Source organism: Orbicella franksi, chromosome 2 (genome assembly GCF_964199315.1).
Source record: "Orbicella franksi chromosome 2, jaOrbFran1.1, whole genome shotgun sequence".
NCBI classification, from domain to species: domain Eukaryota; kingdom Metazoa; phylum Cnidaria; class Anthozoa; order Scleractinia; family Merulinidae; genus Orbicella; species Orbicella franksi.
The window spans coordinates 1-110000 of record NC_138146.1 but is presented as its reverse complement, the minus strand read 5'-3'; the positions used below and the strand labels follow the sequence as shown (position 1 = coordinate 110000).

General features: G+C 41.2%; 6 protein-coding genes and 1 pseudogene across 7 annotated transcripts; 3 read left to right on the top strand and 4 right to left on the bottom strand.

Moving 5' to 3' along the window:
• Window positions 1-45777: 45777 nt before the first annotated feature.
• Window positions 45778-59555, top strand: LOC145474218 (uncharacterized). Of its 2 annotated transcripts, none has more exons than XM_081455117.1 (6): window positions 45778-48412; window positions 48535-50035; window positions 52663-52929; window positions 53300-53464; window positions 54417-54521; window positions 55584-59555. In XM_081455117.1, the coding sequence occupies exons 2-6, from the start codon at window positions 48893-48895 to the stop codon at window positions 57411-57413; spliced, it is 3510 nt and encodes a 1169-aa protein (XP_081311243.1). In that variant the 5' UTR covers window positions 45778-48412; window positions 48535-48892; the 3' UTR covers window positions 57414-59555. The 2 variants fall into 2 exon arrangements, with proteins under 2 accessions (XP_081311243.1, XP_081311242.1); XM_081455116.1 differs by having other exon boundaries at window positions 52660-52929; window positions 55584-59554.
• Window positions 59556-59640: 85 nt separating this feature from the next.
• On the bottom strand, window positions 59641-64170 carry LOC145474288 (sperm microtubule associated protein 1-like). The gene is made up of 4 exons (XM_081455126.1): window positions 63763-64170; window positions 62930-63029; window positions 62560-62691; window positions 59641-60357 (listed from the first exon to the last, which is right to left on the bottom strand). Exons 1-4 carry the CDS (start codon window positions 64015-64017, stop codon window positions 60326-60328), a joined length of 519 nt encoding a protein of 172 aa, XP_081311252.1. The 5' UTR covers window positions 64018-64170; the 3' UTR covers window positions 59641-60325.
• On the bottom strand, window positions 64120-70926 carry LOC145474244 (N-acyl-aromatic-L-amino acid amidohydrolase (carboxylate-forming)-like). Its single transcript, XM_081455121.1, has one exon. It carries the CDS (start codon window positions 68782-68784, stop codon window positions 67771-67773), a length of 1014 nt encoding a protein of 337 aa, XP_081311247.1. The 5' UTR covers window positions 68785-70926; the 3' UTR covers window positions 64120-67770.
• Window positions 70922-73208, bottom strand: LOC145474255 (N-acyl-aromatic-L-amino acid amidohydrolase (carboxylate-forming) pseudogene; annotated as a pseudogene).
• On the top strand, window positions 73141-85538 carry LOC145474272 (uncharacterized). Its single transcript, XM_081455125.1, has 9 exons — window positions 73141-73321; window positions 73492-73554; window positions 74508-74582; window positions 75958-76059; window positions 76409-76498; window positions 79635-79710; window positions 80634-80679; window positions 82144-82474; window positions 84141-85538. The coding sequence occupies exons 1-9, from the start codon at window positions 73220-73222 to the stop codon at window positions 84249-84251; spliced, it is 996 nt and encodes a 331-aa protein (XP_081311251.1). The 5' UTR covers window positions 73141-73219; the 3' UTR covers window positions 84252-85538.
• A 557-nt stretch (window positions 85539-86095) lies between these two features.
• LOC145480147 (uncharacterized) lies at window positions 86096-102251 on the bottom strand. The gene is made up of 14 exons (XM_081458601.1): window positions 102073-102251; window positions 100330-100521; window positions 99510-99632; window positions 98191-98557; window positions 97489-97719; window positions 96554-96969; window positions 95925-96055; window positions 94812-94866; window positions 93156-93308; window positions 90959-91165; window positions 89934-90059; window positions 88558-89182; window positions 86808-87460; window positions 86096-86256 (listed from the first exon to the last, which is right to left on the bottom strand). Exons 1-14 carry the CDS (start codon window positions 102164-102166, stop codon window positions 86105-86107), a joined length of 3525 nt encoding a protein of 1174 aa, XP_081314727.1. The 5' UTR covers window positions 102167-102251; the 3' UTR covers window positions 86096-86104.
• A 2905-nt stretch (window positions 102252-105156) lies between these two features.
• LOC145480146 (uncharacterized) lies at window positions 105157-108826 on the top strand (the record flags this gene model as incomplete). The annotated part of the gene is made up of 2 exons (XM_081458600.1): window positions 105157-105240; window positions 107464-108826. Coding segments are annotated over exons 1-2 (1447 nt in total), but the record flags the coding sequence as incomplete, so codon positions are not given.
• Window positions 108827-110000: the final 1174 nt, after the last annotated feature.

Here is a 110000-nt window from a genome sequence, read left to right as displayed (position 1 = left end):
CGAGCGTGCGCTCCTCTCACCTGTGTCCATTTCACTGAAAACTAAGGCCATCAGGAGTTAGTTTAGAGTCCCCAGGACTGGAAAATATCCCCAAGTTTCGGCAAATCGAGCCAAAGTTGCTCAAAATAACCATGCGCGTAAGGCAGTCTCGGCTACTCTTTGAGTCTTAAAATGAAGTGAGGCTATATTTCGGCCTAGAAGGTTGACACCGAGCGTGGACTTCTTTAAGCTCGGTCCATTTCACTGAAAACTAAGGCCATAGAGAGTTAGTTTAGAGCCTCTGAGACTGGAAAATATCCCCTAAGTTTCGGCAAATCGAGCCAAAGTTGCTCAAAATCACGATGAGCATAAGGCGGTGTCGGCTACTCTTTCAGCCTTAAAATGAAGTGGGCCTATATTTCGGCCTAGAATCTCGACACCGAGCGTGCGCTCTTTCTACCTGTGTCCTTTTCACTGAAATCTAAGGCTATCAGGAGATAGTTTAGAGGCCCCGGGACTGCAAAATATCCTCCAAGTTTCGGCAAATCGAGCCATAGTCGCTTAAAATTACGATACGCCTTAGGCAGTTTCGTCTACTCTTTTTGTCTTAAAATAAATTGGGCTATATTTCGACCTAAAAGCTCGACACAGAGTGTGCGCTCCTTTTACCTGTGTCCATTTCACTGAAAACTAAGGCCATCAGGAGTTAGTTTAGAGTCCCCAGGACTAGATAATATCCCCAAGTTTCGGAAAATCGACCCAAAGTGGCTCAAAATCACGATGCGGGTAAGGCCGTCTTGGCTACTCTATTAACTTAAAGTAAAGGGGAGCTATATTTCGCTCTACAAGCTCGACACCGAGCTTGCGCTAGTTTTACCTGTGTCCATTTCACTGAAAACTATGGCCATCAAAAGTTAGTTTAAAGTCCCCGGGACTGCAAAATGTCCCCCAAGTGCAGGAAAATCAAGCCAAAATTGCTCAAAATCACAATGCCCGTAAGGCGGTCTCGGCTACTCTTTTAGTCTAAAGTGAAGTGGGGCTATATTTTGCCGTAGAAGTTCGACACCGAGCGTTCGCTAATTTTGCCTGTGTCCAATTCACTGAAAACTAAGGCCATCAGGAGTTAAATTAGAAACCCCAGGACTGGAAATTTTCCCATAATATTAGGCAAATAGAGGCAAAGTCGCTCAAAATAACGATGCGCGTAAGGCGGTCTCGCCTACTCTTTCAGTCTTAAAATGAAGTGGGGCTATATTTCGACCTAGAAGCTCGACATCGAGCGTGCGCTTCTTTTACTTGTGTCCATTTCACTGAAAACTAAGGCCATAAGGAGTTAGTTCATAGTCCACTAGGGTGGAAAATATCTTCCATGTTCCGGCAAATCAAGCCAAAGTCGCTCAAAATCACGATGCGCGTAAGGCGGCCTTGGCTACTCTTTCAGTCTTAAGGTGAAGTGGGGCTATAGTTCGGCCCAGAAGCTCGAAAGTGAGCGTTCAAAAAGTGTTGCTGTGTCCATTTCACTGCAAACCAAGGCCATCAGGAGTTAGTTTAGAATTTCCTGGGCTGGAAAATATCCCACAAGTTCCGGGAAATCGAGTCGAAGTTGATCAAAATAACGATGCGCCTGAGACGATCTCGGCTACTGTTTCAATCTTAAAGTGAAATTGGGCTACATTTTAGCCCAGAAGCTCAAACGTGAGCGTTCAAAACGCTTTCCTGTGTCCATTTGACTGTAAACCAAGGCAATCGGTAGTTAGTTTAGTGTCCCCGGGACTGGAAAATATCCCCCACCTTTCGGCAAATCGAGCCATAATCTTTCAAAATCACGATGGGCGTAAGGAGGTCTTGTGTACTCTTTTAACTTAAAATAACACGGGGCTATATTTCGGCCTAGAAGCTCGACACCGAGCGTGCGCTCCTTTTACCTGTGTCCATTTCACTAAAAACTAAGGCCATCAGCAGTTAGTTTAGAGTCCCCAGGACTGGAAAATATCCCCTAAGTTCCGGCAAATCGGGTCAAAGTTGGTCAAAATCACGATGCGCGTAAGGCGGTCTCGGCTACTCTTTCAGTCGTAAAATGAATTGGGCTATATTTCGACCTAGAAGCTCGACACAGAGCGTGCGCTCCTTTTACTTGTGTTTATTTCACTGAAAATTAAGGCCATCAGAAATTACTTTAGAGTCCCCAGAACTGGAAAATTTCTGCAAGTTTTGCAAATCGAGCCATAGTTGCCTAAAATTACGATACGCGTAAGGCGGTTTCGTCTACTCTTTCAGTCTTAAAATGAAGTGGGGCTATATTTCGGACTAGAAACTCGACACCGAGCGTGCGCTCCTTTTACTTGTGTTTATTTTAGTGAAAACTAAAGTCATCAGGAGTTAGTTTAGAGTCCCCGGGCCTGGAAAATATCTCCCAAGTTCCGGCAAATCGAGCCAACGATCCTCAAAATCACGATGCGCGTAAGACGGTCTCGGCTACTCTATCAGTCTTAAAATAAAGTGCAGCTATATTTTGACCTAGGAGCTCTACACCGAGCGTGCGCTGCTTTTAGCTGTGTCCATTTCACTGAAAACTAAGGCCATCAGGAGTTAGCTTAGAGTCCCCGGGACTGGCTAATATGCCCCAAGTTCCGGTAAATGAAGCCAAAGTTGCTGAAAATCGCGCTGCACGTAACGCAGTCTAGGCTACCCCTTAGGTTTTAAAATAAAGTAGGGCTATATTTCGGCCTAGAAGCTGGACACTGAGCGTGGGCTCCTTTTACCTGTGTCCATTTCATTGAAAATTAAGGTGATCAGGAGTTAGTTTAACATCCCCAGGACTGGAAAATATCCCCCAAGATTGGGCAAATCGAGACAAAGTTGCTCAAAATCACGATGCGCGTAACGCGTTCTTGCCTATTCATTAAGTCTTAAAATGAATTGGGGCTATATTTCGGTCTCGAAGCTCGACACCGATAGTCCGCTCCTTTTACCTGTGTCAGTTTTATTAAAAACAAAGGGCATCAGGAGTTAGTTTACAGTCCCTGGGACTGGAAAATATCCCCCAAGTTCCCGGGAATCCAGCCAAAGTTGCTCAAAATCACGATGCGCGTAAGGCGGTCTCGGCCAATCTTCCAGTCTTAAAATGAAGTGGGGCTATATGTCGGCCTAGAAGCTCGACACCAAGCGTGCGCTGCTTTTACCTGTGTCCATTTTACCGAAAACTAAGGCAATCAGGAGGTAGTATAGAGTCCCCGGGACTGGAAAACATTTCCTAAGTTCCGGGAAATCTTGCCGAAGTGGGTGAAAATCACGATACGCGTCAGGCGGTCTCGGCTACTCTTTTAGTGTTAAAGTGAAGTGGGATTCTCTTTCGGTAGAGAAGCTCCAAAGAGAGCGTTTGAAATGTTTTCCTGTGTCCATTTCACTGCAAACCAAGGCCATTAGGAGTTAGTTTAGAGTCCCCGGGACTGGAAAATATCCCCCAAGTTTCGGGCATTCGAGCCGAAGTTGGTCAAAATCACGATACGCGTAAGGCGGTCTAGGCTACTCTTTCAGTCTTAAAGTGAAGTGGGCTATATTTCGGCCCCGAAGCTCGAAACTGAGCGTTCTAAAAGTTTTGCTGTGTCCACTTAACTACAAACCAAGGCAATTAGGAGTTAGTTTAGAGTTACCAGGACTGGAAAATATCCCCCAATTTCCGGGAAATCGAGCCAAAAAGCGTGAAAATGACGATGTGCGTAAGACGCTCTCGGTTACTCTTGCAGTCTTAAAGTAAAGTGGGGCTCTATTTTGGCAGAGAAGCTCGAGAATGAGAGTTCAAAAAGTTTTGCTGTGTCCATTTCACTGTCCATTTCAAGGCCATCAGGAGTGATTTTAGAGTCCCCGGGCAGGAAAATATCCCCCAAGCTCCGGGAAATCGAGCCGAAGTTGGTTAAAATCACCATGCCCGTAAGGCGGTCTCGGCTACTCTTTCAGTCTTAAAGTGAAGTGGGGCAATATTTCGCCCAGAAGCTCTAAAGTGAGTGTTTAAAAAGTTTTGCGGTGTCCATTTCACTGCAAACCAAGGCCATCAGTAGTTCCGGACAGTCACCGGGACTGGAAAATATCCCGAAAGTTCCGGCAAAAAGAGCCGAATTTGGTCAAAATCACGATGAGCGTAAGGCGGTGTCGGCTACTCTTTCAGTCTTAAAGTGAAGTGGGGCTATATCTAGTCCCAGAAGCTCGAAAGTGAGCGTTCAAAAAGCATTGCTGTGTCCATTTCACTGCAAACGAAGGCTACCAGAAGTTAACTTAGAATCCCCGGAACTAGAAAATATCCCCCAACTTCCGGTAAATTGATCCGAAGTTAGTCAAAATCACGATTCGCATCAGGCAGTTTCGGCTACTCTTTATCTCTTAAAGTGAAGTGGGGCTATATTTATGCCCAGAAGCTCAAAAGTAACCGTTCAAAAAGTTTTGCTGTGTCCATTTCACTGCAAACCAAGGCCATCAGGAGTTAGTTTAGAGTCCGCGGCAATGGGAAATATCTACCAAGTTCCGGGAAATCGCGCCAAAGTTTGTCAAAATCACGATGCGCCTAAGGCGGTCTCGGCTACTCTTTCAGTCTTAAAGTGAAGTAGGGCTACATTTTGGCCCAGAAGCTCGAAAGTGAGGGTTAAAAAAGTTTTGTGGCGTCTATTTCACTGCAAACCAAGGCCATCAGGATTTAGTTTAGAGTCCCTGGGACTGGAAAACATCCCCCAAGTTCCAGCAAGTCGACCCGAAGTTGGTCAAAATTACGATGCCCGTAACGCGATCTCGGCTACTCTTTTAGTCTTAAAGTGAATTGGGGCTCTATTTCGGCCCAGAAGCTCCAAAGTGAGCGCTGAAAAAAATTTGCTGTGTCCATTTCACTGCAAACCAAGGCTATCAGGAGTTAGTTTAGAGTTCCCGGGACTGGAATATATTTCCCAAGTTCCGGAAAATAAAGAAGACGTTGGTCAAAATCACAATGCGCGTAAGACGGTCTCGGCTACTCTTTCAGTCTTAAAGTGAAGTGGGGCTATATTTTGGCCCAGAAGCCCGAAAGTGAGCGTTCAAAAAGTTTTGCTGTGTTCATTTCATTGCAAACCAAGGCCATCAGGAGTTAGTTTAACGTCCCCGGGACAGGAAAATATGCCCCAAGTTCAGGGAAATTGAACCGAAGTTGGTCAAAATCACGATGCCCCCAAAGCGGTCTCGGCTACTCTTTCAGTCGTAAAGTAAAGTGGGGCTATATTTCGGCCCAGAAGCTCAAAAGTAAGCGTTCAAAAAGTTTTGCTGTATCCATTTCAATGCAAACCAAGGCCATCAAGCGTTACTTCAGAGTCCTCGGGACTGGAAAATATCCCCCAAGTTCCGGGAAATCGAGCCGAAGTTGATCAAAATCAGCATCCGCGTGAGGCGGTCTCGGCTGCCCTTTAGTCTTAACGTGAAACGGGGCTATATTTCGGCCCAGAAGCTCGAAAGTGAACGTTCAAAAAGTTTTGCTGTGTCCATTTTACTTTAAAGCAAGGCCATCAGGAGTTAGTTTAGAGTCCCTGGGACCGGAAAATATCCCCCAACTTCCGGGAAATCGGGCCGAAGTTGGGCAAAATCACGATGTGCGTAAGGTGGTCTCGGCTACTCTTTCAGTTTTAAAGTGAAGTGGGCCAATATTTCGGCTCAGAAGCTCGAAAGTGAGTGTTTAAAAAGTTTTGCTGTGTGACTTTCACTGCAAACCAAGGCGATCAGGAGTTAGTTTAGAGACCCAGGGACTGGAAAATATCTCCCAAATTCCGGGAAATTTAGCCGAAGTTTGTCAAAATCACCATGCGCGTAAGGCGGTCTCGGCTAATCTTTCAGTCTTAAGGTGTAGTGGAGCTATATTTCGCCCCAGGAGCTCGAAAGTGAGCGTTCAAAAAGTTTTCCTGTGTCAATTTCACTTCGAACCAAGGCCATCAGGAGTTAGTTTAGAGTCCCAGGGACTGGAAAATATCCCGTAAGTGCCGAAAAATCGAGACAAAGCTGGGCAAAATAAAGATGCGCGTAAGGCCGTCTCGGCTACTCTTTTAGTCTTAAAATGAAGTGGGGCTCTATTTCGGCCCAGAAGCTCCAAAGTAAGCGTTCAAAAAAATTTGCTGTGTCCATTTCACTGGAAACCAAGGCCATCAGGAGTTAGTCTAGTGTTCCCGGGACAGGAATATATCCCCCAAGTTCCGGGAAATCGAGCCGAAGTTAGTCAAAATCACGATTCGCGTAAGATGGACTCGGCTACTCTTACTCTTAAAAAGAAGTGGGGCTATATTTCGGCCCAGAAGCTCGAAGGTGAGCCTTCACAATGTTTTGTTCTGTCAGTTTCAATGTAAAGCAAGGCGATCAGGAGTTAGTTTAGAGTCCCCGGGACTGGAAAATATCCCCCAAGCTCCGGGATATCGATCGAAGTTGGTCAAAATCACGATGCGCGAAACGCGGTCTCGGCTATTGTTTCAGTCAAGTGGGGCTATATTTCGGCCCAGAAGCTCGAAAGTGACCGTTTAGAAAGTTACGCTTTGTGCATTTAACTGCAAACCAAGGCCATCAGGAGTTAGTTTAAAGTCCCCCGGACTGGAAAATATCCCCCAAGTTCCGGGAAATCGAGCTGAACTTGGTCAAAAATCACGATGCCTGTAAGGCGGTCTCCGCTACTCTTTCAGTCTTAAAGTGAAGTGGGGCTATATTTCGGCCCAGAAGCTGCAAAGTGATCGTTCACAAAGTTATGGTCTGTGCATTTCACTGCAAACCAATGCCATCAGGAGTTAGTTTAGAGTCCCCCGGAATGGAAAATATCCCCCAAGTTCCGGGAAATCGAGCTGAATTCCGTTAAAATCACGATGCGCGTAAGGCGGTCTCGGCTACTATTTCAGTCTTAAAGTGAAGTGGGGTTCTATTTCGGCCCACAAGCTAGAAGGTGAGTGTTTATAAAGTATTCCTCTGTCCATTTCACCGAAAACCAAGACCATAGGGAGTTATCTTAGAGCCCGCGGGACTCGAATATATCCCCCAATGTCCGGGAAATCGACCCGAAGTTGGTCAAAATCACGATTCGCGCAAGACGGTCTCGGCTACTCTTGGAGTCTTAAAGTAAAGTAGGCTATATTTCGGCCCAGAAGCTCAAAAGTAAGCGTAAGCGTAGTTTAGAGTCTCCGGGACTGGAAAATATCCCCCAAGTTCCGGGAAATCGAGCCGAAGTTGGTCAAAATCACGATGCGCGCAAGGCGGTCTCGGCTATTCTGTCAGTCTTAAAGTGAAGTGGGGCCATATTTAGGCGCAGAATCTCGAAGATGAGGGTTCAAAAAGTTTTGTTGTGTCCATTTCATTGCAAACCAAGGGCATCAGGAATTAGTTTAGAGTCCACAGAACTGAAAAATATTCCCTAAGTTGCGGCAAATCGAGCCGAAGTTGGTCAAAATCACGATGCGCGTAAGGCGGACTCGGTTCATCTTTCACTCTTCAAGTGAAGTGGGGCTATATTTCGGCCCAGAAGCTTGAAACTGTGCTTTCAAAAACTTTTGCTGTTTCCATTTCACTGCAAAACAAGGCCATCAGGACTTGGTTTAGAGTCCCTGCGACTAGAAAATATCTCCCAAGTTCCGGGAAATCAAGCCGAAGATGGTCAAAATCACGATGCGCCTAAGGCGGTCTCGGCTACTCTTTAAGTCTTAAAGTGAAGTGGGGCTATATTTCGGCCCAGAAGGTCCAAAGCGAGCGTTCAAAAAGTTTTGCTGTGTCCATTTCACTGCAAAGCAAGGCCATCAGGAGTTAGTTTAGAGTCCCTGTGCCTGGAAAATATCCCCCAAGTTCCGGGAAATCGAGCCGAAGTTGATCAAAATCACGATGCGCATAACGCGGTCTCGGCTGCTGTTTCACTCTTAAAGAGAGGTGGGGCGATAGTTTAACCCACAACCTCGAAAGTGAGCGTTCAAAAAGTTTTGCTGTGTCCATTTCACTGCAAAACAAGGCCATCAGGACTTAGTTTAGCGTCCAAGGGACTTGAAAATATCCCCCAAGTTCCAGGAAATCCACCCGAAGTTGGTCAAAATCGCGTTGCGCGTAAGGCCGTCTCGGCTACTCTTTCAGTCTTAAACTAGTGGGGCTATATTTCGGCCCACAAGCTCGAAAGTGAGCGTTCAAAAAGTTTTGCTGTAACCATTTGAATGCAAACCAAGGCCATCAGGCGTTACTTTAGAGCACCCGGAAGTAGAAAATATTCCCCAAGTTCCGGGAAATCGAGCCGAAGCTGGTCAAAATCACGATGCGCGTAAGGCGGTCTCGGCTACTCTTTCAGTCTTGAAGTGAAGTGGGGCTATATTTTGGCCCAGAAGCTTGAAAGTGAGCGTTCAAAAAGTTTTGGTGTGTCCATTTCACTGCCAACCAAGGCCTTCAGGAGTTAGTTTAGAGTCCCCGGGACTAGAAAATATTCCTCAAATTCCGGGAAAACGAGCCGAAGTTGGTCAAAATCACGATCTGCGTAAGGCGGTCCCGCCTACTCTGTCAGTCTTAAAGTGAAGTGTCGCTATATTTCGGCCCTGAAGCTCGAAAGTGTGCGTTCGAAAAGTTTTGCTGTCTCCATTTCACTGAAAAGCAAGGCCATCAGGAGTTAGTTTAGAGTCCCCGGGACTGGAAAATATTGCCCAAGTTCCGGCAAATCGAGCCGAAGTTGGTCAAAATTACGATGCGCGAAAGGCGTCTCGGGTATTGTTTCAGTCTTAAAGTGAAGTAGGACTTTATTTCGGCCCACAAACTCGAAACTGAGCGTTCAAAAAGTTTTGCTGTGTCCATTTCACTTCAAACCTAGGCGATCAGGAATTAGTTTAGAGTCCCCGGAACTGGAGAATATCCCCCGAAGTTCCGGGAAATCAAGCCGAAGTTGGTCAAAATAACGATGCGCCTAAGCCGGTCTCGGCTACTCTTTCAGTTTTAAAGTGAAGTGGCGCTATATTTTGGCCTAAAAGCTTGACACGGAGCGTGCGCTCCTTTTACCTGTGTCCATTTCACTGAAATAAAAGGCCATCATTAGTTAGTTTTGAGACCCAGGCACTGGAAAATATACCCCAAATTCTGGGAAATTTAGCCTAAGTTTGTCAAAATGACCATGGGCTAAGACGGTCTTGGCTAATCTTTCAGTCTTAAAATAAAGTGGGGTTATATTTCGGTCCAGAAGCTCGAAAGTGAGCGTTAAAAAAGTCTACCTGTGTCAATTTCACTGCGAACCAAGGCTATCAGGAGTTAGTTTAGAGTCCCTGGGACTGTAAAATATCCCGTAAGTGCCGAAAAATCGACACAAAGTTTGCCAAAATAAAGATGCGCGTAAGGCCGTCTCGGCTACTCTTTCAGTCTTAAAGTGAAGTGGGGCTATATTTCGGCCCAGAAGCTCGAAAGTCAGCGGTCAAAAAGTTATTGTGTGGGCATTTCACTGCAAACCAAGGCCATCAGGAGGTAGTTCAGAGTCCCCCGGACTGGAAAATGTCCCCCAACTTCCGCGAAATCGAGCTGAACTTGGTCAAAATCACGATGCGCGTAAGGCGGTCTCGGCTACTATTTTACTCTTAAAGTGAAGTACGGTTCTATTTCGGCCCAGAAGCTCGAAACTGAGCGTTCAAAAAGTTTCCCTGCGTCCATTTCACTGCAAACCAAGGCCCTCAGCAGTTACTTTAGAGTCCTCGGGACTGGAAAATATCGCCGAAATTCTAGGAAATCGAGCGGAAGTTTCTCAAAATCACGATGCGCGTAAGGCGGTCTCGGCTACTCTTTCAGTCAAAAAGTGAAGTGGGGCTATATTTCGGCCGAGAAGCTAGAAGTGAAAGTTCAAAAAGTTTTGCTGTGTCCATTTCACCGCAAACCAAGCCACATCAAGAGATAGTTTACAGTCTCCGGGACAGCAAAATATCCCCCAAGTTCCGGGAAATCGAGCAGAAGTTTGTCAAAATCACGATGCGCGTAAAGCAGTCTCGGCTACTCTTTTAGTCTTAAAGTGACGTGGCTGTATATTTCGGCCCAGAAGCTCGAAAGTGAGCGTTCAAAAAGTTATGCTGTGTCCATTTCACTGCAAAGCAAGGCCATCAGGAAGTAGTTTAGAGTCCCCGGAACTGGAAAATATCCCCCAAGTTCCGCGAAATCGAGTCGAAGTTGGTCAAAATCACGATGCGCGTAAGGCGGTCTCGGCTACTCTTTCAGTCTTAAAGTGAAGTAGGGCTATATTTCGGTCCAGAAGCTCGAAAGTGAGCGTTCAAAAGGTTTTGCTCTCTCAATTTAACTGAAAACCAAGGCCATCATGAGTTAGTTTAGAGTCCCCAGGACTGGAGAATATCCCTTAAGTTCTGGCAACTCGAGCCGAAGTTGGTGAAAATCACGATGCGCCTAAGGCGGTCTCGGATACTCTTTCAGTCTTAAAGTGAAGTGGGGCTATATTTCCTCCCAGAAGCTCGAAAATAAGCGTTCAAAAAGTGTTACTGTGTTCTTTCACTGCAAACCAAGGCCATCAGGAGTTAGTTTAGACTCCTCGAGACTGGAAGATATCGCCCAAGTTCGGGGAAATCGAGCCGAAGTTGGTCTAGCAAAACTTTTTGAACCCTTACTTTCGAGCTTCTGTGGAGAAATATAGCCACACTTTACTTTAACACTTATAGAGTAGCCGAGACCGCCTTGCGCGCCTCGTGATATTGGCCAACTTCGGCTCGAATTTCCGGATCTTGGGGGATATTTTTCTGCCACGGGACTCTAAAATCACTCCTGATGGCCTTGGTTTGCAGTGAAATGGAAACGGCAAACCTTTTTGAACGCTCACTCTCGAGCTTCTCTACCAAAATAGAGCCCCACTTCACTTTAAGACTGAAAGAGTAGCCGAGAGCGCCTTACGCACATCGTGATTTTCACCATTTTGGGCTCGATTTCCCGGAAATTGGGGGGTATTTTCCAGTCTTGGTGACTCTAAACTAACTCCTGATGGCTTTGGTTTGCAGTTAAATGGACACAGCCAAACTTTTTGAACGCTCACTTTCGAGCTTCTGGGCCGAAATATAGCCCACTTCACTTTAAGACTGAAAGAGTAGCCGAGACCGCGTTGCGCGCATCGTGATTTAGACAAGCTTTGGCTTGATTTCCCGGAACTTAGGGAATATTTTCCAGTCCCGGGGACTCTATACTAACTCCTGATTTCCTTAGTTTTCAGTAAAATGGACACAGGTAAAAGGAGCGCACCCTCGGTGTCGAGCTTCTAGGCCTATATATAGCCCCACTTCATTTTAAGACTGGAAGACTGGCCGAGATCGCCTTACGTGCATCGTGATTTTCAGCAACTTTGGCTAAATTTCCGGGAACTTTGGGGATATTTTCCAGTCCCAGGGACTGTAAACTAACTCCTGATGGCCTCCTTTTTTTATTAAAACTGACACAGGTAAAAGGAGCGCACTATCGGTTTCGAGCTTTTAGACCGAATTATAGCCCCAATTCATTTAAAGACTTAATGAATAGGCAAGAACGCGTTACGCGCATCGTGATTTTGAGCAACTTTGGCATGATTTACCGAAACTTGGGGGATAGTTTCCAGTTCTGGCATTTTTAAACTAACTCCTGATCACCTTAATTTTAAGTGAAATGGAAACAGGTAAAAGGAGTCCACGCTCAGTGTCCAGCCTAAAGTGAAGTGGGGCTATATTTCGGCCCAGAAGCTCGAAAATAAGCGTTCAAAAAGTTTTGCTCTGTCCATTTCACTGCAAACCAAAGCCATCAGGAGTTAGTTTAGAGTCCCAGGGCCTGAAAAATATCTCCCAAGTTTCGGGAAATCGAGCCGAAGTTGGTCAAAATCACGAAGCGCGCAATGCGGTCTCGGCTACTCCTTTAGTCTTGAAATGAGGTATGGCTATATTTCGGCCTAGAAGCTGGAAACCGAGCCTTCCATTGTTTTACCTGTGTCCATTTCTCTTCAAACCGAGGCCATCAGCAGTTAGTTTAGAGACCCCGGGAATAGACAATATCCCTCAAGTTCCGGGAAATCGAACCGAAGTTGGTCAAAATCACGACGCGCGTAAGGCGGTCTCGGCTACTCTTTCAATCTTAAAGTGGAGTGGGGCTATATTACGGCCCAGAAGCTGGAAAATAAGCGTTCAAAAAGTTTTCCTGTGTCCACTTCACTGCATACCAAAGCCATCAGGAGTTAGTTTAGAGTGGCCGGGACTGGAAAATATGCCCAAAGTTCCGGGAAATCGAGCCGACGTTGGTCAAAATCACGATTCGCGGAATGCGGTTTTGGCTACTCTTTCAGTCTGAAAATCAAGTGGGGCTATATTTCGGCCTAAAAGCTTGACACCGAGCGTGCGTTCCTTTTAACTGTGTCCATTTCTGTGAAATCCAACGGCATCAGGGGTTAGTTTAGAGTCCCCGGGACCGGAAAATATTTCTCAAGTTCCGGCAAGTCGAGCCAAAGTTACTTATGAGACCGCCTTACGCGCATCGTGATTTTGAGCAACTTTGGCTCGATTTCCCGGAGCTTGGGGGATATTTTCCAGTCCCGGGGACTATAAACTAACTCCTGACGGCCTTAGTTTTTTGTGTAATGGACACAGGTAAAAGGAGCACCCGCTCGGTTTCGAGCTTCTAGGCCGAAATATAGCCCTATTTCATTTTAAGACTGAAACAGTATCTAAGACCGCCTTAGGCGCATCGTGATTTTCAGCCACTATGGCTTGGTTTGCTTAAACTTGAGGGATATTTTCCAGTGGCGGGGACTCTAAACCAACTCCTGATGGACTTAGTTTTTAGTGAAATGGACACAGGTAAAAGGAGCGCACGCTTCGTGTGGAGATTCTAGGCCGAAATATAGCCCCACTTCATTTTAAGACTGAAAGAGTAGCCGAGACCTCCTTACGCGTATCGGGATTTTGAGCGACTTTGGCTCAAACTGCCGCAACTTAGAGGGATAGTTTCCAGTCCCAGGGACTCTACACTAACACCTGATTGCCTTAATTTTCAGTGGAAGGGACACAGGTAAAAGGAGCGCACGCTCGGTGTCGAGCTTCTAGGCCGAAATATAGCCCCACTTCATTTTAAGACTGAAAGAGTAGCTAAGACTGCCCTAAGCGCATCATGATTTTGAGCGACTTTGGCTCGACTTGCCTGAACTTGGGGATATTTTCCAGTCCCGGGGACTCTAAACTAACTCCTGATGGCCTTAGTTTACAGTGAAGTGGACACAGGGAAAAGACACGCGTGCTCGGTATCGATCCTCTAGGCCGAAATATAGCCCCACTTTAGTTTAAGACTGAAAGAGTAGCCGAGACCGCCTGACGCGCATCGTGATTTTGAACCACTTTGGCTGGATTTGAAGGAACTTGGGGCACATTTTCCAATCCCGGAGACTCTAAACTAACTCCTGATGGCCTTAGTTTTCAGTGAAAAGGACACGGGTAAAAAAAACGGACGCTCGGTGTCAAGCTTTTAGGCCGAAATATAGCGCCACTTCATTTTAAGACTGAATGAGTAGCCGAGACCGCCTAACGCGCATTGTCATTTTGAGCAACCTTGGCTCGATTTGCCGGAACTTGGGGATATTTTCCAGTTCCGGGGACTTTTTAACTAACTCCTGATGCCCTTAGTTTTCTGTGAAATGAACACAGGTAAAAGGAGCGGACGCTCGGTTTCAAGCTTCTAGACCGAAATATAGCCCCACTTCATTTTAAGACTGAAATTGTAGCCAAGACGGCCTTACGCGCATTGTGATTTTGAGCAACTATCGCTCGATTTGCCCAAACTTGGATGATATTTTCCTGTCCCGGGGACTCCAAACTAACTCCTGATGGTTTTAGTTTTCAATGAAATGGACACAGGGAAAAGGATCGCACGCTCGTTGTCGAGCTTCTAGGGCGAAATATAGTCTCACTTAATTTTGAAACTGAAAGAGTAGGCGAAACCGCCGTACGCGTATCGCGATTTTAAGCAACTATGGCTCGATTTTCCAAAATATGGGTGATCGTTTCCAGTCCCGGGGACTCTAAACTATCTCCTGATGGCCTTAGTTACCAGAGAAATGGACACAGGGAAAAAGGGAGCACGCTCGGTGTCGACGTTCTAGGCCGAAATAGATGCTCGCTTCATTTTAAGACTGAAAGAGTACCCGACACCGCCTTACGCGCATCGTGATTTTGAGCAACTTTGGCTCGATTTGGTAGAACGTGGAAGATATATTCCAGTCCCGGAAATTCTAAACTAACTCCTGATGGCCTTGGTTTGCAGTGAAAATGACACAGCAAATTTTTTTGAACGCTGACTTTTGAGCTTCTAGGCCGAAATATAGCCCCACTTTACTTTAACACTAAAAGAGTGGCCGAGACCTGCTTGCGCGCATCGTGATTTTGACCAACTTCGGCTCGATTTCCCGGAACTTAGGGAATATTTTCCAGTCTCGTGAACTCGAAACTAACTCTTGATGGCCTTGGTTGGCAGTGAAATGGACACAGCAAAAGTTTTTCAACCGTTACTTTCGAGCTTCTGATAGAGTAGCCCAGATCGTCTTCCGCGCATCGTGATTTTGACCAACTTCGGCTCAATTTCGCGGAACTTGGGTGACCTTTTCCAGTCCCGCGGACTCTAAAATAACTCCTGATGGCATTGGTTTGCAGTGAAATGGACAAAGCAAAACTTTTTGAACGCTCACTTTCGAGCTTCTGGGCCGAAATATAGCCCCACCTTACTTTAAGACTGAAAGAGTAGCCGAGACCGCCATACGCCCATCGTGATTTTGACCAACTATGGCTCGATCTTCCAAAACATGGGTGACGGTTTCCAGTCCCGGGGACTCTAAAATAACTCCTGATGGCCTTGGTTTTGGCCTAGACGCTCGAAAGTAAGCGTTCAAAAAGTTTTGCTGTGTACATTTCACTGCAAACCAAGGCCATCAGGAGCTAGTTTAGACTCCCCGGGACTGCAAAATATCCCCCAAGTTCCGAGAAATCGAGCCGAACTTGTCAAAATTACGATGCGCGTAATGCCGTCTCGGCTACTCTTTGAGTCTTAAAATGAAGTCTGGCTATATTTCGGCCTAGAAGCTCGACACCGAGCCTGCGCTCCTTTTAGCTGTGTCCATTTCACTGAAAACTAAGGCCATCAGGAGTCAATTTACAGTCCTCGGGACTGGAAGATATCTCCCAAGTTGCGGGAAATCAAGGCAAAGCGGCTTAACATCACGATGCGCGTAAAGCGGTCTCGGCTACTCTTTCAGTTTTAAAATGATTGGGACTGTATTTCGGCCTACAAGCTCGAGACCGAGCGTGCGCTCCTTTTACCTGTCTATATTTCCTTGAAAACAAAGGCCATCAGAATTTAGTTTAGTGTCCAAGGGACTGAAAAATATACCACAAAATCCGGCAAGTGGAGGCAAATTTGCTCAAAATCACGATGGGCGTAGGGCGATCTCGGCTACACTTTCAGTCTCAAAATGAAGTGGGGCTATATTTCCGCCTAGAAGCTCGACACCGAGCGTGCGCTCCTCTTACCTGTGTCCATTTCACTGAAAACTAACGCCATCAGGTGTTAGTTTAGAGTCCGTGGGACTGGAAGTTTCGGCAAATCGAGCCAAAGTTGCTCAAAATAACCATGCGCGTACGGCAGTCTCGGCTACTCTTTGAGTCTTAAAATGAAGTGAGGCTATATTTCGGCCTAGAAGGTCGACACCGAGCGTGCACTTCTTTAAGCTCGGTCCATTTCAATGAAAACTAAGGCCATCAGCAGTTAGTTTAGAGTAACCGGGACTGTAAAACACCCCCAAGTTCCGGAAAATCGAGCCTAAGTTGCTCAAAATCACAATGGGCGTAAGGCGGTCTGGGCTACTCTTTCTCTTAAAATAAACCAGGGCTATATTTAGACCTACAAGCTCGACACCGAGCGAGCGCTCCTTTTACCTGTGTCCATTTCACTGAAAGCTAAGGTCAAGATGAGTTAGCGTAGAGTCCGTGGGACTGGAAAGTATCCTCAAAGTTCCGGCAAATCGAGCCAAAGTCTCTCAAAATCACTATGCGTGTAAGGCGGTCTCGGCTACTCTTTCATGCCTAAAATGAAGTGGGGCTATATTTCGGCCTAGAAGCTAGACACCGAGCGTAAGTTCCTTTTACCTGTGTCCATTTCACTAAAAACTAAGGCCACCAGGAGTTAGTTTATAATCCCCGAGACTGGAAAATATTCCCCAAGTTCCGGAAATCAATCCAAACTTACTCAAAATTACGATGCTTGTAAGGCGGTCTTGGCTACTCTTTTAACTTAAAATACAGCTCGACACCGAGCGTGCGCTCTTTTTGCCTGTGCCCTTTTCACTGAAAACTAAGACCATCAGGAGTTAGTTTAGAGTCTCCGGAACTGGTAAGGCGGTCTCGGCTACTCTTTTAGTCTTACAATGAAGTGGGGCTATATTTCGGCTTAGAAATTCGATACCGGGCGTGGGCTCCTTTTACCTCTGTCCATTTCACTGAAAACTAAGGCCATCAGGAGTTACTTTAGAGTCCACGGGACTGGAACATATTCCCCGAGTTTCGGCAAATCGACCCATAGTTGGTTAAAATCACGATACGGGAAAGGTGGTTTCGTCTACTCTTTCAATCTTAAAATGAACCGGGACTATATTTCGGCCTAGAAGCTCGAGATCGAGCGAGCGCTCCTTTTACCTCTGCCCATTTGGGTAAAAATTAAGGCCATTAGGAGTTAGTTTAGAGTCCACGGTACTGGAAAACATCTCCTAAGTTCCGGCAAATCGAGCCAAAGTTACTTAAAATGACAATGCGCGTCAGGCGTTCTCGGCTACTCTTTAAGTCTTAAAATTAATTCGGGCTATATTTCGACTAAGAAGCTCGACACCGAGGGTGCGCTCCTTTTACTTTTGTCCATTTAACTGAAACTTAAGGCCATCAGGAGTTAGTTTAGAGTCCCCGCGACTTGAAAATATCTCCGAAGCTCCGGCAAATTGAGCCAAAGTGGCATAAAATCACGATGTGCGTAAGGCGGTCTCAGCTATTCTTTGAGTCTTAAAATGAAGAGGGCTATATTTAGGCCTAGTAGCTCGACACCTAGGGTGCACTCCTTTTACCTGTGTCCATTTCACTAAAAACTAAGGTCATCAGGAGTTAGTTTAGAGTCCCCGGGCCTGGAAAATCTCCCCGAAATTCGGGTACTCTTTCAGCTTTAAAATGAAGTGGGGCCTATATTTCGGCCTAGAAGCTCGACACTGAGCGTGCGCGTCTTTTACCTGTGTCCATTCTACAGAAAACTAAGGCCATCAGGAATTAGGCTCGAATCCTCGGGAGTGGAACACATCCCCCAAGTTCCGGCAAATCCAGCCAAAATTGCTCAAAATCACGATGCGCGTAAGGCGGTCTAGTCTACTCATTCAGTCCTTAAATGAAGTGGGGCTATATTTCGGCCTAGAAGCTCGACACCGAGCGTGCGCTCCTTTTACCTGTGTCCATTTCACTGCAAACCAAAGCCATCAGGAGTTAGTTCAGAGTCCCTGGGACTTGAAAATATCCCCCAAGTTCCGTGAAATCGAGCCGGAGTTGGTCAAAATCACGATGCGCGTAAGGCGGTCTCGGCTACTCTTCCAGTCTTAAAGTGAAGTGGGGCTATATTTCGGCCTAGAAGCTCGAAAGTGAGCGTTCAAAAAAATTTGTGTGTCCGTTTCTCTGCAAACCAAGGCCATCAGGAGTTAGTTTAGTGTCCCCAAGACTGAAAAATATTCGCCAACTTCCGGAAATCGAGCCGAACTTGGTCAAAATTACGATGCGGGTAAGGCCGTCCTGGCTACCCTATTAACGTAAAGTAAAGCGGAGCTATATTTCGCTCTAGAAGCCCAAAAACGAGCGTGCGCTCCTTTTAACTGTGTCCATTTCACTGAAAACTAAGGCCATCAGGAGTTAGTTTAGAGTCCCCAGGACTGGAAAATATCCCCAAGTTTCGGAAAATCGACCCAAAGTGGCTCAAAATCACGATGCGGGTAAGGCCGTCCTGGCTACCCTATTAACTTAAAGTAAAGCGGAGCTATATTTCGCTCTAGAAGCCCAAAAACGAGCGTGCGCTCCTTTTAACTGTGTCCATTTCACTGAAAACTAAGGCCATACAGAGTTAGTTTAGAGTCTCTGGGACTAGAAAATATCCCCCAAGTTTCAGCAAATCGAGCCAAAGTTTCGTAAAATCAAAATGCGGGTTAGGCGGTCTCGGCTACTTTTTTAGCTTTAAAATGAAGTGGCGCTATATTTCGGCCTAGAAGCTCGAGACCGAGCTTGCGCTAGTTTTACCTGTGTCCATTTCACTGAAAACTATGGCCATCAAAAGTTAGTTTAAAGTCCCCGGGACTGCAAAATGTCCCCCAAGTGCAGGAAAATCAAGCCAAAGTCGCTCAAAATCACAATGCGCGTAAGGCGGTCTCGGTTACTCTTTTAGTCTAAAATGAAGTGGGGCTATATTTTGCCCCAGAAGCTCGACACCGAGCGTTTGCTAGTTTTGCCTGTGTCCATTTCACTGAAAACTAAGGCCATCAGGAGTTAAATTAGAAACCCCAGGACTGGAAATTTTCCCATAAGATCAGGCAGATAGAGCCAAAGTCACTCAAAATAACGATGCGCGTAAGGCGGTCTCGCCTACTCTTTCAGTCTTAAAATGAAGTGGGGCTATATTTCGACCTAGTAGCTAGACATCGAGCGTGCGCTTCTTTTACTTGTGTCCATTTCACTGAAAACTAAGGCCATAAGGAGTTAGCTTATAGTCCACAAGAGTGGAAAATATCTTTCAAGTTCCGGCAAATCAAGCCAAAGTTGCTCAAAATCACGATGCGCGTAAGGCGGCCTTGGCTACTCTTTCAGTCTTAAGGTGAAGTGGGGCTATAGTTCGGCCCAGAAGCTCGAAAGTGAGCGTTCAAAAAGTGTTGCTGTGTCCATTTCACTGCAAAACAAGGCCATCAGGAGTTAGTTTAGACTTTCCGGGGCTGGAAAATATCCCACAAGTTCCGGGAAATCGAGTCGAAGTTGATCAAAATAACGATGCGCCTGAGACGGTCTCGGCTACTGTTTCAGTCTTAAAGTGAAATTGGGCTACATTTTAGCACAGAAGCTCAAACGTGAGCGTTCAAAACGCTTTCCTGTGTCTATTTGACTGCAAACCAAAGCTATCGGTAGTTAGTTTAGTGTCCCCGGGACTGGAAAATATCCCCCACCTTTCGGCAAATCGAGCCATAATCTCTTAAAATCACGATGGGCGTAAGGGGGTCTTGGGTACTCTTTTAACTTAAAATAAAGCGGGGCTATATTTCGGCCTAGAAGCTCGACACCGAGCGTGCGCTCCTTTTACCTGTGTCCATTTCACTAAAAACTAAGGCCATCAGCAGTTAGTTTAGAGTCCCCAGGACTGGAAAATATCCCCTAAGTTCCGGCAAATCAAGCCAAAATTGCTCAAAATCACGATGCGCGTAAGGCGGTGTCAGCTACTCTTTCAGTCTTAAAATGAATTGGGCTATATTTCGACCTAGAAGCTCGACACAGAGCGTGCGCGCCTTTTACTTGTGTTTATTTCACTGAAAATTAAGGCCATCAGAAGTTAGTTTAGAGTCCCCAGAACTGGAAAATTTCTGCAAGTTTTGCAAATCGAGCCATAGTTGCCTAAAATTACGATACGCGTAAGGCGGTTTCGTCTACTCTTTCAGTCTTAAAATGAAGTGGGGCTATATTTCGGACTAGAAGCTCGACACCGAGGGTGCGCTCCTTTTACTTGTGTCTATTTTAGTGAAAACTAAGGCCATCAGGAGTTAGTTTAGAGTCCGCGGGCCTGGAAAATATCTCCCAAGTTCCGGCAAATCGCGCCAACGATCCTCAAAATCACGATGCGCGTAAGAAGGTCTCGGCTACTCTATCAGTCTTAAAATAAAGTGGAGTTATATTTTGACCTAGAAGCTCCACACCGAGCGTGCGCTGCTTTTAGGTGTGCCCATTTCACTGAAAACTAAGGCCATCAGGAGTTAGCTTAGAGTCCCCGGGACTGGCTAATATCCCCCAAGTTCCGGTAAATGAAGCGAAAGTTGCTGAAAATCGCGCTGCACGTAACGCACTCTAGGCTACCCCTTAAGTTTTAAAATAAAATAGGGCTATATTTCGGCCTAGAAGCTGGACACTGAGCGTGGGCTCCTTTTACCTGTGTCCATTTCACTTAAAACTAAGGTGACCAGGAGTTAGTTTAAAATTGCCAGGACTGGAAAATATCCCCCAAGTTTCGGCAAATCGAGCCAAAGTTGCTCAAAATCACGATGCGCGTAACGCGTTCTTGCCTATTCATTAAGTCTTAAAATGAATTGGGGCTATATTTCGGTCTCGAAGCTCGACTCCTTTTACCTGTGTCAGTTTTATTGAACACAAATGCCATCACAAGTTAGTTTACAGTCCCTGGGACTGGAAAATATCCCCCAAGTTCCCGGAAATCGAGCCAAAGTTGCTCAAAATCACGATGCGCGTAAGGCGGTCTCGGCCACTCTTTCAGTCTTAAAATGAAGTGGGGCTATATGTCGGCCTAGAAGCTCGACACCGAGCGTGCGCTGCTTTTACCTGTGCCCATTTTACTGAAAACTAAGGCAATCAGGAGTTAGTATAGAGTCCCCGGGACTGGAAAATATTCCCTAAGTTTCGGGAAATCTTGCCGAAGTGGGTGAAAATCACGATACGCGTCAGGCGGTCTCGGCTACTCTTTTAGTCTTAAAGTGAAGTGGGTTTCTGTTTCAGCAGAGAAGCTCCAAAGAGAGCGTTTAAAATGTTTTCCTGTGTCCATTACACTGCAAACCAAGGCCATTAGGAGTTAGTTTAGAGTCCCCGGGACTGGAAAATATCCCCCAAGTTTCGGGCATTCGAGCCGAAGTTGGTCAAAATCACGATACGCGTAAGGCGGTCTCGGCGAGTCCTTCAGTCTTAAAGTGAAGTGGGCTATATTTCGGCCCAGAAGCTCGAAACTGAGCGTTCATAAAGTTTTGCTGGGTCCATTTTACCGCAAACCAAGGCCATCAGGAATTAGTTTAGAGTCTTCAAAATTGGAATATATCCCCGAAGTTCAGGCAAATCGAGCCGAAGTTGCTCAAAATCAAGGTTCCCCTAAGGCGGTCTCGGCTACTCTTTCAGTCTTCAAGTGAAGTGGGACTCTATTTCGGTCCAGAAGCTCGAAAGTGTGCCTTCAAAACTTTTTCTGTTTCCATTTCACTGCAAACCAAGACCCGCACGAGTAAGTTTAGAGTCCCTGGGACTGGAAAATATTTCCCAAGTTCCGGGAAATCGAGCCGAAGTTGATCAATATCACGATGCGCGAAACGTGATCTCGGCTACTCTTTCAGTCTTGAAGTGAAGTGGGGCTATATTTCGCCCCACAAGCTCGAAAGTGAGCGTTCAAAAAGCTTTGCTGTGTCCATTTCACTGCAAAACAAGGTCATCGGCACCTAGTTTAGCGTCCAAGGGACTGGAAAGTATCCCCCAAGTTCAGGGAAATCCACCCGAAGTTTGTCAAAATCACGATGCGCGTAAGGCGGTCTCGGCTACTTTTTCAGTATTAAAGTGAAGTGGGGCTATATTTCGGCCCAGAAGCTCGAAGGTAAGCGTTCAAAAAGTTTTGCTGTGTCCATTTCACTCCAAAGCAAGGCCATCAGGAGTTACTTTAGAGTCCGCGGGACTGGAAAATATGCCCCAAGTTCCGGGAAATCGAGCCGAAGTTGCTCAAAATTACGATGCGCGTAACGCGGTCTCGGCTACTCTTTCACCCTTAAAGTGAAGTGGAGCTATGTTTCGGCCCAGAAGCTCGAAAGCGAGCGTTCAAACAATTTTGCTGTGTCCATTTTACTGCAGACCAAGGACGTCGGGGGTCAGTTTAGAGTCCCCGGGACTGGAAAATATCCCCCAAGTTCCGGGAAATTTAGCCGAAGTTGGTCAAAATCACGACGCGCGTACGGCGGTCTCGGCTACTATTTCAGTCTTAAAGTGAAGTGGGGCAATATTTCGGTCCAGAAGCTCGAAACTGAGTGTTTAAAAAGTTTTGCTGTGTCAATTTCACTGCAAACCAAGGCCATCAGGAATTACTTTAGAGACCCAGGGAGTGGAAAATATCCCCCAAATTCCGGGAAATTTAGCCGAAGTTTGTCAAAATCACCAGGGCGTAAGGCGGTCTTGGCTAATCTTTCAGTCTTAAAAAGAAGTGGGGCTATATTTCGGCCCAGAAGCTCGAAGGTGAGCCTTCACAATGTTTTGCTCTGTCAGTTTCAATCCAAAGCAAGGCGATCAGGAGTTAGTTTAGAGTCCCCGGGACTGGAAAATATCCCCCAAGTTCCGGGATATCGATCCGAAGTTGGTCAAAATCACGATGCGCGAAACGCGGTCTCGACTATCGTTTCAGTCTTAAAGTAAAGTGGGGCTATATTTCGGCCCACAAGCTCGAAAGTGACCGTTGAAAAAGTTACGCTTTGTGCATTTAACTGCAAACAAAGGCCATCAGGAGTTATTTTAAAGTCCCCCGGACTGGAAAATATCCCCCAAGTTCCGGGAAATCGAGCTGAACTTGGTCAAAATCACGATGCCTGTAAGGCGGTCTCCGCTACTCTTTCAGTCTTAAAGTGAAGTGGGGCTATATTACGGCCCAGAAGCTGCAAGGTGATCGTTCAAAAAGTTATGCTCTGTGCATTTCACTGCAAACCAAGGCCATCAGGAGTTAGTTTAGAATCCCCCGGACTGGAAAATATCCCCCAAGTTTCGGGAAATCGAGCTGAACTTGGTCAAAATCACGATGCGCGTAAGGCGGTCTCGGCTACTATTTCAGGCTTAAAGTGAAGTGGGGTTCTATTTCGGCCGACAAGCTAGAAGGTGAGTGTTAAAAAAGTTCTGCTCTGTCCATTTCTCCGAAAGCCAAGGCCATAAGGAGTTAGTTTAGAGCCCGCAGGACTCGAATATATCCCCAAAGCTCCGGGAAATCGACCCGAAGTTGGTCAAAATCACGATTCGCGCAAGACGGTCTCGGCTACTCTTTCAGTCTTAAAGTAAAGTGGGCTATATTTCGGCCCAGAAGCTCGAAAGTGAGCGTTCAAAAAGTTTCGCTGTGTCCATTTCACCGCAAACCAAGACGATCAGGAGTTAGCTTAGAGTCTCCGGCACTGGAAAATATCTCCCAAATTCCGGGAAATCGAGCCGAAGTGTGTCAAAATCACGATGCGCGCAAGGCGGTCTCGGCTATTCTTTCAGTCTTAAAGTGAAGTGGGGCTATATTTTGGCCCAGAAGCTCGAAGATGAGCGTTCAAAAAGTTTTGCTGTGTCCATTTCATTGCAAACCAAGGCATCAGGAATTAGTTTAGAGTCCACAGAACTGGAAAATATTCCCTAATTTCCGGCAAATCGAGCCGAAGTTGGTCAAAATCACGATGCGCGTAACGCGGACTCGGCTCATCTTTCACTCTTCAAGTGAAGTGGGGCTATATTTCGGCCCAGAAGCTTGAAACTGTGCTTTCAAAAACTTTTGCTGTTTCCATTTCACTGCAAAACAAGGCCTTCAGGACTTAGTTTAGAGTCCCCGGGACTAGAAAATATCATTCAAGTCCCGGGAAATCCAGCCGAAGATGGTCAAAATCACGATGCGCCTAAGGCGGTCTCAGCTACTCTTTAAGTCTTAAAGTGAAGTGGGGCTATATTTCGGCCCAGAAGGTCCAAAGTGAGCGTTCAAAAAGTTTTGCTGTGTCCATTTCACTGCAAATCAAGGCCACCAGGAGTTAGTTTAGAGTCCCTGAGACTGGAAAATATTCTCCAATTTCCAGGAAATCGAGCCGAAGTTGATCAAAATCACGATGCGCATAACGCGGTCTCGGCGGTGGGGTGGTGGTGGGGCTATATTTTGACCCACAAGCTCGAAAGTGAGCGTTCAAAAAGTTTTGCTGTGTCCATTTCACTGCAAAACAAGGCCATCAGGACTTAGTTTAGCGTCCAAGGGACTTGAAAATATCCCGCAAGTTGCAGGAAATCCACCCGAAGTTGGTCAAGATCACGATGCGCGTAAGGCCGTCTCGGCTACTCTTTCAGTCTTAAACTAAAGTAGAGCTATATTTCGGCCCAGACGCTCGAAAGTGAGCGTTCAAAAAGTTTTGCTGTGTCCATTTCAATGCAAACCAAGGCCATCAGGCGATACTTTAGAGTACCCGGAAGTAGAAAATATTCCCCAAATTCCAGGAAATCGAGCCGAAGCTGGTCAAAATCACGATGCGCGTTAGGCGATCTCGGCTACTCTTTCAGTCTTCAAGTGAAATGGGGCTATATTTTGGCCCAGAAGCTTGAAAGTGAGCGTTCAAAAAGTTTTGGTGTGTCCATTTCACTGCAAACCAAGGCCTTCAGGAGTTAGTTTAGAGTCCCTGGGACTAGAATATATTCCTCAAATTCCGGGAAATCGAGCCGAAGTGTGTCAAAATCACGATGTGCGCAAGGCGGTCCCGCCTACTCTGTCAGTCTTAAACTGAAGTTGCGCTATATTTCGGCCCAGAAGCTCGAAAGTGCGCGTTCGAAAAGTTTTGCTGTGTCCATTTCACTAAAAAGCAAGGCCATCAGGAGTTAGTTTAGAGTACATGGGACTGGAAAATATTGCCTAAGATCCGGGAAATCGAGCCGAAGTTGATCAACATCACGATGCGCGAAACGCGGTCTCGGGTATTGTTTCGGTCTTAAAGTGAAGTGGGGCTATATTTCGGCCCACAAGCTCGAAAGTTACCGTTCAAAAAGTTTTGCTGTGTCCATTTCACTGCAAAATAAAGCCATGAGGACTTAGTTTAGCGTCCAAGGGACTGGAAATATCCCCTAAGTTACGCGAAATCCACCCGAAGTTAGTCAAAATCACGATGCACTTAAGGCGGTCTCGGCTACTCTTTCAGTCTTAACGTAAAGTGGGCTTATATTTAACTCCAGAAGCTCCAAAGTAAGGGTTCAAAAGGTTTTGTGCTCGTAAGGCGCTCCGGCCTACTCTTTCAGTCTTAAAGTGAAGTTGGGCTATATTTCGGCCAAGAAGCTCGAAAGTGCGCGTTAAAAAGGTTTTCCGGTGGCCATTTCACTAGAAACCAAGGCTATCAGGAGTTAGTTTAGAGTCCCCGGGACTGGAAAATATCCCCCTAGTTCCGGGAAATCGAGCCAAAGTAGCCCAAAATCACGATGCGCGTAAGGCGGTCTCGGCTACTCTTTCAGTCTTAAAGTGAAGTGGGGCTATATTTCGGCCGAGAAGCTCGAAAGTGAGCGTTCAAAAAGTTTTGCTGTGTCCATTTCACTGCAAAGCAAGGCCATCAGCAGTTATTTTAGAGTCCGCGGGACAGGAAAATATCCCCCAAGTTCCGGGAAATTGAGCCGAAGTTGGTCAAAATAACGATGCGCCTAAGCCGGTCTCGGCTACTCTTTCAGTCTTAAAGTGAAGTGGGGCTATATTTCGCCCTAGAAGCTTGACACGGCGCGTGCGCTCCTTTTACCTGTGTCCATTTCACTGAAATAAAAGGCCATCATTAGTTAGTTTAGAGACCCAGGCCCTGGAAAATATACCCCAAATTCCGGGAAATTTATCCTAAGTTAGTCAAAATCACCATGGGCGTAAGACGGTCTTGGCTAATCTTTCAGTCTTAAAATGAAGTGGGGTTATATTTCGGCCCAGAAGCTCGAAAGTGAGCGTTAAAAAAGTTTTCCTGTGTCAATTTCACTGCGAACCAAGGCTATCAGGAGTTAGTTTAGACTCCCAGGGACTGGAAAATATCCCGTAAGTGCCGAAAAATCGACACAAAGTTTGCCAAAATAAAGATGCGCGTAAGGCCGTCTCGGCTACTCCTTCAGTCTTAAAGTGAAGTGGGGCTATATTTCGGCCCAGAAGCTCGAAAGTCAGCGGTCAAAAAGTTATTGTGTGTGCATTTCACTGCAAACCAAGGCCATTAGGAGTTAGTTTAGAGTCCTCCGGACTGGAAAATATCCCCCAACATCCGGGAAATCGAGCTGAACATGGTCAAATTCACGATGCGCGTGAGGCGGTCTCGGCTACTATTTCAGTCTTAAAGTGAAGTAGGGTTCTATTTCGGCCCAGAACCTCAAAACTGAGCGTTCAACAAGTTTTCCTGTGTCCATTTAACTGCAAACCAAGGCCATCAGGAGTCTGTTTAGAGTCCCCGCGACTGCAAAATATCCCCCAAGTTCCCAAAAATCGAGTCGAAGTTGCTGAAAATCACGATGTGCGTAAGGCGATGTCGGCTACTCTTCGTCTTACAGTGAAGTGGGGCTATATTTCAGCCCAGAAGCTCAAAAGTGAGCGTTCAAAAAGTATTGCTGTGTCCATTTCACTGCAAACCAGGGGCATCTGGAGTTAGTTTACAGTCCCCAGGACTAAAAATTATCTTCCAGGTTCCGGGAATTCGAGCCGAAGTTGGTCAAAATCACGATGCGTAAGGCGGTCTCCGCTACTCTTTCAGTCTTAAAGTAAAGTGGGGCTATATTTCGGCCCAGAAGCTTGAAAGTGAGCGTTCAAAAAGTTTTGCTGTTTCAATTTCACTGCAAACCAACGCAATCACGAGTTAGTTTAGAGTCCCCACGACTAAAAAATATCCCTTAAGTTCCGGCAAATCGAAGCAAAGTTCCTTAATATCACGATGGACGTAACGCAGTTTAGTCTAGTCTTTTAGCTTGAAAGATAGCGTTCAAAAAGTTTTGTTGTGTCCATTTCACTGCAAACCAAGGCCATCAAGAGTTAGTATATATACATATCCCCCAAGTTCCGGCAAATCAAGCCAAAGTTATTCAAAATCTCGATACACGTAAAGCAGTTTCGTCTAGTCTTTTAGTCTTAAAATGAAGTGGGGGTATAATTTGGCCTAGAAGCTCGACACCGAGCGTGCGCTCCTTTTACTTGTGTCCATTTCACTGAAAACTAAGGCCATCGGGAGTTAGTTTAGAGTCCCCGAGACTAGAAAATATCCCCCAAGTTCTTGCAAATCGAGCAATAGTAGCTCAAAATCACGATGCGGGTAAGGCGGCCTCCGCTACCCTTTCAGTCTTAAAATGAAGCGGGGCTATAGTTCGGTCTAGAAGCTCGACACCGAGAGTACCCTCCTTTTACCTGTGTCCATTTCACTGAAAACTAAACCCGTCAGGAGTTAGTCTAGAGTCCCCAAGACTGGAAAATATCCCTCAAGTTTCAGCAAATCGAGCAAGAGTTGCTAAAAATCACCATGCGCGTAAGGCAGTCTCGTCTACTCTTTCAGTCTGAAAATGAAGTGGGGCTATATTTCGGCCTAGAAGCTGCACACCGAGCATGCGCTCCTTTTACCTGTGTCCATTTCACTAAAAACTAAGTCCATCAGGAGTTAGTTTAGAGTCCCCTGGACCGGAAAATATTTCTCATTTTTTGGCAAATCGAGCCACAGTTGCTCGAAATCACGATGCGCGTAAGGTAGTCTCAGCCACTCTTTCAGTCTAAAAATAAAGTGGGCCTATATTTCAGCCTAGAAGCCCGAAACCGAGCGTGCGTTCCTTTTACCTCTGTTAATGTCAGTGAAAACTAAGGCCATCAGGAGTTAGATTAGAGTTCCGGGACTGGAAAAATATCCCCCAAATTCCGGCAAGTCAAGCCGAACAGGCTCAAAATCACCATGCGCCGTAAGGCGGTTTCGTTTACTCCCTCAGTCTTAAAATGAAGTGGGGCTATATTTCGGTCTAGAAGCTCGACAACGAGCGTGCGCTCCCTGTACCTGTGTTAATTTCACTGAAAATTTAGGCCATCAGTAGTTAGTTTAGAGTCCCCGGGACTGGGAAGTATCCCCCAAGTTTGCGCAAATCGAGCCAAAGTTGCTCAAAATCACGATGCGCGTAAGGCGGTTTCGTCTACTCTTTTAGTCTTAAAATGAGGTGGGGCTGTATTTTTTTTTCTAGAATCTCGACACCGAGCGTGCGCTCCTTTTAGCTGTGTCCATTTCACTGAAACGTAAGGCCATCAGGAGTTAGCTTACAGTCCCCGGGACTGGAAAATGTATCCCAAGTTTCGGCAAATCGAGCCACAGTGGCTCCAAATCACGATGCGCGTAAAACGGTGTCGTCTCCTCTTTCAGTCTTAAAATAAAGTGGGGCTATGTTTCGGCCTAGAAGTTCGACACCGAGCGTGCGCTCCCTGTACCTGCGTTAATTTCACTGAAAACTGGCTACTCTTTTGGTCTTAAAATGAAGTCGCGATATATTTTGGCCTTGAATCTCGACACCACGCGTTCGCTTCCTCTACCTGGGTCCATTTTACTGAAAACTAAGGCCATCAGGAGTTAGTTTAGAGTCCCCGAGACTGGAAATATCTCGCAAGTTCCGGGAAATCGAGCCAAAGTTGGTCAAAATCACGATGAGCGTAAGGCGGTCTTGGCTACTCTTTCAGTCTTAAAGTGAAGTGGGGCTATATTTCGGCCTAGAGGCTCGAAAGTGAGCGTTCAAAAAGTTTTGCTGTGTCCATTTCACTGCAAACCAAGGCCTTGAGGAGTTAGTTTAGAGTGCCCGGCACTGGAAAATTTCTCCCGAGTTCCGAGATATCGAGCCGAAGTTGGTCAAAATCACGATGAGCGTAAGGCGCTCTCGCCTACTCTTTCCGTTTTTAAGTTAAGTGGGGCTATATTTCGGCCCAAAAGCTCAAAGTTCAGCGTTCAAACAGTTTTACTGTGTCCATTTCACTGCAAACCAAGGCCATCAAGAGTTAGTTTAGAGTCCCTGGGACTGGAAAATATCCCCCAAGTTCCGGGAAATCGAGCCGAAGTTGGTGAAAATCACGACGCGCGTGAGACGGTCTCGGCTACTCTATCAGTCTTAAAGTAAAGTGGGGCTATCTGTCGGCCCAGGAGGTCGAAACTGAGCGTTCAAAAAGTTTTGTTGGTTCCATTTCACTGGTAACCAAGGTCATCAGGAGTTAGTTTAGAGTCACCGGGACTGGAAAATATCCCCCAAGTTCTGGGAAATTGAGCCGACGGTTATCAAAATCACGATGCGCGCAAGGCGGTCTCGGCTACTCAATGAGTCTTAAAGTGACGTGTGGCTATATTTCGGCCTGGAAGCTTGAAACCCACTTCACTTTAGGAATCATAGAGTACCCGAGACCGTCTTACGCGCATCGTGATTTTGACAAACTTCGGCTCAATTTCCCGGAACTTGAAGGATATTTTCCAGTCCCGGGGACTCTAAACTAACTCCTGATGGCCTTGGTTTGCAGTGAAATGGACACAGCAATACTTTTTGAACGCTCATTTTCGAGCGTCTGGGCCAAAATATAGCCCCACTTCACTTTTAGACTGATAGAGTAGCCGAGACCGCCTTACATTCATCGTGATTTTCACCAACTTCGGCTCGATATCGCGGAACTTGGGGGATATTTGCCAGTCCCGAGGACTCTGAACTAAATCCTGAAGGACTTGGTTTGCAGTAAAATGGACACCGCAAAACTTTTTAAAGGCTCGCTTTTGAGTTTCTGGGCCGAAATATAGCCACACTTCACTTAAAGAGTCTTCGAGTAGCCGAGACCGCCTTGCGCGCATCGTGGTTTTGACCAACTTCGGCTCGATTTCCTGGAATTTGGGGGATATTTTCCAGTCCCCAGGAGTCTAAACTACCTCTTGATGGCCTTGGTTTGCAGTGAAATGGACACAGCAAAACTTTTTGAACCCTCACTTTCGAGCTTCTGGGCCGAATATAGCCCCACTTAACTTTAAGACTGATAGAGTAGCGAAGATCGCCTTGCGCGCATTGTGATTTTGACTAAGTTTGGCTCGATTTCATTGAACTTGGGGGATATTTTCCAGTCCCGGGTACTCTAAACTAACTCCCGACTGCCTTGGTTTGCAGTGAAATGGACACAGCAAAGCTTTTTCAACGCTCACTTTCGAGCTTCTGGCCGAAATATAGCCCCACTTCACTTTAAGACTCATAGAGTAGCAGAGACCACCTTGAGCGCATCGTGATTTTGACCAACTTCTGCTCGATTTCCCGGAACTTAGGTCATATTTTCCAGTCTCGGGGACTCTAAACTAACTCCTGATGGCCTTGGTTTGCAGTGAAATGCACAGAGCAAAACTTTTTGAATGCTTGGTTTGGAGCTTCTAGGTCGAAATACAGGCCCACTTCACTTTAAGACTGATAGAGTAACCGAGACCGCCTTGCGCGCATTGTAATTTTGACCAACTTCGACTCGATTTCCCGGAACTTAGGGGATATTTTCCAGTCCCGTGGACTCTAAACTAACTCTTCAGGGCCTTGATTTACCGTGAAATGGACACCGCAAAACTTTTTTGAACGCTCGGTCTCGACCTTCCTCACCGAAATATACCCCCATTTTATTTTAAGGCTCATAGACTAGGCGAGACCACCTTCCGTGCATCGTGATTTTTGACCAAGTTTGGCTCGATTTCCCGGAACTGAAGGGCTATTTTCCAGTCCCCGGGAATCTAAACTAATTCCTGATGGCGTTGGTTTGCAGTGAAATGGATACAGAAAAACATTTTGAACGCTTACTTTCGAGCTTCTGGGCCGAAATACAGCCCCACTTTACTTTAACACTCATAAAGTAGCCGAGACCGCCTTGCGCGCATCGTGATTTTGACCAACTTCGGCTCGATTTCCCGGAACTTGGGGGATATTTTCCAGTTTCGAGGAATCTAAACTAACTCCTGATGGTCTTGGTTTGGAGTAAAAAGGACACAGCAAAACTTGCTAAACGCTCACTTTCGAGCTTTAAGGCTGAAATATAGCCCCACTTTACTTAAAGATTCATAGAGTACCTGAGACCGCCTTACGCGCATCGTGATTTTGATCAACTTCGGCTCGATTTCCCGGAACTTGGTGGATATATTTCAGTCCAAGGGACTCTAAAGTAACTCCTGATGGCCTTGGTTTGCAGTGGAATGGACACAGCAAATCCTTTTTGAACGCTCGGATTCGAGCTTCTGGGCCGAAATATAGCCCAACCTCACTTTAAGACTTAAAGAGTAGCCGAGACTGCCTTACGCGCACCGTGATTTTCTCCAACTTTGGATCGATTTCCCGGAACTTGGGGAATATTCTCCAGTCCCGGGGACTCTAAACTAACTCCTGATGGCCTTGGTTTGCAGTGAAATGGACACAACAAAACTTTTTGAACGGTTGGTTTCGAGCTTCTCGGTCGAAATATAGACCCACTTAACTTTAAGACTCATAGAGTAGCCGAGACCGCCTTTTGCGCATCCTGATTTTGACCAACTTCGGTTGGATTTTACCGGAATTTGGGGGATATTTTCCAGTCCCGGGGACTCTAAACTAAATCCTGATGGCCTTGGTTTACAGTGAAATGGACACAGCAAAACTTTTTTAACATTCACTTTCGACCTTCTGGCCCGAAATATAGCCCCGCTTCACTTTAAGACTGAAAGACTAGCCCAGACCGCGTTACGCACATCGTGATTTTGACCAACTTCGGCTCGATTTCCCAGAACTTGGGGGGATAATTTCCAGTCCTGAGGACACTAAACTAACTCCTGTTGGCCTTGGTTTGCAGTGAAACGGACACAGCAAAACTTTTTGAACGCTCACTTTCGAGCCTCTGGGCCGATACATAGCCCCACTTCAATGTAAAACTGATAGAGTTGCGGAGACCGCGTTGCGCGCATCGTGATTTTAACTATCTTCATCTCGATTTCCAGGAACTTGGGGGATATTTTCCAGTCCCGGGGACTCCAAAGTAACTTTGATGCCCTCGGTTTGCAGTAAAATGGACACAGCAAAACTTTTTGAACGCTCGGTTTCGAGCTTCTAGGTCGAAATACAGCCCCACTTCACTTTAAGACTGATAGAGTATCCGAGAACACCTTGCGCGCATGGTGATTTTGACCAACTTCTGCTCGACTTCCCGAAACTTGGGGGATATTTTCCAGTCCCGAGGACTCTAAACTAACTACTGATGGCGTTTGTTTAATGTGAAATGGACACAGCAAAACTTTTTGAACGCTCACTTTCGCGCTTCTGGGCCGAAATATAGCCCAATTTCACTTTAAGACTGATGGAGTAGCCAAGACCGCTTTACGCGCCTCGTGATTTTCACCAACTTCGGCTCGATTTCCCGGAACTTGGGGGATATTTTCCAGTCTTGGGGCCTCTAAACTAACTCCTGATGGCCTTGGTTACCAGTGAAATGGACCCAGCAAAACTTTTTAAAGCTCACTTTCGAGCTTCTGGGCCGAAATATAGCCCCACTTCACTTTAAGACTGATAGAGTAGGCGAGACCGCCTTACGCGCGTGGTAATTTTGACCAACTTCGGCTAGATTTCCCGGTACTTGGGGGATATTTTGCAGTCCCGGAGTCTCTAAACTAACTCCTAATGGCCTTGGCTTGCAGTGTCTTGACTTGCAGTCTTTCGAGCTTCTGGGCCGAAAGATAGCCCCACATCACTTTAAGACTGATAGAGTAGCCGAGACCGCTTTACGCGCATCGTGATTTTACCCAACTTTGACTCGATTCCCCGAAACATGGGGGATACTCTCCATTCCCGGGGACTCTAAACTAACTCCTGATGGCCTTGGTTTGCAGTGAAATGGACGCAGGAAAACATTTGGAATGCTCACTTTCGCGCTTCTGAGCCGAAATATAGCCCCACTTCACTTTAAGACTCATAGAGTAACCGAGACCGCCTTACGCGCCTCGTGATTTTGACCAACTTCGGCTCGATTTCCCGAACCTTGGGGGATATTTTCCAGTCCCGGGGACTCTAAACTAACTCCTGATAGCCTTGGTTTGGAGTGAAATGGACACAGCAAAACTATTTAAACGCTCACTTTCGAGTTTTTGGGCCGAAATATAGCTCCACTTCATTCTAAGACTCAGAGTAGCCGAGACCGCTACTCTTTGACCAAAGTTGGTCAAAATCACGATGCACGCAAGGCGGTCTCGGCTACTCTGAGTCTTAGAATGAAGTGGAGCTATATTTCGGCCCAAAAACTCGAAAGTGAGCGTTTAAATAGTTTTGCTGTGTCCATTTCACTGCAAACCAAGGCTATCAGAAGTTAGTTTAGAGTCCCCGCGACTAAAAAACATCCCCCAAGTTCGAGGAAATCGAGGCGAAGTTAGTCAAAATCACGATGCGTGGAAGGCGGTCTCGGCTACTCTATGAGTCTTAAAGTCAAGTGGGGCTATATTTCGGCCCAGAAGCTCGAAAGTGAGCGTTCAAAAAGTTTTACTGTGTCCATTTCACTGGTAACCAAGGCCATCAAAAGTTAGTTTAGAGTCCCCGGGACTGGGAAATATCCCCCAAGTTCCGGAAAATCGAGCCCAAGTTGGTGAAAATCACGATGCGCGCAAGGCGCTCTCGGCTACTCTATCACTCTTAAGGTGAAGTAGGGCTATATTTCGGCCCAGAAGCTCGAAAGTGAGCGTTCAAAAAAGTTTTGCTGTGTCAATTTCACTGGTAACCAAGGGCATCAGGAGTTAGTTTAGAGTCCCCGGGACTGGAGAATATCCCCCAAGTTTCAGGAAATCGAGCCAAAGTTGGTGAAAATCGCGATGCGCGTAAGACGGTCTCGGCTACTCTATCAGTCTTAAAGTGAAGTGGGGCTATATTTCGGCCAGAAGCTCGAAAGTAAGCGTTCAAAAAGTTTTGCTGTGTCAATTTCACTGGAAACAAAGGCCATCAGCAGTTAGTTTAGAGTCCTCGCGACTGGAAAATATTCCCCAAGTTCCGGGAAATCGAACCGAAGTTCGTGAAAATCACGAAGGGCGTAAGGCGGTCTCGGCTACTGTATCAGACTTAAAATGAAGTGGGGCTATATTTCGGGGCAGAAGTTAGAAAGTGAGCGTTCAAAAAGTTTTGCTGTGTTCATTTCACTGCAAACCCAGTCCATCAGGAGTTAGTTTAGAGTCCCCGGGACTGGAGAATATTCCCCAAGTTCCGGGAAATCGATCCAAAGTTGGAGAAAATCACGATGCGCGTAAGGCAGTCTCGGCTACTCTTTAAGTCTTAAAGTGAGGTTGGGCTATATTTCGGCCCAGAAGCTCGAAAGTGACCGTTCAAAAAGTTTTGCTGTGTTTATTTCACTGCAAACCAAGGCCATCAGGAGTTAGTTCAGAGACCCCGGGACTGGAAAAATCCCCCAAGTTCCGGCAAATGGAGCCGAAGTTGGTCAAAATCACGATGCGCGTAAGGCGGTGTCGGCTACTCTTTCAGTTTTAAAATAAAGTGGGGCTACATTTCGGCCTAGCAGCTCGAAACCGAGCGTGCGATCGTTTTACCTGTGTCCATTTCCCTGAAAACTAAGGCCATCAGCAGTTAGTTTGGAGTCCGCGGGACTGGGAAATATCGCCCAAGTTCCGGGAAATGAAACCGAAGTTCGTCAAAATCACTATGCCCGTAAGGCGGTCTCGGTTACTCTATCAATCTTAATGTTAAGTGGGGCTATATTTCCGCCCAGAAGCTCGAAAGTGAAGGTTCAAAAATTTTTGCTCTGTTCATTTCACTGCAAACAAAGGCCATCAGGACTTAGTTTAGAGACCCAGGCACTGGAAAATATTGCCCAAGTTCCGGGAAATCGAGCCGAAGTTGGTCAAAATCACGATGCGCGTAAAGCAGTCTCGGCTACTCTATCAGTCTTAAAGTGAATTGGGGCTATATTTCGCCCTAGAAGCTCGAAAGTGAGCGTTCAAATATTTTTCCTCTGTGCATTTCACTGAAAACCAAGGCCATCACGAGCTAGTTTCGAGTTTCCAGGACTGGAATATATTTCGCAAGTTCCTGGAAATCGACCCAAAAATGGTTATAATCGCGCTGCGCGTAAGGCGGTCGCGGCTACCGTTTCTCACTTTTAAAGTGAAGTGGGGTCATATTTCGGCCTAGAAGCTCGAAACCGAGCGTACAAATATTTTTCCTCTCTTCATTTCACTGAAAACCAAGTCCTTCACGAAATAGTTTAGAGTCCCGAAAACTGGAAAATATCCCACACGTTCCTGTAAACCGACCCAAAGTTGGTGAAAATCGCCCTGCGGGTAAGCCGGTCTCGGCTACCTTTTCTCACTGTTTAAGTAAAATTGGGGTATATTTCGGCCTAGGAGCTCGAAACCGAGAGTTCAAATATTTTTCCTCTGTCCATTTCACTGAAAATTAAGGCGTTCAAGAGTTAGTTTAGAGACCCCAGGACTGGAAAATGTCCCGCAAGTTCCTGCAAAAGGTTCCAAAGTTGGTAAAAATTGCGCTCCGCGTAAGGCGGTCTCGGCTACCTTTTCTCACTCTTAAAATGAAGTGGGGCTATATTTCGGCCTAGAAGCTCGAAACGGAGACTTCAAATCTTTCTCCTCTCTCCATTTTACTGAAAACCAAAGCCATCACGAGTTAGTTTAGAGTCCCCGGGACTGAAAAATATCGCGAGAATTCTTGGAAATCGACCCAAAGTTGGTGAAAATCGCCCTACGCGTAGGGCGGTCTAGGCTACCTTTTCTCACGTTTAAAGTGAAGTGGGGCTATATTTCGGACTAGAAGTTCGAGATTGAGCGTTCAAATATTTTTCCTCTCTCCATTTGACTGAAAACCAAGCCATCACAAGTTAGTTTAGAGTCCCCAGGACTGGAAAATATCCCGCAAGTTCCTGGAAATCGACCCAAACTTGGTGAAAATCACCGTGCGCGCAAGGCGGTCTCGGCTACCTTTTCTCACTCTTAACGTGAAGTGGGGCTATATTTCGCCCTAGACGCTCGAAACCAAGCGTTCAAATATTTTTCCTCTGTCCATTTCATTGAAAACCAAGGGCATCACGAGTTAGTTTAGAGTCCCTGGGATTGGAGAATATCCCCCAAGTTCTTGGAAATCAACCCAAAGTTGTTTAAAATCACGCTGCGCGTATGGCGGTCTCGGCTACCTTTACAGTCCTAAAATTAAGTTGCGCTATATTTTGGCCTAGAAGCTCGAAACCGGGCGTTGAATTATTTTCCTCTCTCCAGTTCACTGAAAACCAAGGCAATTACGAGTTGGCTTAGAGTCCCCGGGACTGGAAACTATCCCCCAAGTTCCTGGATATCGACCCAAAGTTGATCAAAATCAAGCTGCGTGTAACGTCGTCTCGGATACCTTTTCAGTCTTAAAAGGAAGTGGGGCTATATTTTGGCCTAGAAGCTTGAAACCGAACGTGTAAATCTTTTTTCTCTGTCAATTTTCCTGAAAACCAAGGCCATCACGGGTTAGTTTAGAGTCCCGGGGACTAGAAAATATCCTCCAAGTTACTGGAAATCGACCCAAAGTTGGTCAAAATCACGCTACGCGTAAGGCGGACTGGGCTAACTTTTGAGTTTTAAAATGAGGTGGAGCTATATTTCGGCCTAGAAGCTCTAAACCGAGCGTTCAAATACTTTTCCTCTGTCTATTTCACCGAAAACCAAGGCTATCACGAGTTAGTTTAGAGTCCTTGAGACTGGAAAATATCCCCCAAGTTCCCGGAATTCGACACAAAGTTGGTCAAAATCACGCTACGCGTAAGGCGGACTCGGCTACCTTTTCAGTCTTAAAATGAAGTGGGGCTATATTTCGGCCTAAAAGCTCGAAACCGAGCGTTCAAATATTTTTCCTCTGTCCATTTCACAAAAAACCAGGGCCATCACGAGCTATTTTAGAGTGCCCGGGACTGCAAAAGATCCCCCTAGTGCCTGCAAATCGACCCAAAGTTATTGAAAATCACCCTGCGCGTAAGGCGGTTTTGCCTACCTTTTGAGTCTTAAGATGAAGTGGAGCTATATTTTGGCCTAGAAGCTCGAAACCAAGCGTTCAAATATTTTCCCTCTCTCCATTTCACTGAAATCCAAGGCCATCACGTGTTAGTTCAGAGTCCCCGGTACTAGAAAATATCCCCCAAGTTCCTGGAAATCGACCCGAAGTTGGTCAAAATCACGCTGCGCATAGAGCGGTCTCGCCTAGCTTTAATGTCATAAAATGGATTAGGGATATATTTAGGTCTAGACGCTCGAAATCGAGCCATCAGATATTTTTCCTCTGTCCATTCAACTTAAAACCAAGGCCTTCACGAGTTACTTTAGAGTGCTCGGAACTGGAAAATATACCCCAAGTTCCTGGAAATCGACAAAAAGTTGGTCAAAATCACGCTGCGCGTAAGTCGCTCTTGAGTATCTTTTCAGTCAAAATAAAGTGGGGCTATATTTCGGCCTAGAAGCTCGAAACGGCGCGTTCAAATATTTTTCCTCTGTCTATCTCACCGAAAGCAAGGCTATCACGAGTTATTTTAGAGTCCCTGGGACTGGAAAAGATCCCCCAAGTTCCTAGAGTTTGACACAACGTTGGTCAAAATCACGCTGCGCGTAACGCTGACTCGGCTACCTTTTCAGTCTTAAAATGAAGTTGGGCTATATTTTGGCCTAGAAGCTCGAAACCGAGCGTTCAAATATTTTTTCTGTCCATATCACAGAAAACCAAGGCCGTCACGAGTTTTTTTAGAGTCCCCTGGACTGGAAAATATCCCCCAAGTTCTTGGAAATCGACTCAAAGTTCTTAAAAATCACGCTGCGCGTAAGGCGCTTTTGGCTACCTTTTCAGTCTTAAGATCAAGTGGGGCTATATTTCGGCATAGAATCTCGAACCCGAGCGTTCAAATATTTTTCCTCTCTCCATTTCACTGAAATTAAAGGCCATCACAAAGTAGTTTAGAGTCCTCGGGACTAGAAAATATCTCCCAAGTTCCGGGAAATCGACCCAAAAGTGGTCAAAATCACGCTGCGGGTTAGTCGATCTTGGGTATCTTTTCAGTCTTAAATAAAGTGGGGCTATATTTCGGCCTAGAAGCTCGAAACCGAGCGTTCAAATATATTTCCACTGTCCATTTCACTGAAAACCAAGGCCATCAAGAGTTCGTTCAGAGTCCCCCGGCCTGGAAAATATCCCCTAAGTTCCTGGAAATCGACCCAAAGTTGCTCAAAATCACACTGCCCGACGCGCGGGCAGTATGATTTTAAGCTCGCAACCGTAAGGCGCTTTTGGCTACCTTTGGCGCCTTTGGCTACCCTTTCAGTCTTAAGATCAAGTGGGGCTATATTTCGGCATAGAATCTCGAACCCGAGCGTTCAAATATTTTTCCTTTCTCCATTTCACCGAAAACCAAGGCCATCACGAGTTAGTTTAGAGTACCCGGGACTGGAAAATATCCCCCAAGTTCCTGGAAATCGATTCAAAGTTGGTCAAAATCACGCTACGCGTAAGGCGTTCTTGGCTATCTTTTTAGTCTCACAATAAAGTGGGGCTATATTTCGGCCTAGAAGCTCGAAACCGAGCGTTCAAATCTTTTTCCTCGGTCAGTTTTACTGAAAACCAAAACCATCACGAGTTAGTTTAGAATCCCCGGAACTGGAAAATATCCCCAAAGTTCCTAAAAAAAAGACCCAAAGTCGGTCAAAACCAGGCTGCGCGTAAGGCAGTCTCGGCTGCCTTTACAGTCTTAAAATGAAGTGGGGCTATATTTCGGCCTCGAAGCTCGAAACCGAGCGTTTAAATGTATTTTTTTTTTCTGTCCATTTCCCGGAAGGCCATCACGAGTTAGTTTAGAGCTCCCTGGACTGTAAAATATCCCCCAGGTTCCTGGAAATAGACCCAAAGTTGGTCAAAATCACCCTGCGCGTAGAGCTGTTCGGGCTACCTTTAAAATCTTAAAATGAAGTGGGACTATATTTCGTCCTAGACACTCGAAACCGAGCGTTCAAATATTTCTCCTCTGTCAATTTCACTGAAAACCAAGGCCATCACGAGTTAGTTTAGAGTCCCCGGGACTGGAAAATATTCCCCAAGGTTTTGGAAATCGACCCAAACTTCCTCAAAATCATGATCCGCGTAATGCGGTCTGGACTACTTTTTCAGTCTTAAAATAAAGTGGGGCTATATTTCGGCCTAGAATCTCAAAACCGAGCGTGCGAGCGTTTTACCTCTGCACATATCACTCAAAACCAGGGCCATGAGGAGTTAGTTCAGACTTCCCGGGAGTGGAAAATATTCCCCAAGCTCCTGGAAATCGACCCAAAGTTGGTCAAAATTACGTTTCGCGTAGGCCAGTCTCGGCAAATTTCTAGTCATAGTCACTAAGAGAGTTAAGATTTCGGGCAGATTGCTCCTAAGTAAGCGTTCAAAAATTTTTCCTCTGTCCATTTCACTGAAAACCAAAGTCTTCTGGAACTAGTTTAGAGTCTCTACGGCTGGAAATATCGCCCAAGTTCCTGAAAATCGGCCCAAAGTTGGTGAAAATCATGTTGCGCGTAGGCCGGTGTCGGCCAATTTCTAGTCATAATCACTAAGGGAGTTAATATTTTGGGTAGATTGCTCCTAAGTAAGCGTTCAAACATTTTTCCTCTGTCCATTTCACTGAAAACCAAAGTCTTCTGGAATTATTTTAGAGTCTCTGGGTCGGGAAATATCGCAAAAGTTCCTGGAAATCCACCCAAAGTTGGTCAAAATCACGCTGCGCGTAGCCCGGTCTTAGCGATTTCTAGTCACTAAGTGAGTTAAAGGGGGGCTATATTTCGGCTAGACTGCTCATAACCAAGCGTTCTAAAATTTTTCCTCTCTTCATTTCACTTAAAACCATAATCTATTTGATTTACTTTAGAATCGCTGGGACTTGGAAATATCGCTTAAGTTTTTCGAAATCGACCCAAACTTAGTCAAAATCACGCTGCGCGTAGCCCGGTCTTGGCGACTTTCTAGTCACTAGCTCAGTGGGTTAAAGACGGGCTATATTTCGGCCATTCTGCTGATAACCAAGCTTTCAAAAATTTTTCCTCTGTCCATTTCACTGAAAACCAAAGTCTTGTCAAATTAGTTTAGAGTCCCTGAGACTCAGAAATATCGCCCAAATTCCTGAAAATCGACCATGACGGGACGCACAGGGCTTCTACTGTATGTACCGCAGAGAAATGGTAGTAAATTTTTGTAACATTCCCTACATACTTTTATTACGGTTTTTCGTCTTGCGGTCAGGGAAGGCGTCATAATTTGTTTCAGTGGCATGTCGATGATATTAAATACTATGGCAAGCCGTTACTGCAAAAAGCCAATCGAGTTTTAAGTCTTGCTCCAACCGGCTTTTAACCTTGGCGAGTTGCAAATCTTAAATGGTGAGCTTAGAACATGTATGGGTGAATTATTTAAGTGATGGTTGAGTTTTTTTTTTGGGGGGGGGGGGGGGAGCTCCAGTTCTGGCTAGCGAGTTTTTAATTTCTCGCAAGCGAGTTTTCAAATTCTCGCCAGCGAGTTTTTAATTTCTCGCTAGCGAGTTTCCAATTTCTCGCTAGCGAGTTTTCAATTTCTCGCTAGCGAGTTTCCAATTTCTTCAAGGCTAGCGAGTTTCCCATTTCTCGCTAGCGAGTTTTCAATTTCTCGCCAGCGAGTTTTTTAATTTCTCGCTAGCAAGAAATTGGAAACTCGCCAGCAAGAAATTGGAAACTCACTAGCGAGAAATTGAAAACTCGCTAGCGAGAAATTGGAAACTCGCTAGCGAGAAATTGGAAACTCGCTAGCGAGATGTAGAAAACTCGTTAGCCTTGAAGAAATTGGAAACTCGCCAGCGAGTTTTCAATTTCTCGCTAGCGAGTTTCCAATTTCTTGCTAGCGAGTCAGGCCTGTTTCCCAGGCCTTCACTTAGAAGGCGATTATTATTAGTCCTGGGGATTAAAAGGTTGTGATCATTCAATATGGCTAATGTTCAAATCTCAACCAATGAAGGTCAAGAACTTGTGAGTTTTTTACTGGTTTTAATGACCTTTTAGAACAATTTTGCTGACAATTTTGTGACTGAATACCTGGAAAGGAAACTGGAATTCGGTGCTTTATCACTTTTTGCTTTGCCTTTCCTGCGAGTGTTTTGACCAGTCCTTGAATTATTGAAATTATATGAGAGCCTGAAGCGCGGAGTCAACGTAGAATTTGTGCCGTTACTTGGTCCTTGCTGAGCAGCTGTGGAAATACCAGTAGTGATGACATTGCTAACAGTGCTAGTAAAGTTAGCATTACTGGTACAAATGCTGGGAGAGGGCTGTGCTGTGCTTCGCCTGAAAACTCGCGACACTTCACCTTCGACAGAAACTGTTCGTTTGTTGTTCATGGTTCCACCGTTCGTCTGAGGTGGAGTTTGGCTGGCTGTTACCTAGCTCTCTGCCCAATCTACCGATGTTATCAAGGATCTATCTTACGATAGGATTCACAATGTTTAGCTTACAATAAGCTTCTGTTGCTTCACTTGGGCTTCACTTTCCCTTCAATCGAAAACCTGACACCTCGAGGGTTCGGGGGAGAAGGTGGGAAAATGTCCCACAGTTCCCTACGCTCCCACCTGTGAACTGTTGAAAACTCACTAGCGACAAAATTGAAAACTCGCTAGCGAGAAACTTGATGGTCTTTAAAAACTCACTAGTGGTAAATTGTTAACTCGCTAGCGAGAAATTTAAAACTCGCTAGCCGAGAAATTAAGAGTGATTTTCTGAGAGTGTCGAGAATCGGAAGACAGTCACGAAAAATCGATTTTCCTTTTATTTCGCCAAAACATACCTTTGGGTTAACTTATTCATGGAAAAATAGTTATAAGTTCCAACGATTTATTTTACGGCCAAAATTTAAGCAAGTTCGAAATTTGCATATAATGGCGGTTTTCGCGGCTTAAAAAGTTCAGAATTTCACGCTCCTTTACGAAAACAGCGAGAGCGTAAAAACAATCCTATGAAAACAAAACTTGGCGCAAATATTATTTCATTCTTATACTTTAAAGTCGTGTAACAAGTTTCTTGAAGTTTTGTTTGTAGCTTTGTAACGAAGGGTATTTGTACAGCCGCCATTTGTGTCTCTTGGCAAGGAACAAATAAAGGCCAACTTTGACTAGTATAAATAGCCCCTGGTATATATCATTTGGTCAAAATATCTACATTTTAGGAAACCTTGGTTATTGTTTTTTTCACCCGTAAAGTTATAGCTCTGGGAATTAAAATGTTCTCCGTCAGTAAAATAAAATGTTACGGCATGTAAGCGAGTTCAATTTTATGCAAATCACAAGGTTATTCTTTGGAAGTCAACGGTTTAAAACAGAAACAACGACTCACCGTTACTTACGTTCCTTCTGCTGCTATACAAAAGCTTTTAACTTCCCAGTGTCCTTGTGAGCTGTTCTGTAGAATATTTCCAGTAAAACAGCGAGCATAAACGGCCATAAAATTCGACGAGGTCGACAATGTTTATATTTAAGATAAGACACTGAGTGGCACACACAGTCCTGGCTGTTTTCATTGTCTTGCTCGGTCGAGAGTCCTTTAAAAATAATAATAATAATAATAATAATAATAATAATAATAATAATAATAATAATAATAATAATAATGATGATAATAATAATAATAATAATAATTTATTGATTTATAGTGCGCTTTTTAACATACCAGGTGATCAAAAGCGCATTACAACAATAAATAACCTAAAACTATACAAGTATTAAAAATCTACAATAAAATGTAAAAATAATGATAAAAAAAAACACTAAATTAAAAAAAACTACATCATCATAGAATATTCGCTTCAAGCCGTAGAAAATTAGTTTCTCATATCCATATGCCTCATGTCGACTCATGAGTAAATAAATCAGTCCCCGTACATTGAATTAACGACTCGACTGACCTCTGAGGTCAGGAGGTCACCTGATATGTCATTATGTTACTTTTCCCCGGTTTCACATTACACGCGTAACGCCGTATTGAACATCACGGTATTTAGTTGAATTACGGTATTCAAAATCTCCTTAAAGACATTTCGATTTAAAAAGAAAATTGAAAAAGCAGCATTTTGACATAACTGTTAGCTTCTCAGATATCGTTCATAGATGCATGATACCCTGACATAATTTCAACACTAGATTGATCTCTTCGATGTCGACGTGGTTCATAGTTTTGCGCTTAATAACATTTGGCACACATCTAAATGTGCGCAAAGATAAATACTCAAAAATAAGAGACCGTTTATCTGCAGGAAAAGCTGGACCGTCGAAGATAATAATGTTTGAAATTCTGCATATTATTTATTCGAGCCGCAAGCTACCTGCTTTCAGTAACGCTTCGTGTCGCTTACCAAAAGTGACAAACTTACTCTATGAAAATAAAGGCTTATTTACATTTGTTTCATTCTTTTATTTTTCTAATCTGAAATTTCTATTATATAGGCTTAAGATTATCTTTCCAAATTTACCGTTCAATTTCCTATCCCTTATATTTCTAATCTGAAATTTCTATTATATAGGCTTGAGATTATCTTTCCAAATTTACCGTTCAATTTCCTATCCCGGCCATATTTGAAAACATTCCTTCTCATTTGATTACTGTAAAACTTGTAAAACATATCTTGAGGAGGTTCAATATTTGCCTGTGTCGTTGAAGGCGTCAAAAAAAAGTGTCAGACATTTATTATTTACTTGTTGAAGTTGTACTCTTAATGGTTTTAAGTTGCGCTTGTTAATGCAAATCAAACATGTTCACTTCCTTATAAAGTTATTGCGAAGTCTGTAAAGATCAGCATGACATTTTGTGTGAAAAATTAAATGATCCTCAGTTACAGCAGCACAGAGTTAACCGTTTTAATGGTAATATGGTTTTTTTAAATAAGTCCAGGTAGATTCTTATTTCTTTTAAGGCAAACAGGCTTGGGTGGCAGTTCTAATTCCCTTTTTCCGTTCCTACTTTCTCTTCTGCAAAATTGAGCGTCATAAGTGACTGAAATGACTAAAACACAGAAACACAGGCTGTGCCGTTTCAGTTAGCAAAGGCTGGTGATATACGAGCAGCGAGAGCAAAGCTTATTTTTTTTCGCGTGAGATTCGCGTACTCAGCTCGTTCCTTTCGTGCCTCTAAATAACGCATTCACTGCCAAGGGCATTATTTATCTCCACTTATTAGTCCGTGTAACTGACGATGTCTGGAGATCTGACCCGGATAGTCGCTGCTTTAAAAACCACAGGCGGTGGTGCTATCCAGTAAGATCGTTTGCCTCCTTTGACTCACATTCGATATTTTTAACTATAAACCCCTGTAGACCATGCTGAATTTTCAAAATCAGGTAGTTTTCTACACGCTATATCTCTGAGACGAAGTCGGTGACCCCCATTTTTTTGTTGCATTTCTGATACAAGTAACTCATTATCTGACTGCCCTAAAAATTAAGAAAAAAATCTATCGACTGGAAAATTTTCGCGCGAGCGTCCTTAAATACGGCGTTATGAGTGTAATGTGAAATCGTTTGTTCATTGCCAAGAGACACAAATGGCGGCTATACAAATACCCTTCGTTACAAAGCTACAAACAAAACTTCAAGAAACTTATTACACGATTTTAAAGTATAAGAATGAAATAATATTTGTGCCAAATTTTGTTTTCATAGGACTGTTTTTAAGCCCCCGCTGTTCTCGTAAAGAAGCGTGAAATTCTGAACTTTTTAAGCCGCGAAAACCGCCATTATATGCAAATTTCGAACTTTCTTAAATTTTGGCCGTAAAATAAATCGTTGGAACTTTAAACTATTTTTCCATGAATAAGTTCACCCAAAGGTATGTTTTGGCGAAATAAAAGGAAAATCGATTTTTCTTGACTGTCTTCCGATTCTCGACACTCTCAGAAAATCACTCTTAAAAACTCGCTTACAAGAAATTGAAAACTCGCTAGCGAGAAATCTAAAAACTCGCTAGCGAGAACTGAAGCTTCCCCAAAAAACTCAGCCATCGCTTTATACATGTTCCAAGTTCACCATTTAAGATTTGCAACTCGCCAACGCTAAAGCCGGTTGGACCAAGATTTAAAATTTAGAACTGAGATAGTTTGGAGCCCACCCGTGCAGAGACCTGTAAACCATGGTAGCTCTTTGAATTTGCTGCTGGCAAGCTAGATTTTTCCACCCTAGAAGTTTGAACAGGTGACCAGCGTCTACGTCATAGATTGAGTAGGTCAAAACACGGGCTTCTCTATTTTGTAGCTTTTGTACCTTATTCCGTAAAGTTATCCCACAGTTTCCCCAAACAATATTGCAATAGTCAAAGTGCCGGCTGTATCAAAGCTCGGTATATTAGATGTAAGGTCGCCTGAGGGACAAGGTGCCTCGTTTTATGGCCGCAATATCAGAAGCGACTTTCTTAGTTACTTTCTCGATATGGCCACTCCAATTGAGTCTGTCATCGATGGTCACTCCAAGTGATTTTGCGGTAGTGACCTGGCTAACTTGAAAATCATTAATTGCAAATCTCGGGGACTCTGTGCGAGTACTTAGCCTCTGCCTAGATCCGATAAGCATGAATTCGGTTTTAGTCATATTTAGAGTGAGTATGTTTGCTCTCAGCCAATTTGAACATTTTCCAAATCTTGATTTAGGCGCAACTGAATATTGTCCGCATTATCACCCGCGTATGTATGGTGAGTGTCATCAGCGTACATCCTCGGCTCACAATTTGAAAATTTGGAAATTTGGAAGCTCGTTGATGTATAACAGAAATAGTAGTGGCCCTAAAATGGTCCCCTGGGGAACACCACAACTGAATGAACAGCTTTTAGAGAGCGACCCGTTAATGGAGCACATTTGAGTACGATTCTCTAAATATGACTTTAGACAATTAAACGTGGGGCATAATAAGTGATACGTTTTTTCTTAGCTTTTAAATTGTATTTACAAATGCACCTAAAAGAGAAAAAGAAAAGGAAACGTTATGGATATAATAGGCTCGATTTCCAACGGTCACTCGAGTCCTCCTCCTCCCCCTCCCACCCCACCCTTCCCCCGACAGCGGCTGGTAATCGAGACAACGGAAGTTGATTTGCCCATTTAATCCATTTACACGAGAACCGGGCCTAATCCCGAGCGGAATGCGGGAACATTGAAATACGTGTAAAAATTAGATAATTGTGTAAACTACAGGAACATTACAGGGGAAGAGCGGACCATCAGTTCAGTAGAAAACCACGAGACCAAAAACACAATAAAGCTGCCACTAAACAGCAACCTTTTGTAGCCGGGCCATGAGGTCATCCCACAAATTCTTGATTTTATTTAGAGCTGGTTTGAAGATTTGAACATGCAGCAATACTTTCGAATTGCTAAATGCAATTACTGGAGAGAATTGACCAGAATTAGATTTTGATCACTCTTTCTCAGAAAAGTTAGCAAAGTTATACTTTCCTTTGGTTTATAATGAATATATGGAAAGTTGCATACAGTGAAATTGTTTTGTCCCATCTCCATCCATCGTTACCTGCTAGCCCGCTTCCGCCTGAAAGCCGGTCGACTCTCAAAGTCAGGCTAATGACTTACAGCATTTTGATTTTGTTTTTTAAAGCGGAAAACCAGTCTGTGATCTACATGTATTTAAGATGAAGTGGTGCTTTACAAGGTTTCACATTTGACTTTGAATAAAACCTTCCGGCCTAAATAAAGACTTCACAGTTATCTCGCATATTCTATCCGCGCGTTCAACGATCGAATAAAAATACGAGAAAATAGAGGGCTGTGAACAGCCTAGAGATCACTGATTAGATCAAAGTCACGAAATTTTGGAGGAGATTGTGACTCTTCGGGGATCAGAAAAGCTCACGTTTTATAACTATCAAGCTACCTTTATTTAACGGAATAGCTTGTTTGCAAAAAACAAAACAAAAACAAAACACGTTTTCTCACTGTTGGAATCTAATTTCCGGGGGTACTCCCTTATATGAGCTATATAGGTATGTGCGGTCCCAATAGACAAAAATAGGGTATCGACTTTAGTCATTTTGATCATAAATAGGGCATGGTTTTTGCACTCTAGTCTTGAATTGGATATGTTTTTTAGAAGAAGCTACTTTTTCATCATTATCGATAAGACCATCAGCCAAAGCCCTTCGCGATGCCGTTAACATCGGTTTGAACTAGGGAACTAAGTATAAGGGTTTTGGGCCACACACCCTCACCCAATTTTTCTCGGAGTACCCCACGGGTCTAATTTGCACGATATCGCGCCTGCCAACACCCATCCCGTCACCACTGAGGACTGATGCTGATTGAAGCTAACAAAAGAATCAAAGCAAACAATTACATGGCGAAAATCGCAATCACTTCCCGTTTTAGGCTTTGTTATCTTTGTATTTTGGGTTTTATTTTAGTTATAGTTTGGTGACTTTGGTCCTTTCTAGACACGTATCGAATTCACTCTACCTGAGATTTTCTAATTTCTAAAGATTCTTTGTTACCGCCTTCATTTGATTTCAAATTGTTCACGACTTTCAGTTGAAGAACTTGGCGACTTTTTTCTCTGTTTAACATCAGAAACGAGGGACGTCATCAAATTAATCCCACTACAACAGGAAGAGCTCAATTTCTTCCTCTCTCGCGGCCGGGTGATATAGATTCGCGGGGTACTATTTGATATTTGATCCGGGCAAAAGAACTAAAACCACAATGAAAGTACAATGTGCTGCTGTTAAGAGCGATAAAATGATCTCACGGGAAAACCTTGAACTCAACTAGAACTAAATAAGTTTCCTAAGTTCGCCAAAATAGTTTTTCTAACTCAGGCGTAAATTTAAATCTGCCACGTACAAGAACGGAAATACGTACAGTCTTGTTGCTTTGGAATGTCAGAGTCAACAAACTTTAATCTTGAGAGTATTTGGGTTTCACTCACTCAAAAAACCCATCTGAGCAGAGCTATTTTAAACCAACAACACGCCAGATTGTTACTTTCGTAACTTAACTCTACAGCTAATATTTTCGATACCTTTTCAAGTGATACTAAACATTTCATCCCGAATTCCCACGCAGTATCAAACCAAGAGCGACGCGATCATCAAACAAAAACACCATTACGACACGAAATTCCGCCTCTTCCGAGCGTAAACGACACAAATGTCCACTCTATGGCAGCCCGTGGGGCAGTCGCGTTTACCGTAATAAACATCTTGTTGATTTCGTTCTTATCTGTAAACTTGAGGGCGTTATTGACGCCAATCAAACAGCTCTCCGACATCATTGTTGACCCGAAGGAGTTTCGTGTTGCGGAATTCCGCCGAAACGATTGGCCAAGTACTGTTTGAATGCTCTTTGTATTAGCCAAACCAGTAAGATGATACAAACATCTGTCAAATACTGCGAAGAAAACCCGATTTCTCTATGACGACGGTCTCCTGTGGTTGAGGAAAAGTGATACTCGTGTTTCCAAATCAAAGGGAATGCATTTAGGGAATTTATATTCCGTCTTGATTTTTCGTGACCCTTAAAATTTTGCCGCGCGCAAAGAGCGGTCACTGTTCCGATTTCACTGTCTCTGCTAAAAGAATCACAAAATTATTTTTTCAGTGCGATCTCCGCTCCACACTGTGTTGTTATTCATTTGCCCGCCAAGTATTCATAACAGCAGTCTGTATTTCGAGGTGAGTGCTGGCGTTGTTTCGTTGCTGTGGCCGTTTAGTTAGATTTCGCTCCCACTCTTATTAAACATGTAAGTAGGAACTTTATGAACACCAACACCATCCTCTGTGTATGTATGTTTCAGGATGTTTGAACTCTACAATCGACAATTACTATGTAGGACTTGATTGGATGTGGTTGTACAACTGCCAAGGTTGTGGAGAGCTGTGGAACAGTGTATTCACGGAAGAAACCCATTGAAACACTTGGGGATAATACGAACTGGATTTCATGCGTTTTGCTACGTGATAAAAAGTTCATCTTTGGGCAGATTGCCGTGATCCGCATCGTGACCCATTCTACAGCAGGACATACAGCGGAAACGCAACTACCACAGTCGCGTCCTAAACAAAACCCGATTAAATCGACCAAGGTCAAAGAACTTTTTGTGTTGTAAAAGCAGCGTATCTTCAGGAAGCTGTTTGGACTGTTAGTGAAGAGGCATGGATGAGTCCAAACCGGAGATAAATTCCGTGAATCGCGCTCATGATCGGGAAACCCAAACAAACTTTGATGTGAGCCACAGGGAGCCATCGAATAATAGGACGGCTTCTTTAGAGAGCAGACGGCCACATGGTTATGCATACAGCCATAGACATGGACCATCATGGGGTACAAACCACTCCTATCGTTCATCACCATATCCTGAATACTACCCTTATGAACTTCACTACCCACCTCCTCACATTCCACCACCTTCCATGCCAGCCCAGCATCACACCAACCACTATTATCCTGGTCGGACACCACATTGGCATAATCCTCAAAGCCCTGTTCTACCACCACATTTATCCCCAGTATCTCATTCCCATTCTCCATACCCTCACTATCAATATCACCACCCGGACGGATTTTATTCACGTCCACCACCAATACCTGGAGTGGTCCCTCCAATGCCCATTTCTCGCGAGAGAAGGCACACAGACTCAGAAATTGCCCGTCCCAAAGCAGAATGGCCACCTGGATATCAGCCCTTTGTTAAACCTCTCATACCATCAAACTACTTGGCATCTCTGCACAGAAATGCAGGATCTGATTATGGAGAACCACCATCAACCGCAACATCACTGAGGTCAACAGTTATAGATCTTCCACATTCCAACTTTCCAAGCCCAAGACTGTCAGCAAGAATGAGTCGAAAGCGTGCGCTTTCTAATACCCCATCATCTGTTGAGTCGATTGACTTGAACGCACTGATAAGGGGTTCACCAGATTCCTTGTCAGGGTACCTTGGACCAACCAGAGTGTCTTCAGCAGGGTCCTTTGGACATTTGAGCCCCATTGGATTTTGCACCTCTCCTGGTTCACGCCAGGCATCTCGCTATCCCACTGTCAGAAATGTGTTCATTACCCCTCCGCCCATTGCCCCTCCCCGATTACCAACACCAGCTTCCATGAGAGATGCAGTTCCAAGTTCGACGACTGGTGCTGATGGGACAAAGGAAGAAGCACCAGAGAGCATGAGTTGTGCTGAATCGCCTAAAGTGTCAAGCATTAAAGAGTCAGAAACTGCCAACTGCAAAGAGGAAAGAATGGACATTTGCCCCCTTGACTCCACAACCTCACCTGGAACTTCAGAAATAAAGGTAGCATGTTTTGTTTTGCATTTAGATCACTGTCAAATTAATAGTATACCTGGAATAATAATGCATCAACATACTGTGCAATGATATTAATTTGAACTCTATACAGTCAGAACCTGTTCCCTCTCCCTACAGAAAACCCAACTACTATCATGCATAATTATAATCACACAATGAGGATGGTGATCTGCAAGCCTATATCTTTGAAAAGTATGGATAGGCATCTATACTGCAAATACTATAGGCAAGGGAATTCTGTGTGGGAACAATATTGTATTATTTCCAGGCAGAAGAGAGTGGGTCAAGCTGAAAATTCACTGTTACACCAACCTTCTCGTGTTATAAAGAATAATTCTAGAGTTATTTACCATGTCTTATTCACTATTTACTTTTTTCCTATTTGCTCTACTTGATTAGCCAATATTATTTTTTCTTTCCATTTTACTGGTAACTTATGTCAACCTAGCAGGTGAAAAAGATGACATAACTTTGCCAGTGTTAATTGCCATTTAATTTGGTTTTGAATACTTCCCTATATTGAAGCTGTATTGATTTAATATGAATAACATGTGTTGGTTGTTTTGCACTGAAAAAAACCCTTGAAAATTTATACTATAGATACTCCTTTTAGAATTTTAAACAATAGAATTACAATGGTCTGTTTATTTAAGTGGATTGTACTGGGATTTTTAGGCAGGTTAGTAATAATTGTTATAGAATTTGAAAAATGTTCTGCCCTATGGGTGTGGGAAAGAGATTGAAAAGGAATCAGCATGGTTCTTAAGTACTTGAAGTGTTTTAAACCCTGGTTTGAAAGATATGTACTTACAAGTACAGAACAGAAACCTTTCATTTATTACTAAAAGATTTTTGAAATTTTTATCCTTCTCCAAGCCAGACATAAGTAAACATTTTGTATAGTCATTCACAGTCATTTATATAGAATTAAAAGATTGATGACATTGTTAGAATACTTGTGGTTATATGTGAACCACTTCTTGAAGTATTTTTGGCTGGACTTCAATCACCTTGGCATATCCTACTGTGCTAACCAGACTGTAAATCACATGCAATGGGAATAAGCTTATTATAAATAATATTCATATCTAGTGTTTAATGATCCTTTTGAGGTCTCTAGTTCTGAGCTCCAAAAAGCCGTAGCGCAGTATATGGCTGTTTACATATCACTTTTGAAATAAGGTTTACATATCTGTTCCAATCTAATGCATTAATAGAGCCATGGCTCTTCATGATCAGTGTAAAAACATAATTCTTTAGATGGGGTGGTCTGTTTGATGATGTTTTACAAAATGATACACAATAATGCTGTCAGTCACTCTTTTTAGCCTCATAAAGCAAACAAACAGCTTTTGCAATCCCTAAGAAAAAAAAAAGAAGAGAAAAATTGCCATGTCTTTTCACAATGGATTAATTACTGATAATCTATCACAATACGAAGCAAAACAAAATGGAAAGTTCACGTCATCAATTGCTTTTTCCGACACAGGCCACTGGACTGAATAGAGTGCAGTGTTACATCACACCCTCTACTAGCTGTCAATTCTGGCTTTCCGAGGGGTAGTGATTACTTCTCAATCTGTATGATAGCTTTTCAATACATACAAGTAGGGGAAAAGAAATATGTGCAAGAAGTCAGGTGTTGCTTTAAGTTTCTGTAGTTGATCTGCAAGGGGAAACGTAATGTTATGTCTACACTGTTATCCCTCTCTCAGCTGGCAAATAACAGTGATAACCTTTAACTGATCGGATTAACTAGCCTGTCTATTGTTGGTAGGTGATTAATATGTGCTGTTAGGCAATGAAAAGAAGATTAGATGGAAGATTTACTTTTTTAATGTGGGTTTGCCAATTTTGAAAGTTTTGAAAGATAATAAAATATTAACATTACTGTTACACATAATCTTGAGTCAAATGTAAAACTTCACTCCACAATGATGATGTCCACCCACCGGCAGAAAATTGAAAACAGAAAGATAAAAAAGTCTTTCTGCAGGGATTAGGACAAATTAATAAACATAAAACATACCTGAAGTCTGCAGTTCCATTCATCAATTATTGTTTGTAATAACTGAAATTTATGACTCATGCAGAAAATTTAGTTTCTGTGTTTATTGATATTTTACCTTAATTTTGTTTACAGGCCTGACCTGTGGCAGTATTTTCTTTAGATAACTGACAATATTAGCCTCTTATTTATTAAATCCTTTGGGTGGGAGAATTATCATGTATATAACAAGGTATAAGTTTACAAGAGATAGCATCTTTAACAAAGCCACATTGTGAAATGTTAATAGCTGGTGCATTCAAATACACTTGCACTCTGCAAAGAAAGAGTACAAATATCAAAAATATTGTGAGTCACTGTAAACTGAGATGTTGACTGGATTAACCATGGCTCACCTGACAGGCATGTGTAAATTAGCCTTTCACAGTCTGTGAAGTAAATATCAATGGTCAGCCTTTGCATTGTCTCATTGTCACCAGCTGAACCTTTGACTAAACCAAGACAATCATTGTCCTGAAAGGAGGCTGATGAAGGGTCTAGAGTTTACCCAAACCAGGAAACTAATCACGTTTATCAAAAAAAATGTTCCCTCCATCTACAGCAGGAAGGTTCAGATAATGAAGGTGAGGAGAATCAAGCTGAGCAAGATCAAGAGCATGATATGACATGTCACTGGAAAGAATGTCAAATGCAGTGTGAATCACAAGATGATCTTGTCAAGCATGTCAACAGTGATCACATCAAAAAAGATCGCAAGGACTTCACTTGTTACTGGGATGGCTGCACTAGAGAGAAGAAGCCCTTTAAGGCTCAATATATGTTGGTTGTACACATGCGCCGTCATACTGGAGAGAAGCCCCATAAATGTACTGTAAGTCAAAATGTCCAGCACGTCATTTTTTTTTTTTTTTTTTTTGTGAGTCATACTTCCAGTTAGTTCAAAACTAACTTATCATTAGTGAGATAACCTAATTCCCCAGGTCAAAAATCAATTTCTAGTAATGATTGCCATAATTGCCTTTTTAATGCTACTATTGAGAATAAGTTGTCACAAGTCAATCTAGTCCCCCCAGTTAACCTTATTTACTTTCCTCTTGTTACCTGTCTGCCTCACAATGTTTTGGAAATATTGAAGGTTGCATGATCTGCTGTAACAAGGCTTACCCTTTAAAAAGTACTGCAGCAGACAAGGAGCAGAATCTCTGCAGTCATTGTCTTCATCTTGTGTTTCTTTTGTCTAGTATGATGGATGTACCAAGGCTTACTCCAGACTTGAGAACCTCAAGACCCATCTCAGGTCACATACTGGAGAGCGACCATATGTATGCGAGGTGGAAGGGTGTAATAAAGCCTTCTCTAATGCATCAGACAGAGCAAAACACCAAAACAGGACACACTCCTCAGTGGTAAGTAGAGTTTAAGGGAAAGGTATGGTTATGTCAGTGTTAGAGTTTTAGTGGGCCAGACCGAGAGAACTGCTGATTTCCTCCAGCTTCTTTAGCATGAAGGTGTGCGTTCTGCTGAATGGGATGCTAGTCTATTGCAGGGTCAATCACAGGAGTTAAATTCTCCAGTACCCATTTATAATTATATACCTGGGTGGTATGGAGAGAGCCACTATGAGAGTAAAGTGTCTTGCTGTTAAGAACACAGTACAATAACCCTAGTGAGTACTTGAACCTGTCCTAGTGCACTGACTATTGGGCCACAATTCCCCTCCCCCCCCCCCCCCCCCAGTTTTGGGAATATCTCAAGTGGTTACTTGAATGGGGTTGTAGGAGCATTGGATTGCAGATTGAACAGCACTGGGACTACTGGGTACTGGCTAACATTTTGAATAACCTGACAGTCATTGCAGGAAATGGGTGGTAACCTTGCAATGACTAGTATTCAGAGGCAGATCAAGACCTTGAGCTAAGGCATGGGGGGGGGGGGGGGTTGGTTTTGTTGTGCTTGCCCTGCCGGCTTTTCTTCCTTCTGTCATTTTTTTCTTTTTTTACCCAAAATAAGGAGGGGGTCCCTGGCCCCCTCTGAGCCCATCCCCTAGATCCACTACTGGTATCCCATCCATACTGTAGAAACTTGGATATAGGCTCTAAAGGTGTCGACTGCTTTGTACTGAGTGCAGACTATATGATGTACAATGTTGATACCGTATATGTAAGTGTTTATAGATTTGCAGTACTGTAGATATCCTAATTATATAATTATATACATGGCCTCAAAACTTGTTAATTCCACTTCGCTTGTACAAGCTTAGTACAAATTCTAAAATTCTAACTTATAGCGATCACCTAGGCACGGCACTTTAAGGAAATAAAGGTACATTTGGCTCAACCAGTCGTCCTTTCCTTTCAGAAACCTTATGTCTGTAAAGTGCCTGGCTGCCCAAAAAGGTATACAGATCCTAGCTCACTGAGAAAGCACACCAAAACAGTTCATGGGGAACAAGGAATCAAGAGGGTAAGTTAGGAATACATTCAGAATTCAGTACCTTTTACAAGGGCTTTTAGGAATGATACAATTTTCCCCAGTCAGTCAAACTGTAGACATCCTGTTTTGCATTTCCAAATGCCTAATTATCTTCAGAGAGTTTTGGTGTCCTGCGAGAACTTATCAGCCTTGTTAACTGTACTATTAGTAAAGTCACCATTATAAAACTTAGCAATTATAAAAAAACCTACAACAGAATGTCTTCACAACTTCCTTTCCAGTAAGAATAAGCCTTACATAAAAAGCCTGTTAAAACTCACTCACCCAGGCCTTATGTACTTACAAGAGTTTATTGTATCACTAAAAAAGAAAGCTTTTAAGCACCTATAGTACAGGCCAAAGGGATTGCAGCATTCCAGTGTGTGTACTACATGCATATTATGCACAGTGACCATGCACTTAACATGCAGCAAACATGCAAATTAATACACAGCAATGCGTGTAACTGATTAAATGAACTAGTGGACTTGATAGTGCATGTAAAATGTGCAGTCGCTTAACTGGAAATTATTAAGTGTGTATAATGAAAACAATTCATTTACCATACTGGACTTCATTGCGACACCTTCATTGCCTTCTTGCTTTCTGTCATTAAACATATTCCAATAGGATCGACTAAGTTTTCTTGAACCGGCTTACAGGTTTAAGGTAACAAGTTAGTATTGGCTTTTTGTTTTGCAAAAATACATGCAAATGTGTGTATGAATAAAAAAGGATTTCCTCTTCCAATTTAAGTACACCCAAGTATTAGACGCATGAAATTACACAAATGCATGTAATTACAAGCATAGTAACTATTTCACACATGTAATTACACGCACCTTACACACATTTTATGCATATGCTTCACGCATTTTACACACATTTTAATTGCCTGAAGGTGCTGCAATCCCTTTGGCCTGTATTTTACTCCTACATTTCTCTTTTTGAAAACTCACTTCAGAGCAGTTTACCAAATTGATTTAAATTATTAAATTAATTCACTCTTATTACCTCAATATAAAGAGTAATGTACCATTTTGTTTATAACAGCTGAAAGCAGAAGGAGGCAGAGAGAAACCACCATCAAACCCAGATAAAAACGAAAGTGCAGCTCCTGAGAAAGGCCAAGGAAACCAAATGTCTTCCAGTACCTCACAAGCTGCAGAGCCAGCAGGCAACCATGTTGAAGAACCTTTATCACCAGGAATGGAGGGATCAAGCAGTGCTAGCAGTGTGGTCCAAGGTGGAAGTTGTTCTCAAACATTTGTAGGTAGCAGTTTTGAGGGCGATGCAGTTTCTTCAAGCTGTGACAGGACCCCAGGTGTGCTTAATATTCCATCCAGCCAAGACAGTCCAAGAAGTGTGGGACAGTCCACATTGGGCATATCTCCAAGGAGTCCCCAATTTGTAAGCCATCTTCCAGATATTTTGGAAGGAGACTGGGAGCCTGCAGAAAATGGTGCTGTGACGGTAGCACAATCTGTTGAAGCCAGACCTCAATCCCAGAGCTTCAACCTTCCAAAGATTGATGTCCACAAGAGAGATGTAGAAGATTGGGTGAATGATGTTTCCAGGCGAATGAGCCAAACATCACGCAGATCAAGTGAAGGCAGCCATTTATCTGTGGACCTTGCTGGTAACGCAAGTAGAAGATCTAGCCAAGAAAGTGGTTGGTCTTCTTATGGAAGTCGTCGATCCAGTCAGGCTAGCCCCTTTCCAACCACAAATATTCAACCTCAAGAGGTTATACCCCATTTCCCCAATGGCTACAGTGTTCCTCCAATACCAAAAGGGATGACCCCTCCACATCGTAGACCACACTTACACCCACTTGATGGAAATGATGATACTCTCCGTCGTACCAGTGAGACAAGCACTTGCAGCAACCAGAGTGCACCTCACAACAGATTGAGCCGTAATAGCAGCGGTTATGGAAGTCAGTCAAACTTGGCAGTCATACGAAGCCCCATGTTCCACAAGATCCCACCTTCATCACACTTGCTACCTCAGAGAATTACCAGTACATGTGCCGATGCCACTAACAGAAGGAAAAGTGACACAGTAATTTGTGAGGCAGATAGTTCTGGAAACTACCTTCCAAAAAATGGCAAGGGTGAGCCGCGTCGTAGCAGTGAACCCATCAGACAAGCAAGAGTACCTGTTGCTAGGCTTGAGCCCCAAAGTGTGCCAGTTAATAGACAAGCAACATCTATGGCAAATGTGAATGAAACAGAACTGATTTGTGGTGAGTTAGATCCAAAAGAGTTTGATGCATACTTAAATCCACAAGAGGAAAAGAATCTTGAGTCAACTCCCCGTATGCACCCTCCACCTGGGAGTCAAGACATGAGGCAAACACGAAGATTGTGTCACTATCCATATCCTGAGGAAGAGCAGACAGCTCAGCAGTCGCAGCATGAACAGCAACCTAGTTTACAGACTGTGCATCACCGACCTCAATCACTCTTCCCATCACCACCCAACCCTACAATCCAACAAGATCCACAGTCTTGTGACTTGAGAAAGCCTCAAGAAGGGAACTGGCCTCCACCAAGGTACAGAACTGGTCAGCAATTTAGTACAACTGAAGTCTATAATGGTTTCTACCCACCATCAGAAAATGTAACTTACAATACTGCAATGCAGACCTCTAGCCAGAGGAGCCAGTTTGACATGGGAAATTATGAGGATCTGATGGTGTCAGGTATTGGTTCACTATCCACTGAAAATGGTGGTGTATCAGACTTTGTTGGGAATGGCAACATGGTTGTTAACGACATGAACACTCTGTTGAATTCTCTTCGTGAAGAAGAAAGATACCTTGAGATGTGTCAAAATTCAAGAGGTCAAGCAGCTGGAAGTGCTATGTCCATCTTTTAAATCCAGTCTTCTGGTTTTTCAGTCGATGACCTATACTCAGCTAGAAACAAATTTATGTAGAGGTGGGTAGGTAGAGAAGAATGATTTGCCAATCCACCAAAACAATTACCAGAATCATCTGGTGCATATTCTCATGAATTGGAGTGTAACTTAACTAGGGGCACACATTATCAAAGACCTTGGGCAAGCAGTACATGTTGGTATGCTACTATTGAATAATAATTACAGGAGCAATGTCACAATTAATTTTATACAATTGTTTCCCTGACATATCTATGTCAATGAAGATGATTGTGACAGTTTATGAATGACAAACAATCTGTGCTCATTGTTTCAGAATAACTCTTTTTGCTGAATTCTAGTGCAGAGTCCTTCAAATCATCCAGCCAGCATGACACTATCATCATGGTCCAATTAATATTGATTAATTTTTTTAGCAATATCACATAATTATTAATTACAGGATTGTAATATTATAGTGAAATTAGTACACCGCATGAGGGTGCCATCCACTTGGGAGCCTCTAAGAAGGAGAGAGAATAATAATAATGATAATGATAATAATGAGGACATGAGAATAACAATAATGACAATGATAAGAATGAGAATCAAGAATGCTTTATTAATGTAGATGACTTTGGGTATACAGTTGAACTTCACTATCTCAGACTTGGATATCTCGAATTATCCCCTAAAATTCAAATCATTCTCTCTTAACTTGCATTTACCTTTTCAGTAATTTATTATTGGCTGTCCCAAACCACCCACCATCTTAAACTGTTTTTTCCTTAGGGAGTTTGAGATTTGGGGGTTCAACTGCACAACTTAATCAGGCATGGTAATCATAACTGGGAAAAAAATCACTTTTTTATCAAAAATAACAATTTACCATGAAAAAATTACTCCTGACCATTTTTGTTTTGGTTACTGCTAAATAAATCTTGCAGTTAATATAGAATAATATTTTGTTTTTCAAAGAACACATTTGAAATCACCCAGAGTCAATCACAGGCTAGCACTAGCTACCAAAACAGGTAACAAAACTTGTTTTTGACGAAAGGTAATTCAACTGCCTTGAAAGACTTGTTATTAACAGCAAATAAACCTTCAGGTAGAGCAAGTATGCCTGTGCTGCCGGTGTTAAATATTTACAATTTTATCAGCATGCAAATGTAAAGAAGTCCCGAAGATGCCACTGAACAATTCGTATTAGATATTTTATAGTGTATAACAGACATGCAACAAGAACATGTTAATATGGCTTTTAGTAATACGCTAACGCTGCTCTAGCTATCAACCTTACCTTACCTAACCGTTTTGTGTTTTACTGCTGCCAGTCATGTTAACAGAACACTCAGGAAGCAAAAATTTACTTCAACCAGTTCAAATGGTCACATCTGCAGGTTGTGATTGGTAAATTTCAATACATGTTGTTTCCTTTTTTTCAAAGTTCACTGGTTGCCATCAAAATCATGATTGGCAGCAGCCAAAAACACAGTCATTAATTAGGTTTTGAACTTTAGTGTTTGTGTGAAAGGCGCAATAGTATGGATTGCGGTATGTATTATTTTATTTTTATACATGTAAAACACAATGTTTTGTTTCCCACTTTTTTCAGTGTGTTAATTTGTGCAATACCGTATCCTCTTTCCCCCAGCCCTAGCTCTCAATAAAATTCCAATATGCCTTTCTTACCCTTGGGTGGGGTTCAGTGGCCTTTTTTTTTTCTTTCTCCCAAACTGTCTGGAGTTGGATCCTTTGGGTGTTGCATGATCTTTTGCATGCAACAATCTGTGGCACAATGTGTCATGAAAAAATATGCTACATGTAGTCTTCAGCTGAATGAAGGCTCAAACTTGACTTGCTACTCAGTCATGGATGAATTTACTGGCTAGATCATCAATAAATACAGATAACATTTTTTATGTAAATGAAAGAAAATATGAGAACAAAAAAAAGAACATTGCAATCAAATAAGTTGTTAAAGGCAGCTGTGGGGCTAACAAATGCTGATGTTTCATGAAAAATACCATAACCGTATGGTCAACAAAGTATACATTCGATAAAACTTCAGGAGACATATGTAAATTTCAGTACTTTATTTGCACACTTTTTTAAGAAACCTCTGAAACCCTTCATTGTAGCCTGAATACGTTTATTAACAATAAGTTATGACTCCCTTGAGCATGCATACTTCATTAAAAACAGAGTTCACTTCATGGCTTCAAAAGATATGAATGTAAGGTTGATGCTAGTGTTACAGATACATTATATTACATACTCTCACTTGAGAGATAGCAACCCAGGACATTCGGGTTTTAAAGCAGTTTAGCATAGCTTGGTGGAGTCCAGAGTACTTTACTTGTCCACAGTTGTGGAAGTTTTCCATTGTCAGACAAAGTTCACTATTGCACTACTAACACCTTTACACTGTGAAAGCACAGTACGAATTACTGTCAATATGTTGTATTCTGTTCTCTCTGTGCCTGTGTGTGATCCAGAGATGGACAGAGAAGATCAAGTAGTAACTGGCCCACATGATAAATGACAGTCGCCTCTGATTGAGTTCTTCATGATACTTTTAGAATGACAAGTGTAACAGACCTCTTTGAACACAGTTCAGTTTTGATGGCTTAATATAGCTGTAACTTTATTAACACTGTCTATATGACCCTTAGAGCCATTTGCTACTTGTATCATTTACTCTTGACTAACTTAGTAAAGCATAACACCATGCACAAATGCTTTCTTCAAAATTAATGACAGTTTTCCAGTAAAGAATATATTAAAATATATTACTATTCAATATGATTTTATTCACACACTTGCATTAAATCTGTACCAGTTCTGCCGGGAATACACCAGAGGTTTGGTAATTCTTGATGCTTGGAGGTTTGTAATAGACTTGTCACTTATGGAACCAAAGAACGACTGTCAATTTTTCCTGCAGAAATAAAACATTTTTCAGTGAATATCACTGCTAAAAAATGATGTTTCAATGTCATCTTGACATCAGAATTAAAAATGACAGCAAAGTTTTGTTTTTTGTCTATAAACACAGGTGAGGTGTGAATAGTTTCTTGGGTGAGTTAAATTATAAATGTTTGGAATAAAATTTGGCATTAATACCAAAGTCTTTGTTTGGTATTTTGCTACATTTTGTAGTTAGCAACTGTATGCTGATAACAATTTTAAGCTACAGCGCTGTAATATACATGTACACACAATACACTAGACTACGAGTAGTCCCTCTTTTACTTAGTCCATCGTGTGACGCGAAAGGAAACTATTTTCAGAGAGCGAGATAAACATTCCTGCAAGACGTCACACAAAATTATCTCAAATGTTGACAACATGTTGTGGACGCCCTAACATAAGCCAATCATATTTTTGCATTGTGAGAGCAACACAATTCAAACTCTCTGGTTTAGGTGGTAGTCCCTCCTTTCTGTGCATCTCACCCCCAGGATTTCACGCGGTCATTTTTTTTTCCTCGTGGTTTATTTACAGTCTCAATTAATGGCCTAGGTGAAAGAGGGACTACTCATAGTCTAGCAATACACTGACGTGTCCAAACATAGGCACGCAAGGCATGCAAGAGTTATTTTTTTGTGAATTAGAAGCCCCTGGAGGTAGCAGCACTCAGTGGACTCCTAACAGTTATGATAAGGTTAGTCTAACAAGTTTGTTTGGTTACCATATACAGTGGAAAAAAGAATTTGTTTCACCTTAGGAACTGTGATATCAAACTAACATTACATTTATCAAGGTTAAGTTTTAACAGTCGATCAGTGGCTTTGTTTATAAGAACTACATGGAACTGTTCCCAACCAGACAGCTAAACATCATGGAGTCTGTAATAGTAGCTAATGGTAAACGGCAGATTGGTGTTGATTTTGGATAACTTTACTGACTCATTTTATAACAAGAACCAATTTAATTATAACATCGTCACACAATAGCATGGTCTTATTCTGTGTCCAGGCATGATTGTACTTTTTCGGTTCTCTATTCCACAAAACCAGGTCAAATTAATTATATCGATTTCAAAACCCATGTAAAAGAGAAGACATAATTGAAAGTAAACAGCCTGACCTAACTGAAACCAGACACATGAAAAACAGTGTAAGTTTTTTTAAGACACCATGAAATCGGAAGATGTAAGGACGTTTCCTTGTCACATTACCCTTCCAAATGCCTGAGAGCCTTTTAGGTGACAAAAAGTCAGTTACAGAAAAAGTTTTGTCACTTCATGAGAGACGTAAGTTTACCTCTTTGAATCGCACAAGGAATCTGTTTCAAAACAAACGAACCACTAATTTGTCACCTCAAACTGAAAGTCTACTCTAATTAATTTGCAGTTTAACTTGCCGCCATGAAGTCCTCAGGAAATTTTGAAGAGTTTACCTGCCACAAATCTCTCTTAAAAATTCCTGTTTTAAAGAATTGCCATTACCGCAAGATATTAAAATACTAACAAAGAGAGACGTCCAAAAATTTATAGCAAGTAAAAGTTTCTGGACATGCCGCTAAATTGGCTTCTTGTTTGTTTATTCTGACCATGTGAACAAGAGTCACTGATTCATCAATTTTAATTGCAACCACTCATACGTGAAAAACAGAAGTGTCAAGTTACCGTTTGAGACTAACAAATAAAAATATCTTGTTACATTCACCTGCAACAAAAACTACTTCCACCTCAAGGTAACGTTTTCACTTGTTTCAGTGATTTCTATTCGTATTTCCACAGTAGAAATCCATATTCGAAAACACCTTTTCTCAACAAAAATATATGTTGCATCATAGTTTCAATTCCCCTGATCATAATCCTGCGTGAAACAACACGAATTGATACTAGTTTCTCCAACATCTTGCCCAGGCGTGTTTAGCTAACGTCAACAAGTATCGGCTCATCCAAACTAACAAGTTGCAATTAGATTGGTTGTTCACAGAAGCTTCAATCTGTTTGGTCTGAGACATATACATCAGTCCACCCGAAAACCAAAAACTATTCAATACACACACCTGACATGCCAACTATAAGGTATTTTTACAAAAAAAACAAAAACAAAACAACTCAGTAATTAGCACAGTTGGTATGACAGTTTGACCTTACATCAAACATTTACATGAGCATGTAACTTACCTGTGAAGACTGATGGCTGGTTTCGAAGCCAAGGAGTGTTTCTTCGAAAACCAAATGAACCATTGAATCCATTGAGAGGATGGATGTTCTCCATGAACAAGCCATGACCACCAACCTGACTTGTGGAATGTCCTAAAATGGGAAAAAAATAAAAACGCAATAATATACAGGTAATAACCTGACCGTGTGGTGAAAAAATACAAGACAACAATTTGGGTGTTCATCAGACCCCTCAACCCCTCAGACAGAATTTCCAAGGGGGTGGCAGGGGGGGGGGGGTTTGAGGGTATGGATATTTTCTGGAACTGTGAATTTGTAAATTTGGAAGACAGTGATTTTTATTTAATTGACCACTTTCCAAGTCACTAACCTGCACCTGCACTGTTGCGAAGCTTGATGTAAGTACCCATCATTCCTTTGTCATAAAATTTGTCCATTTGCTTCCCCGTTATTGAATCGCCTGGTGGGATCTAAAAAATATCTATTTTGTTTTTGTGTGCCTACTAACGACAGTGCAATTAGTACACTGTAAAAGCTATGTTATAATTCTACAATTAAGTACTAATGTAAAGTCCTTAGTGTAATAAAATATCTTAAAGGATTTACAAATACAACCTGGGGAAGATAGAGGATTTTAGAGAAGGGGTTAAAGCTATCGACCCCTATAGGGAGGTTCGGGGAGCTTCCTTCCCTGGAAGATTCTTCAAATTGACGTCCTCGGAAACGGTATTTCCGGCGGCATTGCGACCGAAGTCCCAGAACTCCTCTCAAGTTCCGCCCCAGACAACTACATTGTACATTTTGGTGCCTCCATGACACAATTGTTATGGCACTGTACCACTGTACCACCCCCTGAGACAGAAGAGAGCCAAGAGTATCTGACTAAAAACACTACTAAAAGTAAACGCCGGCCGGTGAGCTCGAGATTCGAGATGGCGTGGTTACTGTATATAAGCTTAAGCTAATATCTAAAGGAAGAAAGAGAACTGCGATTCGAAGAAATTAACAATGATTTACTCATAGTCCTTATAGTCATGACTGGCGAAATTTTTCTCGTGTTTTCGCACATATAAGCTTACAATGTTATGAAGCGCTGCAGAGATCAGCTGATGTTTGCCTAAACATTATAAACAATCCCCGCGTACATGTGCAAAACATTTCCAACAAATCAATTCAGAATTACAGTCTACCCCTTATTCGTACCTGCTCTGTCTTTTTCAGAAGTTTCTTCACGACGGGTTTCTCAAAATACCCTTTCGAATGTTTGTCCTTTTGACCATTGTACGGTGGAATGGCGGTCGCCATCTTCGGGTTTGCGCGGCCTGAGTCGTCCGAAAGAGCGCTAACTGCTACGGCATCGAGTACGAATCCTTTCTCTGCCTTAAGCTTGTTTTCTTGAGACAAAGGCGGTGGGCCATATTTAGCAAATCGTGCAAGTTTATACTGCTGTTGAGACATCTTGAAGTTCACCGCCAAAGTGATCCGTTTCTTCCTGCAAGGTAACCAAGAGAGACGATTCTGGTTGTCAAGGTTAATCACGTGACTCACTAGTACATGAATGTAAACAAGTGCAAGAAAGAATGGGAATCGAAATGAGCAATGAAAGTTTTTAGCGACTTTTTATACCACCGTTGAATTAACCTGTTTTTTTCCTTCTTTCTTTCTTGTTTGCTGTAATCAGGCTTGTTTGCAAAATGCTTCAGCTGCCTCAAAACTTATGAAAACAGACGAATTTTCGGGTTCTTGATTTTTCCTCTCGATCTCTCCTTCATGCAGTTCTCTCACCTTTTCTTACGATCCATTTGCACTAAAATAAACACGAACAAGAAAAGGAAGCAAAAAAGGTTGTGCTAATGCTGCTGCATTTTCGAAAGAAAATTACCCCGAGATGTCTGCATCTGTTTCGTCTTTATCTAGATTCCCACTTTGACTCGCTGACTTGTCTCCGCCTAGAAACACGTCTATCACGTTGGGGTCCTCGCCACCAGTATCATCCGGCATTTTATTCTTAAGTCACTGTACAATGAATCCACATATGAATCCACCCATTACCCCGGTTAGATAATGGAGTGCAAATAGTTCTGTGACATCACTATGTAATTAATATTAATGACGGCGGTCACCACTTGGCGCGTCCTCTATTTCAAAGAACACCCCCCGCCCTCCTCAAAAGAACGACTACGTAAATTAGAGGTATTTGAATTGTTTCAGGACCCCAGATGTCTACCGTGTGATAGGCAATCACCCTTTCGCGAAATCGAATAAGCCTAGACTTGAGCCTTTGACTCGGGTCCGCGCAGTCGAACTGCGAAAGCCGAGCTCAGCGTGACAAGAGAAAATGTCCTCTACTGAAAACCTAAGTGTGACTGTGCGAAGAGTTCGAGGAAGCTAAGAGGAGAAGGACTTTGAGAAAGTATACACAATAAGTCAATATGGGCTGCAAGACGTAACATGTCGTTCTTGACCGTCACGGGAAGACTGCAGGCGGTTGGGCCCTTAGTTGATCCTCAGGCTCTCTCAAGCCAATTATAAAGGCTACCCTGGGCTGGCGCAGAATCATAATTAGAGAGATGCCCACATATTTTACCGACGTAGAAGGAATCACAGTCCCAACAACTAGCTTTAATTTGTATACTAGCAGATACTAGTTTAGATCTTTGAGAGCGACTGAGCATCTTTGTATGGAAGACCAAGTCCTGCGGTAATAAGCTAATGAACTTGCAATGAATGAACTATGAATAAAATTGAAGAAAAAAAAAATGAGACTAAAAATATTTAAAATATCCTTTAAATATCCAAGAATATTTAAAATGCAATGACGGTTTTAACACAGTAGCGCGGTCAGAAGGACTAAAACTAGTGCGCACTAAATATGCGAAGGAACTGGAACACAATAAGTTTCCACCATTTTAGTGTGAGGAGTTGAGAATATGTTTCCTTTAGTAAGGGGAATCTCGAGTAACTTTCGCCAGTTCGGCCTTGCTTACACTTTAATGGCTGTGCGAATGTACAAGGTACGAGTTGCTCTGAAGCTTATGTGTCCCGGTTGCCGGTTTGTGAAAAGGAAAGGAGTCCTTCGAGTCATTTGTAAGTTGAACAACACTCACAAACAGAAGCAATTCAAAAAGGCTAAGATTGGGTATTGATTCAGGATTGATTCAAGATTTTGACCGCACGCCTGAAAATCATAGAAGTTTACTTCTGCACTGGAGTCTGGATAAAAGGATTTAAAATTTCACGTCGTGGAGATTCTGGGATGCAAGTAGCACTTCAGAGCAACAAAGTCAATGATGATGAGTGTGGCCAGAACCACTGGACCCATTGGTGAGAATGATCAAAGGAATATTGTTACCATTATCTCTGCAAGACTGAAGCCAAGATATTTAATCCATTTCACCTCCTAACAGTTGGATGATCAGTTCCGTCTGAAATGCATGTTCATACATTTATAATATTGATTTGGCCAGCTACATACAAGCTTATATTACCTTACAGTTGTATGACTTGATCTCACAAGTACTACAAACAAATTGTGATCCGTAGAAAAAGTTAAGTGACGATATCATGTGGATGGCTTTGACTCATAACAGCAATGTTAACCTTTTTGTGTTTCAAGAGTGATGAATGTCTAATTTTTTTAGTTGCACTATGTTTTCATCTCACGACAGCGAGGGATGGAGAGACTTCCCTAAGGACCTAATTCCCCCCCCCCCACCCCCATGGGGTGAAAGGTTTTAAGAAGAAGAAGAAGATGTGTTCATCTCATGCTGAAATTTCAAAATCCCATGGCAAAGTGGGCCTGCTGCACACCATCCTACATGTACTTAACTGCTATACTGCTATATGCTGGCTATCATTGTATGCCAGTGAGCTGGATCCTTATGAAACCTGAGCAAAAGATCTTCAGTGTAGCCAAGGTTGAATTAACCTGTAGATCAGTTTTTTTCTTGTGTGATGTTTAAGCACAAGGCATGAGATCAAGGGCAGAGTGCAAGAAAATAGTAACAGACTAAACATTCTGTAGACACTATCGTTTATGTTCTAACTTCTTCCAGCTGTTTGTTTGCCAAGTGTCGGCTGGTACAGTTGCCCTAAACATAAGTTATGAAGGGCTTTTGATAATGGTCTTATTGATAATGAAGAAAAAGAAGCTTCTTCCAAGAAACATACTCAATTTAAGGCTCAAGTCAGCTAAAACCATACCCTATTAAAGACTGAAATGGCCAAAATTGATACCCTATTTATGACCAAAATGGCTGAAAAACCATACCCTTTGGAGCCGCACATACCTATAAAGCCCATATAAGGGATTAGCCCCCCTCCCCCCACCCCACGGACAACTATGTCACTACCACTAAGCACACCCTTAAAACTAAACAGGACACAAGAATTATGGAAGTGATTACTATAGGAAAAGTGCCTCAACTTAGAGCCAAATGGATGGAATCCATCCATGTTGTCTTACTGTTTCTTTAGCAGTGTTTTAAAGACCCTTTTCATAAATGGATGCCAATTTAAACATTTTTTGTATGCATTTGAATTAGCCTCTCTAACCTGAGTCATTTGAGAGTAAAAATTCTTTTGAAATATCAACTTAAAAACGAGGTTAGTTAGGCTAATTTTAATACTTACAAAAGAATTTATAATTTAGCAGCCATTTATGAAAAGGGTCTATGGCATGTCCAAGTGGCATGATAAACATTAACTTGCAAAAACCCTTCAACACCAAAATCCTAAAGACAGAAAAAATTACCAGGACTAAGGCATCATGAGTAATTTCAAAGAAAAACTTCATTTTCAATTTTATTCATTTTATTTAAATTGCAGAAATATTTCCATATCACCTCATGTAAAATTATAACTGTGTATATTTTTTTTTAAATTTTAATCGTCCCTTGCACACCTCATGACTAATAAATTTTACTGCAGTGGACTATAACTTAAAACTGCTAAAACAGCACAAGCCTATGACCTAATTCATCTCTCAGACAAAATTTATTTCATATTTACAGTCATATATTTTCTATTTTCCCATAGTTACAATAGTCTCTTACACACATTTTCGCTATTTCATTATGAAAATTTAATATTTGAATGGTTGCAGTTTGCACATCTTTGATTTGATGGTTGCAGTTTGCACATCTTTGATTTGAGGGTAACATTGTGCATTGAATAATGGAATATGGAGTAATATGGAGACCCATGAACAGTTCAAGGCTGAGTTGCCTTCAGCTTTAGAACTGGAACAACAATCTTTTCTTTTCTGGTAACAGCCATTGCTATGTTGTTGCGGAAATATGCAGCCTCGTTTATAAATACCGGCCACACTACATTGTGTTCTTTGTAAACTATGGTCTCTCCGTTAAATGCCATGAAGAGAGGATCACCTGGGTGAAGTGGCTTCCAGTCATTTCCATCCAAATCAGGGGAAATCATGGCTGTTATTTCACTGTTTTCATCTGTGGGATAGTGGACGACACCGAGAAATCTGAACACTTCTATTTCCTTTTCTTCAAATTCTTTTCCATTGTTAAATTCATCCACTGTGTCAAGCACACCACCAATTATATCCTTTGCCAAGTTAAACATGGATGCATTTAATGTGCCATTAGCGAGGGGGCCCATTTCTAGGGTAAAGCCCTCTTTACCAATATTCGATACACTCCCTGTGGGGAATTTGGAAATGGCCTGGTCTTGTTCCCCTTCCTTGTCTTGGCTCTCGCCAAAATGGAGTTTCTCAAAATGACCTGGCGTCAAGAGCATGATACGGATCTCAGGGAACTTAATCTGCAAGTGCGATGCCAGGTGCAAAGGAAATGGACCCTGTGTGTGGTTCATGATGAAAAAGGGCCCTGTATTTGCAGTCGTGTTATGCAAATCGAACCAGAAATCCACTGCTTTTTCTCCGGCTTCATCTTGAAACTGTGAATACAAGTCTCGAGCTCTCTGTATTTCGTAGGGACAACTGCCCTTCTCTTCAGTTGAAAATAGATTTTCTGGCGTTATCTGCCTGTTGAGATCGACATCTGTAAAGCGAACACATTGCTCTGTTGCTCGTAAATTCGTCAGCACAACATGAGTTTGAAAGGAATTCCTTTCTATCTCACGCCGATGGGAATCACTTTTTAGCCAATTTTTCACCAAATAAACGCCATTCAGTTCATTCCCGTGTGTTCCACCGCTGATGCATAGAGAACGGACTGGATCGTGAAATTTAGCTTCCATGTTACTGTACTTGTTCGAAGGCTCACACGCAATCTTTCGTCCAAATTCTACCCCTCTTGGCCCCTGAAAGGGTGGCTTTTGCTAGGCACCAGTCTTCTCATCGTGGCGGTTCAATATCACCTGATCACTGATGCCACAGGTAATGTCAACTGCAACCGTTACTGTTTGTGGATCTATGGGAGCGTTTTGGTGGCAGGAATTTTGTTGAGACTTTGCAAATAGTTCTTATATTTTTAAGTGACGTACCTCGGGCAGATCACGAGACGGAATGATTTTGTCAAACCAATTTTATGCCGCGCTAGCGATATTTTCGGCACCGAAACGTGGTTAGCTGAGCCCTCAAAATTTTCGTAGGTTTGGATGAGGTTACATCCCCATCTGTCGTCCCTCCCCCGTCTCCGCTGCCCTAATATGGGAAAGATCACAGGAAACCGAATATCATTTGACATTCTCAGCGCAATACGGTTTGAGTTGATGTGATGGTAAACTTATCAGGCCTTTATGGCACGGTAGTGTTTTTATAGCGATTTAGACTACGAGAAGACCTCCAGGAAGAGTTTTCTTGCGCCCATTTTTTCTCGAGGTTTATCTTTAAGGTATACGCTTGACGGACTGAGCGAAAGAGGGCCTATTCATAGTTTCGTGACGGTCTAATGATTAAGGTTACAGTATACCTTCAGGGGTGTCTCGCGCGCAAGCGATGTAGCGCGTGCAGTTTAAGCTGTAGATACCTAAACCCCTATATCAAATTAAAGCTTATGGAGCTGGCTATCAAACTATACCAACAATTTTGAAAGAAAATGAATTGTCGAATTTTTCACGACCACTAAATGCGAGCGCCCGAATCACCTTTCGAAAGCTACAAGTCAAAGCGAATTTCGTTTTTCGCCAATTTAATTTTTTCCTCGGTTTCAGGGCCCAAAGCGCTTAAAAAACATGTCTGCGTTTTGGCATATTCGATTGCAGTAAAAAGTTACAGAACATTTTCGAAATAGGATTTAAAAAATGTGGAGTGATCGTACAAAAATCGCTCTCGAAGAAAAAGTACTTCGAAATCAACAATTCCCAGACACGCTTTTGTAGTTTATATGTTAAACTAGCCACTGTCCAAATTTAAGAGCAATTGAACAAAGTCCCTTTGAGTTATAACTCTTTAAAGTGTCTGCTTCAAGTGAAAAAATTTATTCGAGAAAACAGCGCTAAGAAAAATTTTCTGCTTCGCGAACAAACTCCGCCCACAAACGCCTTCAACTGGGTTCTCAGGTAACTAAGCCAATCAGTGCAGGGAAAGTTTACTGCCGTTAACCGCCTGGTGAAATTTACGCGCGAATCTCTAAAAAACTCTTGTGTTTCGCAATGCGCTCAAGGAACCGAAGGCAGAGAGATAATTTTTCTGTAGCTCGGTTTTTCTTGAAGCTGGTCTGGCAAAATGGGGAAGACTAAAAAGGATACGAACGCTAGAGTGGCTGAGCGAAGGAAACAAACAAAAGACAGCGCGGAGAGCAACTGTGTGTGGGCAACTGTGCATGGATAATATTTCAAATGGTCTCAATGAGTCCGACGATTCGTCGATATCGGACTCATCAGAAGAGTCTCTGTCAGCATCCCTGTTATTGCTGTCAAGTTCCGAAATTTTTACAGAACCTTTCTTTTCTCTCACCACGAATATTTGCCCGCCTTATACGATAACTATAGCTTCATCCGCGTGGCGAACTTTCGCTTCTTCACTCATTGATGTATTTTCATTCGTTCTTCGCTGTTTTCGCTTTTTCGAACCGGTCCATGGTTTAAACGTGGTCTATGTTTACTTATAACTTAATAGAGACACGCCTAATATCAAAAATGCTGGGTAGTCAGAACAACAATGCTGATCAACTGAGTGATCAATTCGTGACATCCATATAGGTAATTCCCGCGAAAATCGTCTCGGTTGATTGCATACGCGCCATAGGGCTGTCAATCAAGAGGTAAACTTTTACTTCCGGTGAAAACGTAAAACCGCCATTTCTCCGCCAATATTTAGCCTTTTTCAAAATTTTTTTTCAGAAATTAGAGATTATTCTTCGACCTCTATTTTGACCCAAAAATCCAAATTTGAAGAAAATTGCTGACCCGAAGGTATACTGTAACCTTAAGCGATTTGCTTTGCTCTATAAATCACTTATGAGGAGGTACGGAGACCAAGGAAACCGAAAAAAAGAAAAAAAAAAGCCAAAAAGAAATGCAAGCCTCAAACCGGTCAAAAAAACGCAATTTGCGCCTTAAATGTATGAAAGACACACTACACCCTATACTGAGGTAAGTGAAGTTTATTTCTATGCTTTATTTTGATAGTCTATTAAACGCGTTCGTCCAGTAATCGGCAGTCAGATACTGAGTTTTTGTGGCCTGTGGATTAAGAAAAAAAAAATCATTCGCATATATTGAACACTCTTTTGAAACGAGAACCAAAAAAATGTGGGTATAGTTTTTTAGTAAATGCGAAAACTAGCATAAGAAAAAAGTACTCAGTCTGCCGACATTGGCTGCAGTCTGCATGGTCTGCGTTTTAGAGTGACCGAACCGTAGTAAATGCCAGCACTGCTTTCAGTACTTTGCCTGAATATCACTCTGGTTAGCCTGAAAATAACTCAGGTTAGCCTGAATAACGCCCTAGTTAGCTTACTCATGGTTAGCTCACTGATGGAAATCATGGTAACAGCTAAAAAGTTGAAAAGTCTGCAGTGTGCATTTTACCCTCAGTCTGCATTTTACCCTCAATCTGCATTTTACCCTCAGTCTGCATTTTACCCTGTAATCCACACTCTTCGTTTTACACTGATTGGTGGAGAAATGGCAGTCAAAATTTAAGCTTCCTCTTTCCCCCCAAATGTTTCCTAACTTTTCAAGGCCCTGTAAGCTATCCAGATCTTTTTTAAGGATTATCATGAAAAAAATACAGTCACAGGTGAAAGAAAAAACTAAATTTTAAAAATGGGCCGATTGGAACAAAACTTCCTCTCGCCGTGATTAGTAAGCTTTATGCACGTAATAGATTGACAAAGTTCTTACGCTACTTGAAAAAAATTCGGAAGATTTTAAATTTGGCAAAAAAATGTTCGAAAAATAAACCGTCCAGAATTTTAGCCATCTGAAATACTTACAGAACAGAATAAAACTGTGAAGTAGCTCTAACGCTTTATGTAGATTCCTTTACGGAGCAAATCCTAGTATTGCTTTAGATACATAACGGCTTCATAGAATTTGTTTCATTTTCTCATCGGTTTAGAAAACTGCAACCTTTCTAATCTTTATATCTGCATTGTAATATGGAGACCCATGAACAGTTCAAGGCTAAGTTGCCTTCAGTTTTAGAGCTGGAACAACAATCTTTTCTTTTCTGGTAACAGCCATTGCTATGTTGTTGCGGAAATATGCAGCCTCGTTTATAAATACCGGCCACACTACATTGTGTTCTTTGTAAACTATGGTCTCTCCGTTAAAAGCCATGAAGAGAGGATCACCTGGGTGAAGTGGCTTCCAGTCATTTCCATCCAAATCAGGGGAAATCATGGCTGTTATTTCACTGTTTTCATCTGTGGGATAGTGGATGACACCGAGAAATCTGAACACTTCTATTTCCTTTTCTTCAAATTCTTTTCCATTGTTGAATTCATCCACTATGTCAAGCACACCACCAATTATATCCTTTGCCAAGTTAAACATGGATGCATTTAATGTGCCATTAGCGAGGGGGCCCATTTCTAGGGTAAAGCCCTCTTTACCAATATTCGATACACTCCCTGTGGGGAATTTGGAAATGGCCTGGTCTTGTTCCCCTTCCTTGTCTTGGCTCTCGCCAAAATGGAGTTTCTCAAAATGACCTGGCGTCAAGAGCATGATACGGATCTCAGGGAACTTAATCTGCAAGTGCGATGCCAGGTGCAAAGGAAATGGACCCTGAGTGTGGTTCATAATGAAAAAGGGCCCTGTATTGCCATTCGCGTTATGCAAATCGAACCAGAAATCCACTGCTTTTTCTCCGGCTTCATCTTGAAACTGCGAATACAAGTCTCGAGCTCTCTGTATTTCGTAGGGACAACTGCCCTTCTCTTCAGTTGAAAATAGATTTTCTGGCGTTATCTGCCTGTTGAGATCGACATCTGTAAAGCGAACACATTGCTCTGTTGCTCGTAAATTCGTCAGCACAACATGAGTTTGAAAGGAATTCCTTTCTACCTCACGCCGACAGGAATCACTTTTTTGCCATTTTTTTACCAAATAAACGCCATTCAGTTCATTCCCGTGTGTTCCACCGCTGATGCATAGAGAACGGACTGGATCGTGGAATTTAGCTTCCATTTTCTACTTTGCCGAAAATGATAGCTTCCGCTCCTAGCCCCTGAAAGGGTGACTTTTGCTCTAGGCACCAGTCTTTTCATCAAAGCGATTCAATATGGCGGATCGAAGCACATGGGAACCTTTGGTAAAGACTTTGGAGAAACTCTTCCCGAATATGTCGCCCCAGATCGTGCCAGGAGCTTATCAAGCCAAAACGGTAGCCTAGCTATTCAAAGTTTATTCAAAATACTGACATTTCTCATTTTACGAAATGTAAGGCTGTCAAACCGGGTTGTTTATCTGGAAACAGAGCATCAGTAAGCGCTTCAGTTGCGCCGCGTAAAGTTAAACTTATTGTTTTTCCTGACATGTTTCTGCCTGTTCGAGGTCCTGGAAGCTATCCGAACTAGTTTTAAGGATTATCATGAGAAAAGAAGAATACAGTCGCAGGTAAACAAATAATTCTTGGAAAATCAAATTTTATTTTGCCGTGATTCTAGTAAGTTCGTCGTACATTGAATGGCTGATTGTTTATGTTAGGGTTGTAGGGCGACAGGATTGAACCAGGGAGGCTAAATTAAAAAGGAGAGTTGCAAGAAGTATGCATGATAGTACATGTGCATGTATGTGCAAGTCTCGTTTAGTTATCCAGGAAACAAGGGTTGTGTTGGCCGGTTTTATTTGATTATTACTTCAGCCTTTTACTTAAAGCCCCCTTTATTCTTTGCATATATTTTGGGTTGGTCTGTATCAACAACAACTTGGACTACAATAATTGTTCTTAGAATAATATTAGTATCTTAGACTACCTGTAGGCCATTCTGTTTTATATCCACCCCCCCCCCCCCTCCCCCACTTTATACATGACATTTTCTGAGGGAGTCACCCTGAGGGGCTATTATTCAAAATGTTTATTTCTGACGGAGTACAATACCAAGAGTAAAATTTCTGAGGGGGAGTAGGGGAAGTTACGTCATCAACAGGGATGGTGGGATGTACTTTTTCTGATGAGGATACTGCAAAACACTAAATTTCTGAAGCCCTACTGTTAAATAGGTTCTTTTCTGAGGGGGGGAAAAGGGTAACTCCAGGAAAACATTTCTGAATGGCTCAAGAAAAAAACACCTCATCAATAGAGGGAGAGGAGGGGGGTGGGGACGGATATTGCCAGTAAATTGAATAGCCCTGTGGCAACCTAATGCAAGGCAAGACTGAAGTACACATAGTAGCTACAGATAGCCCCAGGAAGGGACAAGACAAGGACTGTAATCCTTAAATAAGTTGGAACATTTTCCTTTTAATTTCCTCTCTTTAGGAGATGACAGCAGTCCGTTTTTATTGTATAAAAATATATTTAGACTAATTTGTATTAATATTAATATATTTTTTGTTATTACTCCAAGGTTCATTGTAAATGGTGTGGTCGAGTAGTTTCCAGTCATAGTGAGACATTCTGTGATATTCCTGGTAAATCCAAGGTAATTAATTAGACAAGTGTATAGACCCTTTTCATAAATGGCTGCCAATTATAAATTCTTTTGTAAGTATTAAAATTAGCCTGACTAACCTCATTTTTTAGTTCATAATTCAAAAGAATTTTTACTCCCAAACAAGTTTAGTGAGGCTAATTTAAATGCATACAAAAGAATTTTAAATTGGCAGCCATTTATGAAAAAGGTCTATAACAAGTCTAAAATTGAGAATATGAGTGAATGATTCTTTGTGAGCATTTGTGAGCATGTGAGCAGTGCTTTTAGTTTTGTGAGCACAAACAGTGATCAAATTTCTCATGCTAGAAGCGAATAATTTAAGAAAATGCAGATGGCGAGCAACGAGAAATAGTAATATTTCCACTAGCCGGAATCTCTCTTTTGTTAAAAAGTTAGGTTGTTTTGCACCAGGTGATCTGGCTGACACCTCCAAAACAGGACAATAGGTGCACATCGTGGTTCAACCAATCCCAGCAGCTTATAGCCAATTATGCCTTGCTTGATGCCAAATTACAGTATGTCATGAAGCTTCACATGAGTCAGGGAGTTTCAGTGGGTGGATGCCCAAGAAGATCTAATGCTTTCTAACCCGACGTTGTGAGCAACCACGAGAAGAAGCTAAAAGTTACCAGACTTTGAAGTGTTGTGACATGGAAGGTTTCTTTCAGTTATAAAATTCTTAGGTAATGTAAACAATGTGGTATTTTAGTCTAACAAGCATATTGAGTTTCGGTTTTCAATGATCAATAAACTGGTTTCTCATTGATTGACTCGAAAAATATTCAATGCAATGAAACTTCATTTGGAGGCTTCTAGGATCTAACCAATTGAAACCGTACAGCTCTGACAAGCTCGAAGGGTCAAATACATAGTAATAGTAATAGCCTTTATAAATATCTCAAGATTACTTTCTACCTTTGCAGGTGACTTTCACGAAGGATTCTTATGTGCATCAGCCTCAATATAAAAACGTCAGCAAAACATGTGCATGTTTCTCCAATGCTTCCTAGTTTCGCCATACAGGAATCAAGTACATTTTAATGAGAATCTGAGCATGCGAGCACTTGCACAAATGTGCAAGAACAAGCAAGCAAGTTTGAGCAAGTGAGCACTTATCTAATTAATTTCTTACGAGCAATTCGAGCAAAGGCCAAATTTTGCGAGCACTTTTAAATTGAATGGGACTATTCGATACCCCTATTATGAAACCTGCAAAGGACTACTGGTAATATACATGTAGGTGGCATATTGTTATATAAACATGTCATTATATGATCACGTTGCTCCAATTAATGCACTGATTCCTTGCAGAGAGAAACAAACAAAAACAACGATGTTCATTTCTTGTTTGTTGATCATTCAGTCATCATCAGATCATCCTAACCCTTACCCTGAAGAAAGGGTACCAGTGATAACATGGCATTTGGATTGGACAAAAAAAGTTCTGAAGATTGAAGGAGCAGAGGTAAGTTTTCAGACCAAAAACTAATTTGTGTGGAGCCACAAAATTAAGACTGGTCCTTACAAGAAAGGCCAAGGGTGATTTTCTCCCAGTACGGTCCTAGGCTGGGTTGCTCAAAGCTCAGTTAATCTTATATGCTAGGAGGGTGGCAAAGGGTTTTTGCGTGATGCATGATGGCCTCAAAATTAGCAGGGTGATGCGTGATTAAGGCAAATGTGATGGATGTTAGTTGTGGTTGGTACAGTAGTTGTGGTTGTAGTTGTTGTTGTCATTAGTGTTATTAATATTGAAGTTTAGCTACTGCTGTCATGTTCCTACTCAATCTTAAAACTTACATCCTCTAATTTTGCAGTTTTCTTGTCATGAATGTCAGTTGCTGTTGAATCTGTCAAGATTGCTCAACTTCTTTTTGATGTTAGATAAATCAACAGACAACACTAAGGTATTGTGCTGAAAAATCCAGTAGTATGTTCATTAAACATTTCAGTCATTCAATTAAAATCCTTTGCAACAAAAAAAATACAGTTGAACCACTCCACAATGGCCACCATGGGGATGCAGGAGAATGGAGGTTGTAAGGGTCTAATATGACACTTGTTTTTTCAGGGCTGCAACATTTTTTCAACAAAAAAATGCTTAATGTAACATCTAAATATGTGGCAAAATCAAAGGAAAATCAATAAAACAGAAAGAATACAGAAACAGACCAACGATGTGTGGTGTGGATCAAGTTTTGACCTATTATGTACAAAAAAAATTGTGTTTTGTATACAGCATTCAACAGTCATTGATTAAGTGACCATTTTCAATAGGTAATATTGACAAATGTTTGAATAAAAAATAAATAAATAAATATAAATTGTGGCATGCTTTAGTAGCCTTTGCATTTGTGGAGAAGTGGCCATTGTAGAGATTTTAAAATAAGAATGATTTGACTACATGTAATACACGTAATATAGACCATCCACCGGGACTAAGAAAGGTGGCCTTTGTAGAGAGGTAGCTGTTAGTGTTGTAGAGAGGTGGCCATTAGTGGAGGTTCAACTCTAGAACAAACTACAGAAACAATGAACATAGTCTTTAAAACAATAGAGGTGTTTGAACAGCACACAATGAAATAACTTGTATGTCTCGAAGAAGTGTCAAAGGCTTAAAAAAGAAGTGCGATGCGGTTCTCTGGAACAGTAGATTTTCCTTCTGGGCTAGTAATTTTTAATTCTCACTTGCCTGTTGCCAAGGGATCAGGCAACTTGTCTACCAACTAAATCGTTAAAAGAGCAAACTCAGGGTTTTCATTAATGTTTTCAGCAGGAGGCAACTGGTTTTCACAGGTGGGCAAAAATATTAGAACTGAACTTCATTGTAAGAAGAACTTTCCTCTAGGACTCGATCGATGTTCAAACCAGCTGGGCAAAATTGTCCTCACAGCGGGTCAATTGCATGCGGCCCTTACTGAAACCCCTGCAAACTAAGAGTTCCTCAGGGCATGCAAAATTTAAGGTTACACAATACCTTGAGAGTGCCACTTTTGTTGCATTTTTCTTTTTAAGCAAAACAGAAAGGTCACTATCAAATCTAACATTTTCGAAAAATGAAAGTAAAATCTAAAAACACACTGAGTTAGTTAGAAAAAAAGGTTTTTTTAATAAAAGTTAATGAAACAGTTAGGTGTCGTAGTCCTCATACAGTAGTGCATCAATTTTTGCGCAAAACGACTGCCTCCGGTAGCTCTTATTACATCAGTCTCATTAGCATTTTCTTGTTTATATGCAGTCACAGTTGTGTTCTCAAATTAATTCACTACTCCATGCCACCTATCACTCCTCATTGAGGTCATGATACATGCTAAAAAAGGAAGAGAAAAGTCCTTGGGCAGCAAAAAAATAAAAGCCAGGTCCTAAGAAGAAGACAAAAGCAGAATTTTTCGAGGACAAGAAGAAAACTTTGACCGACAGCAGCAAGGAATTGTGCATACTCATTGGCTGACAGCATATGCTGTTGACATAAATCCAAGTAAAGGCATGACATGTTTACAACTTTTCAAATGGTGATAACTCACAATAGTTTTTTGTGAGAATATTATCTCTTTAAATGAATTAAGTATCGGTCCATATAAGAAGGATAGCACCACGCGGCAAGGAATGCAAAAAGGTGCTAACTTTTGTGCAATTTTGCTATTGTTGTACCATACTTCTGATTGGCTCAATCAATAAACTCTACCAAAACTTCAGATAGCTGTTTATACATTAATGCGTAACTGATCAACTATCTTCCTTTCAACAAAACCTGTTCTGAGTCTAAATACCACAGTAATCCTACATGGGGAACATTGGAAAATTGGAAGCTTTTATTGTCTTTGTTTACGACTGTTGTGATTGGTTGAATGTTTTAACACAAAGGAAACTACCTTTCAAAATAGAGTTAAAATACATTTTATTTCATACACCTGCTTTCCATCGGTTGATTCATTCTACGTATGAAAACACAACCGTTTTGATGTGGGGAAAGCGTATTGCCACAGAATAATAGAAAATGCTACAGTTCTTATCTGGATCATTACTTAATAAGGTATGTAGAATCGGCAGATTTTCATGAAATTTGGCCAGGACATTCCCTAAGTATCAAGGAACAAAAGGGTGTCAGGCATTTTTTATATCATGGATATTTATCTTGTGACGGCTGCAAACACAAGATGGTTGGCAAATTATTCTATGCTATAACGTTACTGGTCTATAAAAAGATAACCAATAAGAATACTAGAAAACCCTGACACCCTTTGAGAGATTGATGCTTGTTTATTAACACTGTGGAGTACTTAAACATCCCTTCTTGCATTTGATACCTGATTAATTCGGTGGAATGACAGTCGGTCGTTTTCCATTTCTCGGCTTCTTTCTTCTCAACAAAGGCACGGGCAAAACAATGGATATTTTTTTCCAAATTCTACAGTTCATAACCTTTCTATCGATATTTAGTGTGACTCTACTAGCATTCTATCACAAATGCCATTCTCTGATTGGCTATGCTACTCACTATCTATTCTGTGATGAATAGTGAATAGCGTAACAGTGTGCCCTTGTTAACAAAATGAAGGCCGCTTCTTCGCTTTTTCGAAGTGTCTCTGAAGAGGCTTTAGATTAAGTTTTGAACGACTAGTAGATTTCTATACTAAAACAATAATTATTAGATTATTTGCTCTTGATTTCTATCGTGTGATAGTTGACTCGGGCCACACCCTTGTCTACTATCATGCGATAGAAATCTCAAGCTCATAATCTATTGTTTATAATTATAATAGTTTGTGGTAGTTTGCCTAAAAACAACGTAGGTATGATTTTTTTCTGAAGGGCACTAATGAAGGTATTTTGTAACCTTAAGGGCTACTTGTCCTGAGGGCAAGCTGGAATTCAAGTTTTTTCTAGTCCTGGGTGTGTGGCCTCTATCACTACACCCTTAGTCCCTCCCCCCAGTGCTGAAGAAACCAGCAAGCAGATGATGTTTAACTAATCCTAGCTCACTGATTAATCTACCTCTTGCTGCTTGTTTCAATGTCCCTTTCTTTTCCTTTGTTTTCTTAGCTTTATTCTCTAGCTTCTCACTTCTGTCAAATAAATGGATACTCATCACAGTCAGGGGAAGATGATTTCAGGTTACCGTAAAAACTCGTGTATAAGCCGCACCTTTTTGCTGAAATTTTGGGCTCAAAATGGCGGGTGCGGCTTATATACGAGACCATTGCTTTCAGAGGGAGCTAATTGCCTAGTTAGTGGTCAGATATAGTACTTAAAAACGTAAGTAAATAAACATTCAACATTTTGAAACCTGTTGCTGTTGTTGATCATTGCTTTTGATAGAAGTGGTGGCTCCTAAAGGAGCCTTTGTCTCTTCAGGTTTTAAACCTGAATCTTCTTCGCGAGTAGTTCTTTCAAGCGATTCATTTGTACTTCCTTTCATTTGTACTTCACAACTTGCACCGCGTGTTTATCCATAGGATTGTTAAACTCGCGTCGAGCAACAAGTTTTTCACCAATTGAAGGCTTCCATACATGTTTATAAACATGGTATCCACGCACAGCTGATGTGAAATGGAACTTTTCCATGTTGTTTATCGTTCGTTCGATCGTTCAATTCGATCGATCTACGTGACTCGGCCCAGACTTCTTATCGGTTGCGTGTGTATTTCTCTTGTGTCCAGACTCTCTCTTTAAATGACTGCGTGGTTACTAAGCAATCATTTTGCATCGATCGGTCAGAGATTGTTTTGCTCGGATTTCCGTTTGAATTTCATCGTTTTCCACTATCGCCTTTAGCAATAAAGGCAACATCTTGTCAAAAGAGCCTCTCTTTAGGAGGATATCAGAAATTGCGTTGAAGAATAGCTTGTAAAAGGTATTTCAAGAGTTATTTAGCTCGCAGCAAATACACAGCATCAGATTTGACCAAGCTTACAATGTACAAGTAATCACTTTCTTTTGCTCAGCGCTTTTTAAAGAGTTTTCTTTTTTTCAAAATCAAGCTCGAAAGTTGGGGGTGCGGCTTATATACGAGTGCGGCTTATACACGAGTTTTTACGGTACTTCAGCAAGCTGTGTCTATGACTCATTCACTTCACGTGCTAACAAAGTAAGTGTTCCTGCAGAATCTTTCACTGTACTGCTTGCAAAATTACTGCTTAGAATAATAGGACTGGCAGTTGATTCAAAACAAGTAGTTGTGCCAGTTGCTTGATCACCTGTTGCCAGTTGTACACTTATACTAAATCTAGTCACTTCTGACAACTATTTGATGTTATCATGAAGTTGAGAAAGATAAGTTCAAAGAACTCAAGTCTACAGGTATATCGTCAACATCACATTCACATTTGTTTTGCAGGAACTTTTACCTAATTAAGGGCCCAGGTTTGTTTAGTTTTCACATATGTAATATTTTGTACTGCTATTTAGCTGTAGTTTAGTTGAATCTAATGCATGCTCGTATTGGTTGATTTATGGTCACGTGACAGTGGTTAAATTTACATGTTGCCCCAGCAGGCAGCAATGGGCCATTTTTGACATATTATTATAATTCTAACTTTGCCTCAAGGCTTGGGGAGCAAAACAAGGGAAATTGATTATTCATCCCTCAACCTTGATGCAATTTCTGTTGTATTACTTCCCAGGCCTTGGAGCCAAGATAGAATATTTTAATATACAGTTGACTCCTGATAACTTGAACCTTCAAGGGAAATTGAGAAAGGTTCGAGTTATCAGGAGTTCGAGTTATCTGGAGTTCAGAGCACAAATGACTGGAAAAAGGGAAAATGGTCTTTATTGTTTTTCTATTTAGGCAGTGTACATTTTAATCAAATGTAATTACAGAATAGAGAAGTCGAGTGAAAATAAAACAATACATCTCTAAATTATGGTATAAATCAGAACATAGTGTAATGTGAAAAATACTGTAACAAAGGAAAGCAGCCGGGAGAAGTCCAGGAACTGTGAACTGTACAGGTTTTTTCACATGGCTGCTTCAAAATAATGTTTTAGACTACAGTACACTGTTTGTTTTGACTTGTCACGTCTTGACAGACATGGTTCGGGTTATGGAGGGTAAAATTAGACAGAAAATGAATGGAAGGGAAACGAAAATTGCTTCGAGTTAGCGTTAGGTTTGAGTTATCGAGGGTTCAAGTTAGTGAGGGTAAAATTACAGTAAATGTAAGACGGAAATCCAGAGGAAATTGATTTTGGTTCAAGTTAGCATGAGGTTCGAGTTAGCGAGGGTTCAAGTTATCGGGAGTCGACTTCGTTGAAAATGGCCTATTGTGCAATTGTTTCCTGCTCTCCCACTATAAACCAGAGGATTACTTTGACCTCCTAATGCATTACTTTACACTTAACCCCTCGAGTCTTGATCTTTCCCTCGATCTCGTCTCAGGAAACATCAAGATTCTCGGGAAAACAAAGCTAACTATTTCCCTTGGGGCCTGCAATTAGTGTATTGTATAACACAGAGAATACTGTATCCACGCTAACATTTAGCTTGTAATATTTGTATACAAACATGCACATGAAACTTGCCTGTTTTGTTTTCTTTCAAACTGTTTAGAAACATGCCTGATTTGACTATTCTTGGGCCAAATGGCAAATCAGTGAGATTAGAGTCTGTGGATGAGGTTGTGGAATATCTACTTCAAGCCCTAGTTCCTAATTCAGTTCAAAGTTCTACATCAAAAGTAGAACAAACGAAAACTAAAAATACAAACTTGACGGGGCAAGCAAACACCACCCAGCAAGTATATGACACTCTGAGGGAGGTCAAACTGAGTAGTAGGAAGAAGAAAACAAAGGGAATGGCCCAGGGATGTCTTGCTAATGCACATCACACAAGCAACAATGAGGAACTTGAAGAAAGTGGTGTCTTCATGGACAGATCAGAGGTAGATCATGAATGGGAAATTGTTGGGCTGTGAAACCGGCAAATGAAACATCATTTCATGATATACTTTTAAATTGGTAAATTAACCGCCATAGCACATTTGTGACATTGATGTTTTGAGTGTGAGCTCATCGTCTGAATAAAGTGAGGTAAATGATGTCTGTGTACAGTGAGATAAATCGTGTCCGTGTATAGTGTGGAAAATTATGTCTGTGTACAGTGAGGTAAATTATGTCTGTGTATAGTGTGGTAAATTATGTCTGTACACAGTGAGGGAAATTATGTATGTGTACAGTGAAATAAATGATGTCTATGCATAGTGAGATAAATTATGTCTGTGTACAGTGAGATAAATTATGTCTGTGTATAGTGTGGTAAATTATGTCTGTGTACAGTGAGGTAAATTATATCTGTGTACAGTGAGGTAAATTATGTCTGTGTATAGTGAGGTAATTTATGTCTGTGTACAGTGTAGTAAATTATGCCTATGTATAGTGTGGTAAATTCTGTCTGTGCACAGTGAGGTAAATTATGTCTGTGCACAGTGAGGTAAATTATGTCTGTGTACAATGAGGTAATTTATTTCTGTATACAGTGTGGTAAATTGTGTCTCTGTACAGTGTGGTAAATTATCTCTGTGCACAGTGAGGTAAATTATGTCTTTGTACAGTAAGATAAATTATGTCTCTGCACAGTGAAGTAATAATAATAATAATGATAATAATAATAATTTACCAATTTATATAGCGCATATTTACATATTCTGATCAATAACACGTAACAATCACCATACAAATAAAATTATAAATTATAAAAACACTTCTTAAAAAGATAAGTCTTAAGTTGAGATTTAAAACTGTCAAGTGATGTTGCTTGACAAAGCTCTTCAGGTAGGCCATTCCAGAGTTTCGGAGCTGCTGCTGAAAGTGATCTGGCCCCCAATGTTGGAAGCATCTTACCCTTGGGATGGTCCAATAAGAGCTTACCAGTAGACCTAAGATTATATGATGAATTCGATTTTATACTAATGAGATCATGAAGATAAGTTGGGGCAAGGCCATAAATTCATTTAAAAGTCAAAAGTAAAGTCAAAGGTAAATTATGGCTTTGTACAGTGAGATAAATTACGTCTGTGTACATTGTGGTAAATTATGTCTGTGTACAGTGTGGTAAATTATGTCTGTGTACAGTGAGGTAAATCATGTCTGTGTACAGTGAGGTAAATTATGTCTGTCTACAGTGAGATAAATTATGTCTGTGTAAAGTGAGATAAATTATGTCTGTTCAAATATCCAATGTTGAGTATGGGAGTAGTCATACGCTCAACTAGAGCCCAAAACCTCGACCTGATGTCGAGCTCTGATTGGTCCATTGTTACGCAAGGGTGTTAACCCCGATCTAAGGTCGAGCTGTGAGTCCGTTTGAAAAGTACATTGTGTATTACTGTTGTGATGGATGGATGTCACGCAAAAAACAAATGTCACGCCACACGGAACGTTTGCGGGTCCTGGTGACCGCGCGCCCTGAATTTTTAACTATTTAAAAACGAGAAATGTGTGTGTGCGAACCGATTGGAGAATATTAGGAAGAAACAAGGCTAGCCAATTAATACGTTTCTCGATTGCTAGGAAATGAGATTTAAGTTACTTTTTGAAACTCTTTTGCAGAGACCAGCGAGGAAACGTCTTGTTTTATCCGAGAAGAGGAAGAATAATTCGGCTGGAAAAGTGAAACTTGGCAAAAAGAGGCGCTCCTTACCTGTCATGAAACTTGATTGACATGATGAGCTCTTGTGGAGTTCCATCGCTTTGAGATAGAAAGGCAGTTGAAAAAATCTGAAGTAAACAACGAAAGAGAACTTCAGACTCAACTCAGTCGCTAGATACAGAGTCGTATCAGCTTATTCTCGTTAAGTTTCCGAGTAGCTCCCAATTTTGCCTAGTAACATCCCTGCCGAAAGCTGCTGACTCAATAGACCTTTTTAGCCTGGGCGGTTTGTTGCCCGTGATGCGGCGCTTATTAACATTTCTGCGCTAAAATGCGGCGTTTTATTCGAGGGCAGCGTTTAATCGAGTAAATACGGTAATTATGCAATTACGTAATTATGTAAATTTGGTAATTATTATATAGGTTTTTACATTCCCATTTATTTTTATATTTGTATGCTATTTTATATTTTACTTGAACTTGAAAATGACCTACAGGAGAGGTCGAAAAGTCGTTTGTTTTATTACCAAATTTTTATCAAAGAAACTTCATAGTAAGAATAATTTTTAGATGAACAAAATAACAATTCTCAAGAGAATATGACGTTGTCTGTAACGGGAAAACAAACCACCCAATCTGGAAAGGTCTCTCATTCATGTTATTATAGTTTTGACATTCGTTTCTTTGACTAAACCATGAAAGAAGCCTGCTTCTGTTACGAAGAAGGATTATTGTCGACGAGTTGAATGATTAACGCTGAAGCTTAACGAATGGCCTCAAAAAAATTATTTGTGAAGTCGAGAAGACGTTTACGGAGTGGATTATGGTCGGATTGTTCCTCGCAGAAAAAGTCAAGAAAATGTTCGCGCTCGATGATAATGGAAAAAGAAACGTGTTGCGTGATGTTTAGTTGTTGTCACACAAATTTGATGCCGTTACATCGAATGATTATGTGGTCAATACTAAGAACTTACACTTGAATTACTCTCGTGTGGGATCTATATTATCAATTTTAAGGATTTTTTTTTATCAAACTATTTACAGGTGGAACGATCTGACTATATTGTAGAACGGTCTGACCATGGGACGTTAGACCGTTTCCCTGCATTACCTATAGTATCCCCACGCGTGCTGCAGAAAGTAAACCGATCAGTGAGCTGTGGTTATAAATGCCAGTTTATTTTCAATGAAAGAGATATACAACTGTCAACCTGAACATTATTTGAAAACACTAGCTATTAAACATGGTTACATTCAACGTTGTCGTTATAAAACATTGAAATAGAGTAGTTTTTCCAGTGGCTTAAGTGCGTCATAATTTGTCAAGTGAAAATGAAGCGACAACTCAATACTGTCAATACACCAATAAGAGCGAAGAGGTCGCCTCTCTGTAAAACTAGGGAGCAGAGACGAACACAGGACGTCAAAGCAATATACAAAAATTTATAACGCTCATGCACAGCTATTGTTTTGCTCATTAAACCTTTTGTTTGGGGACGTTCTCGTTGCCGTCGTCGTCGTAGTCCGCTTAACCTCCCTATTGTTGAGACGCGAGAAAAGTTGGTGTTGCTTAATGTCCCCATCCAACGCCAGTCTGCTATACTCGTGCCTCCAAGCAACCAAGATGAAAACAATAGACTAAAAAGGCTGAAGTCTATCCTTTTTAACAATGGCTTGAACACACTACTTGGATTTGTGATACCACTGGAAAAACTGAGGATAAAGTCGCTCTAAGTTTGAACGTTGTGAATTAGCATGGACTGGGTCGGGTGCAATCCCTCATGAAACCTGTATACACAAGGTAAAAGATTGTTCATGCTAAATTCTACTTTGGCAACGTATTACATTTAAAAAAAAAAAAGGGTTAAAAACTGATTGCGTTTTTCAACAAGTATATTGTAAAGCGAATCCGAAATAAGCGTTACTAATTGACTAATAAAGGTTCATAATTGTATGGATTGTTGACCACTTTCATCGCTTTCCGACCGAGGTACACGACTCCTACAAGCGCCATGATGGAAGCCACAGTCATCGCCACTAAAAATATGTTGGTTGCACTAGGGGCAACGCTTGAACCTATAACGGAGAAAAACAAACGCGTAAGAGAGAAAATTAGCATTAAGTTGGGAACACAACCTTCGGGAAACACGCTTTTATTTCAGCTTAACCGTTAACTGGGGAAGAGTAGGGGTGGGGGGCAGGGGACTGTCTATGGAAACTGGGATTTGCGTATATTTTCACTGGGAACTGTAGCTGGGAAATGGGACTTATCTCCGCCTGCATGCCCCACTCCATTTCAGTACCCTCTAGGAAAAACACCTCTTCGCGGCTCAGTTTTCGCATAAGAATTCCAGAGTCTCTAATTGACTCGTACATTTGTCGTAGGAAAGCAGGGTGTTTTTTACACCAGTTTTTGTTTAGTTCACAAACCTAATTTGTCGGAGTAGTAATAATCGAATTAGTTGGAGCTATACACGACACTCTTAAGAAACATGAACTGCTCAACAAGACGGCTCAGAGCTCTGCTCTTGTGACTCTTCCCACATCTTCTTCCTATGCTTATGCAGGTTAGATTATTTCAGGTATTTGACTCAAGGTGAAGCAATAAAAAGGTAATAACAACTTACGTTTGTTCTTGTCATTGACATCTCGTTCGATAGCACTCCCTTTAGATTGAGCGAACACCTTTTTTGGCCTGGGATCTCTTTTGACGTCCTTTCTGCCATCAATGTCAAGGATGATCGGTCCCTTGCTGCTAAGGTCAGCTGACCCTAGAACGCCTCTCTTGCGAGAGCCCTCTACTGCGCGTTTCATGATGCGATGCACTGCAGTCTTGACAGCCTTTATCTCTGGCGCTTTAGGGTGATCTTGAGCCTTTTTCTCGCTTGCAAGAGGCGCTTTAGCACGTTTCGCATTTGGTTGCGATGCAGTTTTCCCAGCGATTTTCTTGGCAGCAGCATGAAGCTTTGTCGCCTTCTCGCTAGCTGGAGCCACGACTTTCTTGATGTGCCTCTCGATCGGTTGTGTTACGGTTTTAGCGCGCTTGTTCGATTGTTGAGCTCTGTTACCATGTTTGTCTTGATCTCTCTTTGCCGGACTGTTGCCGGGCAGGCATCCCTTTGCGCATCGCGAATTGGTATCATTTACGTCACATACATGGACTCGGCAGTGAATAAAGACATAATCATGGTTTCCAAGAAACTTGAATAATTCGAAACTGAAGCGAACTTTCCTGGGATCAGACGAGGCGTGAAACCTAACACTTGGATCCCTCGGGCAACTAGAGACAAAAATATATCTGTTAGAACTGTTCTTCACTGACTTTCTCATCATCCAATTTTCCGGCTAGATAAGTGCTAAATATTTGTTTTAATTTGATTTCCGAGCATTTGTTGTAACATCCCGGCAAAATATCCAAAAAATTGTTCATATTCTTGTTTATTCTCGACAAATGGATCTCGAGAGTGATGCGGCTTCGGTTTTAATGCACTTTCCAGTTTCCTGTGGATGATGTTTATTAGTATAGGTAATCATACAGTTTCGAATTCAATTTGGAATCAATTTGCACGAGTGAGTTTTTCAAAAATGCTGAAATTGCAGGAGCCTCTTCGGCGAATGCAATTTCAGCTTTTTGAAAAACTCACAAGTGCCAATTAATTCCAAACTGAACGAGAGTAACCGTATGATTACTTATTAATCAATATGAATATGACTATGAAGAAATTTGCGTGGAGGAAGTACCGGAAGATCTTTCTGCAAGCCATTTTTTCTCATTCGAGAAAACTTTTTTCTTAGTTTCCGCGTAAAATTTTTGTCATCATTTTACGTAATATCATTGGCTTAGAAAATTTCCTATTTTCTTTCAGCCAATCATAATCCAGAATTACGATGTGTACAGTTTACACTGGTGTTACACTTTTTGCACTGGTGTTACACTTGAACTGCTCTCAGCCAATCAGAATCGAGTAATTTTTTCATGTATATTATTAATCTTGTTCTTCGACTTCAACTTCCGGTAAAACTTTTGCCTGTCCGTGTTTCAGACACAAGTCCGTCGACGACGTCTGCGGCTAGACTAGATTCAAGTTCAATATACAGAAGCAGTCTTTGGAGGTGCTTAGTTATTTTTTTACTTTTGAAGGGGCTATGTCATGGCTGCTGCTTTCTTGAGAATTAAGCCTGTCTATGAGTCAGGCTTGTACTGTAACTATCCTTAATCCTTCCTTGCTTCTTGTCATTAAACAATTCTTTTGAGATACTATTTAAATTTTAGTAGGAGTCGAGTGCATAAATTTCGGGTCAAGATAAGTCATGGATGCAGGACAAGACTTCGTTGTAAAATGAGACCAGAAACAAGAACATGATTCTCTCTCTTACCCTTCCACAATCAAGGCATGCCTGAATTTTATTGTAGCCTCGTGATCCTGCATAGGTGTTGAGCAGCAATTAGACGCAAATATCTTGAGGTCCGTTTCGCGAGTGTCCAAGGAAGCCTGCACGTATATCCTCTCACGAAGATGTTTAAGGATCGGGAAGTCTGCCTGGGTGTACTTGGCTGACGATGATGCCACGGATCTTTGCTCCCCATAAGTCCCGTCTTTAAAGATATCGAGGCTCAATGCGTACTCGCCACGCCCTTGGACGTTCACGTGGATTTTCTGCGCCACCGGCTTGTAACCGACAGCGGAAACAATTTCCAAATCGTTGTAATAACAACTGAACGGGACGAGGATCTCGTTTACACCTACGTGAGTGATGACGTCTGAGTTTTCGTTAGGAGACTCCATTACCCTGTTTGTATAGACGATAAAGTTTTTGTACACGTGCGATGTGGTGCTGCAATTAGTGATGTCGGTCGACAAGCTGTAGTGAGTAGAATTGCCATGCGCTCGGCATTCTGGGTCTGTCAGGCTTAAGTGCTCATGCTCAAGATTGTGAATAAGGTTTTTAGGAAGGACGATTTCCATGTGATTTGGCTTGCAGTTAAGCTGAACGCCTTTTGCTGTAGAAATACAGGAACTGACAGTTAGCCGACTACACTCTTTTTACAGTGAGGACACTCGAACCGTGAACATTTGTTATTTTTTGTACATTTTTTAGTGACCATAGAATGCAAAGCCCTTCCTTTTAACAAGAGGGTATAATGTTTTTACACTTCAAAAATACTAACATTACTCATTACACGAAGAATCTTTATTTTATAGTGATCTAAAAAATGTACAGAAAAATGCTAAGTGTTTACGGTTCGAGTGTCCTTAAGAACATCGACGTCTAATTTTCGATTCGAAGCTGAGGCCCGTTTCTCGAAAGCCCCGGAAACTTTTCGGGCCCGAAAAGCCATTTTTATTTAATCGGTATTTAAAGACAGAGAGGTGTATACGACTGAAACTTCTTGCATGAAGAGAACCTCTGTTTATATTGAGAATATGTGCATAAAACAACTCTGAAGTCATAAGGTTTGAGATTTTGCTACGGCTTTTCTAATGCGAAAACTTTTCGGGACCTTCGAGAAACAGGCCCCTGAGCCGAAACTGAATGTTCCTAATATGTCATGTTCTTAGCATTGTCGTACTGATTCGACACTTTTATTTTGTTTGATACAAGCGTGCTTATATAACGCGTGTATGTAATGCTATCGAACCCTTGCAATGGCAATTCATTACCAAGAAAATGATCTAAGAAATGATGTATAAGCTTATGGAAGAGGTTTCGGAGGGGAAAGCCAGTAACAGATTTGTCAAGAAGCGACTCACCTTTGCATTTCCTTTTATTTTCCGGATCTAAGAACAGTGGATGTGGACATTTGCAGTGAAAACTTCCTGGTGTGTTCTCGCAGATGTGACTGCAGAAGCCATCATCAAGGTCACATTCATTCACATCTGTGTAACATAAACATCAAGTGGATGAGTAATTCGATTTGATTTAAGGATCAGAGATCAGCCCAGTTCAGTGTACGCAATTACAGTAGAGGTCCTGGATTCGAATCCTGTCCAAGCTTGAATTTTTTTCAGGATTTATTTTCTTAACTGCATGTCTATGCTGTGTAAGTAATTGCGTTGATCTCTCGTGTATTTAAATCTTTCTTCAGTAACTGATAAAATAGAATACAATGATGGTTCATATATGGTTTTTCATATGGCTCAGTCCAGTTCAAGTTAAATATTATGTTCTTGTTGTGTCGGTAAATGTATCTAGACTAGTATGAAACAGTATGAAACCCTAGTGGTTGACTATTCAAATAATGTAGCTGTGAAACGTTACTCCCTGTAGTATTGCTCGAGTCTGATGTACAAGATGGTTCTGTCGTAAAGCTCTTGTGTGTGGCCATTCACATGAAAGCTACTGAGCAATACTTTCATTTGGTAATGTTTATTATGTCATAACTTTCGAGTCTGCGGATTAAACATAGTACGTGCTATTGAATAGTTCTTTCAGGTGACGCTGTTTAATTTTTTAGTCAAAAGAAGGTTCTAGCTTTTCAATCTGTGAAAGAAACCCTAGTGTTTGACTATGCAAATGATACTGAGTTAGTCAGTAGCACTTTCATATGGTGCAATTCTTGCAGAAATACTGTGTTTCAGATGCTGCTGCAATGCAAAAGGTAGTTCTATCTGTTAATTAAGTCTATGGATGAAACCCTAGTGAACATTGATCGTGTGTAGACCATTCAAATGAAATATTTTAAATATTCTGATTAACGAAAATTGCGTATTCATTCAGTTCCAATTTAGAACCGCTACGCGCTTGGAGGCGGAAGTCTTTTGAAGCCTAAACTTACCATCACATTCAACAGGAACAGCTTGATCGGTCCAAGTGCCGTCTAACTGGCAGGTTTTATAAGATGGACCACTGAGCGTGTAACCCTTGGGGCACTTGAAGGAACAAATTGTCTCCGCAACACTCGGGGCGCTTGTACAGGAATGTGGGGTGATAACATGTGCTCCAACGATAAGGGCGGGACAGTTCAGTTCTCCTGGTGCATTAACTGAAACAATATATAGTAAAATCTGGATCAATGTTTTTTCTTTATAAAAATTCAGTATCTGATTTCTCGATCTTGCTCTGAGAATTTATTACTGGATATTTTTTTCTTGTTGGCTGCTGTATTCACTCTTGTTGCCTTTGGTATTGATTTGTTTATTTTTGTCAGGAGAAATTACCTTTTTATCACTCACTATTGAGAATTTCAAACTGATCGTTGACACATAATAAACAAAGTGCGCTGATTGTGTAGGACATATCATTTTCTTCCACCTCGTCGAAGGTTTATTATATCAGCTCCAATCAATGATCAAGTTTAATGTATCAAACTGGCTTAAGGATTTGTTGCTTCTTTGTAAGTTACGAGAGGAATGTTATGTGTGGGTGGTAAAACCTTGACCCCCCTGATTTGTAAACAGTTCCCAAAACAATCATTTCTCACCAAATTATCATAGTACAAATTGAAACTTGATTAATTTTGAGTTAGATCGTAGCTAAGCTGAAAATAATTAAAACATCATTGTAATGTGTATAAAAAGGGAGGAATTTGGGAAGGGAATCAGTTTTAAATAAGATAAGTAAATTGTACCTAATTCAAAATGCTACGAATCATCATTTAACTTTAACTTTCGTTCTGTTTTACACAGTTCTTCTTGATTTCTACTGGTTCAATTTTGGAGAAGCTTTGATCGTTTTATTTAGTCGAGCTGTATTCTCATATCTTTGCACTCTGTTATATTGTTGAGCGTCTCCAAGAGGTTATGGGAAACAAGCTAGAGAACATCCATGGTCGGTTATTTCGAGGGAAAAGCTAAGGGATACTTTTGGATTAACTTGAGGGAACGAGAAATTTAAATCTCTAGTATTAATGCGAACTTTGATGGGATTGACGGAGTTTATTAATAGTTAGCAAGGGAAATTTTTAAGGGATCAGGGAGGACATGAATACCCGGATGGGAGTCCCTCATTTTTGCCGAATATCATGGCCCGATGCAGAATGATTTTAAAAAAGCTCATTGAGCTAACGTAGCTTAATATATAAGCACCACTTATCGTTGCATGCAAAAGTGATTTGGTTTTCATGAGAAAGGGCTGGTTGCGTGTCACGGAATCTGTCTTATTTACTTTTAGTGGCCCTTGCTCTGACACTTGAAAGGCATTCTTTCATTCACTTGATTTAAACTTTTAAGAGGAAAACTGTAGGGAAGCAACACACATTGTTTAGAATGCGAAAGAACGTAGCCAATTGAAGATTAGCAGGGTTGGCTGCTCATGCACCTAATGTGTAGACTGAGGTAGACTTCATTTAATAAAAGAAAACTAGAGAAAATTAAATTACTTACTAAAAGGCTACATATCTTAGTAACTGAGCAAATAATCTCGGAACCCGGCCTTGGTATTTTACCTGTTTTGAATTATATATATCGTGTGTGTCATATGGAGATTTTATGGCGGTAACATTCACACTAAACGCTTTTCTTCGAATGTTGAAAAATTTTCAGGTTCACTGTTTGAATAGTAAATGTACATGCCTTCCTGCAGTTGTAATTCACTTCCAAAATTCCCAGGGATCGCAGTAAAATTGGCGAAATCAAAGGAACATCTGAATAACATTTATGACATGTTTTTGTCACAGGAAAAGGAAATATAATGAAAAGATTTCGAATGTTTTTCGTTGTTGGAAATAAGCTTCGTCCACGCGTTCTAATGTGCGTTTGGAACCTTTTGAAGTAAGAGCCATTTTAGTTCTTGTGACTAAGAATTTAACATAGTTTGAAGCTGAAATTTTATTATTCTGATCTTTGTTAGGTGGTTAGATTGTTAGGTCGTTTTAAATACATGAAGTTGAAAGTATGATGCATTACACAGTGTTGGAATAATGAGCTCCGGTAAAGAAGAATATGCCCTCGCGCATGAAAATTTCAGCCCAATCTCAATTCATACTATCTACAGTCCTTATTACACACTCTAAAATAAAAAGATTTTACACTTACGTTGCTCGGCAGCCACATCGACCAACAGGGCAAGAAATATAAGCAAAAAGGAACGAATCATTTTTACTAGTTGGAGAGCGGGAAAGAATTTTCTTTCCCACACCCAGCAAAACCTAACTAAAATCAACAAACTTTTGGACTTTAAAAGAATTTCTTGAAGAGATTAAATTGAACCTGAATTAACATAACAATTACTCCCACATTAAACTTAAAGATAATACCAGAGAAGAGACCGGAGTGTCAAGCTTATGTAAACATGTTAAAATCCGGAACATAATGAAAATTCCATCGGAGGCAAGCTTTCAAGCATTTGTTTTAACATTATATAGTAGCCGGCTTGATGGGCGAAGTTTTTCATTGCAGTAAAAAAGTCGGACAACGCCTTTATAAGTGACTATCTTAGAACTTAAGGGCTATTTTTATTTTAAAGCTCACTTCATTACGCGAAGGCAGCATTCCTTGGGTTGTTCGTGATCTTAAGTTATCTTGACAGTAGCTATGGCGCGAAAGTATGCGATAAAGTATACGAAAGTTTACTGCGGCAACAACAGAGAAGTGACAGCTTAAAGACGAATGCAAATAGAAAGCCGCTCTTTGATTAGGTGCCGGACATTTAAAAGATATACTCTGGGCCTTTTAAATTCTGCCAAGCCGGCGATCTGGATTGAAAGAATAAAACTTATAGGCACGTGGATTGAGAGCAAGGCGCTGACGTCATAATCTTGATTGTTAACGTTGGACCCAGTACCTTCGTTGATATGACTGCGTTTTTTAGGCACAGGGCGTACAACAACAACTTGAATGTTGTGCGTATTTGTAGACTTTCCAAGGGCCCAGAAATCAGGATTGCAAGACAAAGAGCGCAACGAAACCTTAGCTGATTCGACTTATTTCACTTAAATCAATGTCAGAACTTCACTAACTGTCCTTTTCTTCGTTCATGCCTTTTTAATCACTTTCTTGAATGAATTCAGATTTGGAAAGGATATTTCCTGAGATGACCGGTTTCACCATCTCATGACGTTTCTACTAAAGTTTGAAGGGGTGATAATCCACCACTACGCGTAGTATTTAAATGAATGTCAGCAAGTGCTGTTGCAATGAGACGATCGTTTTGAGCTTATTTCAGGGCGCTAAGTTCACGTAGCTTAATGTTGAAATGTCTTTCCTCGACTTACTCTTTTTGTCGGCATTGTTCTCGCTTCTCTTTTTCCACCCCCTTTGAACGCATGTGACGCGGGTTGGTGTCCAGATTAATGCAAGGTAAAAGTGTATCAATTGTTGAAAAGTCCATATATACTAATACACACAGCGGTTTAAAAAGAAACAAAATTTTATTTAGGGTGTTACTATATGATGCAGTTTTACACAATACAGCTGTCTACTCGGGTATATATCACCAGAAACCGCAACAAAGTTCATTACATTCCTAACCGACTGGAAAAGTAGATGTCCATCTAAAAATGACTATAATCCTAAACTAGAGCTTGAATACAATTGTAAAGAACATAGGGGTATGGACATATTTTGATACATTGAGCCTTCGAAATTAGAGAATTAAATTGTGAAAGACCGCAATGGCGGGAGCTGGTTTTGTTCTTTTAAAGAGCGAGCTAGTCCAGCCTAATGATATTAACTTTCTTTCAAATCAGTTACTGTCATTCCTCACAGAAACAAGAAAATAGTTTGTACTTTGCAAAAGGTTGTCGCTCTACAGGAATAAATAAGCTTTAACTATAGAAAAATACAAATAACAAGACAGAGTGCATGTCAGGAGCTTATTAACTTCCTTTCTCCAAAAATCAGCCAATTTTTATCTTTTTAGGAACTCTTTGGGCGCGTTCCATTCGACCAAAAATTCCGGTTTGAATTGCCCAAATTTTCGTTTGCCGAATGGAATGGTATTTTCCACCAGGCCAGATCGATCTCGTTTTGTTCCCGTTGGGCACATTTCCCGCCACAATGATTTCCTCGACAAAATGGCGAAGGATAATGATGAATTGGCAGTCGTAAGTGTAGTAAGCTGCTTCATGCGAAGAAATTTTACACGCATTCACGATTGTTTTAAGTAAACTCTTCCGAGAGATTTACCTAACCGACTCAAGAATTATTTTCGTGTGATAAGAAACTTGCAAACTTTTCTCGCGGGATGTTATGCAAACCGGGCAAATACCCACAGGAAATTCGGAACGACCAGTCCACAATTTTCCAGAAAAGCAGATCCTAACGTTTTTGTGGAGGATAGGCAATCAGTAAATGCTCGAACTGTGGCAGATCGTTTTGCATTCAGTGTAATATCGACTCGTCGTCATCTTGTAGCTTTGGTCGAGGCAATATTTACGGCTGGAGGAACTAGGGCCGATTTATACCGGGTAGAAATGTATGCCAAATGAAACAGGAAATTTCCGGAATTTCCAAATTTCCGAAAGAAAGGACAATCTCGAGAGGTTAACCAAAATTTTCGAAATGAGTTTCCGGAAACTTTCTGTTCCATTCGATTTACGGAAATTGTGGTTGAATGGAACGCGCCCTTTATGAAGAGGATCTGCAAGAAATTCTATTTTCTATGGTGGGTTTGAACAAATTTAAAGACAGGTATTGCTACCCAATACCACCCACTTTGCACAAATAAAAAAATATATATTTTGGACAATTAGTATTGTTTTACAAAAACAAGAGCATTTTAAAAACACATCCCTTAACAGCAAAACACAAAAACCGAAGAAATCCTTCCTTAAAAAGAGTGATTGAAGAGTACTTTATCGCTCATGATTGGTTGACCACCTTGTAGCCCCGGCCGCGTTTCATCACGCGCGTGACGTGTATAACACCCACGAGAGCAAGAACACTGGCTGCAGCGATAACTACCATGAGACCGTTTGTCACGCCTGGGCTCCACCCTGCAAATAAAAATTCACAATGAGCTTCTTTTTGGTAAAAATTATAGATGCTATACGAGCTCTGATTAGTCAATGGCTACCAATGGTTTTACTTTTAGCCACATGATATAATATAAAGCAACATTTCACGCATTCAAAGGATTTTAGCTCAATAAACCACTTTGTAAACCTCTTTGATGTTATTCCTTCTCAAGTCTTGGTTTACGATACCGAAAAACCATAGAAATAATGTCAGTAGAATGGTTTTTAAATTGACGCAGACTCTCCAGTGAATGGAAATTAACGATTCGAAGTTCTTTAGTTAGTTTCTGACTCCTTCCCTATCCAAAAAACAAAAAGGAAAATTAAAGAAAAGGCAGAGGGATCTCAAACATCGTTTATACTTCCAAAAGTTTCAGAAGATTTAGCAACGGCAACACTCTCAACCACAAAAGCATGCAGTGCCACCAACAAAACAACCTTAAACGACCATACTTTAATTCAACGTTTGTCATTGACCTTCTCTCTTTTCCACTGTTTCGTCTTGATCTTTCTCTTCCAGCTTTGATTGGTCCTGTTGAGGTCCTTTTAGAGCGATCACAGGCCCATCATTAGCAGTTTCGTCATTCAAAGAAAAGGGTCCTTTGGAGATTAGATACCTAGGCTCTTTATAATCAAGGGCTCGCTTGGTTCGGTGCTCTTTCGCAGCTTCCTCCTTAAGTTTCTCCATGACACTGTAGGGCGGATTAACGTGTAGCCCCGGGATGCACCCCTTGGAGCACCTGGAATCAGGATCACTCGCTCTGCACACAACCACACTGCAGTGCAAGTACACGAACGGGAATTCCCCCACAAACTTGTAGGCTTCCACACTGAAACGTTTCTTTTGAGGAGAAGGAGAAGCTTCCATCTGAACTGTGTCATCCACGATACACCTGATACGAAAACAAATTAACTTGGAATTTATTAATTTAAGAATTTACATCGCTATGGATCTGTTTTTAATCTTTAATCTTTAATCATTATTTATACACGGTAAAATTCATCAGGTAAAATAAATTCCAATGAAATGTCTAAGATCCTAATAAACCTATAATTCTAATCCTAACATTATGTTAATTCACAACAATATTCTACCTATAAACCTGATTTCCATGAATGCCGTGTGTTCAAAAATGTTGTAGCTTTGCTATTCCTTGGAACTTCCCAAGGTAGGTTGTTTCCACCCGGGAAGTGTTCAAAACTTCTTCAAAAATGCTTCGTGTTTTCTCCTCTTTCCTGACTTTCTAGATTTATTTGTCTGTCTGTTTGTTAGTTTTTTACTTTCATATCGCCGAAGTAAGCAGAGTAATGAGAAAGTTACAGTTAAAAGTTGCAATGCTAAGGCACACCCATCATTGACCAAATGAAAAGGAAATATCCTTGGAAACTTAGTGGATCGAAACACTACGTACCCTTCATGAATTAACTCGTGTCTGAACCTGTGTTCCTTGTTGTGGTCAGCAGTAGGAGTGGAGCAGCAGTTTGCTGCCATGACTTCCAGACTTTGGTCTAAGGTAGCGATGGACACTTCAAAGAACAGCCGCTCTCGGTACGGTGTTTCTATTGGAAAATCTCCCCACGAGTAGGCAGTTTGATAGTCTTGGCCGTGAAAAAAATCCATGCGGATTGAGAAGCGGCCATACCTGTGTCATAAATATTAATTGTGAGAAAATGAGGTGTTTTAAGAAGGTACAGAACTTGAGTCACGACTGGATTTATGATCCTAATGACTAACGAAAGAATGATGTGAATTTACGCCAAATCGTAAACCTAATTTTTCAGTGAGCTTTCTCTTATTATCGCTTATCGTGGCTTTGTAACTGCCGCGATCTGATTCTGCTTAATTCTGTCAAAAGTTACAGATGTTTCATACTTACTTACTGCTTTTCAAATCAGACTTAACAACAATAAGTTCTTGGCAGAAGATTTTTGTTTTCAGTATATAAGGTGATACAGAAAGTTTTGTCATGTTTCGTTTCATTGCCATTGCTCTTCATGGCACAAAAAGGTAGGGAGTGGAATAGTTAGGATTTCTCCACAAATAAAGTATTTCCAAAAGGAGAAGAAAATATAAAAAAGAGCAAGAACAAAGAAAGAAAGATGATTATCCTTACCCATCCTCTTCAATGTAGAGCTGCTTCACTTCCGGTTTTATACCTACGGCAGAAGTGATCCCGTTGTTCAAGTAGTAGCAGCAGAATGGTATATCGAACTCGTCGTCCCCGACCCGAGTGATGATACTCCCGGGTGCAACGTTTCTTTCCACTATTCTGTTGCTGTAGACGATAAAGTTTGGCGTGCTGCGTCGCTTAGTCTGACATTTGTCCAAAGCAGTTCTGAAGATGTAGTGGGTTGGTGTCTCGATGACGGGACAAGTGGGATCCATCAGACGCAGGAAGTCTCCTTGTAAGTCACGCAGAGCTGTTTTAGGGACAGTTACTTCAATAGCGTGCGTGCTGCAGTTCAGGAGTAGGCCAGGAGCTGAAAAACAAGTGTTGAGTGTTGAAATTTGGTGTCATATTTAATGAGATTTTTTGTTGTAACAAGCTCAGTTTAAGAAAGTTGTTCAGAGGCGGTACGTAATCTTCACTTTAAGGGAGAGACATTTTCACCACTTAAAAAAATTTTCTGTCCTTGAATGATGTCATTTTGTGTTTGGCTAACTTTATCGTCCACTTTTCTAGTCCACTTTTAAACAATTAAATGTTCTCAAATTATTGGATACAGTTACTTTTTACAATGCTGTTTTCATGTACAAATTTCAAAATCATCTTCTTTCTACAAATTTTGAGGGTTTTTTTCACTTCGGTTAAAAAATACCCATAACTACAATACAAGGCTTTCATCTAGAATGACTTATGCTCTTCCAAAAACCAGAACAAACTATGGAATCTTTAACATTAGATATCAACGTGCAAAGATCTTGAATGATACTAGTGATGATACTGCCACTTAAACATTTTAGGAAAAAGATCAAATCAAACATCATTGCAAGTTATTAGTACATATTGAATATCTGTAACTCTGTATGTAACTAGTACACTTTATTATCCAACTATTTTTCACTAAATCTGTATGTATAATTAGTCTTTTTTGTGTGTGTGCTCTTGCATGTCTTTTTCTTAATTCTCTTCTTATTTGACCCAAATAAATAATCACTTTAAATCACTAAGGATGGCTGCCCAGTCTTGTTAGCCCATTAAGGTTATTTCGGGCAACCATGTACTCTTTTTATTTTAACTTATTTTTGTTCATCTTATTTCTAATTTCTAGCTGAGTACAAATAAAGTTGTTGTTGTTGTTTTAAACCCTTTGAAAATGTAAGTTACTTTAAATTGCCCTTTCTCGAATTTAACTAAGAAATAAGTGTATGATTTTCTTGATTACTTAGGATGAATTCCATAATCTTTGATTTATTTTGTATTTTACTCACCTCTACAATTACGATTATCATCAGACAGCTTCAGAGGCTCAGGACAAGTGCAGTTAAAGCCACCATCGACATTCACACATTCATGACTGCAGCCTCCTTTATTGTTTTTGCACTCATCAATATCTGAGGAGAAAGGGTAGGTTAGAGCTGTTTTCACTTGAGTGTCGAAAAGTAATTTGTTTTTCATTACCACGGTGCACGATTGGCTGAAAAAACTCGCGCCACTTTTTCAGCCAATCAACCAATCGTGACGCGCTTGCACACGTTTTCCCGCTGTTCGCGTCAGCTACATGTATTTACTTCGAGTTTTGATTGCTTCTTTGGACTGTCTGTGTTCTTTGTGATTGGCCAGAGCGATTGCTTTAGTTTTGGTCTTAAGTGACCCAGTTGAAAACCACTTTTAAGGATAAAAGCGTCCATTTGAATGGAGAGACAAAAAGTCTGTAATTTTCAAGGTTAGTCCTGCATCCTGATTGGCATTCGTTTTATGTTTGTAATCGAATATTTGGTGGTATCTACAAAAAGTTTTCCCAGTCATGTTATCACCTTCCAAATAATTTCAAAGAATTAGTAGAGGACAGAATTAAAAAGAAACTTTAACCTTCTGAACAAAATGCAATACAACCCTCTTAGTTGTAGTTTTCAGAATTTCTTAGCACCGTTTATCGTCCCCTTCACTGATTAATGATTTCTATATTCTCAACATCTGTCTGCTAGAAATGTAGTGATCTTGTAGGGAGAAATTAAACAATAGTCATAACCTACAACGATCTACAAGTACAGGTCTTAACAGAAGTCTTGACTTCTCCAACATCATTACCTTGGCAACTGATTGGTCCACTGGAAGGCGTCCAGACCCCAGCATTTCCACATTGTTTGAATGGCGGACCAACAAGTTTGAAGCCTGGTGGACAGGAGAGGTCACACACAGTCCCAGAAGGGCTCGGTCCTTGCTTGCAGCTCTCCTTTATAATAACATCCTTGCCAACAACAAGAGGACTACAGGAGCTACCTTAAGGGACAGAAAGTACAGGGAAAATGACAGTTAATATCAATAAAAGAAAAGGAGTCATCTTAATATCAGGGAAAATAGGCGCTTGCTTTTTTTAATCATTTTGGAGTCCACGAGTTAAATTCCTCAATCCTAAATTAGCTTGTTTAAAATAAACAAAATGTCAACGAAAGGTAGGATGTTTTTCTACTTTTTACTCCCTTTACTTCCATAGAAGTTCTACTGATGTGAACAAGACTGAAGTTTTAAGCCTAGGATATTACAGCAGAACGTCTGAGTCTTGTTCTGTAATATTTAAACACTTACTACAACACATTTTAAAGCATGTTTCAACGTTGAATGCTTATTTCGGTTTACTGATCGCATGATCAAACGGCACAAACTTTCTAACTGAGTTTTACCAATCCGCTTTCATGATAAAATCACTCTCAATCCAGTGGATCTAACCAATCGGGATTGATCGTACACTTAATTCCTTGGTGTCGGTTTTGTCGAGTTAATTATACGTGAGTAAACATATTTATATGAATATTTTCATTTTCGTCCATTTAAACTCTTTAACTAACTACGAGGCAATGCAAACTAAACATCACACGTAAGAATTAATTTGCCGGTAAAAATTAAAGCATTCTTTTCAAATGTTCTTAACTGTGAAGATTATAAAGATCATCCTAAATTGAAAGAAGAGCAACTAATGTCTGAAATCATTTAAAAGGAAAGACGAAAGAACAGTTTTTACATGTAGCTTCTTTATACGCAGAAGCCGAGTTCCATTTCAATTGACAGCAAGAATTTAACTACATCTAACATGAGAAACGATTGCTTGAATGAAATGATTCTTTGAGAACTAAACCAACTTGTAACATTTTCCTTAATTTTCTACGAGAAGTTTAGTAACCACACGACTGTATTAACGGACTGCAAACCTAGTATTACACTGTAAGAGTAACTCTTTGTTCTAATTCTTTTATACTGTACTTTCATTCTGTTAAAATTACGCCAAATACCCAAACGCATACGAGAATGGAAGGAACCTGCTTGTAGAGTAAGTGTACCAAACGAGATTTAATGAGTATTGCTACATCTTCTTGATTTAAGGTATAAGTTCTGTCGTTTAAGCCATAATTCTTTGGATGCCTTGGCTCGTTTGTTAATACATTGTTTATTTTTCTGGAGATGTATGTAAAAAATGGTTCCCAAATAAAATGCCTTCATAGTGATGAACTTTATACTCCAGTTCATGTTTAACCACAAGTATCAAAAGTTGATAACACGTATCGATGTGAACTCGACGCGCTTTTCTGAGACCTTGATGCACTGCAAGGAACTACCCATAAGCCAACTCAGCGTGAGGAAAAAAATGTTTTGATAGCTTAGCGCAACCTCTGTAACCTTTTAGAAAGACACGATTTTCCAAACTTCTTAAAGTTCGAATTAGATTTTTCTATGCATTACTCCTGGTTTTGACATTTGGAAGTGTTCGGTGACTCTGACTCGGAGTATGGTGTTCTACACTTGTAGCTATCAGACACAGGAGCTCAGCTCACTTACCAAGCTGACCAACATCCGGAACATCGCCATTTATGATCGGATCTTCTGCGGCAGTAAAGAGGATCAGAGACGTCAGAACTAAATAATGCCTCATTTTTGGATGCGTAGAGAAAAGAGAAAGCCCCTCTTCTCCGCAAATGTCTTTCTCGTGCAAGCTCCGGGCAAATGTAATATTAAACTGGGAGATTTAACTTGACATGATTATCATAACAAAGCTTCCCACACACTTGAATGAAAACAAAGTAAGGGATTGACAATCATTAATACATTCCTGAGCGATTTTACTGTGCAAAGAAAGTCAAAATTCCGCAAACAAACCTCATCGTTAGTTGTCAGCTTGAGTCAACATTATTAAATAATGGAAAATTCCTTTGCATCTAACGTATATATAGTTTGCTAAATTTCGCGTCACATCCTTTGATGACCAGCGTCTTAACTTTCGTTAAAATATCACAAATTTTCAAGCAGACAAATGATGCGAACAGCGATAGCCATTAAGTAATATAATTAATGAAAATTTCATGGTGTTTTGCTAGATTCTTAGGACTAAAAGAAATGCATGGAAACAGGTATCGAGAATTGATATTTCCATCTTTGAACTGAATAGCTGGTAAAAACATAGTAACCAAACAAACATGTAAGCCTCATGAGGCTCGTGAGTATTTTACCATAACTTTGTTCTTTCGTGTACGAAAACCTTCCATTCCCCCTCGTTTGAAACATAACAGTACAACTCTCACCCTACCACCTCACTGCAGAGCAAGCCAAGGTTCTAGCTGGTAATGGTTGACTACGAATAGCCGACTATAGTGTCCTTTGGGAGGGGGGAGTAATGGGAAACCACAAGGGACCTTGTCTAAAGTCATAACTAGAGATTGGGGCGGATAATATAGAGTGGTAGAGACATTTCTTTGGCTCGTAGAAAGTTGTGAAGAGATAAGAATTCAAGCATTCTACTTATACTCGCCACACTGGAAATATAAAAGTGATGCTACAAGAGCCGATTGTCGACGCCGATCATTGTTGCTTTAAAAATCGATCTCGTGCAACATGGCGCCTAGGGCGACTTTTAACGCAGCCTGATTTCGTTGCGGCAACATGTTGTAGGTTTTTGAAAGTGATTCAAAACACTGCAACGTTGTTTCCCGAATTTAGAATGTTGCGTTAAAAATTGTACCTTGTAACATGACCTTTACAGGGAGTCCAGAAATCCTCTTTGCAAGTTGCCCCGTGTAACACCGCCTTGATACTGTAATATTACATTTACGAATGCCTCTATGCATGTCTAGTTTTACTGAAAAGCAACGGAACCTTTCAGATTGTTAACAGTTGTACAGTATAACACACAAACAGTTGTGGAATGAGAGGAAAGCTTTTCAAGTTGTGTATTTTGTCTATTACACAGAATTTTGCCTATCGAGCTATTTTAGCAGAAGCCGTGGGCCAAGTCGATTTTAGTCTAGGCTTAGTGCCATTTTCGCTGGTAAATCAGTTGACTTAAAATATCGCTGATTTTATATTTTGTGAACTTTTTTCCAGGCAGAAAAGACTTTGGCAAAATTTAAACCATTTGTAATGCGTTCTTCTTCTCAGTCACTGTAAGATCATCTCTTAAGATCGTTGTTCTGTTTGAGGATTTTGATTGAATGGTTTTTGTTTACATCAAAATATGCATGGTGGCCTTGAGGTTCTTCTGAGACCAATTATCTCTGGCCACCTTAGTGACTGTTCGCCCACAATTCGAGTGAAATCCCCATGAACGAAGAAAGTCGCAATAGTTTAACTGCAAATTTACATGAAAAAATTATTAAATAAATGAACAACGCTTTGAACAATTCTCTGTGGTATATAACAAAAACGAATGGTGCGAAAAAGAAGTCAATCTTGGCTGACTGATTTGTCGGTGAATGAGCCTGAGAGGGAAAATTTAGTGCGAATTCGCGCCGGAGTAGGATAGACTAGGGAGTTAAAACGCACGTTTTTGAGCCACTGACCTTAACCGGAAGTTTATGTTCTCGCTTTAGGCGCTCTAGCAATCGCCATTAGTGAGTTGGAAAGCTCTCATCTTGACGTTTTTTTTTGTTTGTTTGTTTTTCTTAACGAAATGATTATAATATAATAATTCCACCTCATCTCTTAAAACCGTGTGTGCGTATCTTTTTTAACGATCACCGCTTTTGATTCACGAACGGTCGAGAGCATAAAAACTGTAGAGCATGAATATTTTAAAACCGTTTACACACATGAAAGTTGTGAAATTGTTCAAGAAATGTTCCTCATGCAGTATTGAGTTAAATTGAAGCAGTTATATCAGTTGCTATCGGCATTGATCTCTCGCTTAAGGTAGTAAGTCTATGGCACTAAACGACGGCCTCCTAGATTAATAGATTTCAAAACAATCTCAGCTACAAGTTTATTTGGCCATTCATTCACATTGAACTTTCGTGAATTCACTTTGTAGCAAACGACAACGACAGTATTGCAGCAATGGACAACGCGCACACATAATTATGCTTTCTTGTTTGGCCCTTGGAAGAAAGGTACCATACGCAAGTATATTCAAAAGCGCAGTAAGCGCTGATTTCACTAAGTTACTGCTTTCCTGGGTTCAGTGTGTGGAGAGGACAGAAGATGTTGGTAACAGCTATAGTGCCACTTGTAAGCGGGCAAATGCTACTAAACAGCGCATTACTGAGTCTGCTTACATTGCTCATCCTCAGTTTTTTTACCTTTGGCCTCAGGGGGATTTAGACCACGAACTAAAACTGAAATAACATATTTAATATTTCTCATTGAAAGGTAACCTCAAATATTTGTCGGACGTTCGACGGGAATTTGTCATAATATTTAGTTATTTTATTGTCAGTGCCGTCGTTTTCTAAATATTCTTTCGCAGAGAAAGAATGGTCTTCATTGTTTAGTAGCTTAAATATTTGAGGAAAGTAACTGAAAAAAATCCCGTTTGCGTGAATTTATCAAAACTACTGAAACCGTTTTGGTTTCAATTAGGCTTAATTCTTGCACATAACTAACCATCTTTGTCGAGTACCTGATTTGTTTTACATTTTTGATTGGTATATTGGCATGGGTTTGTTCCTCGAGCTTTCTACCGTGTTCCTTAAAAGGGATCAGTTCTCTACACTGGTGTCGCAAAAACAAAATCTGAAGGTAAGTTCCGTCAACTCTGTAAAACGAATGAAGAACGACCCAGAATATCTTAAAGCTTTATTCCTGAGACCTTGCTCCGTCGTCTTGCCTGCGAAAATTTTACCGTAGAATTAAATCAGGATTTTCGTTATCCCTTGCAGTACACTCGTTGGATTTCAGTCGCATTTAACTGAGCGTAAATAATCGCGGAAATATAATGATGTCCATTTCAAAAAAAGAGGACATGCCTCGATCGAGAAATATGCAGTGGGCATTAGTGAAATGTAGCGACTTTTATGTCAGCAAATACCAAGCAATCAGTCGCGAGCATTCCAGTCACTTTGCCATATATGTTAGATCCCTACTATAGCGACAATTAACATTCTGTTATAAAATGCAACAAAAATTGCAAAAGATGTAGATTCAATGCATGGGAAGAAACGATGAACTTGTATTTACGATTAGCTTGCACCATTTGAGTGGTGTATGGCTACATAGTTATTATGAATTCGAAAGTTCAAATTAGTGATCTGTTTCACGTTATGTACATCTTACCGTGTTATAGCCATGGAGTATTGTATAGTGGTGTTGTTGAATTTCACTACGGGACGTCGCAAATATAAAAAAATCTCTTGATTATCCTTTCTGTGTCAGAAGCCTCAGAAACTGAAAGAAGATTCATCACTTCTTAAGCAAACGTGTTTCGCCAAACACAACCTAGAATGACAGATGTCCGTTGATTTTGTGGCTTCATATTGCTTAATTAAAATGTACGGATTCAATTTACCTCCATTCCTCTGATGAGCACCTTTTCTCCAATAAAGGTTGTCGCTATTAAAAAAAGTTTTTTCCAGTTTCAAGTAAGAGATTGGCTCTTGTTTCTTTAACCTGCGTTGTACCTTCAGAGTGAAAAGTTTTCAATTTACGGTTTTCTCGGTAATTAAAGTAAACCTTGAATAGCAAGCTTTCAGACAAAAAAGAAAATTCAAAGACTGGGTAAATATTCACCGAGAAAATGGACGCATTCGTTTTCCACGAAAAGTAAAAGATTTTTCTATCGATTGACAGCGAAATTAAGTGATGTTTTCGTACAACTATATAGTCGCTAGATGGGGAACTTTGAAGAGCTACAAGTCAAAGGCGATTTGTCCGAAATCAGTTAAATTTGGTCAGTTGAAAGATTACCGCATCGCCAACAAAAGCATGTTGGGGAATTTGGCAATTCTAAGAATTATTTTATTAAGAGTCACTCTTGTCCAGTCACTCCGGCGTTTTACAGCTATTTTGAAAATTTTCTGTTACTTTGGAATGTAATAGAACTCAAGTTAGGAAAACTCCGACCTAACCTCGCGAAAAAAGTAAAATTCCAAAATATAAAAATCGTGTTGAGTTAAAACTTATGAAAGATGATTTATACCTTCCCGTTTAAAGTTCTCGGGGAATTTGATTATTCACTCTCCGGAAAACCGAATAAAGTATTAAATAGTCGAACAGATCTATAATATTAAATTTGATATGGGTTTAGGAAACTATCTGAGATGTATTCGTGAGGCGTTACATCTGTTGGACTGGAGACACCCCTGAAGGTACTCGGGAACCTAAATTTCCTTAGAGTTCCCAGTAAAGGAATCTGGATGCAATTTACCCAAATTTGAATTTATTGGACTAACACAGAAATTTTTTTTTGTGAGATGATGTAGGTCCATCAGGCTTCACGTATTACGAAAAAGTCAGTGCTCACAATGAGGGCAAGTTTCCTTGACACATACTCAACAAGTCTCCTTCGCCGCCATTAGTTTTAATTATTATTCACAAAAGGGACTTCACTGCCCTACATTTTGTTAAAGTATGAATAATTATGACGTCCTGTCGTACGGAAATTGACTATTAGAACAGTCCTCCGTTAATTCTTCAAGATTAAATTAACGTAAAGGGGCGCTGATCGGATCTATTCTTACGGTATCTGGACAACCGTGACAATACAGTTCAAAGCAAAAACATTTAGACCTGGAAAAAACGAGAACAAAAGAAGCAGCCATTGACGACATCCGTAGGTCTCGCTGTCATATATGAGATTTATTGTAAAAAGAAAGAAAAGGAACACGGAAGTGCATATACGGTCTACCCCAATATATGTTTTACGATTCTAAAATATTTCCATAAGGTCGTAATACTAGCAATAATGATAAATATTGCATAAAACGTACAACAGTTTTTAAAGACATGTTTCGGCATGCTTAAAAGCGCCAAAAAGAACTCAACAAACTATCCTGTGACTGTGACAAGCTGACCGAACGTGTGAAGAACTCTTTGAACTCTGTTGACTGGTACTTCTTAAACAAAGCCTTGAAGAACAATGTTGACAAGAACATCTCTAAAGTCATCTCCACGCATCGAAAGAAACTAAAAAACCTCACAAAGAACGCCGAACTACCCTTCTCACCGAGCGAAACTGTAAATAATCTCTCTTCTTGCAAACTGACTGACGATGAACTTGAACTACTAAAGAATGGACTCGGATTCTCTATCAAACCTCCTCACCTTAACAAGACAAACATTCTGGCTTCCTTTGAAAAGATCCACTACACCATGAAGAACAAACCAATTGATAAAAACTCCGCAACGCACCTAAAAACTGAAATCGCTCATTTGGCTCAGAACTATCTCTCTTCCTACCGTCCTTCAAGCAACGATCTCAAAAAACACCGCATCCTACGAACTCTGAGGAACAATCATAATATCATAATTCTTAAGCCCGACAAAGGTAATGGCGTAGTTATTTTAGACCGTACCGTTTATTTAGATTCTTGTTTTAATATACTTAATGATAAGACTAAGTTTAAACTTTTAGATAACGATCCTACTTTATTAAGAGAAGGCAGGCTTAAACGTTTTATTACTCAACTTAAGAAAAAGCGTTCTATCGATGATGATACCTATTGCAACATATTTCCTAAGGGTTCACAACCGGCAAAATTCTATGGCCTTCCGAAATTACATAAGAAACGTGATAATCATAGGCAACCACCTCTTAGACCCATTGTATCCTCTATTGGAGCTTACAATTATAATTTAGCTAAGTACTTAAGTTCTCTTCTTGTTCCGCTTTTGCCTGATAAATATTCGGTTAAGGATTCCTTTTCTTTTGTTGAAGAGCTCAGGAGTTTCGATTTTAACAACAAGTTCCTTATTTCCTTCGATGTTGAAAGCCTTTTTACAAACATTCCGCTAAATGAAACTATCGATATTGCCGTTGACCTTATTTTGAAACATCATCCCAAATTTTCCATCAAAAAACCCGACCTTAAGAAATTGTTTTCATTTGCCACATCCGAGACTCATTTCCTTTTCAATGGTAAATTTTATGATCAAGTCGATGGGGTAGCTATGGGCTCTCCTTTAGCACCTATTTTAGCTAATCTTTTTCTTGGATTTCACGAAGAAACATGGCTAAATAATTTTAACAAGGCCGACATCTTACTCTATAGGCGTTATGTTGACGATACTTTTTGCGTCTTTAAAAATGAGCGGGATGCCATGTCTTTCTTTGAATTCATCAATTCTCAACATCCCAACATCAAATTTACTTTCGAGAAACAGAACGACGGTAAACTTTCCTTTTTGGATGTTCTGATTGACAACTCTTCGCATGACTGCGTTTTTTCAGTTTTTCACAAAAAAACCTACACTGGTCTCTTAACAAATTTTTTTAGTTTCACTCCGTTTCGCTATAAAATTGGCCTTGTCCGTACTCTCATTGACCGAACTTATAAAATCAACAACACTTCTTCCGGTTTTGAAAACGATTTGATCAAGCTTTCGGACACTCTAAAACGTAACTCGTTTCCTTCACACATCATTGAAAAAACCTTCAAGCGGTATCTTAACAAGCCTTCTGATCAAAAAAGCCGCAACGTTAATGATGAAAACAATATACGCTATTTTAAGCTTCCTTTTATCGGCCAGTACTCTAGAATAACGGAACTCAAACTACGGCAATTACTTAAACGTTTTTGTGAAACGGATCTTAATATCAAATTAGTTTTTACTTCTTTCAAAATCAAGAATATGTTCAGTTTTAAAGATCGTACTCCTGATGCTCTAAAATCCATGGTAGTTTATCAATTTACTTGTGCGGGATGTAATTCCTGTTATATTGGTGAAACCAGTCGCCATTTTTCTACCAGGATTAAAGAACATACAGTAAGCGATAAAAACTCGCATATTTTTAAACATCTTTCTCAATTTTCTTCATGCAGGGGCATGTACACACCTTCTTGTTTTCGCATCTTAGACTCAGCGAATAACTCTATTGATCTTAAACTTAAAGAAGCCTTTTATATTAGTAAGAACAAACCAGACCTTAACAAACAGTTACATCACTTCAACACCTTTTTAACTCTGTAATTTCCGGTTCCACTGTTTTGTAATGCATATTGTAAATAATTTATTCATATTTTGTAGTATATAACTTGTGTCACGTATCATTAGTCACTCTATTAAACTGAAGATGGCATAAGCATGCCGAAACATGTCTTTAAAAACTGTTGTACGTTTTATGCAATATCTAAAATATTTCCTAGTTAGTTTCGCGATCGGCTCATGCGAGCCAGGATTAATGTCAGCCCGGGATTACAAAAATTACAGCTTAAAGTAGAAGTTGACTACAGTTAACACAACAACTGTAACTTCCTGAATGTCCCTTTTTAATGTTATTTTTAGTGGCACACGTCACCAAAATGCATAACCCATGTCTGTTAAGTTTCTTCTTCCAGAAAACC

Excerpts from the sequence above, each read along its gene's own strand:
- LOC145480147 (XM_081458601.1), bottom strand. The coding sequence starts at position 102,166 with ATGAGGCATTATTTAGTTCTGACGTCTCTGATCCTCTTTACTGCCGCA. Across the intron at positions 99,633-100,329 it reads TGGACCAATCAGTTGCCAAG|ATATTGATGAGTGCAAAAAC; the intron begins GTAATGATGTTG and ends CTTTCTCCTCAG. Across the intron at positions 98,558-99,509 it reads TGATAATCGTAATTGTAGAG|CTCCTGGCCTACTCCTGAAC; the intron begins GTGAGTAAAATA and ends CTTGTTTTTCAG.
- LOC145474218 (XM_081455116.1), top strand. The coding sequence starts at position 48,893 with ATGGATGAGTCCAAACCGGAGATAAATTCCGTGAATCGCGCTCATGAT. Across the intron at positions 52,930-53,299 it reads AGAAGCCCCATAAATGTACT|TATGATGGATGTACCAAGGC; the intron begins GTAAGTCAAAAT and ends TCTTTTGTCTAG. Across the intron at positions 54,522-55,583 it reads GGGAACAAGGAATCAAGAGG|CTGAAAGCAGAAGGAGGCAG; the intron begins GTAAGTTAGGAA and ends TGTTTATAACAG.
- LOC145474272 (XM_081455125.1), top strand. The coding sequence starts at position 73,220 with ATGGCGGATCGAAGCACATGGGAACCTTTGGTAAAGACTTTGGAGAAA. Across the intron at positions 76,060-76,408 it reads TGAAGATTGAAGGAGCAGAG|TTTTCTTGTCATGAATGTCA; the intron begins GTAAGTTTTCAG and ends CTAATTTTGCAG. Across the intron at positions 80,680-82,143 it reads TCACTTCACGTGCTAACAAA|AAACATGCCTGATTTGACTA; the intron begins GTAAGTGTTCCT and ends CAAACTGTTTAG.
- LOC145474244 (XM_081455121.1), bottom strand. The coding sequence starts at position 68,784 with ATGGAAGCTAAATTTCACGATCCAGTCCGTTCTCTATGCATCAGCGGT.
- LOC145474288 (XM_081455126.1), bottom strand. The coding sequence starts at position 64,017 with ATGTCTCAACAGCAGTATAAACTTGCACGATTTGCTAAATATGGCCCA. Across the intron at positions 63,030-63,762 it reads TTCTGAAAAAGACAGAGCAG|ATCCCACCAGGCGATTCAAT; the intron begins GTACGAATAAGG and ends GATATTTTTTAG. Across the intron at positions 60,358-62,559 it reads CCAGCCATCAGTCTTCACAG|GAAAAATTGACAGTCGTTCT; the intron begins GTAAGTTACATG and ends TTATTTCTGCAG.